Genomic DNA, 110,852 nt, shown 5'->3' with positions numbered 1-110,852 from the left:
GACTCACCTGTCTTCTCTGTCTTCCTTCTCCCAACCGAGGATCGTGCTCTCTGGGCACTGAGGGGAGCGTGTGGGGGGGGGGGGGGCCGCGTCTGTGTGCCCGAAATTCCCGCAACCAGATGCTTGCATCGATGCACCACTTTATGGACCATGTTGTTGTGGCCGAGCACCACCATATGGACCACGGTACTGTGGCCGAGCACCACTGATGGACCCCATGTGTTGGGGCCCAGCCCCTCTGCTGGGACCGGCCACGATGGCCCAAGGGAGATCTTGCTTGCGGACCTCGGTGAGGTGGCACCAAGCCACACAGGTGAACCACCCATAGTCGGCCCCTGTTGGCCATAAATAAAAAAAGATGGACGCGTTGTGTGCCTTTTTATGTCCAAATAGGCCGCAAGCAAGAAGATAAAGAAGAACAGCAAGAGTTGAGAACATCAAGAACAATAACGGCCAGCAGAGGGAGCAGAGAAGAACAAGATCATCAGTGTGTTGTTTTTATTGTGATGAAATATGTGCAATGAGCACTGGATGGTGCTTTGGTGTTTTTCTGGTGCTGATTGGTGCTTTTTGATGCTCTTTATTGGTGTTTATTGGTGCTGGTGCGTCGATGCAGTGCATGCTGTCTCCTCCCCTCCCACAGGATTTTCTCTTTTTGTTTCCCTTAAGAGGAAAGTCACAGGTCCTGGGTTGCAGTTTTGTAAATAGTCGAAATAGCGTCACTTGTAAATAATGCTCCCCACCGTTCATGTTTAGTTTGAGAATTAATTCCGCAATTCGGTTATCCTGTGGGTGTGAATCTGTTAGGCAGGGTGCAATGCAGCAGCGGGACATATTTATTTGTGTTTTAAAACTGTCACACTCAGGGTCAGGTTAATTGTAGAGGGAATTACACCTACGTGCCACATTAAGTTAAGTTTTATAGGCCCGGGACGTGCCTGGAGGATGAGGGTGCAGTGCAACGGATTTGGGAAACCGTGCACTGTGTGTGTAATTCATTGTAAATATACCCCCATTGTAAATAATGTAATGATTCCTGTAAATACCTCCATTTGTGTAAAGGTCAAAGGTCGTCCCTTTAGCTAGTCCATCGCATACATGTAGAAAATCATAGGCCCTTCTAAATAGTTATATCATTATTATGTGTTCCAGTTTAAGGCTCTGTTTTCCATTAGTTGACTCTGCATTGCACCAAATGAAATAAGGTAGAATCCCCTTTCAATTGCCCCAGAACCTCCATTGCCAACTGCATTCGCCCTCCATTATGCACGCGGTCAACTCGGGGAAGAAGGGCGTGGCCCGCCCATCCTCATCAGGAGGTGGAGCCAGGAAGCCCTTGCGCCCAACCAGGACTCGGTGGGCACGGCTTGGTAAGGTGTGGCTATGGCTTGGTAGGGCGTGGCTATATAACCCGTCGAGGGAAGCCCCCACCCAGCAGATGATCGAGGGAGCCAGAGGCGTGTCGAAGCAAAAACCAGCCCTGCCGCGTGCAACGAGATACGTGTGCCTGCCGCGTGGAACGAGATACGTGTGCCTGCCGCCGCCTTGCTCACTTCCAGCCCGGAGCGGACCTGCTGGCTGTGCCGCCCTGCCAAACCTTCCAGCCCTGTGGTCCCACCTACCTCTCCCTCCAGCCAATCCAATTTGCAATTCCCTATTCATGTGAGTGAGTTCGTTCTGTCTGTATTGTCCTGGGTATAAGTAAGCTTGTTTAAGTTAACCACTGCACTGTGTATCTGCTTTTCCATTGTCTCTGTAAATTACATTTATTTTCTTCTCTTGCTGTGGTTGTGTGTAAATAATTAATAAATACCTGTGTTCTTTCTTTACCCCTTTTGCTTCTTCACATTCGGTCGCTTTAGAGATTTCCACATCGAGTCCCTGTGGTGCGATTTTGGCCAACGCATATGAATCGGGTTTAGTCTTTGTTAATGGCTCAAACTTCGGACTGCTAACCCGCTCGGCAAATAACATCTAGAACCATGGTTCGAGCAGAAGTTATTCCCTCGTTCCCGGCTGGCGGTAGTAATTAAGTACGTAGCGAACCCCTAGGCCTAACAAACCCTACCTACCGTCGGTCCGGGAAGGACGTTGTAGCTTCAGGATCGGAGACGGCCAGTGCAAATAGAAGGGGGATTAACCCCCCCCCCCCCCCCGCTAAGGGGAGCGCCGTACTCCGTTTCCGTAACAATATTAACAGCCAAAGTTGTCCAAGTATTTTTGGAACACCCTGTATCTTTCACCAGCCTCTGTGGTGTAATGTTAAGAGTGTCCACACTGAGTCTGCAAGGTTGGCGTTTCGAATCCTGATTGAGACAGATGTATTACCCCTTGCACCTGTGATCCTGGCTGAGTCAGACATATAACCATGGTTTTCTCAAAAGACACGATTTATAATTGATTTGGTGGACAACTGCAAACCTTGGGTTTCTCAAATAAAACCATTATGTCACTGTTGCCCATGATGTAATCTTAACTGTGTGTATCTTTGCATGATGAGTCACACGTACCAGGCACAGGTAGGCAAGAGGCAGCCGGCCAACTCCTTCAGCTCTTTTAATACGATTGTACGCTAGGCTCAAATAGGACAGACGATCACATTGCTCAAGACCCCACAGGCTCACTATCTCGTTTTCTGAACCGCACGATGTCACAGAGAACGTTTATGCAGAGTCGTATTACAAATAAACATTTACATATTCACATTGTGACTGCAAATACAGATTATTGAACAGCCGAACGAAAATGTAAATCTGTTAAATGCTATCATTGTTAGGGACCCTATATTTACCATGTATACAAATTATAAATTGTTTTTACATCTCCCTCAAACCCCTCACTGCTGATGCAGTGCTCCTGAACGTTTGAGCAGGGGTGCTCTGACAATCGATCCTCTCCTCTTCACGAAAGACACCCTGGTTCGATCACGTCCACCAACTAATGCTAGCAAACGAGACACCTGACATGATGTCCATCTAATGGGCAGTGTACGCATTGATGAATCACTCTGCCTGCAATACACCAGGGTGATAGCTTATAGCTGGATCAAGGTTCGAACCCAGGCTACAACTCACCCACCCCAAAAGTGTGGCACGAAACAAAAGATCTATGAATTAAATGCTATTTGATGCCAATCCAATGTTGAGGAGGTGTGATAAAGGACAGAATCTCATAAGGACAAACATTGGGAATGTATAGTGGTCAGATATTCCATGCTCAAAGGATACGATCGATGACAAGCTTGCAGAGGCGTGGGAAGCCTGACAGGTTTGCCATGTCAGTGATTTGATTGAAAGAAAAATCTGCTTCCTGTTCATAAAAAAAATAAACACATCTAAGCTACAGTACTACAACAACCTTAATACTGTATTTGGCATTTCATAAGTTAAAAATATGGACCCTTATGGAAGCATTTGTTTTACTTCAAATTTAATTGTGGGTGCTTACTGCTGAAACTGACAAGTCAAAACTAATTCAATAAATAAATGCTGTGGAGCTCAAAGCTCTGAGCATCAAGCTGGCATATCCCATCAGGAGGCTAAGGCAAAATATCTACTGCACTCTCATTATAAACAAGTGGGTGGCCCCTGCAGTTTTCCATCAACTCACTTCTGGTCTTGCTCCCCCTGCTACTTCAGCCTTACAGCATGCATGCATTTGAGTAATTACTTCCTGGTTCCCTTTTCAAAATCCGGACTTCCTGCTCGCTCCACTCCTTTGTTCCTCTTTACTTAAGGCTGCGGATTCACTTCTCCTGAAGCACATCAATTCCACTCTTCCTTCCAAGGCTCCCAAAATCCAGGACAACTGCTCACCTCCACTCATTCCTTCCTCTTTTTTTCTCACCTGTGAAACCAACTTCCACATTCTCTTCAATCTTATTCTTCCCTCCAGGTCTTGAAGACATCTGTTCCCCACCATCTCAAATCATCCCCCATCCAAAATCATGATCTTTTATACCCCCATTAATGCTCCGCCTCATCCCAAAGCCCACCTCTTTCCAAGTTTACAGTTTCTTTACTTCCCAAGTGTTTGCTTCTGTATCCATCTTGTCCACCCCATGTGTCCTCTCCTAGCCCCCATTCTTCCCCACAACCATTATTCCTCTACGTCTCCCTCTAGTTTGTCCCTCAACCCTGCTGTTGGTGTTTCCCTCTTTCTAGAATTCCTTTTGTTATGTTGCATCCTGATTCGTTCTTTTTCTAACTCCTCCACCAGCCTTTGTAAATGAGGGGTGATCAATTTGTTTGTAGCCTAACATACTTGCAGACATGGTAGGATGATGAAAGATACAGAGTATAAAGATCTATCCATGCTATCATGATATGCCTTGATAATTCCATATTTCTGTTTGAAGATTTTCCAGAGCGTATACTCCAAGTAGGGAACCCTCCTAAATTTGGTCAACATGGAGACACCGGAGCTCCGAGCTGTGATCAAGTACCTACACAAGAAAGGCCTCCCAAGGAAATACATATGGATATAGTGGTGACATTAGAGGATGATGCTTCTTCATATTCCATGGTAAAGAACTGGATAACTGAGTTCAAGCGTGGTAGAACAAGCATCGAAAATGAGCACAAATCAGGAACCGAATCACGGTTCCCCAAATGCCGACAGTGAACCAGAAAAGAGCTCATCTGGACATTTCCTGTGAGCTGTTTTCATGCTGATCCAGACCACTTCCTCCAGCTGATTGTCACACAGGGCAAGACATGGGTTCACCACTTTGATCCTGTGACCAATCATCAGAGCAAGCAGCGGAAACACAACCCCCACCTCCACCTCCCCCCCTCCTCCAATGTTCAGGTCAGGTCATGACCATTGTGTTTTGGGATTGTGAGAGTGTGATAATGGTAGACTTCTTAGAAAAATAAATAGTATTAACAAGGAGTCTTATTCTGATGAACCGCACGGGTTGTGTGATGAAATTAAGCAAAAGAGTTGAGGGAAACCCGAGGTGTGCTGCTTCTCCAGGACAATGCCTCTCCACACACAACCCAACTTGCGGGGGCTACTGCTGCTAACTGTGGGTACAAACTTCTGCCACACCTACCCTTACCATATCTAGCCCTGTCCGACATCTATTTGTTCCCTCACCTGAAAGAAGCTCTGTGAGGGAACAAATATGAGAACAACAATGCTGTGATGGCAGCAGTAGAGGACTTCATGGAGGGGCACGACAAGCAGCTCTTCAGAATGAGCTTACCCAATCTGGAGGACCAGTGGATGAAATGCGTTGCCAGGAAAGGAGATTATATTGAGAAATAAAGTTTTAAAAAGTACTTGTATCACATTTTCCTTGTTGGGCCACAGACAAACTAATCACCCCTTGTATAAAAGTAAAAAGGCTTCAAGTTGGAAGTGCACTGCTATCTCATGTCAAGTTTACATCGTTACCTCTCACTGCTTCTACTTTTAATATATGAAGACTTTTCCTCCCTCGTTCATGCAATTGCTCGCTCTGTTTTTCTATCGCTTCAATTTCATGTCGGACTTATCAACACTTCAATTCCCGGTGCTCCTAATCTGGTGCAGCACCTTGGAACAAGATGTGCTACCACAGGTCGAGGCAAAAACTACCCTAATTTCCTGCTTTATCCCTAATAATGTTGGTACTGCTCTTTTGGTCGATTGCTTGCATCCATTGCATTCCAAACATAAATGGTCATTTTGTTAGGCCTCGTCTCCCGCAAGCTAGCCGAAGATTAATTTGCTTTGCATTCTCCACTGCCTTATTCCAGCTTAGAAACAAAACAGTCTTGAATGATGTATGCATGGCACAACACACTTGTTAGTGAGAGATGCACGAAAGGTTATTGCCCAATTACATAAAGGAGAGGGATTATAACCAGGTCTCTTCCTCACCACCATGGTATGTTCTTTTATCCACTGTCATCTAGCTCTTCCACGAACTGAGACCTTGTATATAAAATATGTTCATTCTTCGGGGTGGTGGTCGATAATACCAACTATGCAAACAGGTAATTTAGAATTAGCCATTTTACTTGTGCAACATAACAGTTTATGTTTTGTATCCCACTGATAGGCCGGATCTGGATTCGGACCTGAACCAAAATCAAATTGCCTTGTTGTCACCGAACCAACTCATCGCCCAAGTTTAGTCATAACTCGTCCATAATTTTTTTTAATATCATGTTATATATCGCTTTTCACTCGATCTCTCAGTGGTGAAGAATCACTTTAAATAATTAAATAATTCTAGTATCCGAATCCATATTCAGATCTTCACCAAAATCTAAACATTTCGTCCTTGTCACATACACTACCTCTCTGCCAAATTTCGTCCAAATCCGTCCACAACTTTTTGAGATATCTTGTTAACAGACAAACAAACTAGAAATCGGTCAGAGACCGAGGGCTTGCCGGAATGTACTTTTTTTATTGACCTTGAGTTTGACCTTTCAAGGTCACAAGGTCAAAGGTCATGGTGCCAAATGAAATGTCGTATGTGACTTCCTATATGTCAGTAACAGTAAGTGTATGCATATCTCTTGTACTTTTAGAGTTATAGTGGTTTGAAATATATTTTAAATGAAAACTTGACCCCCCTGATTTCACGTTTTGGGTGACCTTGAGCTTGACCTTGGGCCTAGAGAGTTAAAAATTGGGCACAGTCTATTCCAGGGCAAGGCAAATATGTGTGTAAAGTATGGCGATGCTATGTGCAACGATGTAGATGTAGTACTGCGCACAAACAGACAGACAGACGGATAGACAAACCAACCAACGAACATACTTGCCAGAATTTTTTCCGGCAAGTAACAAACAGACGTGTGAAAACATAACCTCCATCCACCTTCGGTCCTTCGGTGGTGGAGGTAATAACAACCAGCCTAGTACATCTACGTCAAAAGTGTAATTTGCTGAACGGGAAGAAAGTGGGAGAGGGGAAGACAGAGAGATCGGATGGGGGGAGAGGGACGAGGGGACAGAATTATGAGAGGGGGTTGAAACTCTGGAGTGGGCAGTTGAGGACTCGGGTCTGGGCGGGGAGGGGTTTGAGGACTTACGGCTTGGAGAGGAGAGTTGAGGACTTGAAGTCACGTTTTACATTATGTGGAATTTCCATGGATCCTATTATCATATTATTGTTAGTCGTAACAATAATATGATAGCAAATTAACATTTTATATTTATGTGTTAAACAACTATCTCTAAAGTTTAATCCACAATGCCATAGTCAGACAATGAAACAGGTTCACAGTATCACGGTTGCATATTGTATTTGTTGTATCTCACCCGGAGGAAGCTCAATGGGCTGAAGGCGCACAGCTCTGTCAATTTGTTATCCGAAACGTTCAATAAGACAAGACTTTGCAGACTCCCCAGGCAGCTTATGTCTACTCAAAAAGGTCAAAAAGGGGATAAAACATTATGATAGGATAACAAGTTCAGAACCAGTTTTGATTAAAGCACAAAGCCTGCATACAGGATTATTCATGTTCGGGGCCACTATTCATAACATATACAAATATGCCAGAATATTGACACAATCCACGTTCCTCACTCTGCCATATACTTCACACATGCCACTTCCCTTCCCTTATCAAAATCTCTTCCCCCAAATTTTTCTTCCTCTCTGCATTTCTTCCCCACCCCCAGATCTATCTATCTCTCTCTCCCTCTCTCTTCTACCTTTCTAACGGATGCCCACAAGAAAATGGTACCCATAGCTAGAAAATTTTAATTTCAATTTTAAATGACACCTTCTTTGGTACACATTTGATTCACTTGATGCATGATCACTATGGAACGTTTCAGATGGATATCTTTAATGTCATTTATTTGATTGAGGTTAGAACACACGAGACCTCTACGCTGCAGGCACACTTGGATTCCCTGCTGACTATATAGGAAGTCCGCTTTGCACACCTGCCAAAAGTAAGAGGATATCATTAGTATGGAAGAAGTTATTAGAGGTAAAGTTGAAGTTGGTACCGTTTTTTTGTGGTCAGCCTGTACTTCATTTATATTTTCCCAATTAAATGCTCTCCTCTCCCCCCGATGTTATATAATAAATCGATTGCCCCTTATGGCATGAACGAGATGTTTGAAGGGACTCTGAAGTGATGTTGAGTGATGTCACCTGTCAAAGACCCGCTTGGTAATAGCACTCTCTCCTCATTCCATTCACCTTCTTTATCTTACCATGGATGTTGTTATGAGACAGATCCAGCTTCTGTATGTGAGAGTACTTTGTCAGGATGGACACGTCCGTAAGGGCATAACCCTGCCATGGTACACATTCAACAAATCACTCTTGCTGACAAGATGATAGAAGAAAAAGTGTTATCCACGTTCTTATTGCTCCTGTACAACATTGATAATGGACAGATTTCAAAATGAAATATGGTATTTTAACCTGGGGTCAGGGTAGCAATCAACATTTTAAAATGATCACATGAGGAAACTGAAGGGTTCATGGAACACTTTAACCCACGTAGTCTTGAGAAGAAAAGGGCATGGGCGGGGTCTGCAAGCAGCAAATTTTGATTGGTCGAGATGTGATGTAAAATGCCGTAATATTTTGTCCAAACACACTACTTTGTAGAATAGTTATTTTGAGAAGTTTAACGCCGTTGATGCAACGCCTTCTACACCACCTTGTTTAACATTGTACATTAGTTATTCGTTCTTGTTGTTTGTGTTCTTTAAGATGTCGCTAAAAACAACAAGTTTTCTGGTTGGAATGATTTTCAATTTAGTTTGACTGTCAGGCATGCAGATGGAGTAAAAAACATCGCACCCATGTCCAAAGGAAGCGGTTCAGTTTGGCATTTTAATATGAAATAGGCATAGTCTAGAAACGAATGAAACCCATTAGAATTACCCTTTAGAACCCCATATAACCCATTAGAATTATCCTTTAGACCCCTTAGAATCTATTAGAATTATCCTTTAGAACACTTCAGAATTCCCCCTTAGAATTACCCTTTATAACCCATTAGAAATACCTTTTAGAATCCTTTAGAATAAAAAAATGGTGGGTTAGAAAGGTTCTTCTTCTTCATTTTTTGAGGGACGGATGGACGGAATAGTCAAATATTGAAGCGGCTTCACCTCTTAAACATGATCTCTCTCCTCTCATGCACATGTGCGATCGGGACAAATTCAGAGCCAAAGTACTGCTAAACTCCAGGTTTGTTTTCCGATTCATGTTCTGATTTGTGTTCAAAATATACAATTCAATTGAAATAAAGTAGTTCCTCGACCATAAACTGTGGACAAACAGACAGACAAACAGATGAAAAATCACTTATAGAGTGACACTTGGCAAAAGAGAACAAAGTAGAATGGCACTCAGTAGAGCATCCTTTTGACCCCAAAAATAATTGGTGGTTGTATTCAGTGACCTGATATTCAAATAGTCTTCAAATTTTAAGTTAATTGGATGAAAATTGACAATTTTAGAATTTTGAAGAAAGTGATTGACCGTTGGCCTATGCTGACCTTTTGACCTCAAAAATGCATAGGATTTTGTCAGACCACAAACTCTACCATTTGGCGAAGTTTCGTGAAGATTGGTTTAAAATTGTGACCTATAGGCAAGTATAAGTGAGCGGACAGACACACGCACGCACGCACGCACGCACGCACACACACGAGTGATCAACATACTTGGCAAAAAATGTTTTTTTTGCCAAGTAACAAACTGAACCAACTGCTCAACGACTCTTTTTGCTTCGAGTGCGTGGGGTTATTAATTAATTAATGATTATGCACAAACACTGGAAGGGATAGCTCACTGGCAGTGAGAGATGCAGGTAAGCAAAGTCTAAGCCTTTAGCTGAAAGGCCAAGTGTAGAAAGCCCTTGTGCAGCCAACGTGACATCAAGTACACTGGACTTCCTCTGTTCCTGTAATGAGAAGCAATTATCTATGTTTTTTTAAATTATTCAAGCACACAGTGTTCACCGACTTTGAACAGTCTTGCATTTCCAGTTACGTGAACTCACATGGGTGTTAACACTGTCACGGTGCTTCTAATCTGGCAAAGCAACTTGGCACAAGATGTGCTGCCAGGAGTCGAGGCAAAAACGAATTTTCACACTGCTTCTAATGCTCAGTTTCCCACACTGCTTCTTCCCCAATCTTCTTTTCTTCTCTTCCCAATTCTTCCTATCCTCAAGTTCCTTCCCTTACTCCAATCTCCCCCGAACTTCTTCCTCTTCTCTTCCCCATTCTTCCCTACCTTCAAGTTTCTTCCCTTACTCCAATCTCCCCCAAACTTCTTCCTCTTCTCTTCCCCATTCTTCCCTCCCTTCAAATTCCTTCCCTTTCTTCAATCTCCCCCAAACTTCTTCCTCTTCTCTTCCCCATTCTTCCCCACACTCAACTTCCTTCCCTTACTCCAATCTCCCCCGAACTTCTTTTCTTCTCTTCTCCATTCTTCCCTACCTTCAAGTTTCTTCCCTTACTCCAATCTCCCCCAATCTTCTTTTCTTCTCTTCCCAATTCTTCCTATCCTCAAGTTCCTTCCCTTACTCCAATCTCCCCCGAACTTCTTCCTCTTCTCTTCCCCAAATCTTCCCTACCTTCAAGTTTCTTCCCTTACTCCAATCTCCCCCAAACTTCTTCCTCTTCTCTTCTCCATTCTTCCCTACCTTCAAGTTTCTTCCCTTACTCCAATCTCCCCCAATCTTCTTTTCTTCTCTTCTCCATTCTTCCCTACCTTCAAGTTCCTTCCCTTACTCCAATCTCCCCAAATCTTCTTTTCTTCTCTTCCCCATTCTTCCCTACCTTCAAGTTCCTTCCCTTACTCCAATCTCCCCCAATCTTCTTTTCTTCTCTTCCCCATTCTTCCCTACCTTCAAGTTCCTTCCCTTACTCCAATCTCCCCAAATCTTCTTTTCTTCTCTTCCCCATTCTTCCCTACCTTCAAGTTCCTTCCCTTACTTCAATCTCCCCCAATCTTCTTTTCTTCTCTTCCCCATTCTTCCCTACCTTCAAGTTCCTTCCCTTACTCCAATCTCCCCCAAACTTCTTCCTCTTCTCTTCCCCATTCTTCCCTACACTCAAGTTCCTTCCCTTACTCCAATCTCCCCCAATCTTCTTTTCTTCTCTTCCCCATTCTTCACTACCTTCAATACAAGTTCCTTCCCTTACATGCAGCTTACTCCAGTCTCCCCCAACCTCTTCTCTTCCCTGCCTTCCTTTCTCTCTGAGCCGATCCCCAGGCAGATGAAACACAGATGGTTTCTTGCTGCAAATCGCGCACGAGTTTGGGCAAGGTCGTTCCTTTCGCATGCAACACATGCCTGTTGGTTGCATCATTTGCGGGTAGCATGGCTGAAATCGGGCACGGCAAAATAATGACAGATTCCATCGAATTTTGAAGGAAAAAGGGGGAAGGGTCAAGAGTGAAAACCGTTACGAGGTTGTCCTGTCCCCACAGGTAGTGAGTGACCTAAATGTGAAGGAATTTGTATATCCTGTTCAGTGCCAGTGATAACTTGCCTACTCTTCGCTAAAGACAACTTTTGGTCTTCGGATGGCCTAAAGGTAAACACGACTTGCCTCGAAGCTGTCGAGCTTGGGTTCGAATCCCGATCCATCTATAAACCGTCATCCTGGTGTTTCACAGGGTCATTCATCAATGTAATTGCCGTTAAACTTGGGGGTGAAAACATAAACCCCCATCCACCCCGAGTGGCGGACGCCCTGCTCACGAAGCACCAAATCGGTAGTTTGCAATTCAGTCTGGAATCGAACACAAAGCGCACAAGCGCCAAGAGTGTTATCTCTTCACCATCCTGTCAGACTACGTGTAATAAATACAGAATAAATATTAAAATTCCTGCCGTTTATACATTACTCTCATTCAAACAGCGTTGTTCACTCAAAACGATTCATTATTTTTTTAAATCTCACCGATATTTCCGTCTGTGTCTCCGATTCCTCGCATTTTCCCTCCATCAGCGGGAGCCGCTCGCTTCGCGCCTCAGGGGGAATTTTACCTCAGACGGAGGAGGGTTCGCCATAAACTCCGCGCTGGTCAGTGAGACAATTAACGCGACATCCTCTTCATGTTTACACCTTTACAGAATACTCATTTATAATTATTACAATCATAAAGTGTTTGCGAAATCACATCTATGATCTAAATTCTATAATATTAATACATACATCTTGATCTCCCTGTGCAAATGCACGATCTATCTGTTTCTTGACCGCTTCTTCTTCCTCTCTTTTCTTCACATTTATTTATTACCTCCGCCAACAAAGGTGGATGGAGGTTATGTTTTCACGCCGGTCTGTTTGTTATTACTTGGCAAATTTTTTAAATTGTTAACAAGTATGTTGATCACTCCGGTTTGTGTTTGTTACTTGACAATTTTTTTTTTTTACGAGTATGTTGATCATTCCGGTTTGTGTGTTTGTGTGTTTGTCTGTCCGCTCACTTATACACTTCCTACAGGTTACAGTTTTTAACCAATCTTCACGAAACTTCACCAAATGGTAGAGTTCGCGGTCCGACAAATTCCTATATATTTTTGAGGTCAAAAGGTCAACATAGGCCAAACGTCAACCACTTTTTTAAAAATTTCTAAAATCCTCAATTTTCATCCGATTGACTTGAAATTTTAATAGGATTTACATATCGGCTAACTGAATTCAACCACCAACTATTTTTTAGATCAGCGAAGGCCAAAAGGTCAACATAGACCAACGGTCAACCACTTTTTTTGAATTTCTGAAATCCTCAATTTTCGTCCGATTGACTTGAAATTTGAAGAGGATTTACATATCAGGTCACTGAATTCAACCACTAATTATTTTGAGATCAGCGAAGGCCAAAAGCTCAACAAAGCCCATATTTATAAAATCCTCAATTTTCATCCGATTAACTTAAACTTTGAAGACGATTTGCCTATCAGGTCACTGAATTCAACCACTAATTATTTTTGAGGTCAAAAGGATGCTGTACTGAGTGCCATTCTACTTTGTTCTGTTTTGCCAAGTGTCACTGTCTGAGTGATTTTTCATTTGTTTGTGTGTTTGTCTGTCCGCTCACTAATACTTGGCCGGAGGTCACAATTTGAAACCGACCTTCATGAAACTTTACCAAATGGTAGAGTTCGTGGTCCGACAAAATCCTATATATTTTTGAGGTCAAAAGGTCCAAAGGTCAACATAGGCCAAAGGTCAAACACATTTTTTTCAAATTTCTAAAATTCTCAATTTTCATCCGATTGACTTTAAATTTGAATAGGATTTTCATATCAGCTAACTGAATTCAACCACCAACTATTTTTGAGATCGGCGTAGGCCAAAAGGTCAACAACAATTTCAAATTTCTAAAATCCTCAATTTTAATCCGATTGACTTGAAATTTTTAATCGATTCCCCATACCCAAATACCAGGGGGAGAGGAGGGGGCAGACGGGGGTTGTTATGAAGATTAAGGAGTCCGTTTACGGTTGGCTCTAATTTTTCATTTTTCCACATAGAGACACGGTTGACTCCTTAAAATGCAGCCTATGCCCTTGTGCAGTTTGTAAGATAGGATTGAGTGTAGGTTGGTCTCTATGATATACTTCTAAAATGGCCCTGAACTTGAAAAAACGACCCAAGTGAAAGTAAACAAGCCGGAAGTGTAACAGCAGCGTAGCTGCCCTGCTAAAAATGTTCTATAGAGATTCCATTAAAATGTTTCCATAGAAGTCTTATAGACATCCCACAGAACAGTCCAATAGAGTTTCTATAGAACTCTAGGACCGTTTCTATAGAACAACTTTCCTATAGAACATGTTTTCTATAGAAACCTGAAGAGCACTTTCTATACAATTTTATAGAGGGGTTTCTATAGAATCCTATAGGATCGTTCTTTAGAATCCTATAGACCTGTTTCAATAGAACCCAATAGAATGGCTTCTATAGAAAGGCACAAAATCCTATAGAATTAATTTCTATAGAACCCTTTAGAACTGTTTTCTATAGAATACTGTTCTAAATAACTTTTCTATAGGACAAAAGTGCATAGACTACTAGAGATTAAATACTTTGAATTTTGATCGATTGGTTGACTTTTAACACAACATGACGTACATCAATATTTCAGCTATGTGGCAGCGACAATGTGTCATGTGTAGAGAAAGACGGCCAAAATTAATCCCCAATCTGGTACTATTCACAGTGCGATTCCCAGCCACTCCTTGCTCCGTTAGAAGTTTGGACCAGATATGAACAAGAGATATATGCCTGCATCATCTTTGAATTATTTCACCCTGAAAATCTTGCAACACCTTCAGGAAATCTGTAAAATTTGGCAACCCGTGCACTTTTAAAATTAAAGCACTTTACCAGTCCTCGAGGCCCACTTCATTTTCCAGACCCGTGGGAACCCTTCAAAATGGGAGATTTTCAGCAGAAGTATATCCAGTACGAACTGGGAGTGAAATCATAGGTATTCTTTTGGGTGTATTTAGTCAAAAGATGAAATTCATGTAACAAAGCTTTTATCAATGAAAACAAAACAAAACACCCTAACCCTAAAAAACAAAAAACAAACAACAAAAAAAACATTTATTCACACAAACGAAAACATGCCAACTCAACTGAACTTGGTTTCTATTTGCCGGAAACGGCCACGTATGTCAATGTTAGATGTCCATAATCCTTTTACACAATTGAGTGCTGATTTGAGTTATGTACTGTCATTTTACTCTGTCCCGGCGCCTGCTGACTTCCGTTTCACTAACTTCTGGGTAATATTCAGCTTGGCACCAATTGCCTTCTTAGCATCACCTTCACTTGCCTTGTGAAGTCTTTGGACAAAATCTAAAAAGATATAGTAAACAACATGTTAGTAAAGTCAGCTAACTTTTCCTTTGAGGACTCCTTTTCAAGAGCATTATTTAGTGCAATTATTGTTAGAAGCATCACATTTAACTAAGTGTCTTTTTAAGAGAAGAGTGAAATTAAAATATCACAGCTAAAAGAAAGCACTTGGCAAGCCGAAAACATATCTTAGTGGAAAGACAAAATTATAAAGTTTTGAAAATGACATTACTTCTGTTCTTTTACACCCTGAATAAGGTGATCCCATCCAAAACACTGAAAACTATCTTGCAACAAGATTCAGGATGGCATTATATTATTAATACGTGTGACCATCTTAGAGTTTTAACCATGCAGTCCAAGATATTAAAATAATTCACCCTTTCTGCAGGTAGTTTCATTCATTTTAGAAGATACTTTACTCTAAGTTGCTGCAACATAAGGCAACTGTATGCCAAAGCTACATTCAGATAGTTATTAGTAGGCAGATCGACAGGCAATCAAATATCACGGAAAGCCCTAGGTTACACATGTATAAAGATATATACTGCACACTTCCATTTACAGTGCGTAGTCTCTTTATGCAGGTAGGTTGCAGAAAATGGCAACAATCAGAACATCTAACTGCGCCACTCCAAATGAAATTTGTTTCTGAGGATCAGAAATCGCTTATTTAAGATAAACGACGGTGAAGTTGCTTTACTGGGATCACATCACATTGCATCGAGTCGTGTTGGTCGGGTTCTCTCTTCGAAATAAGTACCCTCTTGGAGGTTTCATCGGAGCTCCATCCAACTTCATCATGGCTCCAACCAATTTCAAGGAAGTACCGTCTCATCAGAGCTCCAAACAACTCCAACCAACATCAGAGCTCCAAATCCAATTCATCAGAGTTCCAACCTCAGTGGGACCGACTCAGCTATCCGGAGCATCCTTTGTTCGGTTTGGCCTTTTTTTGCAAGGCTTATGAGTTTATGTCAGGCCATTCATAAGGCTGGTGACTCAACGCAGTAAGCAGCAATGGTTGTCCATGGCAAGGCTGACGTCATAAATGGAAACGGATATGCACACAAAGTGATGCTAAACAAAACAGTTTCTTAGCATTGCTGCGATATACACAGAACCTTCAACATCTACTTCTGCTTTGTTGTCGATTATAATTGCCTTCCTGGTGAAATAGTTGTGGTTGCCCCTACTGCTCACTACACCACCAAGCCATCCATGCACTGCTTCATTATACATCAGTGACAATTATTGCCTCCACTGCTTTCTGCACTGTAATTTATAGCCGGCGAAGCTGGTGTTGTCAATAAACGCGTACGTATTATGTCGAAAACCAGATTATGCCTTGGCTTGAGAATTCCGAAGCGCAATGGAGGCCGCCATCTTGCGGATGCGGAAGTATGCATAACAAGTTGAAAACGTTCGATAGGAGTTTCTTTCACCTGTCTTTGTTTGATTCACAATCTTATGCACCTCTAATTTATTATTAAAATACTTTAAGACCAACCTCGGCCCGCATGGGCCTGGTTATCTTCAACGAAAAGCGTCACCAAACACCGGAACCAATGAGATTCAAGTATTTGAAAAAATATTTCTAAAACCAAATCACGCAATGGAGGCCGCCATCGACCGGATGCGGAAGTTTGCATAAAACAATTGCGAAAAAGTTCAATAGGAGTTTGTTTCACCCGTCGTTCTTTGATTCACAATCTAATGAACCTCTAATTTGTAATTAAAATACGTTAAGACCAACCTCGTTATCTTCAACGAAAATCGTCACCAAACACCGGAACCAATGAGATTCGAGCATTTGAAAAATATTTTTAAAAAGCTTATTACGCGTTTCGGAGGGTGAAAACGGCGTCAAATATTCTAAAATTGACGAAGAATTATTCTTTAGAAATATCGCGGCCGTCGGGGATAGTTTTTCACGGCCGGAAATATCCGAAATTGAGACGGAATTCACCGAATTAATCAAGAAGAAAATTTAATCAATTTTAATCTCATCCAGAATGCAAATGGTGTCATTTTGAACTCGGTACGGTACCTACTACACCAACCTACTACCAACTACCTAACCTACTGATGACAGAGTGATGCGTAAAATAGTGGCAAGAGGCTTTGGCTTCGCCGGCTCATTGCGGCTTTGCAGTCGGGTACTAGTAGCCGGCGAAGCCGGTGTTGTCAATAAACGCGTACGTATTATGTCGAAAACCAGATTATGCCTTGGCTTGAGAATTCCGAAGCGCAATTGAGGCCGCCATCTTGCGGATGCGGAAGTATGCATAACAAATTGAAAACGTTCAATAGGAGTTTCTTTCACCCGTCTTTGTTTGATTCACAATCTTATGCACCTCTAATTTATTATTAAAATACTTTAAGACCAACCTCGGCCTGCACGGGCCTGGTTATCTTCAACGAAAAGCGTCACCAAACACCGTAACCAATGAGATTCGAGCATTTGAAAAAATATTTCTAAAACCAAATCACGCAATGGAGGCCACCATCGACCGGATGCGGAAGTTTGCATAAAACAATTGCGAAAAAGTTCAATAGGAGTTTGTTTCACCCGTCTTTCTTTGATTCACAATCTAATGCACCTCTAATTTGTAATTAAAATACGTTAAGACCAACCTCGTTATATTCAACGAAAATCGTCACCAAACACCGGAACCAATGAGATTCGAGCATTTGAAAAAATATTTCTAAAACCAAATCACGCAATGGAGGCCGCCATCGACCGGATGCGGAAGTTTGCATAAAACAATTGCGAAAAAGTTCAATCGGAGTTTGTTTCACCCGTCGTTCTTTGATTCACAATCTAATGCACCTCTAATTTGTAATTAAAATACGTTAAGACCAACCTCGTTATATTCAACGAAAATCGTCACAAAACACCAATGAGATTCGAGCATTTGAAAAAATATTTTTTTAAAGCTTATTACGCGTTTCGGAGGGTGAAAACGGCGTCAAATATTCTAAAATTGACGAATAATTATTTTTTAGAAATCTCGTGGCCGTCGGGGATAATTTTTCACAGCCAGAAATATGGTATAAGCGGTTTACATAAAGAAAGAAAGATCGGTTTGATTAACGACGTCGACAGTCACACATTGCCGTTGAAACGGCGCTATCGTCTGATCTGTCGGCACTGATCTTACTGCAAGCTAACTTGTTCTGGTGGAGGAAGCCGCAGTGCCTGGAGAGAACCAGTCCTGACAGCAACTGAAGTTAGAAGACTACACACATACTGTGAAAACGTATGTTAAGCCAAGTTAAAATTTCTTAAAATAGGCCTTAAGCTAGCACATCGTATAGTTACTTCCTTAAGCTTCTTGTGACATTTATTGTATGCAGGTATTGGGGAGGACTGTCTGCTCTTCTCTTTTACCAAGTCTTACCAGGTACGGTACCTACACCGACCTTAGGGTGGTCCAAAAAACATCGATCTCTCCAATTTTGATGCTCCACTGGATTATTGTTAGAAATGGTCTAAAACATTCACCCACCAAATATTTTCGCTCAATTCCATCTAGAAACTCATACACACTTCTATTGAAATTGGGCGTTTTTCACCAAATTTGGCTAAATGAGAACAATCCAATAGCAACCTAGGTGGGAAAAGTACATGCACTATTGTACTCAGCCATTTTGTGGTTCATGACTTTTTGCATGCGCTTGCGCCTGTGAGTGTGAAATCATCATGGTTGAAACATGTTTGACAATGCTTGAAACATGTTCATACATGTCTGACTCATGTTTCGACCATGAGGACTTCACAGGGGTATGTACCATCAATGACATTATTTAGGAAAAAAATGTTTCTAAAGTCTTTGTAAGTCATTAAAATTGACCAAAATGACAAATTTATATGTTGAGTGTGTATGAGTTTATAGATGACTCAGATGCAAAATATTTTTTGGGTGAATGATTTAGACCATTTCTAACAATAATCCAATAGAGCATCAAAATCCAGATAAAAAAGTGATTTTTTTGCATTTTTGGACCACCCTAACCGACCTACTATCAACTACCTAACCTACTGATGCCATAGTGATGGGTAAAATAGTGGCAAGAGGCTTTGGCTTCGGCCAGCTCATTGCGGCTTTGCAGTCGGTACTAGTAGCCGGCGAAGCCGGTGTTGTCAATAAACACGTACGTATTATGTCGAAAACCAGATGATGCCTTGGCTTGAGAATTCCGAAGTGCAATGGAGGCCGCCATCTTGCGGATGCGGAAGTATGCATAACAAATTGAAAAACGTTCAATAGGAGTTTCTTTCACCCATCTTTGTTTGATTCACAATCTTATGCACCTCCAATTTATTATTAAAATACTTTAAGACCAACCTCGGCCCGCACGGGTCTGGTTATCTTCAACGAAAAGCGTCACCAAACACCGGAACCAATGAGATTCGAGCATTTGAAAAATATTTTTAAAAAGCTTATTACGCGTTTCGGACGCTGAAAACGGCGTCAAATATTCTAAAATTGACGAAGAATTATTTTTTATAGCCGGCGAAGCCGGTGTTGTCAATAAACGCGTACATATTATGTCGAAAACCAGATTATGCCTTGGCTTGAGAATTCCGAAGTGCAATGGAGGCCGCCATCTTGCGGATGCGGAAGTATGCATAACAAATTGAAAAACGTTCAATAGGAGTTTCTTTCACCCATCTTTGTTTGATTCACCATCTTATGCACCTCCAATTTATTATTAAAATACTTTAAGACCAACCACGGCCCGCACGGGCCTGGTTATCTTCAACGAAAAGCGTCACCAAACACTGGAACCAATGAGATTCGAGCATTTGAAAAATATTTTTAAAAAGCTTATTACGCGTTTCGGACGCTGAAAACGGCATCAAATATTCTAAAATTGACGAAGAATTATTTTTTAGAAATCTCGCGGCCGTATGGGATAGTTTTTCACGGCCAGAAATACGGTATAAGCGGTTTACATAAAGAAAGAAAGCTCGGTTTGATTAACGACAGTCACACATTGCCGTTGCAACGGCGCTATCATTTGATCTGTCGGCACTGATCTTACTGCAAGCTAACTTCTTCTGGTGGAGGAAGCCGCAGTGCCCGGAGAGAACCAGCCCTGACAGCGCCTGAAGTTAGAAGACTACACACATACTGTGAAAACGTATGTTAAGCCCAGTTAATATTTCTTAAAATAGGCCTTAAGCTAGCACATCTATAGTTACTTCCTTAAGCTTCTTGTGACATTTATTGTATGTAGGTATTGGGGAGGACTGTCTGCTCTTCTCTTTTACCAAGTCTTACCAGGTACGGTACCTACACCGACCTACTATCAACTACCTACCCAAGTGATGCCATCGTGATGGGTAAAATAGTAGCAAGAGGCTTTGGCTTCGCCGGCTCATTGCGGCTTTGCAGTCGGGTACTAGTAGAACACCATTGCTGTCCGATAGAACAGGAGTCCTCTTATATAGAACACCATTTTCTACAACACCATTGCTGTCCTATAGAACAGGAGTCCTCTTCTATAGAACACCATTTTATAGACCACCATTGTTGTCCTATAGAACAGAGGTGCTCTTCTATAGAACAACATTTCTGTTCTATAGAACACCGTTTCTGTCCTAGAGAACGCCATTTTTGTCCTGTAGAACTACGGTGCTGTTCTATAGAAATAAATTGTTCTATAGAGATTTCTTTAGAAGTCTATAGAAGTCTATTGGTTTCTTTAGATATTCTATAGAACATTTTTAGCAGGGTGGGCTTGTAAAATATTATAAACCACAAACACATATGATTAGCTTTTTAAACAATCACTAATGCTGTTTATAACATTGAACAAAGAAATTTGGAGGAATCCCGACATCCATGAGGTAAGTTTTACTTCCAAAACTGAGCGAAGATCTACTGTAATCTATATACCCCACAAGGGTTTGGTAAATAACATGACCCTGCCATATACCCCAAAGAGGAATGACCTTTCCTGCCGCTCTCGAAGTGAGCGGGTATTTATGCCATGATGACATCATTTACGTAATAAGAATAGCATGACGGCCGGACACAAAACTGCCGCTACTTTAATATATATAAGATATATATTTAACCTCCAGTAACATTGCAGTCACTACAAAGGGATTAGTGTTACGACTTTTTGAGATATCCTGCTGTATATCGTTTTTGGCCCTATCTCCGAATGGTGAAAAATCACTTTTAAAATTCTACTAGCCGGATCCGGATCCGGATATTCACCAAAATTGAATCAATTATTCCCTGTCACACACACAACCTGTCCACCAAGTATCGTCCAAAAGGTCAACATCCATTACTTTTTGAGATATCCTGCTATGTATTGTTTTTGGCCCTATCTCCCAATGGTGAAGAATCACTTAAATAATTTAATAATTAACATATCCGAATCCATATTCAGATCTTCCCCAAGATCGAATCGAATCATCCTTGTCAGACACCCAACCGGTCCACCAAGTTTCGTCCAAATCCGTCCACAACTTTTTGAAATATCCTGCTATGTATCGATTTTGGGCCCATCTCCCAATGGTGAAGAATCACTTTTAAAATTCTAGTAGCCGGATCCGAATCCGGAGCTTCACCAAAATCTAATCATTTCGTCCTTGTTACATACGCTACATCTCTGCCAAATTTCGTCCGAATCCGTTCACAAATTTTTGAAATATTTTGTTCACAAACAAACGGACAAACAAACAGACCGACAGACAGACAGGGGTGAAAACATAACGTGCATCCACCTTTGGTGGCGGAGGTAACAATGACCAAAAAATGGCAATAATGTGACCCAACATGGATTATAATTTAATATGCAATATTTAAAGTGTGCTATCATTACTATGATTACTTAGTACCGTAATTAACAAATTGCTAATTACTACGACTATTTCGTAATTAGCAATATTTAAAGCATATCAATACTTAAGCACATGCACATCATATATCAGAGGCATAGACATAGGAAAAACTTGTACTTCTTTCCTTTCTAATGTATATAGTTGGGTCTCCTTCGACTGTTTTTAAAAAGCCCATTGTGTTTGCATTTTGCAAACAGCGAAATAACTCAAGTGAATCACCAATTAGTGATTAGAATGAGCTCTTTATTTAAAACTTTACAGCTGTAGCAATTATTTATGTAAACACGGCAAAAGTTATAAAATAAGTCAGAAACAGCGCTTGTTACCGTTGCCTAGCAACCAGTTCCATTGTCAGCTCCATTGTCTACCAGCAGTGAGCGGACAGAACCTATTTTCGTTTCTGCACAATTTCCGACGGTTTTGTGACTTTTTTTCCTGGGATTTTGGCTTCGGCTTGCAGCAGTTTGTAAAATTTCAGATTTATACACCACCTGGAGGTTACTATAAAAATTTATATGAGTAAGTCAGTCTCAGTGAGTGAATGAGTGTGTGCTTAGAGTTTTATAAATTGCACGAGTAAATGTTTTGTAACTGCTAATCACAGTCTGTCCACATTAAGGCCAAAGCTCAAGGTCATATGATAAACACGCACTATGCAGGCATTGCCCAAATGAGTGCCCACGGCCTCCAAGTCTCCGACCACAAGATTCATTCCCCTTGCCTCGGAAAATATTTGTACAAAGATAAATACAGCTGATCCCCACAGTGAGTTAGTTGCATTATGTGCTAGCTGTAACTTATGTTTGTTTTACTACAATTTATCAACCTAGTTCACATTTCTCCACTCTTCATTTAACCTACATTGCAAATACTAAATGATTATATGACAAAACAAATTTCCAGTTTTTCCTTTCGGAGAGTTTGTTTATGCATCCATGTTATCCACCCCCTGCATTCTCCCCTACCCATTATCTTTACCCACATCCATTATCGTTACCCGTCGTCCCTCGATGTTTATTTTCTCCATCTGACCTGCTGTGTTGGCATTTCCGTCTTCTCTTTCTGCTGTTCCTGTTGTTATGTTTTGACTCTGTATACAAAAAAACTCAGATATCTCCAATTTTCCCTTTTTTAAACCTTGGCATGTCTTTTTTATTTATTTCATCGCTGCTCAATAAGCACTGGCTTGATTAAACTACATACATAAGATACATCTATCTATAATTCCAGTAATCTCTGTGTGTGTGTCTGTGTGTGTGTGTGTGTGTGTGTGTGTGTGTGTGTTTGTCTGTGACCGCTGTTTCTCGACAACCCCGGGTCCGATATACTTGAAACTTGCCAGGTATATTGCTGGGGACCTGAGGATGTGCCTTTTCAAGGTTTCATATTAATCGGAGAAGTAGTTACCGAGCTATGGCGATTTCTTTACCAAACTCCGCAAGCCGTTCGCTTTGGACCAAACCATTTCATGTAAATAGAGGGGGGGGATTGTCACCGTACTCGCAAGCCGTTCGCTTTGGCTTTGCGAATGGACCAAACCATTTCATGTAAATAGAGGGGGGGGGATTGTCACCGTACTCGCAAGCCGTTCGCTTTGGCTTTGCGAATGGACCAAACCATTTCATTTAAATAGAGGGGGGGGATATAATTTTAGATATATATATAGTACGGGCATGCCCTAGTTAAATAAATGATAAGAAACATTATACATTCATGGTATGGCATATTTTGGGTGCGTTCAAAAAGTTATTGGAACGGGATACAATAATAATAATAATAATTCATTTATTTTGTATAGCGCTTTTCATGAAGCCCAAAGGCGCTAGAGTTAAAAGAACGCCAATTGTAATATACGGGTACAGTATAACATCAGCACACACACACACACACACACACATTGAGACGTGGCAAGTCTCCGTTCTAGCTCCTGAAACCCACCCACGTGTGGAGATACCAGCCAACGACACACGTTATTACCCTCGCCTGAGGAGAGGGTATTGCATTCGAGTCCGTTTGTTTGTTTGTCTGGGTCATTTGTTACCCTGCGCTCGCGAAGCGAAAAGCAGGGTTATGCATTCGGTTGTGTGCGTACGTACATACGTGTGGCGTGTCTGCATTTCCAAAATTCATTTTCTCGGCAACCGTTGGTCCGATTGACACGAAATTTTACCAAAGGAGCGCCTCCGCCTGCAGAATTTTTATATTCACAATTATGACGTCATAGGTCACGTGGTACAGACGCCATCTTGGAAAAACATTACACCTCTATATCTGAGAAACCGCTCAATGGAAAAAAATTGAAACAAGGTTCATTGTTAAGTACCCCAATGGGGTATAAGATATGTTAATAATGATTTAATCGGTGCCTTCGTTATGACCTCATAATTCAACAAGTATAACGCTTCATCCGAACAGTATTAATTTTTTTTTTCTCTGCAACTGTTGGTCTGATGGACACAAAATTTTCACCATTGGAGCACCACCTCCTGTAAAATATTTTAATGACAATTATAACGTCATAGGTCAGGTGGTAGAGGTGCCATCTTTGAAAAAACAAAAAAATATTGCACCCTCTTTATTTCCGAAACCGCTCCATGGAAAAAATAGAAACGTGGCTCATTGTAAAGAACTCCGCATGGGGAATGAGTGTTGCTAATGATGACGTCATTGATGCCTTAATTATGACGTCATAATTAGACAGGGACAACGTTTAGTCTGATCAGTTTGAAATTTATTGAGTGTGATCTACACAACAATTACATTAGAGGATATAAATTTATGATGTCATCGCTCACGTGGTCTGGCAGCCATATTGGATCAAATTTTAAAAAACCTTTCAGAAAGAGAAGAGTTGGCTCGCACCAAGTTAACTGCACAGGGTAAGTATTCTATCAATACCATCTAGTTTTATTTCGTATGGAGCCTGCGGTTGCTGTTTGCCTCATTGTTGGGAGCACGGCTGTGCTGCTGATGCAGTGCCCTTTGCTTATACTAAGCTGGTACTCATTTTGCCAACCACGGAAGGATGACAGGTTGAATCAACACACCTGATGTTATTTAATAGTATCTACTGGGGCTCAAATTCAAGACCGTAAGAACTTAGGCCATTGCAGGAGCAGCCCGAAAGGTCATGGACCCGAACATCACTAAAACCTCCACATTTACGAACAGGGGCACGCAGTCCATGCTGGGAGGGTAGAGAGGGTGCACCTCGCCGACACCGAGACTATCAGAGGGTCAGTCACTGCAGAACCACGTAGGCCTCAGAGGCAGAACTTCAGCACTGAACCGCATGATACAGGCAGCTCAAGGGGTCTGGACAGTCATTATGGATCCATATTGAAGCACTGGAACAACCTCGTTTAAAGAATGAATTAGAATAAAATCAAAAAAGAACTGCAAAACTTAAGGACTCTTTCACCACGACACACGCACGACGCCGTATGAAGTTGCACCGGCTAATCCTGGGTGATACCAATCAGCTGCCAACGTCATCACGGTGCTTCCTGGGCGTCTCCCCAAATGACTTTCTAACGACTGATTCACACTCACTGACGACCATAAATGTTTAGTACCTTCTCTCTGGTGTAGAAAGCGGAAATTTTGTATGCTGCTGCAACTTGAGGCAAATATCCCAGAAAAAAAAATCATAAAACCATCAGAAATTGTCCGTAACCGTAAATATCCGCGAATAAGAGTCGGCTGGTCCCTGCAAAATGATTATGATTATTGTAGCAGAGGTTGAGTTGATTAATGAAATGTGGATAGGAAGGATCGGTTCACGCATTAATGAGGTGGCCACAGGTCCATTCATGGACTCGATTCATATTAAGGAACCAGGCCGTTCATTATTTCTTCAATTCAATTTCAATTTCAATTCAATTTCTTCGGCCAAAACTGCCCATCAAGAATGACTCACAAGTGTTACAGTTATTATATTAAGAAAATTACACAACCACATATTTAAGTTTTTATTTCATTTTTTAGGAACAATTTAAAATTGAATATAAATCCTACCTCGTCAGATGAAATAACTCGTATATAATGAATATGCAAATTATTTTAAACACAAGAGATGAAAATTTTTAGTTTGAAAGACTAATAACACAGTGTGAAAGAAAATGCTCATTTATATAAAAATCAATAAGAATATATATGTATATATATGTATATATATATATATATATATATATATATATATATATATATATATATATATATATAGATATATATATATATATATATATATATATACGTATATATATATGTATATATATATATATATACAGTATATATATATATATATATATAGTTAAAGTGGGATAATACAATATACGATGGAAGTGTGCACAGTTACTTTTATAGAGTAGAACTCATACATTGATACACAAGTTGGCAATCAGTTGCAAGTTTAAAATAAAAGTGCAAAAAAAACACAAACAAAAAAACAACAACACACAAATCCAAAGTGACAAGATGTCCAAATACTGTCCTGTAATTTTACTTCATATTGGATCCAAAGATGTTAATTAAAACTCTAAAGCTTATCCTTTCAGTACTTTGCAGGTAACGGAACAATGTTTTGATATTAGTCCCAATTTACGATGGCCAAGTATCTCTCACTAGGCAATGGCACCCAAGCTTTAGCTAATAATGATTTTCCGTAGCTACGCAATCTGCAATCGGTGGCATGCAACGGTTTTGACAAAAAAAACATGCGTTTGTTTCTGTTCCAAGAATTTCGAATGTTATTGTTGTGAATTAAATTTTAATATATGACGAATAATTGTTGTAATGCCAGTTAAGATTACAAATACGAATTACTGATAAATTGTGACACATGCTCCAAATCATCAAGCTTTATATATTAGAACCAATCAATGAAGGGTCTATTTTTAAAGATTCTTCCAATAACCAATAACACAGATGGTTAGGAGAGGTCATTGAACAGATCTAAAAACAACACAAGGAAATAACCAATTTCGGTCACGTTTTTCAAGTTTGTTTTTCCAAAATTTTCAAGTTCAACCTCCAAGACTAAAATATAATGTTATTAAACAATCAAGCACAAACCCAATTCATACATAAAACAAGGCTCATTGATTATAACAACATAATATACATGAGGCATTAAAAAATATTGTATGAAAGAGATACTCATAACACTCCAAGAAATACGATTCGATTATTTTTCAACATATAAGTTTTAAACATTGGTATGAACATTTTTTTTTCTTACCAATTACATGGACACACACACACACACACACACACACACACACACACACACACACACACACACACACACACACACACACATATATATATATATATATATATATATATATATATATATATATATATATATATATATATATATACACAAAGAATTAAGTTAAGCACCCCCCCCGTTTTTTTACAACCTCGCACATTACAAGTTTGTTGTCGTCAAAACAGTGTAATATACCCATGATATTGCTATATTTTCTGGAGAAGTGATATTATGGTCACATAAAAACATAACAATCATGCCGTTTTCAATATTTTATTCTGAATAATTTAAGGTGAAATTTTTTGGGAATTTTAGGCATATTTTCACCTCAATTTAAGTATGGAGCTATAGGTCCATCACGGACAGTGTGGATGACGTTTATGTTTTCTAACGTACAGTCATTGTTCTGAGAAGACCTCTAGCGATCTTTGCGTCAATAACGTGTGTAGGACCCACGTGATCGGATCACTGACTCAACCAATCACTTTTTGTCACTTTGATCACTCAATCTCATCAATGGATAATTGCTAATGTCATACCAATCATTATTTGATCTCACATACCTTAGAATATATGCCAATGTATACATATACACAAAGAATATATATTAGGGGGTGCTTACCTTAATTCGTTGTGTAGGGGTGCTTAACTTAATTCTTTGTGTATATATATATATATAAAACAGAAAGGTTCATTTCTCAGAATATTGTATCTCGTTTGTAGAACATTTTGAATACTCCTCATATAAGGATAATGTGTATGTACTCACAAAAAGGCTACAGGAAAACAGATGGATATGGTATGAACAAATCAACAAGACTCCAGTGAAAAGGATCTTTAAAATTTCAGAACATATCGTTTCATTCTTATAAAGGAAGCCAAACAATAAGTGCTGTTGGGAGGAAGACAATAAGTGGTTAATGCAATGAACTTTAAATATCAGAATGTAGCATGGAGGTATTTTAAACATTGCTACAAAACATGCTCCCTAACTAAAAAAAAACCGAAAGTGCAAACAATTGGTGCAATCAATCCTTTCCTTATACTGTGCTGCATGAAAACATGTTGATTCAAAACATCTTTAATGAGGAACAAGTGGTTTTTGAATTGTTAGATCATGAAGTTTTCTCATGAGAATGAAGGAAAAATTTTGCTTTGTGACAACTATGTCATTGTTAGGGGGCCTCCACAGGTTTATGAATGCTCCATAAACCTCCACAGGTTTATGAATGGCTCAGAGGTGTAATTACAGCAGATTCTGTGGATGAAACATCAAAAAAAGAGAAAACAACATAATTTTTTTGTGAGTGGTAATCAAATTGCAAAAATTATCATGGACGCAGCAATGATAAAAAGTAACATGGGTTAGTGGTCATCAAAATAAGGAAAATTATGGACAAAGCAACAAAGAAGAGAAATTAAAATGATTTTTGTTGGTGGTTGCCAAATTAAGAAATCGCTTTGCATGAAGCACAGGTTCCTGCAAATATATATTTATGTTAACATGTTGCATTTATAGATGGTTCCTCCAAGCTCCCATGCAAACAAACAAACTAACTAAACAAATAAACTAAACATAAACAAAAAAGACAATCCACATCTCTAATTAATGATTGTTATTTTTTTATGAATTAAATCAGACAAAATATCATATTAGGTAATAAATAAGTTCTGAAGGTGATGTAAAGGGTCTCTCCACAATCTGTCTGGAATCAAAGGAAATATATTTATTTTTATTTTTGAGACTATGCTTTTCGGGATGTCGTTGACCGATAGAATGGCCAACCACGTCGTCCAGATTTAATGCCACTTGACTTTTTTTTATTTGGGGACACCTGAAATCAGTGGTTTATACCAGGAGAATGTGCTAAAATCGATGTGTCAATGTTAAGAAATACATACAAGAATCGATAAGTGTATGAATGTCAGTGGCTCGTAATTTGAGCAATTATTTTAATAGAATTGGAAAATAAATATCCCTATGATTCCGGACTTTTTAAACATCCTGTATTTTTATGAGTGATGTAGTGGCGTTTACCACAGCATATGCACAGTGGTTGGTAAAAGCTGTAAGAAAACAGCAAACACAACAACAAGAACAAACAGAAAAAAGTTCTATAACCCAGAGAGAAAAACCATTTTTCTGTCGAAATGAACAACATTGAGTTAATAAGGAAATGAAAGAAACACAAGCTACAATATCTACAGGCAGTATTAAGACTTAGGTGGTGACAGCATGTCGGAAACAGCAGAGTCACGTAATGCTTCAGGACTCGTGCGATGCACACCAAAAGCGGTGATGAAGATGTTGACCACAACGATGACAAACACCAGGCCAGTTGCAATGTTGTTCAAAGTGTCCACTTGGTATTGTTTATCCGGGTTTGTGACATCAGATTTGACTGCCGGGGAAGCAGAAGGTGAAAAAGAGACACGTGTATAAAAGCATGGAAATAAACACTCATTTGATTGCAAGAAATGTGTTCAACATCATATGCGAACAGAAATAGCTGGTCGGTGAACCACTATTGAGAATAAGGGACATTTTAAACATTGAACTTGAACTTTATTATTATCCACATCAAAAGCACTTTGTCGAAAATGTCATATAAATAAGTAAACAAGAAGACGTCATTCAGAGCACGATACTTGCAAAATCCGCCCCTTCCCGCTCCCCCCCCCCCCCCCCAAACAGTTTCCATTGATACAGCAAATTGTCCATTTCATCAAGATTAAAATTGACGATCTTGATTAAAGCTCGAATGATGACAAATGATGAAAGACAAATGATGAATTGAATGATGAACAAAAAAAGACAAATGATGATTTGCGAAAGATGACGGGAATATTGCCTGTGATTGATGCTGTGAAGAGGAACAGGTTGAGATGGTTTGGTCATGTATTGAGGAAGGATGAAAGTGACTGGTTGAGAAGAGTGATGGAAGTTAATGTAGAAGGAAGTAGAGGACGGGGAAGACCGAGAAAGACTTGGCTAAAGATGGTGGAAGAAGAAATGCGGGCAAGGGGGTTAACAAGGAGAGATGCAGAAAATAGGGTAAAATGGGGAAGATTGTCATGGGGACCGCAAGGCTAACCCCCACTCTAGCAGGGAACATGGCCTTAAAATGCATGTTGTTGTTGTTGTAATTAAAGCTCGGATTAATAGGATGAAAAGTGACGATTTTTCAAATGAAAATTGATGATTTTAGAAGTTTCACCTTGAGTTGACCTTTGACCTTTTGACCTCAAAAATAGTTGATTTCCCTATTTAGTGACTCAATGTGCAAATGCTGTTCTATTTTCAAGTCAATCGGATGAAAATTGATGGGTTTTTAGATGAAAATTCATGATTTTGGAAGTCTGACCTTAAGTTGACCTTTGACCTTTTGACCTAAAATAGTTGGTTTTCCTACTCAGTGACTCAATGAGCAAATGCTATTCAATTTCCAAGTCAATCATATGGAAATTGACAGTTTTTCAGATGAAAATTGATTCTCTTTGAAGTTTGACCTTGAATTGATCTTTGACCTTTTGACCTAAAATAGTTGGTTTTCCAATTTATTGACTCAATATACAAATGCTGTTCAATTTTCAAGACAATCGGATTAAAAGTGACGATTTTAGAAATTTGACCTTCAGATGACCTTTGACCTCAAAATCAATAGGCTTCTCAATTGGGACGACCTCTACAACTTGGTGAAGTTTCGTGACGATCAGTTTGGAATTGTGACCTGTAGGCCGGTGATAAACAAACAAACAAACAGACAAAGAAACAGAATAACAAACGCAACCGACAAATATACTTGAAAAATCTTCGATTTTGCAAGTAAAAATGATTGGATAATAGGAACCAGAAAATAGCATAAGATGCTAATCGGGTCTGGTACGTTTACATTTAAACATTTTAATTGGTTTGATTTGTTAACATACAGTCTCATTATTACAGAAGCAGTCATGAAGTTTTCTTTCTCATATCTAATGGTAATTCATTCCAAAAATTAGTACCTCTGTATGATATAGAAAATTTTCCAACAGATGTGCGACATTTTGGTACATACACTTTTTCACTATCCTTTTGTCTGGTACGAAATTTACATGTATGTTGTATTGTTACGGATTCGGCCCTAATGATTGTTGTTATGATTATTGTTGTTGGTTCGAAGTATTCTGGTGATTGTGGTTGAAGGGAAAGGGTTATTATAGTTAAAAGATTTAAAAGCGCTCCTGGTAAAATGTAGCCGGAAATCCGGATCGTGACCGGAAGAGGTGGAGCGAGGAAGAAGAGGTGGTAGGAGATCGTGAAGAGACGTGGTTGTTTTAGCTCCGGACCGAGCGGTCGACGTACAGTGCGAGTGAACTTTGCGTCCTTGAAGGGAAGTTCGGGCGATAAGAGATATCGCCGGAGTGCGTGGAGCCTGTGTCGTCGGGTATCCTCATTGAGGTTCCGGAGGATCCTGGCTTCAAAGCCCGGGTTCGAGTGAAAGCCGTCCGCCATCTTCGCCACGCGAGCAACCTGCAGTGAACCAGGTTTGGTCGTGTCGGCTGGGTATTATTCCCCGGGGGTTTGCCGGGGACGGCTGTGCCAGAAAGGGCACTTGAGAATTATACGGAGGCTCGCGGATTGAACCGCAAACATGTACGTCGGAGCGCATCTTTGTGAGGTTCCTTTCCACCGCTGTATTGCTGGGTGCTGAACAATGTGACCTCGGGGTCGTTTCGATCGCCTACGCCTCAATTGACTTTGATCGGGCCTTGACTCCCCGATCGCGGGAGCGCACAGAGACATTGGGACTTCGCCTTGGAGGGGTGCAGAGACATTGGGGAGGTGCCGTGAGTTTGGGGTTAAGGGGCTTGATAAGGTTACCACCGTAATATTTGATAGTAGGGGTGATTGCCCCAATGTTGTATGGCTCTTTTTGTGTGATTTCTAATATATTATTGTTTGTTCATAACCTGGTGTGGTTGCATTATTGATTTGACTGTTTCATTTGCTGGTTCCATTGAGGGTTTCATTATTTGCTTGATTTCAACCAAGGATAACACATCTTTCTGCCGGGGACCCTCTCGGGGTTCGGAGGTCTACCGAGACCAGAGGTAAGGGGAGGACCCCGTAACAGAAATTGGGGGCTCGTCCAATTGATATTCGTGGGCTCGCAATTGGGTCTGCGTCCGGGATATAAAAATTCCTAAATTGAGTCCGGGAAATAATTCCCTAACATTCCCAGAATTCCCAAATCTGGAACTTTTTCCAACATTCCCAATTTTTTTCCAAAAACAAACCAAAAAAAAAAAATTTTGTTTGTTAACAATTTCTTGTGTGAAGGTTAACAGGTGTTACCAGTAGTCACTATGGAGTTTGACGCAGAGAAGTTTACAGTGACCCCCTAGTGAAGCACAGTCCAGAGCGTTAGTAAAATCGGACCTCTGGAAATTGGCCAAACATTTTAGCTTGGAGGTCCGAACTAATATGAAGAAGGCAGAGTTGCAGACAGTGGTGATACAATCTATGGTGGGATTAGAAGCATGGGAAGAGGTAGCCTGGGATTGGTTACCAGAAGAGCAAGAAAATGTGGAGCTCCGGAAACTGGAGATGCAATTACAGAGCCAGGAAAGGGAACAAGCACAGGAACGAGGACTCCAGGAAAGGTTAAAAGTACAGGAAAGAGAACTCCAGGAAAGGATAGAAGAGAAAAAAACAGAGGAAAGGAGAGTGGAAAGAGAACTCCAGGAAAGGTTAAAAGTACAGGAAAGAGAACTCCAGGAAAGGTTAGAAGAGAAAAAAACAGAGGAAAGGAGAGTGGAAAGAGAACTCCAGGAAAGGTTAAACGTACAGGAAAGAGAACTCCAGGAAAGGTTAGAAGACAAAAAAGCAGAGGAAAGGAGAGCTGCAAGAGAACTCGAAGCAGAGGAGAGAAGAGCCGAAAGGGAGTTAAAGGACCGTGAATTGGCGCGTCAGCAGGAAATTAAAGTCAAGGAGCTGGAGTTAATGAGGGAACGGGGAGAGGTACCATTCCTGCTGACTGGTTCGACACCTAGTCAGAACACCTGGGATGTTGGCAGACATGTGAGGCTGGTTCCACCCTTCAATGAAAAGGAGGTAGCCAAGTTTTTTCCACACTTTGAGAAAGTGGCTCAACAGTTAAACTGGCCTGAGGAGTACTGGTCCATACTAGTGCAAAGTATTCTGGTGGGTAAAGCTCAAGAGATTTATTCGGCTTTACCGATTGACCAATGTGCAGATTATGAGGTATTGAAGAAACACATTCTCAAAGCCTATGAATTGGTCTCGGAAGCTTACCGGCAAAAATTCCGGAATGCCAGGAGGAGGGAGAGTGAGACCCATGTGGAATTTGCCAGAGTGAAGGAAACCATGTTTGATAGGTGGTGTGATTCAAAAGGAGTTGGGAAAGACTTCGAACTATTGCGACAATTGATCCTGGTGGAGGAATTCCAACAGTGTGTCCACGAGGACATTAAAGTTCATCTGGAAGAAAGGAAAGTACCAAAGCTGTATGAGGCAGCCGCCACGGCAGATGACTATGCCTTAACACACAGGATGGGGTTCCACAAACCGAACTTCTCGCCCAGACCTAGCCAGGGGAGCTATGGTACATCAGGGGCGGAGAATGAAAATCCATGGGGGCGGCCTCGGGATGAAAATGAGGTCCACTTTGACACCACGACTTCTAGAAATCAAACGACTGCAGTTCCAAGACAGACCTATCGTCCGGGGGACTCGAGGCAGACCGCCGCCCCCATGCCGTGTAGACTAGGCTAAATTTCTGATTTTTTTTTGGCAGAGGCATTTCTGAGTAAAAGTTGGTATCCGGGCGTTTTAGGTGGATATGAGGGTGCTGATCACGAAAAAAACGGATACCAAGCTGAAATGTGCATATTTAGGGCCTAAATCAGCAAAAAACAAAATGGCCGCCAAAAAAGTTTATGCGATATTTGTTTTTTTTCTTCAGAAAAGTGGAATGTCGTAGTAATACTTGGTATCCATGCTTATTAGCTGTATATGAGGGTGCTGATCACGATAAAAAATAATACCAAGCTGAATATTACATATTTAGGGCTTAAATCAGCCAAAAAACAAAATGGCCGTCAAAAAAAGTATACGCGATATTGACATTTCTAATTTTCTTTTAAAAATAGGAATGTCATAGTAGCACTTGGTATCTATGCTTATTAGCTGTATGTGAGCGTGCTGACCATGAAAAGATAGGATACCAAGCTGAATTGCAGGCTTTCAATGGAAGATGTTTCATACACCATATTGGCTTTTATTGCCGTTTTACCTTGATTGGCATTACATTGCTTTCAGATCACTGTCAACTGTATTTTCTAGTTAAGGTTGTTATCATGTCTAGTTAAGGACGGTTTATTTACCGGGACGGTGACATGCAACCTCTCTTTCTTTTATTTTCAGACTAAATCAAGATGGATCCTGTTGCTACTCTGAAACGACCATCATCGATTGACTTCGCCTTATGCATTTTATGCCAAACAGATGGGGATTTGCGATCTGCCAGCAATCAAGGTCTAGCCACACTCGCTAAGGCTTACGAAACCAGAAAGAAATTACGCGACCCAAAAAACCGCAATATAATTGAGCGTCTGGATCTGGCGTTGGGTTCGAATACCACCTCAATCGTATGGCACAAAAACTGTTATGTCCAATTCACCGATAAAAATAAACTTCTTCGCCTAGAAAGACTGGAAGATCATCATCAGGACCGAGAAAATGTACCAACATGCAGCTCAGTTGTTGGGTCTACCCAAGGTCGTGTCATACGTCGGAGCTCTGTCAAGCCAGTTGACTGGACGCTGTGCATGTTTTGTCAGGATCGTACGTCAAAACAACGATTAAGTTCAGTTATGACATTCAATGTCAGCAAAGATATTTTAGAGGCATCTAAATTACATCACAAGCTATGCTTCAGTTTGGCAGGCGTTAGTGACCTCATCGCAGCGGAAGGTAAATATCACCTTCCTTGCTTAAGTTCGTTCAAAAGAAGTACATCCAAAGTCAAAGAAGATTTTCACACCAGTCAAGACTTACCTTTGATATGGCTTTCTTCAGAACTTATGTATGCAGCCCAAAAGGGTCATGTGCTGAGGCTAAGTGACGTCTGGGATCGGTATGTAAATCTTTCAGAGGAAGCTAACACAGTTATTCCGAAGTCCTTTGTAAGTCGTCGGACAACATTCAGGGAAAAACTGCAATCTCGAGTAGGTGATACCATCCTCTTTGTTCGACCTGATGGTGGGACATCTCAGAGAGAAACGTTGTTGGTACCATCTAAGTATACCGGCAATGCTGTATCTGGACTGACGGATGAAGCAGACGAACAACTAACAATGCCTAGGTTCGGGCCTGAAGAGGACATCTTCCTGTCGCTGGTGCATGTTGCCCTAAAACTTCGAGGAGATTTGCTTGATAAGCCTGGCCACGTGGGATTTGAAGTGAGCATCGGAAACGCACTAAGTTGCGTACCAGAGACTGTCTACATGTTCCTCAAGCTCTTATATGGTGGTCCGTGTCAGCTTGAAATAGAACCATGCGTTGCCAAAGAAGATGATACGAAACTAGAACAACAAGTCCTCAGCAGTGCTCAGGACATGGTATATGGAGTGAGCGGAGGCAGTAAACTGACGCCGAAACATATAGGGCTCGGCAGCACCCTGCACCAAACTACACGATCTAAGGAGTTGGTGGAAATGTTCCATAAGGCAGGACACACCCTCAGTTACCATCAAGTGTTGCAGTTGGACACAACCTTAGCCAAGTCCACAATTAAGTCTATGAATCCAAACACCGGTGCCGTCATACCACCTAATCTAGTTCCTGACCGCTTTCTGTTCTACACTGCTGACAATATCGACATACTGGATGAGACATTGGACGGAAAAGAAACCTTCCATGCCACTCAGCTGGCAGCGTGGCAGAGAGGACCATCCGCAGACGTGAAGTGGGACAGCATGGTTCTTTCTAAAGACCGAATGCTGCATGTCCCAGAGGTCATGGACACCTTAAATGCTGCAACTATGCCTGCCGTCAGGGCCGAACCATCTTTCAGTGGCCAAGTGGAAAAAACTTGGTATCATCAACCGTCCAAGGACACTGATTGTGCAGCAAGGGCCCAATCGGTGGATTTAGCGTTCAATTTCATGCGACTCAACTCAACAACGGAAACCAGTTGGACAGTATTCAATGAGTCCCTGACACAAAATGATCCTCCACAAACTACAGTTGGCTATATGCCCATAATCCTGGCACCAGCGCACGAGTTTGATACACTCAAAACAGTCGTGGAGCGATGTTTGGAAGTTTCATCTCGCTTCGGACAAGAATACACGGTACTGAGTGTGGATCAAGCACTTTATTGCAAGCTCATGGAGTTGAAGTGGTGCAATCCGGAGTACAAGAAGAGACTCATTCCACGTCTAGGAGGGCTACACATTTCAATGAACTTTTTAAAAGTTATTGGAGAACACATGCACGGATCTGGATTGGCAGAGGCCTGGGTTGAAGCTGGTCTAATGGGACAGAACACCATTGAAGCAGCATTGGCTGGCAAAAAGTTCAACAAAGCCATGCGAGCACACAAAATTACATGCCAGGCCCTATGGCGACTATTAGGACCCAATCTACTAGACTATGTGAAAGAAGCCGACGAGCAACTGCATATTCAAATATCCAAGGCTGCATCCGACCTGGCAGCTGTTGAGATCCTTGTCACCTTGCTGACAAACCCAACGTTTTCATCATTGATGTCAGATTTCCTGGAACGTAGAAAGGAGGACAATGTCAACTTCTCTTTCTGGTGGGGATACCTGGAAATGGTAGCAATTCTACTTATGTTCACAAGAGCCCAACGAGATGGACTTTGGGACCTTCACATCCATTCATTCACCTGCATGCTACCTTTCTTTCTCAGGTATGACCATGTAAACTATGGACGCTGGGGTCCTGTCTACTTGGCTGAAATGAGAAACCTACCAGAGTCAGTTCTCGAAGAATTCAAAAAAGGAAATTTTGTGGTCAAACGGTCGGCGCGTAAGTTCAATCAGGTTGATCCCGACCAGGCACAAGAGTGGTTGAATGGAACTGGTAAAAGGGCCGGAGGAATCGTTGGTATCACCAAAACCAATACAGCCTTGAACAGATGGGCATTGTCTTACAACCTGAGAGCACATATTGCAGCAGATACGCGTGAAATGTTGCAGATATATCCAAAAGACTTGCTCAGCCATAACGAATCGAAACCAGCAAGACAACAACGTGACAATGCAGACGAGAACATTCTGCTCAGCATATTGGAACGCTTCCATGTGTTTGCACCTGATACGCATCACGCTGCGCTGCAAAACATTGCAACAAAAGACGTTGCTAGCGAAGAAATCCAAACATCGCTACTGAACGCACGAGTCATGGGTCAGAAACTACTGGATGAATTTGTGGAGGATAGACTTGTTGGAGACGCAGAAACCTCAGTGCCTCAGCACTCATTGTATGACACCATCAAGAAGAACAATGCTCCAACATTCGACGATCTTTATAAGGTAGTACAACACAGTGCCGAAAAGAACAAACGCACTGTTCTGAAAGCTGATCAAAACTTCCTCCAACGTTTGGTAACGGCATATGCATCTGGCCGCACGATCAACTTGGACAACGTGTTGAACCACGAACTTCTTCGAGTACCAGTCTCGCTGGCAGAGCTCAATGGCAATTTAAGGACAGGAAACAAATCGTTGCTGGCTGATATGTTGACAGCAGATGTTCCATGTCCTGCTACGCTCGATCTGCACGGGAAATCAGCTTGTCTTGTTATAGATGGACAGGCTCGAGTCGTGGCCATTGGGAAACCGGTTGCTGCCAAGACATTTGGAGACTTGGCAGACGTTTTCACAAGATCAATCTTCCAGTCAGGAATGCAATATCTTCGCATAGACGTTGTATTTGACAGATACCGAGATGAGTCGATCAAAGCAGGAACAAGAACCAAACGAACAAAGACAAGTCGTCCAATACGTCGTATTGTAGAAGGACGGGAGGTGCCACTGCCTAACTCCTGGATAAACTTCATTGCCCTTCCAGAAAACAAGGCAGCCCTTGCTCGCTTCCTCTCGGAAGAACTTCTGGCACATGCTCCTGGTGATACAGAGATTGTGGTTGCAGGGGGGTTTGACGATGAGCGTGAAATCAGGTCATCACGTGGCAATACTGACCTCACTCCACTAAAAGCAACACACGAAGAAGCGGACACACGCATAATTCTACATGTCATAGATAGTCGGCTGGACACTGTAGTTGTATGTGCGAGAGACACTGATGTCATGCTGTTGTTGGTGGCACATTTTCCGCGTGTCAGTTGCAGAAATCTATGGATGATGGCTGGTACTGCCCAGAAGAGAAAGTACATACCCATAGGTCCATTATATCACAACTTGCCATCAAATTCAGTCCAATCACTTCTGCCATTTCACGCTCTTATGGGATCGGACACGACATCGCACATCTGTGGACACACGAAACGTTCAGCATGGAAAGTCTTCCTTGAGTATCACCACCTTCTTGTGGGTTTGGGAGTAGGGAATTTGACCCCTGAAGTGTCAAAATCGACAGAAATATTTGTCTGCAAAATCTACGGGATGAACAATCTGGAGACAACAGATAGCGTTCGTCGGGTCATGTTTGAGAAGGCCTGCAAACCAGAAGCGATGCCACCCACGAGCGATGCTCTCAAATTCCACATCCAGCGTGTGCATTACCAATCTCTGATATGGAAGGAGGCACACTGCCCACTTCCGAACCTGCCGAATGTCACGGAGTTGGGATGGAAAAGGGTCGCTACCAATTTGCAACCAGTGCTGATGACACTCCATCCAATTCCTGAGTCGTGTCTTGAACTTGTTTCTTGCAGTTGCAGGTCACGGTGTCGTACCATGCGCTGTAGCTGCCGTAAAGCAAAACTTGGCTGCACAGCTGCATGTGTATGTCGGCAAGAAACTGACCAGGACGGTTGCTTTAATGACAATGTGTAATGTGTTAACGACATTATTCAACTTACCGTCGAGCCTGCATATCGTAAAAGACGTCATGACTGTGCTACCTGTATATAGTTAAACGTTCATATGTGATTGTTCACTGCATGTAATCGTATTAATCAATGAAGATCAAAAGTAAAGTTGTATTGCCTTGTAATCGTGTTGTTTATTATATGAGCTGTGTGGCACAAGGGTCCATGTGTAAGTGTCTGTAGATATCATTTTAGCTGCAGTTAGCCGATATTTAGAGCTATTTTGTGAGCAACCACCTTGAATGTGTCCTGTTTCAGTATATAGCTTTGGTCCAACACTAATAATAGTGCGCTCATATGCTTCCTTGACCTCGATAACCTGGGGCTAGACATCAAAATAATGATTCTATGTTCACTAGAACTGGAGATATCATCAATATAAGATTTGATGGCGGCCATCTTGGAAAATGGCCGAAACATCGATTTCTGCTAAAATAGTATATACAAATTTGATTGCCCGGAAATATTCATCTTGTTTCACGTAAAGTGTACTTGTTGAAATGTCTTCCTGTGTGATTCTGAGTTCAGCGGCTAAAAGTTAAATATTTTGGCGGCCATTTAGTTTTTTCCAGATTTGAGCATCAAATACCAAAAATTCAGCTTGGTATCCTATTTTTTCATGATCAGCACCCCCAAAATAGGTTAAAAACACTTGTTACCAACTTTTACTCAGAAATGCCCCTATAACTTGTATTAGATGCATTTCTGGAAATTTAGCCTAGTCTAGTGGCAGACCACGAGGTTCTCCTCCGGGCCTACTTGCACTTTTTGCCATAAACCTGGACACTGGATGTCCAACTGTTATGCTCTGGGAAAGGAAAATCAGGAGCGGAGTTCGACTAGTACGACTCCAAATGCGATGGCCATTGTGAGAAATCGCCCTCAAAAGGGTTACCAACCATTTATTTCCGAGGGGTTTGTGTCACTGGATGGAGCCTCGACTAACCGGAGACCGGTTAGGATATTGAGGGACACAGGAGCACATCAATCTTTAATGCTTGAAGGCATCTTGCCATGGTCCGAGGAGACGGCAACTGGGGATAGTGTTCGTTTACAGGGGATTGGTGGCTGTGTTAGTGCTCCACTTCATGTCATCCATTTGGAGTCCAATTTGGTGTCAGGACCTGTCACCGTCGGTTTACAAGCCACGCTTCCTGTAGAGGGAGTATCGGTTGTTATCGGGAATGATTTGGCCGGTGGTCAAGTTTATGGTAACCCGATGGTTGTTAAAAAGCCCAGAAGGGAAAATAACACCACACCAGTTAGGGATGGCGACAAGTTTAGCAAGTTATTTGTAGGTGGACTGAACTTCAAAACAAAGGAAGGTGTTTTGGAGTCTGCCTTCAGCAACTATGGACCGCTTTTGGAAGTGCTGCTGATAAAAGACAGGGAGACATGAAAGTCAAGAGGGTTTGGCTTTGTCACATTTGAAAACTCAAAGGACGCCAGAGAGGCAGAAAAGGATCTGAATAGCAAGGAGTTGGAGGGTCGGACCATCACAGTAGGGAAGGCATTTCCTAGGGGCCGAGGGGGCTACAGAGGAGGACCACGGAGTAGTAGTGGTGGTGGCTGTAGTGAAATCGTATCCGTACTGAACCCGGGTGGGGATGCTCGCTGCTCGCTGTCATTGTTGTCCCCACTAGGGGCGTGACTATAAGACCCGTTGCTGTGTCAGTGCTCCGAGACTTCTCCCTTGTGACATGTTACATCGGTAGCCTCGTTAATGGTACGCCTTTATAGAATATCTAGCTTGCTTGCATTGACTGATATGAATGGCTTTATGAGATGTCGCATCGTATGCTTATTGTGTATTTCTACTTACAGGAATGATCTGATGATCTAAATGCAATTAAACCAAACCGTTGGACTAAAGTTGTGCGGACCTGAATGGTTTTCCACAACACTTAATTGCATTTAAGATCTGCTGACATGGCTGGCAACAAGACGTTGACGGTGTCCATTTTCAGCGCCGACCCACAAGCCACGGACGGAGGCTTGCAACTCAAGCACTGGCTCCGACAACTGGAGCATCTCTTTGATGAGCCTGAGACCGCTCCGACGCCTGCCGCGAAGCTGGCAATATTACACTCAAAAATCGACTACCGGGTCTACCACGCGGTCGCTCAATGCACGACGTATGATCTTACCATCGCGGAGCTCAAGCGGCTTTATATAAAAGAAAAAAGCCCTGTGTATGCGCGTTATTTGCTGCAGACGCGGCGGCAGCAGCCCAACGAGCCTATGGATCATTACGCCCAGGAGCTCCGGCAGCTCATGCTGGACAGCGCCAAGGAGCCACGGACTCCCGAGCAGGCTAAAGATGATCGACTTTTAGATGCCTTCATAGCAGGGGTCTCCTCCCAGGAACTACGTCTCAAACTCTTGGAGAAGACCGACCTGACCTTCGCTACGGCGGTTGAGCAAGCGACGGTGTATACCGAAGCGCGGATGCAATCGAACGCCTATGATCGCACGCGCCTTTTGGCGGGCACCTCACTACACGCCCGGCCGGAGAGTACCACTGACGAGGACGTGGATCCGCCTGCTGAACCCCGGGAGGCTCCGGAGGATGACCCTACCCTGACAGCTGCCGTTACGACCAGCAGACCCAAGGCCTTGCGCGGGGCCGCATGTTTTTTTTGTGGAGGGCCTCGTCATGCCCGAGTCGTGTGTCCGGCACGTGACGCTATTTGCCATTTGAGCTCGCTAAAGGGACATTACGCGAAAGTGTGCAAGAAATCGGCACGCGGCTCGCGGCCCTTCGACTCGCGCAGCCGCGGTCGCGCAGGCGCGGCAACCTTGAACGGGCTTGTAGCAGAACCCACGAGCCCAGCGCCTTACCCGACTTCGAAGGGGAGGGCCCCTCTCCGCGGCCCGCTGGGCGCGCAGACAACCTTGACTGGCGCCACCGGACAGCCACCAACGTCTCATTCTCCATCGGGGACAAAGGCCGCGTCCTTGGCCAAACCTCGAGCCACGCAAGGGAAGAAACAGCTTTCGAATACTACGGAAGCCTTTTGTCAAAGCGACCAAACGAAAAAGGCGATTTCGAATACTACTACGGAAGCCTTTTGTCAAAGCGACCAAACGAAAAAGGCGATTTCGAATACTACGGAAGCCTTTTGTCAAAGCGACCAAACGGAAATGGCGATTTCGGCTACAACGGAAGCCTTTATCTGCCAGGAGTGTCAAAAGGCGATGCCAAATACTACGGAGGCCTTTTCTCGTCGGATTTTGAATCGCGAAACACCGGAATGCTGGGGAAAGCCCTCTGATGACGATAATGGATTCCCCATGGTCAACGCAGACACCGGCCACGATCGCAAAACTGCTGCTGGTGTAGGATCCACCCGCGAGGCTGGTCCGACCCATTCGGGGGGCTCGGTCCCGCTCCCAGCTGCCTCGTCTGGCCTGGCTCAAGCCCTTATTCCCCTTATGGTTGAGGGCCATTGTGTTCAGGCCTTGGTGGACACCGGATCTACGGATAGTTTTATCGACCAGCGACTTGTGCTCAGGCATGGATGGCGGATCGGGCGGTCTACGAGACGGATCTTCATGGCTTCCCAGGGACTCCGGCTTAGCACAAAAGGGGAATGCCGATTGAAACTAGTGCTAAAGGGACGGGTTTTCCCTGATGTACACCTTATGGTTTTACCCGCTTTATGTGCTGATATTCTGCTAGGACACGATTTTCTTAAGCTGCATGGACGTCTGGTAATGGAGTTCGGTGGGCCTGACACTCTTGTTGTGGGGGCGGACGACGCGCTAACGGTGTGCGCCCTAGCGCAAATGGACGTCCGTCCGCTTTCACTGTTCCCCAATCTAACCTCCGACTGTACCCCTGTCGCGGTAAAATCGAGACGCTACTCTCGCGCGGACATGCAATTCATTGCGGACGAAACGACTCAGCTCTTGAAAGACGGCATCATAGAACCTAGTAGGTCGCCGTGGCGTGCCCAGGTCTTAGTGGTGCGCAGTGAGGCCCATCGCAAACGCATGGTGATCGACTATTCCCAAACGATTAACCGCTTTACACAGCTGGATGCCTACCCCCTTCCGGGGATGGACGCGCTAGTGCAACAGGTGTCCCAGTATTCGGTCTATAGTACTCTCGATCTCCGTAGTGCGTACCACCAGATCCCTATCTCTAGGGCGGATCGTATCTATACCGCTTTCGAGTCGGGGCAGCGGTTGTACCAATTCACACGATTGCCCTTTGGGGTGACGAACGGGGTCGCTTGTTTCCAGAGGGCCATGGATGACCTCGTTGCGCGGGAGCACTTAACCGATGTTTTCGTCTACCTCGATAACCTTACGGTTTGTGGATATGACCAAGGGCACCATGACGCTAATCTGAAGCGCTTCCTTGAGGTCGCGCAACGGTATCACTTAACTATGAACGAGGATAAGTGCCGATACTCCCTACGCACCATAGATCTTCTGGGGTACACCGTGACCCATGGCTCTGTCTCTCCGGATAAGGAACGTCTGCGACCTTTGCTCGACATGGCCCCTCCCTGCGATCGGGCGTCCCTGAAACGCGCCCTTGGGCTGTTCGCCCATTACTCCAAATGGGTGCAAAATTTCTCCGCGAAACTTCGCCCCCTTGTGGCCTGCGACACTTTTCCCCTGAGTACGGCCGCATTGACGGCCTTTGAAGGTCTTAAGACCGACATCGCCCGAGCCGCCGTAGCAACCATCGACGAGAGCGGCTCGTTCGTCCTCGAAAGTGACGCCTCGGATCAGGCCATCGCGGCGACCCTCTCCCAAGGGGGACGTCCCGTGGCTTTCTTTTCACGGACTCTTACCTCCGCTGAGCGGCGGCACTCGTCCGTTGAAAAGGAAGCGTATGCGATCGTCGAGTCTATTCGGCGATGGCGCCCGTACCTACTCGGGCGGAGCTTCCAAATCATCACGGACCAGCAAAGCGTTGCGTTCATGTACGACACCTTACACGCCCAGCGCATTAAGAACGAGAAAATCACTCGCTGGCGTATCGAACTCGCCGACTTCTGTTACACCATCAAATATCGCCCAGGGAAGGATAACCAGGCCGCCGATGCCTTATCGCGCCCCACTACATGTGCTGGTATCACCTCGTTGGAGGGCCTACGGGTGCTGCATGCTACTGCGGGCCATCCCGGCGTAACGCGTTTCGCTCATTTCGTGCGGAGTGGGAATCTCCCTTACTCGATTGACGATATCCGCCGTATCTGTCGCGACTGCGCTATCTGCGCGGAAATCAAACCGCGTTTCTATAACCCCCCCCTATGGGGACTCTGGTGAAGGCTACACGCCCGTGGGAACGCTTGGCGATGGATTTCAAGGGCCCTTTGCCGGTGTCGAGCGGCTCTCGCTATCTGCTCACTATCGTTGATGAGTACTCACGATTCCCCTTTGCTTATATGTGCGCGGACATGACTGCTGCCACGGTGATGCGTTGCTTACAGAACTTGTTCTCAATGTTCGGTTACCCGGCCTATGTCCATACCGACCGGGGTGCAGTCTTCTTGTCTCAGGAGGTGCGCGGCTATCTGCTCCAAAACAACGTTGCGTCTAGTTACACCACGCCGTATAGACCCCAGGCTAATGGGCAGATCGAACGCTTCAACGGGATTATCTGGAGGGCCGTCATGCTCCATCTCCGGACCCACGGCCGGGGCCTCGATAAATGGGCTTGGTCGCTACCTGCGGCGTTGAACTCAATCCGGGCACTCCTGAGTACGGCAACTAACCAAACTCCCCACGAGCGTCTTTTCCACCACCCCAGGAGCTCGGGGTGTATACGGTCTTTGCCCAGTTGGCTCGCTGGGCCCGGGCCGGCCTACCTTAAACGGGCAGTTCGCGCGAGCAAGTACGACCCCCTTGTGGACAAAGTGCAGATTCTCCAGGCTAATCCTGAGCATGCTCGTGTGATGACGTCTGATGGTCGTGAGACTACTGTCTCCGTTCGTCATCTTGCCCCTTGCGGGGTCGACGACCTTAGTAGGGAATCGGACGAACCGGTCGAACCCATCTATGAGACTATGACCTCTCCCGACGCTCCCATCGCCGATAGTCCACCGACCCTCCCCCCGTCGAGACTGCCCGGGTCCGACGACTTGGCGTTACCCCCTTCATCACCCGACCCTGTTGACGCCTCTGACACCGGGGATACAGGGTTACGAGACGCCGTACCCGGGGAATTTCGAACGCGTGCTGGCAGAGAAATTCGCCGCCCGGCCCGCTACGGTTGGGCCGACTGATACTCCGCGCCCATGCTGACGCTCACTCGCTTTTAGCCACGCGGCCGTATAATTCTGACGGGGGGTGAATGTAGTGAAATCGTATCCGTACTGAACCCGGGTGGGGATGCTCGCTGCTCGCTGTCATTGTTGTCCCCACTAGGGGCGTGACTATAAGACCCGTTGCTGTGTCAGTGCTCCGAGACTTCTCCCTTGTGACATGTTACATCGGTAGCCTCGTTAATGGTACGCCTTTATAGAATATCTAGCTTGCTTGCATTGACTGATATGAATGGCTTTATGAGATGTCGCATCGTATGCTTATTGTGTATTTCTACTTACAGGAATGATCTGATGATCTAAATGCAATTAAACCAAACCGTTGGACTAAAGTTGTGCGGACCTGAATGGTTTTCCACAACAGTGGCCGCAAGCGATATTATTATGGAGGCTTCCACAGTTATGACTGCTCCCGAAGGAAGGATTTATCAGAGCAGTGGCCGAGAAGGAGACCGCCAGTCAGGTGACTACTGTGACGAGTGGTCCCACCGTAATTATTAGGAGTCTGGAAAAGTTGAAGCACTGAATGCTGCGGAGCCGCCGAGCCAAGATTCCTACACAGACTAACCGTGAACGCCACGTTCCTAAAGGCGTCCAGGTAGTGAACTTCCCTGCACGGACTAAGGGTGAACTCCATGTTCCTAAAGGCTTCCATGTAGTGAATACTTCCAGGCCTCACCACCCAACCACCATGGAACCTGGCTTTCAGCTCGGCCTCCCGGGGAAAGTGCTATAGATTTGCTGGCTTTTGGGTTTTTGATCACAACCCCTTAACCTTCATTCAAGAGAAACTAGAAGTAAAAATCAGAGGGGCAGGGACAATGTCATTGTTGACGCTTGATCCAAGGTAATTAACTTTGGAAAGCTCTGGGGGTTGTGTAAAATTTTGTTGCTTTATTTTTGGGGAAGGTTGAATATTGTTGCCCACGGGGATTGCTGATTTGGGTTGTGAATTTACTTTTGCTTGTTTAAAGAGGGCATGCAAAGAAAGTTTTCGCTGTGTTCAAACTTTCTTTCTTGAGGGGGGGAAGTGTTATGGATTCGGCCCGAATGATTGTTGTTATGATTATTGTTGTTGGTTCGAAGTATTCTGGTGATTGTGGTTGAAGGGAAAGGGTTATTATAGTTAAAAGATTTAAAAGCGCTCCTGGTAAAATGTGGCCGGAAATCCGGATCGTGAGCGGAAGAGGTGGAGCGAGGAAGAAGAGGCAGTAGGAGATCGTGAAGAGACGTGGTTGTTTTAGCTCCGGACCGAGCGGTCGACGTACAGTGCGAGTGAACTTTGCGTCCTTGAAGGGAAGTTCGGGCGATAAGAGATATCGCCGGAGTGCGTGGAGCCTGTGTCGTCGGGTATCCTCATTGAGGTTCCGGAGGATCCTGGCCTCAAAGCCCGGGTTCGAGTGAAAGCCGTCCGCCATCTTCGCCACGCGAGCAACCTGCAGTGAACTGGGTTTGGTCATGTCGGCTGGGCATTATTCCCCGGTGGTTTGCCGGGGACGGCTGTGCCAGAAAGGGCACTTGAGAATTATACGGAGGCTCGCGGATTGAACCGCAAACGTGTACGTCGGAGCGCGTCTTTGTGAGGTTCCTTTCCACCGCTGTATTGCTGGGTGCTGAACAATGTGACCTCGGGGTCGTCTCGATCGCCTACGCCTCAATTGACTTTGATCGGGCCTTGACTCCCCGATCGTGGGAGCGCACAGAGACATTGGGACTTCGCCTTGGAGGGGTGCAGAGACATTGGGGAGGTGCCAGGAGTTTGGGGTTAAGGGGCTTGATAAGGTTACTACCGTAAGATTTGATAGTAGGGGTGATTGCCCCATTGTTGTATGGCTCTTTTTGTGTGATTTCTAATATATTATTGTTTGTTCATAACCTGGTGTGGTTGCATTATTGATTTGACTGTTTCATTTGCTGGTTCCATTGAGGGTTTCATTATTTGCTTGATTTCAACCAAGGATAACACATCTTTCTGCTGGGGACCCTCTCGGGGTTCAGAGGTCTACCGAGACCAGAGGTAAGGGGAGGACCCCGTAACATGTATGAAAGAACAATATTGAACAAATGAGTGTGGAAGTTTGTTATTTATCAAATCATACATAAAGCTACAGACAGTCTATGCAATTGAAAAACATTCAACAAATTCAATTCCTTAAGCAAAGGTGACATAATTGTGACATAATTGTACCAAATGTAATAGTACGCAAAGCCATCTTCTGAGTTAACATCATACACTTCAAATTAGTTTCATGGGTGCTACCCACACTTCTATTCAATATGCAAGATGTGGCTGTATAAATGCCTTGTAAATTAAAATCAAAATGTGTCTTGGGACAAAGTTTCGCAATCCATATGAATTATCAACCTTTTGCCGGATACATTTATTAACCTTCTCAATGTGATTTTTCCAAGTGAGGTGCTTATCTGTCATATAATCATCCAAACAAATGATGTATGATCAACCTCACTTATTGTGGTTTCTGCAATCGTGAGGCTTCCATGCACTGCAATAGTTTTCCATCATCCTCTAATAAGCATATAATTTGTCTTAGATACATTAATTGTAAGTTTATTTACGTTACACCAACTTGTAACCATTTCCATATGGGTACTTACTTCTCTCACATCTACTATAGCTTGGGCCTTTGGAAAAGTATGAAATAAATTAGAATCATCTTTATATGTGTGTATATATATATATATATATATATATATATATATATATATATATACGTATATATATATATATATATATATATATATATATATATATACAGAATCGAGGCTCGTGTAAGAACTAACACATTGAACATGAAAAGATGCACAGACACATAAAACATGCAATGAAGGGAGTGGGAGACAAGAGGGGGAGAGAGGGAAGAACATAAGCACAACAACAGAAGAGAACGGGGACTTCGGTAGATCTGTGGAAGGAGGAGGGCTGGGGGGGAGGGACGGGTACACGGTATAAAGCAAATGAACACTTCTAAGAATTTCAGGAAAGAAGTTGGGGATTTAAAGAGGCGGAATTGGGGTGTTTTAACGGGGGTAGAAAAGATCAAGGATTTGGATGGGGGAAGATAAGAGATGGTGGTGAACAGCTGTTTTAAAGACCTGGAGGGAGGAGAGGGATTGAAGAGAGTGTGGAAGTTTGTTCCAAAGGTGGGAGAAAAGAGGAATGAAGGAGTGAAGGTGAGCAGAGAGTCTTTATTTTGGCAGTTTAACCATAAGAGGGTTGCTGGCAGAATTGTGCGTCCTGCAGGAATATTTAGGGGACAGAGAACAGACAGAGCAAGGGGGGGGCAAGGCTGGGGAGGAGTCGGTAGAAGACAGAAAGACCACCAACTGCCTGCGGTGAGTGAGTGAAAGGCCCTCGGAGTTAGCTTCATCGCGGGAGATTCCAATGATTCTGAATGCTTTGGTTTCAACTGCCTGAAGGCGAGTTTGGTGTGAGGCAGGAGCACCAGCCCAGAGAGGAGAGCAGTATTCCATTGAGCTGCGGATGAAAGCTTTGTATGTGGTGAGGAGCTCAGAAGTGCCCAGAAAGGACTTCGAACGACGGAGGATGCCCATTCGGCGACTGGCTTTGGAGGCCAGCTTGGAAATGTGGTTTTCCCAGGAAAGATCATGGCAGATAGTGAGACCCAAAAGCTTGAGTGACAGTACTTCTTCAAGAGGATTGTTCAGAATGTAGATGGGAGGGTTGTCCAGATGGTCTTTTCGGAGAGACAAAGTGAGAGTGTGAGATTTGTCAGGATTGAAAGACATGTTCCATTTGTTTTGTGATATTGTCCAGGTCTGCAGAGAGTGAACAGGCTGCTGCATGCCGATCTGAAGGTTGGGATATGGAGCGGCAGAGAGTGGAGTCATTAGTAAAGAGATAGGGAGGATTTTCCAGAGAGTCAGAGAGATCATTGATGAAGACCAGAAAAAGCACAGGGCCCAGGACACTGCCTTGAGGAACTCCAGCCTGAACAGGAAGGGGAGAAGAGAGAATTCCATTCAGCGCCACACGTTGACTGCGACCAAAAAGGAAGTTTGCAAGCCTGCTTGGAGGTTTCAATGGATACCATACGAGGAGAGTTTGGTGAGTAGAGCTGGGTGCCAGACCGCATCGAAGGCACGAGATATGTCAAGGGAGACAGCTCTGATTTCCTGTTTGGCATTGAGGACCTCCATCCATTGTTGAGGCAGCAGAAGCAGCATGTCCAGAGTAGAGTGACCTGGTCTGAATCCAAATTGATGATTCGAGATCAAGCCATTGGAGTAGAGAAAGGATTTGATGTCAGAAGCGATGATGGATTCCATGACCTTGCTGATTATTGGGAGCAGGCTGATTGGTCTGTAGTTGCAATGATCTGTTTTTGCACCTTTTTTGTGTAAAGCGGTAATGTTGGCTGATTTCCAAGCAGATGGCAGATGATCTTGAGCAAAAGAGAGGGTGAAGAGAATTGAGAGAGGGTGTGAAAGAGCGACAGAGCAGGATTTTATGATCTGTGGGCTGATGCCGTCTGGTCCAGTTGCAGAATCAGAGTCGAGGTTTGACAGAAACTTCTCCACCTTATCAGGAGAGAAGGACACAGAGTCCAGGAGCAGCTGGGTTCGACTGGGTAAGGTGGGTACAGAGAGAGAGAGAGAGAGAGATGGGTTTGGGACACAAGATTTTGAGGCAAACACAGAGTTGGCCATTCGGCTTTGTCACATGCGGTGTCAGCTGTGTAGTAGTTTGAGGTAAGGGAGGGGATGGAGGGGGAACAAACACCAGAAACAGATTTGACCAGACGCCGTCAGGATTTGGAGGAGGGAGACAGGTTTGAGAGTTCAGTCTTGATAGTAGAGAGATAGTGTTTCCTGGCTCTCCTGAGGGTAGACACACACTAGTTCTGAGCTTTGTGAAAGGAACTGAGATTTCCTTCATTTGGATTAGCCTTCCAAGAGGCAAAGACAAGTTCTTTCAGGGCAACTCCCTCACCACAAGATTCACCTCACCTCACCACTAGATCTGCAGATAATCTACAATTAAAAGTCAGTGGCATTTGACAAATCATTAATATAAACAAGAAACAAGGTTGGTCACAAGACCGAGCCTTGTGGAACACTGCAAGATATTGGCATTTTAAAGGAATTCTCTCCACCATAATTTACAAATCGAGTTTGATTTAATAAATAATTTCTAAACAACTGCAAAGGTAATCCTCGTATAGCATAATGTGCCAATTTACCACGTAAAAGCACGTAAAATCAAAAACGATATATAGCATCTATTTGTTTGTGAACAGGATATCTCAAAACGTTGTGGACCGATTCGGACGAAACTTGGTGGACAGGTTGAGTGTGTGACAAGGACGAATTATTCGATTTTGGTGAAGATCCAGATACGATAGTTTTTTAAGTGATTCTTCACCAATGAAAGATGGGGCCAAAAACGATATATAGCGTGATATCTCAAAAGGTTATGGATGAGTTCTGACCAAACTTGGTGGATGAGTTGGTTAGGTGACAAGAACAAGCCCATACAAGCCCATTAGATTTCGGTTCAGGTCCAGATTCAGATCCGGCCTATCAGTGGGATACAAAACGTAAACTGTTCATCCTGGCGGAGGTATGTGCTCTACCGAGTGCCGTTGTAGTTATCACTGTAGTACCACAGATACATTTCTGAATCTGCTATGGACAGTCTGTACTTGCAGGCATCTCATGATTAATTACAACACAGCATATAAATAAAATGTAAAAATGTTTCCCTTCAGCTTGGTTCTATAGTTCAATTCAATTTTTCGTTCTGGCATGAAAACAGTTCTGAACTTGCTAGTGAAGACAATACTTTTAAATTGCACTAACCGTTCATAAACAATATTGTCAGATATCTGCACTTATCGTATGTTAAACTATAAAACAACTTCATGAATTTATATACGTTTTACAATTGCCTGCTATGCTTAGCAACATTAAGACGTCAAGACTATCACTTCACCATCGCCGACAGGGTGACCTGTGGAACCACCTTCCACCCTCTTCTTCAATCTCATTCCTCCCTCCTGGTCTTCAAGGCAGCTGTTCTCCACCATCTCAGGTCATCCCCCATCCAAAGCTATGATCTTTTCTACACCTGTTAAACCACCCCTAACCCTTCCAAAATTTGGCTTATGCATCTTGTTCACCCCTTGTGTTCTCCCCTAACCCTCAATGTTACCTGCATCCCTTGTTTGTCCATATCCGTCTACCTTCTCTCTACACCATGCTATTGATGTTTCCCCTTTCTCATGCTGTTTCCTTTGTTATGTTGGGTCGTGATCTGTTCTGTGTCCTAGCTCTTCCACGAGCCTAGACCATGTACATTAAAAAGACACCTCAGCCTATTGTCCAAAATGCATGGAAATCTTCAGTCAGAGACTTACATAAATATGTCATGTGCGAAGCAATGAGTGAAGATCCCTGTGGATATTCCACTCACTCAATATTTGTTCAAGATAAAGACTATGTCATCATCTGAAGAGGACTATGAAGTCCCTTTGTAAGAGATGAACTTGTGTAGAGTGCCAAGATATCAATTTGAGCTGCTCGGACCACATCAAACAAGCAAATGATCACGACACAACAGTTTTATGTACAGTTTCTAAAGCTCATGGACGAACTGTCACACAGGCAAGTCACATGCACACCTGCAGACAGAGACATCAGACAAATATAGCTCTTGACCCAGAATTGGGTACTCAAGTCGCAAAATTTTGCAATTTACGACTTGACTTGAGACTCAGACTTGGTGTTTGGGGATTTGCGACTTTTTTTTTTTTTTTTTTTTTTTTTTTGTATACAAGATCGAGGCTCGTGAAAGAGCGAACATTAATCACACATAAAGACAAACCGACACATAAAACATATAACATCGGGAGCGGTAGACAAGATGGGGAGAGAGGGGGAAGGACACAAACACAACATTTGAGAGCAGGGACCGAGAGACATGGAGACATCGAGAGATCTGAGAGAGGGCGAGGGCTTTGGGGGGGGGGGGGCATGGGAAGGGGGCGGTGGGAGAGGTATAAAACATATGGACACTGCCAGGACTTCCAGGAAAGAAGTTGGAATTTCAAACAAGGTGGATCTGGGGTGAATTAGCGGGGGTAGAAAAGATCAAGGTTTTGGATGGGGGAAGATAAGAGATGGTGGTGAACAGCTGTTTTAAAGACCTGGAGGGAGGAGTGGGATTGAAGGGAGTGAGGGAGTTTGTTCCAGAGGCGGGAGAAAAGAGGAATGAAAGAGTGAAGGTGAGCAGAGAGCCGAGATTTCGGCAGTTTAACCATCAGAGGGTTGCTGGCAGATCTTGTGCGACCTGTAGGAATATTTGGGGGACAGAGCACAGAGAGAGCTGGGGGTGCAAGGCCGGAGAGGAGTCGGTAGAAGACAGAAAGACCACCTACCTGCCTGCGGTGAGTGAGTGAAAGGCCCTCAGAGATAGCTTCATCGCGGGAGATTCCAATAATTCTGAAAGCTTTGGTTTCAACAGCGTGAAGCCGAGCCAGGTGTGAGGCAGGAGCACCGGCCCATAGGGGAGAACAGTATTCCATTGAGCTGCGGATGAAAGCCTTGTATGTGGTGAGGAGCTCAGGTGTGCCGAGGAAGGACTTCGCACGACGGAGGATGCCTAGTCGGCGACTGGCTTTGGAGGCCAGCTTGGAAATGTGGTTTTCCCAAGAAAGATCATGGCAGATAGTGAGACCCAAAAGCTTGAGCGACAGAACTTCTTGGAGAGGATTGTTGAGAAAGTAGATGGGAGGGTTGTCCAGTCGATCTTTTCGGAGAGACATAGTAAGAGTGTGAGATTTGTCAGGATTGAAAGACATGTTCCACTTGTTTGACCAGTCTGTGATTTTGTCCAAGTCTTCAGAGAGTGAGAAGGCTGCAGACTGCCGATCTGAGGGAAGAGGAATGGAGCGGCAGAGAGTGGAGTCTTCAGCAAAGAGATAGAGAGGATTTTCAAGAGAGTCAGAGAGATCATTGATGAAGACCAGAAAAAGCACGGGGCCCAGAACACTGCCTTGGGGAACTCCAGCCTGAACAGGAAGAGGAGATGAGAGAAACCCATTCAGGGCCACACGTTGACGACGACAAGAGAGGAAGTCCGCCAGCCATGCGTGGAGATTTCCATGGATACCAAAGGAGGAGAGTTTGGTGAGCAGAGCGGGGTGCCAGACCGTGTCGAAGGCACGTGATATGTCGAGGGAGACAGCTCTAATTTCCTGTTTGGCATTGAGGACCTCCATCCATTGTTGAGACAGCAGAAGCAGCATGTCCAGAGTAGAGTGACCTGGTCTGAAACCAAATTGATGATCAGAGATCAAGCCATTGGAGAAGAGGAAAGATTTCATATCCGAAGCAATGATGGATTCCATGACTTTGCTGATAATTGGGAGAAGGCTGATTGGTCTGTAGTTGCTAGGATCTGTTTTTGCACCTTTTTTGTGCAAAGCGGTGATGTTGGCTGATTTCCAAGCAGATGGCAGTTGACCTTGAGCAAAAGAGAGGGTGAAGAGAACAGAGAGAGGGTGAGATAGAGCGGCAGAGCAGGATTTTAGGACCCGTGGGCTGATGCCGGCGGGTCCAGTTGCAGAATCAGAGTCGAGGGTTGACAGAAACTTTTCCACCTTGTCAGGAGGAAAGGACACGGAGTCCAGGAGCAGCAGGGTACGACTGGGTATGGTGGGTACAGAGAGGGATGGGTTTGGGACACAAGATTTAGAGGCAAACACAGAGTTGAGGCATTCAGCTTTTTCACGTGCGGAGTCAGCTGTGTAGCCGTTTGAGGTAAGGGAGGGGATGGAGGGGGAACAAACACCAGAAACGGATTTGACCAGACGCCACCAGGATTTGGAAGAGGGAGACAGATAAGAGAGTTCGGTCTTGAGAACGGAGAGATATTGTTTCCTGGCTCTCCTGAGGGTGGACACACACTTGTTTCGGGTTTTGTGAAAGGAAATGAGATTTCCTTCCGTTGGATTTGCTTTCCAGGAGACGAAGGCAAGTTGTTTCTGGGCAACAGCCTCACCACAAGATTCCGTGTACCATGGACGTGAGGAAGGGTATGACAACTGAAGATGAGATGGGATAAATCTGTGCATGAGAGAGAGCAATTTACTTTGGAAGAATTCCCAGGATGAGTTGATGTCAGAGGTGGTAGAGATGGGAGACCAGTCCAGATGATTGATGGCTGCTTGAAGACCGTGCCAGTTGGCCTGAGTGAAATGCCAGACTCGTCGACGCTGAGCAGGCTCCCTGAGGATGGTCAGAGAGATGTCCACTTTAACAAGGACATGATCAGATGATCCGATTGGAGCAGAAGAAGAGCAGCAGACATTTTCAGGGAAGTTAGTCATAACCAAGTCCAGAAGAGAAGATGTTCCGTTGACTGAGATCCGGGTCGGGAAATTGACAGATTGTGTCAGTCCAAGTGAGTCGCAGAAGTCCTTTGCTGAGGAGCCATGGCTGGTGAGAGAGGTACCCACACCCAGCCAACTGGCATGATGACAGTTGAAATCACCACATATGAGGAAGAGAGAGTTGGGATGAGTAGATAGAAGTTGGTCCATATTATCAGACAGCGAGATGTAGATGGAGTCATCACTGTTTGGTGGACGGTACAACACACATATGAACAAGAGGTGGGAGCGAAGGGGAAGCCGTAGCCAGAGGTATTCCTGGGGGTGAGGTGGAGAGAGTGCAGTGCAGGGCGAGTGAGGAAGAGAGTTTTTGATAAAGATAGCAACCCCGCCTCCAGGACGAGGCTCAGGTCTATCATACCGGAGGAGGGAGTAGCCCGGGAGAGATACTAAGGAATCAGAGACATCATAAAGGAGGAAAGTTTCTGTTAAGCAGATCACGTCTGGTTTGACAGAAGCAACCTGTATGGAGAGATCAGTTAAGTTTGAATGAAGGCCCCGGATGTTTGAGGTCCATACCGTTAATGAAGAGGAAGGGGGAGCATCAGATACAGAACAGGGGGGAGGAGGGGTAGGGTAAGATGTGGAAGAGGTGGAAGAGGTAGGGAGAGCTGTTGAAGGTGTGTCAGAGATTTCAGAATAGCTCGGAGAAAGGGAAGGATGGGGCGGACAAAAGGTTTGATGGTGATTGGGTGAGGCACAATGAGGTGTTATTTGAGGAGGGGGAAGAGCGAGGCAGAAGGTTGGGGGAGATGGAGGTGAGAGTTGGAAGGGGGAAGAAGCGGGGAGGACGCTTTGAGGAGGGGGAGTGAGAGGGGGGAAATTGAGAAGCAATGAGGGTGGGGAGATTTGAAGGGGAGGGTTGAGGGGGGAGTTTGGGAGGGAAGGGACAAGGGGTTGGGATTTGAAAGGGATGGGATATGGGGGAGATTTGGAGGAGAGGGGTGAGGGAGGAGTCTAGGAGGCGAGGAGCGAGGGGGCGTCTTGGCGGGGAGGGGTGAGGGGGTAGTTTAGGAGGGAGGGGGCAAGGGGGGAGATTTGAAAGGGATGGGTGATGGGGAAGATTTGGAGGGGGAGGGGTGATGGGGAAGATTTGGAGGGGAGGGGTTATGGGGACGATTTGGAGGGGAGGGGTGAGATTGGATTTTAGAAAGTGTACGATTTATGGGAAACGAACATTTATTGCAAAATGAGTTTCTTGACTTGTTTGCAACTTATATTAATCCACTGGCTGAGGGGGCCCCATGTGCATGAGATGTGCCCTAAGTTACTCTTCATAATATTGAAGTAGACCATGAGACATATCAAAAAAGTTTGGGTAGACTTTTGGTAACCCGGCAGTAACCGAGGAAATGACGTCATCAGCCACGCCCTTTGCCGCTCTATTGATACCAAAATTTAGGGGTAGGGGAAACATAAATCGCAATAACTTTGGAAGTATAAATCACAGAACTACAAAATACCCATTAAAATGTTTGTATTTAAGTACTCTATTCATTACAATAATCATTATGCAAATTAATATGTTAATGAGGTCACCAGAGGTCAAAAGGTCACAAAACCCGGGTACAAGTGAAAATTTCACACTGCTCCAAAAAAATACCCACCAAGTTATGGATTTACTCACTTTTACATTTCTGATGCATGAAACTTTTAGAATAGATGCTACCTATTATTTTGATATGCATTTGGGGCCTTTTAATGCCTAAGTTTATTACATAATATTGTTGCGGATATGAGATTGGCCTCCATCCATATCCGCATGTAAATATTCCCCTATTTCCCCAATACTTCCCAACTATCCCCAATCCCCCATTCCCTAGTCCCATTTTCTGTAAACAACACTCTGTAGACCCGGCCTCCCCCTATTTCCCCCATTAAATGTCGCATCCAGGTCCACCGCATCTCACGTAGACAACTATAGGACATCTTGCTAGTTATTCTTAGTTTATGTCAGTTAAGGACTCGTTTCCATTAACTCTGACTCTTCGTTGCACCAGAATGTGATTGTATGGCACCGTTAGGAAGTTTAGGACCTCCCAATACCTCCCCGCAGCTCTTCCTCATGGTACAACAACAACAACAACAACAACAGCGGCGGCGGCGCGGGGAGTGTGCGTCCTCACTCCGGCTTGGTTGGAAGGGGGTGTTGAAAGGGCACCAAGCCTTTCCAACGAGCCGCCATCGAGCATGTGCTCGACGGGGTTACCACGTAGGGGCTCGCTGTCAGCTCCTCGTCAAGGGCGGAGCCCGGTAACCCCCCGCACCCAATAGAAGCGGCGGACCGATTCCATCTGGGGCAGAGCCAACGAGCCGAGGGCGTGTCACTCCCCGCTGAGCATGCGCAGGAAGAGGGAGGTGACGTCAGATGCGCCCTCAGCTTGGAGAAGAAGGACGCCACCTCCGAGCGCTGCAATACCTCCCCGCATCTCTGGACCGGACCGTGTTTGATTCTGCCCCTGAGCCAAGGTGCACCTTGCGCTATCGACTGCCTGTCCTTCCCTGCCATCAATCCCTGTGTAAGTCAGTCTTGTTCCGTTTGTCTGTGGTCTGTCGGGGATAAGATAAGATTGTGTCTAAGTGCCTATCTCTTCTGTGCTTTACCTCTTACCTTGTAATCTACCCTTTTTCTCCACCACCAATTATATCCTCCTCCGGAGGTCTTGAGAACTGTACCCCTTGTGTCGTTTCATTTATCCCAGCCGTTGTGTCCTTTCCTTCATTGATTTAGCATAGCGCGATTTGGTCAACGTCGGGTGGAATCGGGTAAGTTGGGGTAATCGGGTAAACTGTGCGAACACGGCGGCCATTCCGCTCGGCCCATCATAACATCTTAAGCCGTGTCCGTAACAATTGGTGTCGGGAAGTGGGATTGGACCTGAAGCGCGCTTAACGCGCTCGAAATTATTAACGGTGAAATTTGTTTTGTTTTAAAATAAAAACCCGAATTTTGAAAGTCGCGCTATGGCGGATCAAGACGGCTGGGTTCCGGTAGAGGAGAGTGAGGCAGGGTCGATCCAGGACCAAATTGAGGGACATGAGGAGAGCGAAGCAGTGAGGGCGGCAGGTTCGCAAAATGGCGTCCTCGCGCACGAGGTTGCGGGCGCGCAAAATGGCGCCTCGCACATTGCTACGGCGGCCGCACACGCTGCACAAGTGGGAGGGATGGCGCAAATGCAGGCCCTCGTGGAGCAATTTATGGTACAAATGCAGGCGTCCCTCAACCTGCAGAAGGACGATATGAGGGCTAATTGTGAGCAAATGAGGGCTGATAGTGAGCGATTGGGTAAGCGATTGGAGGGCCAAATGGGGGTAATGAGGGACGAAGCAAGGGCTCAGAGTGAGCAATTGGGGGTAATGAGGGACGAAGCGAGGGGTACCGGTGAGGGATTAGACAAGAAATTAGAGGGGTTAGACAATGGGATAGAAGGGGTGAAACATGGGTTAATGGGGGTAGAAAACAGAATGGCCGCTCAAGAGAATCAAATAGAAGGGGTGAAACATGGGTTAATGGGAGTGGAAAATAGAATGGCTGCCCAGGAGAATCAGATAGAGGGAGTGAAAAATGGGTTAGAGGGGTTAGAAAACAGTATGGAAGGCAAATTGAGGGACATGAGGGACCAAGCGGAAAGGGAAGTTAAAAAAATGGGGCAGCAGATAGAGGGGGTCAGAATGGGGGTAGAAACTAAATTGGATGCTCACAGGGAGGAAATGGAGCAGATGAGGGTGGCATCTGGGCAGGAGATGCAAGTGATGGGAGAAGAGATCAGAAGAGGTGTGAGTGAGGAGGTCGGAGGAGTGCGCGAGGAGGTGAGGCACTGTAAGGAGCGCATGGAGAAGGAGGTGAGAAAGGGGACTGTAAAATTGCAAGGTGGTATAGAGGAGTTGACGCTGGGAGTAGAACAACTGACAGTGGGACAAAAGGAGTTGGGGGACCAGGTAAAGAAGAACACAGCGGTAATAGAGGGTTTAAAATCGACACAGAAGGAGATGAAAAAGGACGTAGGGGTAATTAAAAAAGAGTGTCAGACGGTACATGAGGACCTGACGAGGAAAATGAACAAGGTGGTAGAGGTGATGGAGGTTAAAGAGCAGGAGGTGCGGGAGCACATAGAAAAAAATAAGGTGGAGTTAGAGGAAGAACTTAAGGGGGCGCACGAGGAGATGAAGGAGGTGAAGCAGAAATTAGAAGAAGTGGAAGAAGGGGTGAGCGAAATTAAGAAGCGACGGAGAGAGGATAAGAAAGAGATAAAGGAGGAAGTAAAAGAATTGGTCCAAAGTCTGTGTTCGGATCGTGATGATGTGCTCATTAACCGGATGAGGGATTCGCAGGTGATGGAGGAGAAGCGAAGAGAAAGAGGACCCGGTGTAAGTGGTGACCAATATGGTCGTGCGTATGATGCGCCAGGTGATTTAATAAGCTTGGGGGTCGAGATAGACCCGGATGTTCGTGAGAGGCCGAGAGTGAGGTGTATGGCTGATCCGGAGGGTATGGAACGAGGGTGCGAGCGAGAGGGTCCGGTGATGGGAGAGGTGCGAGGTGTGAGTGAGCAAGGTTGTGGTGGTGTGGAATGGGTAGCGGGTTGCGGAAGTGTGACCCATGCATCGACACCAACAGGGGTAGTTTTTAGAGGGACAGGGGAGGCACGGGAGCCCCTTGGGGGTAATGTACTGTGGGGGCCCGGCCGGTTCGGCCCCGTGCTGACCCCGCAAGGGGCAACGCACGGGGTCCGGCAGGCGGGCAACGACTCGCATACGAGGTGGTCCCACAAGGTCCCACTCGCGCCGTATGACGGCAAGAGTGATCTACGCGCGTACCTGGCGCAGTTTGACTGTGTGTGTAAGGGCAACGGTTGGGGTGAGGACGAAGGTGGAGTACACCTGGTGGCCGCATTGCGCGGCGCGGCGGCGGAGGTGCTGACGGCATTACCACCGGGTGCTCTCACCCTGCCAGCCCTCCGCGACGCCCTAATTAATCGATTCGGCATTGAACAGCAGAGCGAGCTTGTTAAAGCTCAGCTCGCGCTGCGAAAACGCAAGCCCCAGGAAGCCATCGGGGAACTTGCCCACGACATTCGCCGCGCAGTGGGGATCGCACATGCTAGCATGGCAGCGGATTCCCGGGAAATCCTGGCGCTGGACCATTTTATCCAGGCCCTCCCGGATATTGAGCTCCGGCAACAGCTCGCCATGTGGCGCCCGCAGACTCTGAGCCAGGCGGCTGACGCTGCGGCCCGTTGGGAAGCAGCGAGGCCCCTGGCCCGGGGGAGCGAGCGTCACGCAATGGCGGTCTGCCAGGTGGGACCCCCGATGGAGGGCGGACCCCTTAGGGGGCCCGCCCCCGACGTGAGTCCTGACCTGGCGGGCATGGTCCGGAGGCTGGTGGACCAGCGCCTGGCGGGACCTGGACCATGGCAGGCGGCCCCGGAGGTGGCCCGCGGTGGACCACGAGCGGGTAATCCAATTCGGACCTTCAGGGGGGAAAATTTGGAATTCCGGAGACAAGCACCTTATCAGGTGAGGTGCTATACCTGCAACCGTCTGGGTCACCTGGCGCGGCACTGTCGAGCCACGCGCCGGGATGATCCCCGGCGGTTGAGGTCCTTAACTCCGCCCAGGGGGGAGCGGGTTAGCCGACCCCAGACACCCCCCCGCCAGACTCCGGGAAACTAGAAGGCCTTACACCGGCGAGCAGGCGCCCCCGTGGATTGCCTCGGCTTTAGATGCCGAGGCGGGACCCAGTACCTCTGAATAAGGGGGGCTTATTAGTGCCAGAGGACTGGGGGATTGATGAGCGATGGGCCCGGTGGGTAAGGGTGGCATCCCTGCCACCCTTCCCATGAGGGGGCAAATGCGCTATAGTTTATGGGGTTGATGGCAGTGAAAACTAGCCCGGGTGGGTTAGGATATATCGTGTGTAGGGATCTAGCAAAGATGACATTAGGTAACGTTAAGGTTAGTTAGTGACAAGGACACCTGTAGTGGGGACGTAGTAGCTTAGTGTTTGATAATGACGTGGGAGCGCAATAGTTAAAGGGACGACTGGGAAGCGCAAGTTTCAGAGGGGAGTAGTTAGATGAGATGATGCTGTGTGAGAGCTGGACAGGTGTGTGGAGCAGTGAGGGAGTAGTGAGTGTTGTGGATCAGCGCGAATGCGCTTGGGGAGAGAAGGGTGCAGGTGGCACCAGGTGTGAGAGCACAGGTGTGCAAGTACAGGTGTGTGGAATATATGGAGCAGAGAATGAGTGGTGTGGAGAGAGTTGGAGTAAGTGGTACGGAGTGGTGTGCATGGTGCGAAGGTGTGGATGGGGGAAGAGTGGACCCCTTTCACGAGTACCCGGGGCGGGTAGTGTAAGTGTTAGGTAGAGGGTATAGGTAAATTGTGGTTGGATATTGGCATTTGTGGTGCGGTTGCAGAATGGTATTGTGGATGGGTGCATTAGTGTTGTGGAAATGGCTGGGCGTGTAGCCTGTTAGTGTGTGTAGTTGGTTTGGGCACTCCACCACTGTGAGGATGTCGGCCAGGTGAGGCCGCAGGTGGGCTCTGGGAGCCGTTAGTGTCAGTGGGTGCCTGAGGATCCCGGGTGTGGATCGGGCAGCCCGTGCCAGAGAGGGCACTGAGGGGGTGAGAGTGCGAGAGGGCCTTCCCCAGTTAGTTAGGTTAGGGTGAGGAGCAGGTAAGCTCGGGTGGCAACTACAGTGGTGGAGGTGTGCAGGTGGGTAGACCTGCTGGGAGAGCTACACGTCACAGCCCAGAAATTGTGCGAGGGCACCGGGAGATGAATCGGGGGAGTGAGACCCCAAATTGAGAAGCACCACAGTTTGGACAATGGGAATTGGTTTTTAGAACCCATAGAGTAAGTTGGCCAATGGATTGGCAGGGAAAGACCCCAGGTAGTGTAAAGTGTGTTAATGTCATTTAGGAAATAGTTAGGATTGATGAACCTGTCGCACCATACGCAGCCACTTACCTGTGGTGATGATGACTCCACACCTGTGTTCCTTTGTTCTGTGTTGCAGGAAAGGAGAATTGCTGTGTGGATTTGTGAGACGCATCACGACGTGGATGAGACATTGGGGTGATTCCATCTCTCCCTCCTTAGGAGGGACTGATGATGAATTGGTAATGGCAAATTTTGATGTCGAGTTGGAAATGGCAAATTTGATTGGTTAGGAGGGAGAGAAGACGAATTTGGTTTATGGGAGGAACGGGGAAGACAGTAGGGACGTTTGTTGATGTGTAAAGTAGATGTTTATGGGTAGTGTTGTGTTTTGTGGATACAGTAAGGGGTAAGGGAGGGGCAATGTAGGTTACCTGGTGGGGGGGGGGGGGCGTACGGTAGGAACGTACCTGTCTCACCTGGTTCCCATGTGCCCCCATGTGTGCATTACCTTGTATTGCGTGCACTTTTGCACCCTTACCACCTTACTCACTTGTTTTCTTTTGTCTCCCACCTCCGAGGATCTGGCTTTCGGGCAGAGAGAGAGGAGAGAGAGGTGCTGGCTCCGCAGTTGTGGGCCTGTACTTTCGCTGCTTGCTGCCTGGATCGATACACCATATGGACCGCAATTTTTGTGGCCGCCCACAATGGACCGCAGTTCTTTTGCGGGCAAGCACCACCCGTTGATGGACCTCTGGGTCAACGTGGCACCTATGCCATACAGGTGAACCACTTATAGTTGGCCCCCCTGACGGCCACAATTGAGAAATGGACGCGGTTGGCGCCTTTCTTTATTTTTAAAGAAGCCAGAAGGCCAAGTGCAGTCCATGAAGGCAAGACCAGCGGCAGAACATCGGCCGGCTGCGACACCACCGGGGACCATGGACACTTGATTGTGCGTTTTTATGAACACTTTATTGGTGCACCGGATGGTGCTGACTGTGTGTATGGGGTGGTGCTTTTGGTGCTTGGACGGGGTGCTCTGCACATTATTAAAGGCCGTAGGGCCACAGGGCACTCGTGGGTTGGTGTATCGATGCTGGCATGCGTGCTCTCTCTATGCATAACATCTGCATGTGTTCCTCAAAGAACAGGTCCTGGATCGTAGTGTAAATATCAGTCTTGTGTAAATAATGCTCCCTACCGGCTGTATGTTTAGTTTGAGGATTCTTTCCGCGATTCGGTTATCCTGTGGGTGTGTTTCTGTGAGGAGAAGGGTGCAACGTCGCAGGGGGACATATTTACTCATTTGTGAACATCTGTAAAACTGTCGCACTCAGGGTTGAGTTAATAGTAGAGGGAACTACATCTGAGTGCCACACTAAAGTAAGTAAAAATTTATCGGGTCGGGACGCCCCGAGGTAGAGAAGGGTGCAATGTTGCGGATATGAGATTGGCCTCCATCCATATCCGCTTGTAAATATTCCCCTATTTCCCCAATACTTCCCAACTATCCCCAATCCCCCATTCCCTAGTCCCATTTTCTGTAAACAACACTCTGTAGACCCGGCCTCCCCCTATTTCCCCCATTAAATGTCGCATCCAGGTCCACCGCATCTCACGTAGACAACTATAGGACATCTTGCTAGTTATTCTTAGTTTATGTCAGTTAAGGACTCATTTCCATTAACTCTGACTCTTCGTTGCACCAGAATGTGATTGTATGGCACCGTTAGGAAGTTTAGGACCTCCCAATACCTCCCCGCAGCTCTTCCTCATGGTACAACAACAACAACAACAACAGCGGCGGCGGCGCGGGGAGTGTGCGTCCTCACTCCGGCTTGGTTGGAAGGGGGTGTTGAAAGGGCACCAAGCCTTTCCAACGAGCCGCCATCGAGCATGTGCTCGACGGGGTTACCACGTAGGGGCTCGCTGTCAGCTCCTCGTCAAGGGCGGAGCCCGGTAACCCCCCGCACCCAATAGAAGCGGCGGACCGATTCCATCTGGGGCGGAGCCAACGAGCCGAGGGCGTGTCACTCCCCGCTGAGCATGCGCAGGAAGAGGGAGGTGACGTCAGATGCGCCCTCAGCTTGGAGAAGAAGGACGCCACCTCCGAGCGCTGCAATACCTCCCCGCATCTCTGGACCGGACCGTGTTTGATTCTGCCCCTGAGCCAAGGTGCACCTTGCGCTATCGACTGCCTGTCCTTCCCTGCCATCAATCCCTGTGTAAGTCAGTCTTGTTCCGTTTGTCTGTGGTCTGTCGGGGATAAGATAAGATTGTGTCTAAGTGCCTATCTCTTCTGTGCTTTACCTCTTACCTTGTAATCTACCCCTTTTCTCCACCACCAATTATATCCTCCTCCGGAGGTCTTGAGAACTGTACCCCTTGTGTCGTTTCATTTATCCCAGCCGTTGTGTCCTTTCCTTCATTGATTTAGCATAGCGCGATTTGGTCAACGTCGGGTGGAATCGGGTAAGTTGGGGTAATCGGGTAAACTGTGCGAACACGGCGGCCATTCCGCTCGGCCCATCATAACATCTTAAGCCGTGTCCGTAACAATATCAATTGAAAAATGTCATAAATTAAAAAGGTGGAATTTTTTCAGGTCATTGGGCATACAAAGTATGCTGTCATGCTGGGACCATTTGTTAGCAATATGAAGGTGCATATGAACAGTTTTTGTTATCGAGAATTCTCCTATGCTCTTTAGCTTTAACCCTTATTGCTCTGTAAGTTATTGCAGTATGATGTCTCCCCTACATCATATTTGTTTGATAAGGAAGGACAGATGACCAAACCACTAAAAAGTGCACTTGTCCAGGAACTAGAGACCAAACTCACCAAAGATGATGAGAGAACTCCAGTCAAGGACAGTGCATTACAGTCCACATGTTTAGTTGACGTGATGGCCAACATCAGAAAGATAAAAATAAAAGATCTGCAGACATTTGGAGATTTCTGTGATAATTTTCTGAACTATGTCGCTGCAGTTGGTCAGGGGGATGACAGGTTGGATTTGGTCTTCGATTCCTCTGTCGAAGGGTCCATAAAAGATTCCGAGAGAAGGCGCCGTTCAGTTAAAGCGGCAATTGAAATGAACATTATCAATTATGACACACCATTACCTGTAGAAATGGACAGATTTTGGGCATCAAGCAATAATAAATTTAAACTCCAGATGCTTCTTCACTCACAAGCCATAAAGTGTGGAAAAGAAAGACCTTCCACAGTCAACGTTGTGGCAAGTTCTTTTTCAGGTGTATCTGGTGCAGTTACATGCCAGTCTGTCAAAGATGGCTGTTCAACAGAAATGCCAGACCTCAGTCCCGATGTAGAAGAGGCAGATGCTCGTATCATTCCACATGCGATGCATGCAGTCAAAAGTGGAACTGAACGTATTATCGTATTGTCTGGTGATACACATGTGTTTGTACTGCTTATGCACTACTGGAATATTCTTCATTACAATGGCCTAAGCGAACTTTGGCTAAGGGCTGGTGTTGGAGATTCAGCGAGATACATTCCAGTTCACACATTAGCACCAAAGGGTGGAGAAGAACTTTGCTATGTGCTACCACTTGTTCATACCCTGACTGGCTGTGACTACACAAGCAAGGTGGGAACAAAACATGCAGCCTTGAATAATGCTAGTCCATCTGAGTATCTTTAAGACTTTGATTCTGGAACAAGTTGTACCGACAGTTTCATGGCGTCCTGTGAGGCATACCTGGTACAAGTTATAAAAAAGAACACCAAGTGCACAACAATGGATCAATTAAGAGACCACATGTACCATCACAGTAAAGGTGTATCCTTGGAGCAACTTCCGCCAACTAGCCATGCAATACAGCAACACATCCATAGAGCGTTTTATGCAACCTATCAGATGGTGACTTTGTTACACCATCATAAGCCCACATCACTGGATCCAACTGCCTTTGGCTTCAGGGAAGCAGATGAACTTTTGATGCCAACTAAAGGCATGAGACCAATTCCTGAAGAATACACAGTTTTGTGCAATTGCAAAAAATGCAGCAATGACAGATGTGCCTGTCGCAAAAATGGACTTCCCTGCATTAGTTTCTGCAAGTGTCAAAGTCTCCAGGGTGATGAACAAATTGTGCAATGCAAAAACCCCTCTGGTTCAACTCAGTATTAGCATAAAGGAAATTCCTTTATGGTATTTGGTATGTAGCAGTAATTTACTCTGTATAAGCATCGCTGGGTCATCTGGATCCCTTTGACAAACATGCGAGTAAGCAACGGTAAATTACTAAACTTGTGGACAATAGAAACTGTTGTGTTAAAACATGTACTTGTCTATCATTGCTTGAGATATGTCTCTTTCATTTGACTAGCAGATCAGGCATAGATAACATTTTATGGAACCATGGTCATCATTCCCATGGGTATTTTTAACGGCTTCTTGGCTTCAAATAAGATTTCAATTAAATCTAACCTTATGATGTGTCCGCCTACTCGACAAAACACTGAGGGTTAATACAATGGACTGAAGAGCATAAGGGAACTCTTCACAAAACATCTCAGAATACATTCTCAAATTGCTAAAGAAGGTACTAGTATGCAGAACATTCTATTATACTTATGGACTGCAAAAAATTCCACCTTTTAAATTTACGGCAATTTTCAGTTGATGTTATGTAATACAATTAGGCATTAAAAGGCCCCAAATGCATATCAAAATAATAGGTAGCATCTATTCTAAACGTTCCATGCATCATAAATGTAAAAGTGAGTAAATCCATAACTTGGTGGGTATTTTTTTGGAGCAGTGTGAAATTTTCACTTGTACTCGGGTTTTGTGACCTTTTGACCTCTGGTGACCTCATTAACATATTAATTTGCATAATGATTATTGTAATGAATAGAGTACTTAAATACAAACATTTTAATGGGTATTTTGTAGTTCTGTTATTTATACTTCCAAAGTTATTGCGATTTATGTTTCCCCTACCCCTAAATTTTGGTATCAATAGAGCGGCAAAGGGCGTGGCTAATGACGTCATTTCCTCTGTTACTGCCGGGTTACCAAAAGTCTACCCAAACTTTTTTGATATGTCTCATGGTCTACTTCAATATTATGAAGAGTAACTTAGGGCACATCTCATGCACACGGGGCCCCCTCAGCCAATGGACTATATGCGATTTGAGTTCATTATGACTTGTTCACAACGTTCGGAAAATAATCGTTGAATAAACAGTGAATTCAAATGGGGTTTAAAATAAATGGCAAATGATTTTCAGTCGTCGACGTGCATGGTTTGGTCAATGACGACATATACCGTGTACATGTATACTGTACATGCGCAACGCGGCAGCCGCCAGATCGCATACCCACTGATATTAAAGGGAGTGTCCACTCTCCCGACACTCTCTCCACCAGACACACCATGTCCAAGTGGCAGACATCAGTCTTACCAACCTAGGAAGCACTTTATTCAAACCAGGTGAATATGTCATTGACATTTGTGTCGAATCGGGGAATTGGGGAATTGACACTTGACCTTTTGCACGTCCCGACCCGATAAAATGCATTTTGTGATGATCTAAATGTCATTTGAATTGGATTATTTAAACTTTGTCAACAATTGTAAGTTATATAATGATTTTGTCAATAATTGTAAATTATATCACGATAACAATTGAAGTTTACAAGTTGTAAGTTTCATTTTCTCCAGTGTCCCACCCTCTTTCTGCTTCCACAGCATCCCACCTCCTTCTTAACTCCCAAGTGTCCCGCCCGCATCCTGATTCGCCACCTTCCTTCCTGATTATACGTTTCATTTTAATGTACATAATAAATTAATATAAACCATTAAAATCTCTTTTCCTGTTCTACATTGAATGCTTTGATTCTACGTGTAAGCAATTTAAACATAAACTGAGGTTACTCACTAGTCTCATGTAAAGGTACACTAGATATGAGGAGTACATTTAATAGAAATCAATTTTTGTTGAGAACAAAGCAAAAAATGTCCACTGTATGAAGTTGACAAATAAAAACTTGAGTTAAACAGCTTTTCAGAACATACATTGCAATACATTAAGTCCTGTGTCACAATTCCTTGATATCTTGTACTCCTTGATTTATTTAGAAGTAAATGTGGGACTTGCCACAGGCTGAAGTAATACTATGGTGACTTGCCACTTGCCCTCTAATACTTGAGACTTGACTTGAGATTTGCCCTCAAAGACTTGAGACTTGCCCTCAAAGACTTAACACTTGACTTGAGACTTGCCCTCAGACTTGAGACTTGACTTGAGACACCCTCAAAGACTTGAAAGTCGTTTTATACTTGGCTAAAATGGCTTGTTGACATATCTGCATTGACCTTGTGAGAAACCACTTCCCAATGCACACTGGGTGCTGGCGGCGTCATCTAGTGACGGTGGTTTTCTCTCCACAATTAGTGAGCCACTTTTAGCGAGAAATCTCCCTCCCCAAGGGATACCAAACAACAGAGTTTTTTGCATGCTATATCCACTAAATTCTGAGCATCAGCAAGGAAACAGCATGTAACATTTTAAAAGTCTTTGGTATAACTTGACCAGGGTCAGAATCAAATGCTGACCTCCCAGACTCAGAGCAGATGCTCTAACCACAATGCTACTGAGTCAGGTGAATTAATTCCATAGTTTGTTCATTTAATTGATTGATCAATTATTATTTTGCTGGTTTGTTTGTTTAATTAGACGCAGATAGCAGGATTTATTACATGGACGTTACGAAGAGAGGAGTGGGGCGGAAGCAATGAGAACACGTATATATGTGAATGGGGCAAAAAAGTGGATGTCCCCCACCCAAAAAGTGAATAGGGCAAAAAAACAAAAAAACAAGCTGATGTTCAGCAAGGACAACTATGTTTGAGGCTTACCGGTACTGTGCCCATGTGGTGTCACAATATATTAGCAAGTAGTAAAAAGAGCAATCAGAGATTGCAGACCCTCGCCAGGACGTGTTTTAGTGGTTGTTAAGGCTTTTGTGCTAAAACAAATATGGCGGCCGAACCATGTGACCGACGATGTCATCAATTTTTTTTTCTCCACCAATTTATCCATAGATGACATGACACTCAAGAAATTTCATCTTGATCGGATGAAGTTTTGTACTTGTCGAATTATGAAGTCATAATGGAGGAACCTATGACATTATCATTAATTAATTTTATTCCCCATGGAGAGTTCTTCACAATGAGCCATGTCTCAATTTTTTCTATGCAGCACTTTCGGAGATATAGAGGTGCAAAGCTTTTCGTTTTTTCCAAGATGGCGCCCGTGCCACGTGACCTATGACGTCATTATTATAATTTTAAAAATTCTACAGGAGGAGGCGCACCTGTGGTGAAAATTTCCTTTCAATCAAACCAATGGTTGTAGAGAAAATCATATTTATTCTGTGCGGACAAACAGACAAACAAACAAATGAAAAATCGGTCAAAGACCGAGGACTTGCCAGAATATACTTTTTTATCGGCCATTTTGGACAAATATGGCGGCTGAACCACGTGACCGATGACGTCATCATTATTTGTTTACTATCATCTATTTTGTCATCATTATCTAAACTAATTTATTCCTCGATTATGCTCAAGAAATTTCATCTTGATCGGATGAAGTTTTGTACTTGTCGAATTATGACGTCATAATGGACGCACCTATGACATCATCATTAACATGTTTTATTCCCCATGGAGAGTTCTTTACAATGAGCCATGTCTCAATGTTTTCTATTCAGCACTTTCGGAGATATAGAGGTGCAAAGTTTTTCGGTTTTTCCAAGATGGCGGCAGAACCACGTGACCGATGACGTCATCAATTGGGCACAGTCTATTCCAGGGCAAGACAAATATGTGTGTAAAGTTTGGCGATTCTACGTGCAACGGTGTAGACGTAGTGCTGCGCACAGACAGACAGACAAACAGACAAACAGACACACAAACCACCCGATCAACATACTTGCCGGAATCTTTTCTGGCAAGTAACAAACGGACTCAAATGCAATGCCCTCTCCTTTGATGAGGGTAATAAGTCAGCAATGCAAACAAGCACAAAAAGAGGAACAGGAATGAGCACATGAGATGTTGAACAAAGTAGGAATCTTAACAGAAAAATTGTAGCAAAAAATTGGAAGAATTTCCTTATCTTTGGGTGAAATATGTTCGATAATTATTTATAGTTGCCCTTTGAATGCTAGAGCCGAGTGCACCGGAACATGTTGAGAGGCGAATAACGGGTTAAATGTGTGTTGGTTAAAAGATTTCTTATGTATTTGTGTTTGTTGCTTAATTTTAAGGGTTCATATTATATGTATTGATCAAATAATTTCATACAAACTGGCAGAGGGGTTCATGTGTGTTTTGCACGTCTAACAAGTTTCTATTGAATTTCAAGATGGGGGCTGTTTTGTGACCAGCACAAGTGCTTCCACTGCTATGAGTTTCTTCGTTGACAGTTGTATGGGAGAGTGAAGAACTGCCCTCATGTCACGTTGCCTGGTGGATACATCTATTCATCGTCTATATTCATCACCATCTTACAGATACCTTGAAATAGCTATATGCACAATATAGAGTATACTCGTATGCAATACTTTTATATGTATGAAAGAAGTGAATGATAATGTACAATATTGTGCTATATACACAATCATCATGTATATAGCCACTTTAGGTCAATCTGCATAATGGCTATACATAGACACTCCTGGCTTATCTGGGATTACAGCTACTGCCTACTGCACTTGGTTTTTTAGCTTGCTTTGCATTGCAATGTGATTCTCAAGCATAAATAATTATATTTACCGGTACTAAAAAATATGAGACACTAGCAGGGGCTACCCAGTGCTGCCCAGAGGGTAGAGTGGGAGACCCAGCGCTGCTCGACTGGATGAGCTTTTCTTGGCAGTGGTTTTGGGACGTGTTGGCCATTGAAAAGATATGGACTCTGGAGTTATTGGCTTCATGGTGGTTATCTTTTGCCTGCAGGCCGGCAGCAGTGCTGCTGCCGGCCTGCACAAAACAAACACGCACACTGCACAAAACAATCACGCACAAAACAAACACCCACACACAAAAAACACACAAACAAACACAATATTTTGTTTGTGCGTTTTTTGAAACAAACACGATATACTTGAAAATATTTATGTAGATTAATGCCTAACCCCATATCCCAATATGTACTTTATAGCGGCCTTGGATGGCCTCAAAACGGAAGTCAAGGCCAATGTGTGAAAGCTTAAAACCTTGCCCGGATTCTGAAGTACCTACAAACAAAATTAGGGGCCTCTAGGTGCTACAGTTCAGCCGTGAAATAATAAGATACAAACACCCACGCACAAAAAACACACAAACAAACACAATATTTTGTTTGTGCGTTTTTTGAAACAAACACGATATACTTGAAAATATTTATGTAGATTAATTGGTAGTTTCATAGTTTGAGACTTGAAGAGATGGGTGAGTATAAAAATGGTTCATCCCCGTGGGGAATATATGTTCCGACGATCCAATCATGAGAGGAGATTGCTGAAAGTGAAGTTAAAGCCACACCCACCAATAAACTTGCCATATCCAATGATTCATTTGAATAAAACATGGTATTTGCAGTTTTTCAATGAATATCATTTTTTGAGACATTATCCTTTTGCTATATGCCCTTAGGAATTTTTTTATGACCTTTAAAGAAAGTTTATGGCAGCCCATCACACTTCTGGAGTGTCAGCACCATGCAGCCCAGTCCTCGTGATTCTCTGGAAGCGAGCTGATGTCCTCAATACATCGCTAGTACAATGAATAATCTACAGCAAAAATATGACTATATCCGGTCTCCTCTTTCATCGCTTTCCACATTTTCACAAATGTCCGTAGGCATAATTACCAATGTCCTACAATTCTACTTATGGCATCTAAATGTACTGCCAACTTTCATTCCACTCAGCCCTATCAATAGTAGACTTTTGTCAAAACGTTCACTATGCCGGATGAAGTCACACCATTCTGGTGGGCAGAACTTAACGCTCAGTCACTGGGTTGTTGTTGTCTCTATTTATTATTACCTCTTGTTATTATCATGATAACTGTATAAAGCACGGACCTTGCCAAAGCCATTTCACCGTATCAATTGTATGGCATCTTAACATCAGCAAAGTTTCATGGAAAAGAAAGTCAAACGTGAATTACACTCCAAATTAGAATAATATTATTATATAAAGCTGAAAAAATTAATCTTACCTTCTGTTAAGGATCTTTGCCCCTTTACTGCAATCACGAACGATGGGGAAAAGGGACAAAAAAGAGGAAAAAGACAGAAGAGGGAGGAATAAAAAGAAAAGATGGATTGATAGATAGAGGATGGACACAAGTTGCATACAGAAAGACCGTTATATCAAAACACAAATGAAAAAAGGGGAAAACATCATGAGAAAAACAAAAGGGGTGCAGGAGAGACAGGAAAAGAGAAAACAAAATAGGAGGGGGGGAAAACAAGCCAATTTCGTGGAAAGGGGGTCAATAAAAAGAATGTGTTTATTGGTATAAGCATAACTGCAAATAAGAGTATGCACAGTGCAAGGCAATGCATACTAAACAGAAAACTTACCAATGAAGACGAGTAGAACTCCAACTACCACCTGGAAGAATATGGAGATCGATATGAAGGTGATTAGAGCAGTGTAGTAGGGGTTATTCGGCTGCTCGATGACGGCCTTCAGCTGAGATGCATTTGCCATGAGCAGTGCCACATCCAACATGCTCTCAGCCACGCTTTTCTTGGTCGCGTAATGGTTCAGGTTCACTCGGTGCCGCCTTGGCTCGCTCACATGCACCTGTGAAGTAATCGTGAAATGTTAGGGTGAATAAAACAATTACTTTAGCATGCAGACTGCATTTCGGTGGAGCATTGATATCATTAAAGCTCTCTTTTTACCTCTGCCATCTAAGGTGGACAGAGGTTATGTTTTCACCCATCTTCTGTCTGTTTGTCTGTGTTTGTTTGTCTGTCTGTGAACAGGATATCTCAAAAAGTTGTGGACGGATTCGGACAAAACTTAATGTACAGTTTGGGTGTGTGACAAGGTCGAATTGATTCCATTTTGGTTAATATCTGAATCAGGATCTGGATACGAGAGGTTTTTTTTAATTTTAAGGAGAATCCAAGGAATGGACAATATGGATCCAGAAAAAACGTTTTGGGGAGGTGTGGGGATGGTTTCATGTTTGTATAAATGTATTTCTGTTTTTATCCTAACACGTATCAAAATTTGTGTGAATAAATATGGAGTATTTACTTCGGATTGCTTTTGTAATCACAGCATAAGATGTGAGGACTTTACTAAATCGGCACTCCAAAATAAACTGGTGCGTCACGGTCACGTCAACGGTTACGGCTGCTTTTTAAAACCGCTTTTGTGATGTCCTTTGGGTTCGTTGATGTGCCAAAGTGATTGTGACACTCAAAAAGTGCACAATTATGTTGCTTCGACTATGTTGCTCATCTAAATGAGGACCAAAACGAATCAAGTAGATTATATGAACAAGTTTGAAATTTGCCATGCATCTCTCAGATTCAAATCCTCACACATCAACCCGTAGCAACTCAACTTTCATCCAAAATAGGCAGTTGCTTGTCATGGAGTGACAACAAATCAGCGACTACTGATCTTACAGATTGGTTGGTTTTCTTATTGAAATACAAAGCCACATGGAGATCACAATATTAGAATTTGTTTTATTACCTCCGCCACCAAAGGTGGATGGAGGCTATGTTTTCACCCCTGTTTGTTACTTGTTGGAATAGATTCCGGCAAGTATGTTGTTTGGTTGGTTGTCTATCTGTTTGTGTGCAGTACTATGTCTACATCGTTGCACATAGCATCGCCATACTTTACACACATATTTGCCATGCCCTGGAATAGACTGTGCCCAATTTTTAACTCTCTAGGCCCAAGGTCAAGCTCAAGGTCACCCAAAACGTTTGAATTGAACATCAAATTGAAGCCCCGCCCTTAGGGCGGGTACCATTGCTAGTAATATAAAATGGCGATACAACAATTTTTACCGCTTTGCTTTGAAGAACGGGAATGAAGGGGGAGGAGTGTGTTAATATGTCTGGTTGAAGGCTTTTGGCGGTGAGGGGGCTTGAAGCCAGATTTAAATCTTACACCCGCCATGTTGGTGCTCGCTGTTACTGCGATGCTAAGCGAAAGACGCCTCAGAACTGTCACATTCACGATCGCTATGTCGTATGTACTCCCGATACGTGTTTCCTTCATTGTAAAAACTACCAAGTCAACAGTTAAAAGGATTTTGAGCCGATAGGTGTTACGGCCTTGGCAACATCGATGGAGACAGCGATCTGTTAGCTGATACACCGCCCAAAGAGCTATGTGGAATTCTCTCATGTAGAGATTAAAACCACGTCGTTTGAACTTTGGCCGAGGTCATTATTTACTTTTAATGATGTTTATATACGAATAAAAAAGAAGATAATTTTGTTTTGAGTCGTCCTTTCCACATATCTTGTGGGATTGTGCATTGGAGAGACGACCGTGATGGCGGTGGAGTGGTTGGCAAATCAAAAAAAAGAAAAAAAAGAAGTACATTCCGGCAAGTCCTCGGTCTCTGACCGATTTTTCATCTGTCTGTTTGTCAGTTTGTCTGTCCATTTGTGAACAAAATATCTCAAAAAATTGTAGACGGATTCAGACGAAATTTGGCAGAGATGTAGCGTATGTGACAAGAACGAAATGATTAGATTTTGGTGAAGATCCAGATTCGGATCTGGCTACTAGGATTTTAAAAGTGATTCTTCACAATTGGGATGTAGGGCCAAAAACGATACATAGCAGGATATCTCAAAAAGTTGTGGACGGATTTGGACGAAACTTGTTGGACCGGTTGTGTGTGTGACAAGTTAAAATTCGATTCAATTTTGGTGAAGATCCAGATCGGGATCCAACTAGTAGAATTTTTAAGTGATTCTTCACCATTGAGTGATATGGCCAACCAGGCAGAGGTATGCTCTCTACTGAGTGCCGTTCTAGTTGAATTAGCATAAAAAGGATAAAATGTCTTTGTCAAACAGAAAATGGGAACTTCCTCATGAGGAGCAGAAACGAAATTCCTGAAACCTGTCCTGTGCTTCCTGTTATTCATGCTCCAGTTGCTGGGCATTGATATGAGAAGCAGCATCGACACTGTAAGTACACAACGCAAGTTAAAACGAACTCAAACGTACTGCCAGTGTAATTTCTCAGGCATTGTCCTGGGTTTCTTGCTGTTGCCGTCCCAATGGTAGTCAGGGCAGGAATTGGGAATTTGGGAATTTGGCAAGGATGCTGGCAACAATCACACACTCATTGCGAAAGACACCGAGATATTTAATGCCCACAATCGCCTCACACTCTTTAATGTAGCTACAAATGCTGCAAGTTAGGTCCCCAAACTAACATCATGTTTAATTAGTGATGCAATAAATCAATCGATGAAAGATTCACTTTAGGTGAAGATCTGAATCCCGATTTGGAGCAGAGAATTTTTAAGTGATTCTTCACCATTGAGTGATCGGGCTAAAAACTATATAATTACACGACATCTCAAAAGGTAATAGACTAATTTGGACAAAATTTGGTGGACGGGTTGGGTGTGTGACAAGGACGAATTGATTTGATTTTGGTGAAGATCCGGATCTGGTCGCTATAATTTTAAAGTAATTCCTCACCATTGAGAGATAGCGCCAAAACGATATATAGAAGGATATCTCAAAAGGTTATGGGCGGATTTGGACGAAACTTGGTGGACCGGTTGTGTGTGTGACAAGGAAGAATCAATTCAATTTTGGTGAAGATCCAGATCCGGATCCAGCTCGTATAATGTTTTAGGTAATTCTTCACCATTGAGTGATGTGGCAACCAGGCGGAGGTATGCTCACTACTGAGTGCCGTTCTAGTTTCACATGTACTTTGTACTATTTTAGTGTTCACATTTCATGTGTTTTATACCACTCCCACCCCCACGCCCCTTCCCACGACTCCTCCCCCCAAGCCCTCTCCCTCCCACAGATCTCCCGATGTCCCTGCTCTCAAATGTTGTACTTGTGTGATTCCCCCTCTCTCCCCATCTTGTCTCCCGCTCCCTTTATTATATGTTTTATGTGTCCGTTTTTTTTTTTTGTGTGATTAATGTTAGCTCTTACTCGAGCCTCGATCTTGTATACAAAAAAAACCAAAAAAAAACCTGCCCCTTGTACATTATGTTGAAATTTTGGTTTTGCTTGAAAAGGAAAAAAATGTAAACAAGCGACATTGGAAAATGTCCTTGTCCTGCGAATTGTATGTGTCCAAGCTTCTCAACCTTATATACCATAAAAATATAGCACCACCATACTTGCATTAAAGTGGTACCACGGTTATGCATACAAAAGAGCAGTGAAACCATCAATTATAAACCTTTGTTTGAATCATTTTGTTCAAGACACCTTCGTCTTTTCCTTTTTTAAACTTTATCTGCAAAGTCACCAACCCTTAGTCCCTCCCAAGTGCTGCCATCTTCTCCAATCTCACCCCCGGCCTGCATTACTGTACGAGTCAGCCGCCTCCTCCATTAAAAGTCAAATGCAAAATGAATACAGTGTTTGAGTCGCACGATTAATAATGCAGGCTTTGTTGTCATTCTGAAGGCATCCGTGCCAAGTGTTTCACTCCCGCAACGAACAGAGTGCAGTTTGGGGGCAGCAGTAGCGTTTCAATAAAAACAAAATAACAGGTATCGTAGTTTATATAATATACAACCAATTATCTTGGATACCTAATGTGGATATTGTGGAGGGATTTGTGCTGAGTGTTTCAACCACAAAACCAAAGGATTTCTGTCAATATACAGCAAATGGACAGAACCGTATGTTCCTGCATCTTTTGTCATCGCCTGGCATCGTCCAAGGACAAACATTTCACCCTGATTTAGGCTCAACAGCTCACCAGGCAAAGGTTTGTCGGTAACACAGGTGAAGCATGCACCCAAGTTCAAATGCAGTAAGCTATTTCTTCAGAACTGATGACCAAGTACAGTTGCTTTTAGTTTGAAAGTGTGTGCCTTTATCAATGCAGAAAAGCAAAAGTCAAAACACATTACACTGTCATGGCTACCATAAAGGGTCCATCGTCTTATGCCGTCTATAATAAATACTGGCATTTTGACCAATCCCTCAAACATCACTCCTTCCGATCTGTATGTTTCGTATACATTTCTATCTATCAATTCTCTCCTTTTGATCCTAACCCCCACCTTTCCCCACACCCACCCTCCATTATTTCCTTTTCCTCATTTACTCAAGCCACCACCTTCATAGCTGGCTTTCTGATTTCCTCTTCTCATGCAATAAACAAGTTGCTTTCTTTGGATCCCTTTCCTCTCCTCTCCTAGTGGATGGCGGAATGCCCCGAGTCTTGTGCCTCATGTTGTTCCACCTCTCCAATGCCCTGGAAAACCCTTTCTTACTTTTGGCAGATAACCGCATTGTGTCACCATGAGCAGACAACAACTGCACCTCTCCTTGCTGCTCTGGAATTTATTAGATGCTGCTCTGATGAAAGGATCATGTCTTTCATTCCTGACAAATTACTCCCATTAACTATACCTAACCTAACCATCTTACTCGCAGGTTACTGTGTTTCCTCCTGCCCTCTCCTTTTCCTGCTCATTATTTATATTGCTTGTTTGTGTCCACCCATTACCTGACTGCCCCACTCTCAGTCCTCTGTTGCTTTACTCTTCCATGAGCCTATAGTTTATATCCTCCCAAATGAATAAAACCTGTATACTGTATGTCATATCTACATTCAATGGCTCCTAATATTATCTATCAGTGTTTTGAGACTTGCACCTTCTTAATGTCTCCCGATGAAACTCCCGATTTCCACCTCGATGACTAAATCGTACAAGGGAAGAGCTTTTGCCCTGTAGGTATTTGAGGCTCTGGCCGAGTAGTCATGAGTTTCTCACTATCCCCTTACCAGAATTTATTCCATTTTATTAAAATACTGGAATTATAGATAGATAAGTACACTGAACCACCTTCAGAGGCCATTTTTTCCCCACAGAGCAGGGGATGGCCTTTTTCAGGCACCATGGTCCCCTTTTTTAAAGCAATGTTTTATGGCCGTATACTCTTCCTGCTACCTACCAACCCTGTCAGTCGCCTTTTGCGACACACAGGGAATTACCAGTGAACTGGTACTCAATTATGCCGACCTCGGAAGGATGACAGGCTGAGTCACCACCCCTGGTGTTAATTCGGCGATCGACCGGGATTTGAACCCAGGATCCTAGGATCCCAAGCCGGCACCCTAACCGCTCAGCCAACACCAGGCACGTTAAAATAAGTACACTGGGTTGCGGAAATGGCTTAGGGGTTAATTTATTCAATAGTTATTTCCTAATGCATGTCAGCATTAAGTGTTTGCAAACACCTATTATATTAGCATCTACCAGAATAAATGTCTAGTTAGCTCACTTTCACCCCCACACTCATGTCTGTCTCATTCTTCCATCTCCCATCCATGTTTTATCCTAAATCACCCACTTTGTACTTTCATACCGTCAATCAGACTCTGCAAATACCTGTTCCACATTATAATCATTCTCCTCCGACAAGAGGACCATGAGGTCTGGTGGCCGAGGGGGACGTGTAGCATTGGGGATTCTCATTGCCTAGTAGCCACCACTCTCATGTCTAGCCCGCAGCTCTGCAGTCCCAACATGCAACCTCTGGTGATGTGGTTCCCAGGCATCTCTTTGCTTCCGCACCTGCCTTTATAGCCTCCAGTCCCCAACTCACCCGTGATGTACTGTGCCCCTCCCTCTCTCACTCACCGTTGGCCCAAGGGTCTCGTTTTTATGGGTGTATAACCTCCCCCCTCCTGCTTGTCACCTCGGGATGACCCTCCTCCTATCTTCGGCTGTCTGGGGCACAGTTTTCCCTCGTAGACTAGTGCCTCAAGGCCACCGAGCTGTTATAAAAGGACATTAAAGACAGATTTCAATAATCTAAAAGGCTAATATTAAATAAATAATTAATAATTATAATACTACTAATAAAAATTAATCTATCTATAATTCCAGTAATCTCTGTATGTCTGTGTGTATGTCTGTGTGTATGTCTGTGTGTTTGTCGTTTGTCTGTGACCGCTGTTTCTCGACAACCACGGGTCCGATATACTTTAAACTTGCCAGGTATATTGCTGGGGACCTGAGGATGTGCCTTTTCAAGGTTTCATATTAATCGGACAAGTAGTTACCGAGCTATGGCGATTTCTTTACCAAACTCCGCAAGCCGTTCGCTTTGGACCAAACCATTTCATGTAAATAGAGGGGGGGGGATTGTCACCGTACTCGCAAGCCGTTCGGTTTGGCTTTGCGAATGGACCAAACCATTTCATGTAAATAGAGGGGGGGGGGATTGTCACCGTACTCGCAAGCCGTTCACTTTGGCTTTGCGAATGGACCAAACCATTTGCGAATGGACCAAACCATTTCATGTAAATAGAGGGGGGGGGATATAATTTTAGATATATATATAGTACGGGCACGCCCGAGTAATCTAAAAGGCTAATATTAAATAAATAATTAATAATTATAATACTACTAATAAAAATTAATAATCTAAAAGGCTAATATTAAAGAAATAATTAATAATTATAATCTATATATATAAAACACAGTTTGTGTGTGTGTGTGTGTGTGTGTGTGTGTGTGTGTGTGTAATGTTACCGATAGACTCCTAAACGGAGAGGCTCAGGTACTTGATATTTGGCACAGACATGGCCATTGAGCCTGGGAAGAACATGGCCGACCTAAAAATTTATTTCATAATATTTTTTTACCATATTTTTACCTCAGCGCATTTCAGCGAGGAATAATATCTGACCGGTGGCAGAGCAGCTCGCTGATTCGCTCAGAGCGATCACGTGATGTTCCTTATATATAAATAAATAACCACCTTTAGAGGCCATTTTTCCCCGCAAAGCGGGGGTTGGCCTTTTTCGGGCACCGTGGTTGTTGTTGTTTTTTGGTCCCCTTTTTGAAGCAATGTTTTACAGCCGGATGCCCTTCCTGCCGCCAACCCTGTTTGTCGCCTTTTTTTTTTTTTTTTTTTTTTTTTTTTTTGTATACAATATCGAGGCTCGTGAAAGAGCGAACATTAATCACACAGAAAGACAAACCGACACATAAAACATATAACATAGGGAGCGGTAGACAAGATGGGGAGAGAGGGGGAAGGACACAAACACAACATTTGAGAGCAGGGACCGAGAGACATGGAGACATCGAGAGATCTGAGAGAGGGCGAGGGCTTTGGGGGGGGGGGGCGTGGGAAGGGGGCAGTGGGAGAGGTATAAAACATATGGACACTGCCAGGACTTCCAGGAAAGAAGTTGGAATTTCAAACAAGGTGGATCTGGGGTGAATTAGCGGGGGTAGAAAAGATCAAGGTTTTGGATGGGGGAAGATAAGAGATGGTGGTGAACAGCTGTTTTAAAGACCTGGAGGGAGGAGTGGGATTGAAGGGAGTGAGGGAGTTTGTTCCAGAGGCGGGAGAAAAGAGGAATGAAAGAGTGAAGGTGAGCGGAGAGCCGAGATTTCGGCAGTTTAACCATCAGAGGGTTGCTGGCAGATCTTGTGCGACCTGTAGGAATATTTGGGGGACAGAGCACAGAGAGAGCTGGGGGTGCAAGGCCGGAGAGGAGTCGATAGAAGACAGAAAGACCACCTACCTGCCTGCGGTGAGTGAGTGAAAGGCCCTCAGAGATAGCTTCATCGCGGGAGATTCCAATAATTCTGAAAGCTTTGGTTTCAACAGCGTGAAGCCGAGCTAGGTGTGAGGCAGGAGCACCGGCCCATAGGGGAGAACAGTATTCCATTGAGCTGCGGATGAAAGCCTTGTATGTGGTGAGGAGCTCAGGTGTGCCGAGGAAGGACTTCGCACGACGGAGGATGCCCAGTCGGCGACTGGCTTTGGAGGCCAGCTTGGAAATGTGGTTTTCCCAAGAAAGATCATGGCAGATAGTGAGACCCAAAATCTTGAGCGACAGAACTTCTTGGAGAGGATTGTTGAGAAAGTAGATGGGAGGGTTGTCCAGTCGATCTTTTCGGAGAGACATAGTAAGAGTGTGAGATTTGTCAGTATTGAAAGACATGTTCCACTTGTTTGACCAGTCTGTGATTTTGTCCAGGTCTTCAGAGAGTGAGGAGGCAGCAGACTGCCGATCTGAGGGAAGAGGAATGGAGCGGCAGAGAGTGGAGTCATCAGCAAAGAGATAGAGAGGATTTTCGAGAGAGTCAGAGAGATCATTGATGAAGACCAGAAAAAGCACGGGGCCCAGAACACTGCCTTGGGGAACTCCAGCCTGAACAGGAAGAGGAGATGAGAGAAACCCATTCAGGGCCACACGTTGACGACGACTAGAGAGGAAGTCCGCCAGCCATGCGTGGAGATTTCCATGGATACCAAAGGAGGAGAGTTTGGTGAGCAGAGCGGGGTGCCAGACCGTGTCGAAGGCACGTGATATGTCGAGGGAGACAGCTCTAATTTCCTGTTTGGCATTGAGGACCTCCATCCATTGTTGAGACAGCAGAAGCAGCATGTCCAGAGTAGAGTGACCTGGTCTGAAACCAAATTGATGATCAGAGATCAAGCCATTGGAGAAGAGGAAAGATTTCATATCAGAAGCAATGATGGATTCCATGACTTTGCTGATAATTGGGAGAAGGCTGATTGGTCTGTAGTTGCTAGGATCTGTTTTTGCACCTTTTTTGTGCAAGGCGGTGATGTTGGCTGATTTCCAAGCAGATGGCAGTTGACCTTGAGCAAAAGAGAGGGTGAAGAGAACAGAGAGAGGGTGAGATAGAGCAGCAGAGCAGGATTTTAGGACCCGTGGGCTGATGCCGTCGGGTCCAGTTGCAGAATCAGAGTCGAGGGTTGACAGAAACTTTTCCACCTTGTCAGGAGGAAAGGACACGGAGTCCAGGAGCAGCAGGGTACGACTGGGTATGGTGGGTACAGAGAGGGATGGGTTTGGGACACAAGATTTAGAGGCAAACACAGAGTTGAGGCATTCAGCTTTTTCACGTGCGGAGTCAGCTGTGTAGCCGTTTGAGGTAAGGGAGGGGATGGAGGGGGAACAAACACCAGAAACGGATTTGACCAGACGCCACCAGGATTTGGAAGAGGGAGACAGATAAGAGAGTTCGGTCTTGAGAACGGAGAGATATTGTTTCCTGGCTCTCCTGAGGGTGGACACACACTTGTTTCGGGCTTTGTGAAAGGAAAAGAGATTTCCTTCCGTTGGATTTGCTTTCCAGGAGACGAAGGCAAGTTGTTTCTGGGCAACAGCCTCACCACAAGATTCCGTGTACCATGGACGGGAGGAAGGGTATGACAACTGAAGACGAGATGGGATAAATCTGTGCATGAGAGAGAGCAATTTACTTTGGAAGAATTCCCAGGATGAGTTGATGTCAGAGGTGGTAGAGATGGGAGACCAGTCCAGATGATTGATGGCTGCTTGAAGACCGTGCCAGTTGGCCTGAGTGAAATGCCAGACTCGTCGACGCTGAGCAGGCTCCCTGAGGATGGTCAGAGAGATGTCCACTTTAACAAGGACATGATCAGATGATCCGATCGGAGCAGAAGAAGGTTTGTTTTACGACAAACAGGGAATTACCAGTGAACTGGTACTCAATTAGCCGACCTCGGAAGGATGACAGGCTGAGTCAACCCCCCTGGCGTTAATTCAGCGATCGACCAGGATTCGAACCCAGGATCCTAGGATCCTAAGCCGGTACCCTCGCCGCTAGCCCAACACCAGGGATCCTTGCCGCCATTAATTCAGTTACGCGTTCGCACGTATTTCAGAGCAAAAAGCGATTGCGTTTTTTCACATTTGAGCGAGGAACATTGCCATTCACACCACATAGGTTTTTTTTTCTTTCACCTTTAGATCCATATTTTTTGCCATAACGTAGCGCATTATGGCTCTCTCGAGCTCGAGTTAACCAATCACCTGGGAGCATGAGGCCACGTTGGCCACGCCCACGACACGACGCAGAGTTGCAATCGTGCGTTTGCGTCGTTTCTTACCACGTGTAAACGTGGTATTTTGTCTACGAGTATTTTGAATTTGTCTACGAGTGAGTGACTGGAAGACTGACTGTGATAAAGGCAATGGCACCGAAGAAAAGAAATTTGTCACGTACAACCTCCCGAGCAAGGAAAATCGCTGATCGGAGACTCCATGAAGCCGATGAAGATACTTTTCACCATCGACAAGCCAATCAAGAACGTGTCTCTAGATTCAGACAGCGAGAGACAGAAGATGAGACAGAGGCACGTCTAAACGCCAATCAACAATGTCTGGCGAGGGCCAGACAGCGAGAGACAGAAGATGAGACAGAGGCACGTCTAAACGCCAATCAACAACGTCTGGCGAGGGCCAGACAGCGATAGACAGAAGATGAGACAGAGGCACGTCTAAACGCCAATCAACAACGTCTGGCGAGGGCCAGACAGCGAGAGACAGAAGATGAGACAGAGGCACGTCTAAACGCCAATCAACAACGTCTGGCGAGGGCCAGACAGCGAGAGACAGAAGATGAGACAGAGGCACGTCTAAACGCCAATCAACGCGAGGGCCAGACAGCAGGAGACAGAAGAACAGCGCCAAAAACGACTCAACAACTGGCAACCATCAGGCAGACGGCAGCCGGCCATTGCATGGGAGAAGGCTGCATTCAGTTACAATCCGAACACTGACTACTCCTCAAACGTTGATATTGGCTCCATGTCGTTCACCTGTCAGTTTTGCCATGCCTTGAAATGGAAGGGAGAAACACCAGGAATGTGTTGCAGGGGAGGCAATGTCCTTTTGCCTTCTCTTCAATCTCCACCGGAACCTTTGAAAGAACTACTTCAATCAACTACGACTCAATCCAGACACTTCCTGAAGGAAATCCGTAATTACAACTCTTCGTTCCAAATGACTTCGTTTGGAGCAGATCGCGTCGTCACTGAGCAAGGATTCATGTCTACATTCAAGGTGCAAGGCCAGGTATACCACCTCATTGGCTCTATCCACCCTCAACCAGGTGAGCAACCGAAATTTTTACAAATCTATTTTATGGGTGACCACCGAGAAGAAGCTGCCCGACCCCCCGACCCCCCTCCCCCCTCCCACTCCCCCCTCCCACTCCCCCCTCCCCCCTCCCCCCCCACCCCCCTCCCCCCTCCCCCTCCCCCCTCTCCCCCTCTTCTCCCCTCCCCCCCCCCTCATCCCCTCCCCCCCGTTCCCCTCCCCTCCCCTTCCCCCTCCCCTCCCCCACCCGGCAATGCCGGGTACTTCTGCTAGTACTACTAATAAAAATTAATAATCTAACAGGCTAATATTAAATAAATAATTAATAATTATAATACTACTAATAAAAATTAATAATCTAAAAGGCTAATATTAAATAAATAATTAATAATTATAATACTACTAATAAAAATTAATAATCTAAAAGGCTAATATTAAATAAATAATTAATAATTATAATACTACAAATAAAAATTAATAATCTAAAAGGCTAATATTAAATAAATAATTAATAATTATAATACTACTAATAAAAATTAATAATCTAAAAGGCTAATACTAAATAAATAATTAATAATTATAATACTACTAATAAAAATTAATAATCTAAAAGGCTAATATAAAATAAATAATTAATAATTATAATACTACTAATAAAAATTAATAATCTAAAAGACAGATAAAGGCTAAAACCCAAAGTAATCCGACGTATCAACTCTCCCAATCTGACCTCAAAACTTGACCCACTCGAATTAAGCTGCAAAGTTGGTTCTCTTTCTCTTTTCTACAGATATTACTTCGGTTTCTGTTCCCAAGAACTTGCTGCTTGTGTACCTCCGCCATTAGCGAGACCACGGAATACTCGACAAGCCACTACATCTCATGATTATTGTGTGGCCATTGGCAACTCAAGGGTGGGTCGTTATGACGTTTGTTTTTTTTCCCCACCGCTGCCAAACTCTGGAACTCTTTACCTTCCCATGTATTTCCAAACACAACCTTACTTTTTTGAGACATCGTGCTATGTAATCCGTTTTAGCCCTATCAGCCAATGGTGAAGAATCACTTTAAAATTCTCTAATTCTGATCCGGATCTTCACCAAAATCTAATCTTAACATCTGCGTCACATACCTAACCCCACGACCAAATTTCGTCCAAATCCGTCCACAACTTTTTGAGATATTTTGTTCACAGACAGACAGAGAGGGGTGAAAACATAACGTCCATCCACTTTAGGTTACTGAGGTAATTACCTCAGGCTTACTCTATTACATTTACTATGAGAATAACTAAACGATACTGTGCAATGTTAACCCCTAGAAGTCACTTCCACAACAATATATTAAACAGAAGGAGCAACTATGCCCCTAAATACATCATAACGCTGACATCATGCACAATGCACATAGATTATACCAACACATCACCTGCAAACTAACATTGAGGACGTGTGGCACTCGGGTTTTTGAAGACCGAGATGTATGGTCACCAATAACTTACAGCAGAGACACAGATCCAGGTTTTGTCCTTTGTATGAGCTCGTCACAATGACATATACTGCCAAATCCTTTATTTGTGACCATGCTAAACTGGTTAAAAACAAGACCGGAATGTAACAGCGACATAGCCGGGCTTGTAAAATATTATAAACCACAAACACACATGATTAGCTTTTTAAACAGTCGCTAATGCTGTCTATAACATTAAACAAAGATATATGGAGGAATCCCGACATCCGTGAGGTAAGCTTTACTTACAGAACCGAGGGAAGATCTACTGTAATCTATATACCCCACAAGGGTTGGGTTACCAACATGCTATAAAAAAACCGAGGCGAATTCCTTACTTCCACGGTTGTAAGTACCATACAGCGCTCATCATTGATTCACGAAGCATACACCGCTTCAATCCATCAACCTTGTATTCACGACATTGGGATTAAAGTGTTATGGTCATATTTACTGTATTATTGTTATTCCTATTACGAAAACGATACTACTGAAACGATACACTACTGTATTAAGAAACCCGGGCTTAATTTGTCCGAAACGGCCCGAAGGTGAGGCATGAAGCCTAAGGCCTATACGTGCCGTATTGTTGAAAGAGACGTAACACCGATGCTTTGGATATTTGATGGTCATATTTAACAATTGGTTTGTTTGTGTTTCACACTGAATGAAAAACGTAAAGGTAGAGCCTGGCGATTGTGAAATATGACAGGTTCGACGATATGTTCGGCCTGAACGAAATTGGAATCAAAATGGCGGTGTGCGGAGTCAGCTGCTGTATCGCCGTAATGACATCAGACGTAATCACATCACCCTGTCATGTGACCAGATCCTCAGCTCTGATTGATATACGTTTGAGGGGACATACATACAGACGGACAAACACTGTTGTAGATGGCTTTGCCCTATGGGCTACACCGTAATAAAAAATCGAACCCCCTCACTTCCTCAAAAGCACAGGTCCAATCCCATGACGGCAAATGCTGCAATACCTGTTACCACCAAGCATTTTCTGCTACTCAAACGACATACAGTATATGTTGGTTTTGGATTTTCTTTGGGAAATACAACGCAGTACAAACCTCGGGGTTTGGAAAGATACAATTCACTATTGTCTTCCAGCCTACCAGTGACATCTGGCAGCACGTGCAAGCTCTAATTCCTTACAGTTCATCACTTTAATGTTCAAACTATCGGATGATCTCGGATTACAGCCAACGGGAGTCAAACACAGTGGAAGCTGTTTGCACTTGCACAATTAGTCAGACATCTCGTGCTGCCCAACACACACACAACCATCACAAGGAAGTCGGACGTGGCATGAACCATGACCATGTCACGTATTGCTACATCGGGATGACCGAGGATATCAGGTCTGTACATGCGAATGAAAGCTCCACCATATAGAGGAGGTCTACAGGGGAAAGTAGGACACTCGGCAGAGCGCATACCTCCACCAGGCTGAACAGGTTACGTTTTGTATCCCACTGATAGGCCAGATCTGGATTTGCACCTGAACCGAAATCTAATCATCTTGTTCTTGTTACTGACTCAACTCATGCAGCTAGTTTTGTCATAATCCGTCCACAATCTTTTGGGATATCGTGATATATTTCGTTTTTGGCCCTATCTCTTAATTGTGAAGAATCACTTAGAAATTCTAGTATCTGGATCCGTATCTTCAATAAGGTCTAATCAATTCATCCTTGTCGCACACATAACCTGTCAAAGGCCTGGTGTTGGCTTAACGGTTGAGGTGGTTGGCTTGAGATCTTAGGGTCTTGAGTTTGAGCCCCAATAACACCAGATGGGTTGACTTAGCTTAGTCATCCTTCGTTGACTTAGTCATCATCATGACTTAGCCATCCTTCCGAGGTCAGCAAAATGAGTACCAGCTTACTGGTAACAGGGGGCACTGCATCACCAGCACAGCTGCACTTCCAGAAAAATGACGCAACCGGCAGACACAGGCTGCACACGAAACAACCCAACCTGTCCACCAAGTTTCGTCCGATCCGTCCATAACGTTTTCAGACATCCTGCTCACAGACAAACAGGTGATACATAAGTTGTCCAACTTCGGTGATGAATTCCCATGAACTTATCACAATGTCTCATGCAGTTTCCACAGCATTTACATCTCTTTCTCAGTTTCTCCCAATGAGCCAGATTATTCCCAAGCAGGTACAAATGTTTCTGTTAAATCATCATTTCCTGTTTTGCGGTTCATACGAGGAACACGCCGACCGGTCGCATCACGCCTTCGTGAAAAGGACCGTCTATTTATTACGTACGCGATTTGTGGAACATCCCCGGCTAAGGCGGGTTGGGTGGGCAAAATGACGCCACATTTGCGTACGTAATAAATATATGGTTCGCAATAGAATAAAATTTTCTTCTTCACACAAACTTAGCACCGGTTAGTGATGTGAAGGTCGATTTAACCGATGTATTTAACATGAAGGTGAATTTAAGCAGAGTAGCTGGACGCATGCGATATCTATGGACAGGTGGGCCGAAGAGATAGGTAAGTGGCACCACGTGACGCCGATGCGGAACGAATCGGCGGGAAGCGTTTTGTAGTTGTGAAAGGTAACGATAAGGTGCCATTCCAAGTCCCTCCTCTTACCTCCATATGCTCGGGCGGACGTTCAGTCGATCCGTTCGTGCTCGGGGCAGACAAAGGCATTGTGTCAACGGATCCACTCATGGCGACGACGGCTGGCTTCGGTTCCCCGGTGATCTCCAGCTGGGTACGGTTTGGCGTGCTCTGTGGAACCTCTCAAAACCGGAGCTTCTCCCGTCGACCGCCAACGTTTTAATTTTCTCGCGGAAGTCCGACCGACGACAGTGCAACCCGTGTTACTGTTAGAGCGGAGAGCGCCATCAAAGCGTAGAAAACGTTTTGGGGAATCGGCACCTCACGAGTAACAACTTCCCTGAAGCGAAGTATCGTGATCCTGATACTTCTTGCAAAATCTTGGACTTTTTGTATTCAAGAGAGAGACAGAGAGAGAGAGACGTTCTGAGGTGAATTCAATACACTGACGTCATCGCTTGTCGCCAACGGTTGTGCATGAGAGAGATTTCCCGCGCAGGCTGCGGCTAGCCATAGTTACCGTGCAGTTTTCATAGCAACCACTTCATTTCCCTCACTTCGCACGTCCTCATTCCATTTCGCTTAGCTTTAAACCGCAGCATTTCGAACCAACCAAAGCTGCATCCCTCGTTGGTCATTAAAGGAAAGTATCATAATAAAAAAACACTGAAGAAAATATAGCTACTTATTTAGTTATTTGTGGTAAAACTTCTTTATTTTATGCTTTTGTCGCACAGAAACAGGTTTCATATTGTTTCTACCGTCTTTCAACGTTGTATACTAATATCGGAAGGACTATGAGTACCTTTTCCGTTTAAATTTTTTACAATGATTTAAAGTTTGGCCTTTTTCGCGTAATTGGAGAAAAATATGCCAAATAATCGATCGACAGATGTTTTTTTACGTACCGGTAATTTACAATCGATAAACTTTATAACTTGTACTTTTGATTGTGTTTTTAAAACTAACGATGAGGGGGAGAAAAGAGGGAGGCGGGGATGTAGCTGTTAGATGACTTATATGTGTTTGATGAGAGGAAGGTGTTGGACGAAGTAGGTGTTGGATGAGGAAGGTGTTGGACGAAGTAGGTGTTGGATGAGGAAGGTGTTGGATGACGAAGACATTGGATGAGGAAGATGCTGGATGGGGAAAGTGTTGGTTGAGGAGGGCGTTGGACGAGGTAGGAGTTGGACGAGGAAGGAGTTGGACGAGGTCGGAGTTGGACGAGATAGGATTTGGACGAGGTAGGAGTTCGACGAGGAAGGAGTTGGACGAGGTAGGAGTTGGACGAGGAAGGCGTTGAACGAGGAAGGCGTTGAACGAGGTCGGAGTTGGACGAGGTCGGAGTTGGACGCGGTAGGAGTTGGACGCGGTAGGAGTTGGACGCGGTAGGAGTTGGACGCGGTAGGAGTTGGACGAGGTAGGAGTTGGACGAGGTAGGAGTTGGACGAGGTAGGAGTTGGACGAGGTAGGAGTTGGACGAGGTAGGAGTTGGACGAGGTAGGAGTTGGACGAGATAGGAGTTGGACGAGGTAGGAGTTGGACGAGATAGGAGTTGGTCGAGATCGGAGTTGGACGAGGTAGGAGTTGGACGAGGTAGGAGTTGGACGAGGTAGGAGTTGGACGAGGTAGGAGTTGGACGAGGTAGGAGTTGGACGAGGAATTCGTTGGACGAGGTAGGAGTTGGACGAGGAAGGTGTTGGACGAGATAGGAGTTGGACGAGGTTGGAGTTGGACGAGGTCGGAGTTGGACGAGGTAGGAGTTGGACGAGGTAGGAGTTGGACGAGGTAGGCGTTGGACGAGGTAGGAGTTGGACGAGGTAGGAGTTTGACGAGGTAGGAGTTGGACGAGGTAGGAGTTGGACGAGGTCGGAGTTGGACGAGGAAGGCGTTGGACGAGGTAGGAGTTGGAAGAGGTAAGAGTTGGACGAGGTAGGAGTTGGACGAGGAAGGAGTTGGACGAGGTAGGAGTTGGACGAGGTAGGAGTTGGACGAGGAAGGAGTTGGACGAGGTAGGAGTTGGACGAGGTAGGAGTTGGACGAGGAAGGATTTGGACGAGGTCGGAGTTGGACGAGGTAGGATTTGGACGAGATAGGAGTTGGACGAGGTAGGAGTTGGACGAGATAGGAGTTTGACGAGGTAGGAGTTGGACGAGGTAGGAGTTGGACGAGGTAGGAGTTGGACGAGGTCGGAGTTGGACGAGGTAGGAGTTGGACGAGGTAGGAGTTGGACGAGGTAGGAGTTGGACGAGGTAGGAGTTTGACGAGGTAGGAGTTGGACGAGGTAGGAGTTGGACGAGGAAGGCGTTGGACGAGGAAGGCGTTGGACGAGGTAGGAGTTGGAAGAGGTAAGAGTTGGACGAGGTAGGAGTTGGACGAGGTAGGAGTTGGACGAGGAAGGAGTTGGACGAGGTAGGATTTGGACGAGGTAGGAGTTCGACGAGGAAGGAGTTGGACGAGGTAGGAGTTGGACGAGGTAGGAGATGGACGAGGAAGGCGTTGAACGAGGAAGGAGTTGGACGAGGTCGGAGTTGGACGAGGTCGGAGTTGGACGAGGTCGGAGTTGGACGAGGTCGGAGTTGGACGAGGTCGGAGTTGGACGAGATAGGAGTTGGACGAGGTCGGAGTTGGACGAGGTCGGAGTTGGACGAGGTAGGAGTTGGACGAGGAATTCGTTGGACGAGATAGGAGTTTGACGAGGTTGGAGTTGGACGAGGTAGGAGTTGGACGAGGTAGGAGTTGGACGAGGTAGGAGTTGGACGAGGTAGGAGTTGGACGAGGAATGCGTTGGACGAGGTAGCTGTTGGACGAGGAAGGAGTTAGACGAGGTAGGAGTTGGATGAGGTAGGAGTTGGACGAGGTAGGAGTTGGACGAGGTAGGAGTTGGACGAGGAAGGCGTTGGACGAGGTAGGAGTTGGACGAGGTCGGAGTTGGACGAGGTCGGAGTTGGACGAGGTCGGAGTTGGACGAGGAAGGAGTTGGACGAGGAAGGCGTTGGACGAGGTAGGAGTTGGACGAGGTAGGAGTTGGACGAGGTAGGAGTTGGACGAGGTAGGAGTTGGACGAGGTCGGAGTTGGACGAGGTCGGAGTTGGACGAGGTCGGAGTTGGACGAGGTAGGAGTTGGACGCGGTAGGAGTTGGACGCGGTAGGAGTTGGACGAGGTAGGAGTTGGACGAGACAGGAGTTGGACGAGACAGGAGTTGGACGAGACAGGAGTTGGACGAGACAGGAGTTGGACGAGACAGGAGTTGGACGAGACAGGAGTTGGACGAGGTAGGAGTTGGACGAGGAAGGCGTTGGACGAGGAAGGAGTTGGACGAGGTAAGAGTTGGACGAGGTAGGAGTTGGACGAGGTAGGAGTTGGACGAGACAGGAGTTGGACGAGACAGGAGTTGGACGAGACAGGAGTTGGACGAGACAGGAGTTGGACGAGACAGGAGTTGGACGAGACAGGAGTTGGACGAGGTAGGAGTTGGACGAGGAAGGCGTTGGACGAGGAAGGAGTTGGACGAGGTAAGAGTTGGACGAGGTAGGAGTTGGACGAGGTAGGAGTTGGACGAGGTAGGATTTGGACGAGATAGGAGTTGGACGAGGAAGGCGTTGGACGAGGTAGGAGTTGGACGGGATAGGAGTTGGACGAGGTTGGAGTTGGACGAGGTAGGTGTTGGACGAGGTCGAAGGTGGACGCGGTAGGAGTTGGACGAGGTAGGTGTTGGACGAGGTACGAGTTGGACGAGACAGGAGTTGGACGAGACAGGAGTTGGACGAGGTAGGAGTTGGACGAGGAATTCGTTGGACGAGGTAGGAGTTGGACGAGGAAGGCGTTGGACGAGGTAGGAGTTGGACGAGGTAGGAGTTGGACGAGGTAGGAGTTGGACGAGGTAGGAGTTGGACGAGGAAGGCGTTGGACGGGGTAAGCGTTGGACGTGGTAGGTGTTGGACGTGGTAGATGTTGGACATGGTCGGTGTTGGATGAGAAAGGCGTTGGATGACGTAGGTGTTGGATGAGGAAGGCGTTGGGTGGCGTCGGCATTGGATGATGTTGGTGTTGGATGAGGCAGGTGCTGGAAGAGGTAGGTGTTGGATAATGTTGTATCCTTGACAGGTGAACACAGAATATTCCAGTCTACATATATCCAACACGACTCAGAAGTAAGGAAGCCATAACCACCTGTCTTTATTCATCCATGCGCACTCCCCCACCTCCGTTGATGACGTCACCTTCCTTCACATTCCACTATAAATCATTCCTCCCTCCTTAGTGGGGCAACTTAGCATAACAATTGTGCATTTTGTGAGGAAAGCACCAAATTTGGCACACTAGTAGACTATCATATTATGAAAAGATCTGGATATTGGGCCATCTCAGATTCAGAGATTTGATTTTTGCAAGATTTCGATTCGATTGGGATCGAAGAGAACACCTTCTTCGTCTTCTGTACAGTGAAGTTGCCAGCCCTGAATTATCTGGCTACATCTGGGTGCTTCATTGGGAGTGCAACCGTGTCCCTCAGGTGAACAGGGACCCACCTGGCATAGTGTGTGTGGTCTAAGGCATGGAACTGTCGGGGAAATGGTGGGGGAGACTCAAGACTCCAAATGGTCGGAAACAGGTTTTACAAAAGGTCTGGTTTATTAACTGGTTATTTACTTCATTCCATTACCAAATAATACCGTTTAACTCAATGGACCAGGTTAACTCTATTCGCATGGTCCTTCTTGTTCGGCCGATGTTCCTCCGCCATTCCCGTCGGGCAGAGGTTCTGAGTATGAGTGCTCTCTCTCAGCGCTGTTCACAGGGTTCCGTTCCGTTCCGTAGGTCAGAGCTTCTGGTGACAAGTCTCTTGACTCATCGTTTGCTCTGGTTTTTATTGGCCTTGTCGCGCTAATCCTTTCTCCGCTAATGCCCCGAGGTCATGCATGCACCGAGTCCTGGCATCAGCTCGCTCCCCTCCTGCTGCGAGTTCCGTTTACCAAACGATAGGGGGGTGCTCCAGCCTGGGGCTGTGACCAGGTGGACAAGAGATTACCATGTTCGTGCACATTCTTGGCATCCATTTACGAAATCGTTACCAGTCTTTAATCAATGAGTTACCAGTGCCAATCAATAAGTTACACTGAGTTACACTTCCACAATTCCCTCATCTTTTTGTTTTTGTTTATATTAACCATTAATCTAAACATCAATATAAGTAAACAGTCAATCACTACAAGTAAACATCATTACAAGTATAAGTAAATAATCATAACTTTGGTAATCAAATTCCCTTAGGCATACACCGTCATCCTGCAAGAATCACAAAACATTTCGTTGGTCATTGACTCCTTCCATATTGTTCAATCTATTGCATTTGCATCACAAATATATTTTCAAAACAACACTTCACCATCACCAAGATACAACAATTTCACTTCATTTTCGAGTTTTGTAAAGCATCTGCACCATCTGGCAAAAACGTTTGCCTCCACACAAATGTTGACTTTGTTTGAAAGGAAGGGCTGATCACTTGTGTTTGAATCCAGGTATGAAACATTTTCTCCTAATGTCTTCATAGCTCCTGCACTACTTCGTGTAGGATTTCGCTGTTGTGGTAACATTGCGGAGTCATAGACTGACCCTGCTCTCCTTGTAGCATTCTTGCCACTTTTTGCTGTAAACCATTGTAATTCCTGAACAAGGCCTTCACCCAGTTGTAGTCGACTTGCCTCCTCCCTCATTGTGAGTGGGCAGCAAGTATTGGTGTGACGTTGATTGGCCAGCAAGATGTGGAACAGGGATGCCGGATGCATCCACAATGATGTTGGGACCATGGTGTTCAGGTCATCCATGGTCCATACCAGGAGTGGCCCGCAGAATCGCGCACAGCTGTTGTGAAAAGGCACAGCCATTGGTTTGCAGCTCCATGCTGGCTCCCCGGAAGTTGGTGAAGTAATAACATATGTCCCCGCATTTCACAGAGGTTGCGGGTAAAATGTCGTTGTCCTGCAACTTCTGATGTGATGAATGTTCGAAGCCTTCGAACAAGAGTAAGTGATCGCCTTTCTTTCATATGTTGCAGTGTGATCCAGGCAAATGGTCACATAAATTTCCTTGGTGAAGGTAAGCATTCATCTCCAAGTTACACGGGAGAATGTCTTCATCATTCTTTGAGAAAGAGGGTGTATGCCATGATTAACTTCATTTTTAGCCACAAATTTTCTTTCTCGAACTTCCCAATTCCGTTAGCACTCCCTTCAAAATGTGATCTCGTCTTATCCTTATGCTCAGTCACATCTGAATCTGCTTTCCGCACACACTGAATCAGATAGGGTACATCTTACCATGAAATCAGCATAATCATGTATATCTTCCGACAGTTTCACATTCAACAATTTGTTGTTTTTCCTTAACACATTCAAAAAGTTATATTCATTTATATGCGTCACACAAATAATATTCAATCAGGTATGTATACACAAAGAATTAAGTTAAGCACCCCCCCCGTTTTTTTACAACCTCGCACATTACAAGTTTGTTGTCGTCAAAACAGTGTAATATACCCATGATATTGCTATATTTTCTGGAGAAGTGATATTATGGTCACATAAAAACATAACAATCATGCCGTTTTCAATATTTTATTCTGAATAATTTAAGGTGAAATTTTTTGGGAATTTTAGGCATATTTTCACCTCAATTTAAGTATGGAGCTATAGGTCCATCACGGACAGTGTGGATGACGTTTATGTTTTCTAACGTACAGTCATTGTTCTGAGAAGACCTCTAGCGATCTTTGCGTCAATAACGTGTGTAGGACCCACGTGATCGGATCACTGACTCAACCAATCACTTTTTTTCACTTTGATCACTCAATTTCATCAATGGATAATTGCTAATGTCATACCAATCATTATTTGATCTCACATACCTTAGAATATATGCCAATGTATACATATACACAAAGAATATATATTAGGGGGTGCTTACCTTAATTCGTTGTGTAGGGGTGCTTAACTTAATTCTTTGTGTATATTTCACTACTAAACTAAGAATAGCATCCACAATTGCTTTCAGGTTAATATAGTTCAAAAATTAACTCATGCAGGTATTTTAGCACTACTCTAAGAAAATAAATTGTATATGATTACAATCACAAACGGGAATATCTAATTCCCAACAACAATTTTCCCAAACCAACAAATTAAGCATAATGTATTATTACCATAATTCCTCTCCACTTTTTTTTTTTTTTTTTTTTTTTTCCTAACAGTGTGTCACTCGTGGTGATATGAGTTCACTGATATTGTAATTGACACAACTCATAACATTGTCGTTATGCCATTATCTTAATTCTACTGTATTCATTTGCAACATCACTTGATTTAATCTTTTAATCTCAGTATTTATGTCGCCATAAAAGTCTTCCTTTTCTGGTTCCACATTTCTTTCCTCATTTGTCACTTCATGCGTTATCATCGTGTTGTTGGTTACCTTATTCAAACACACCGTCACTAAGGCTTTCAAGCAAGCCACCACTAAAACAATTGCCAATATAACTACTAAACCAACAAACAATTATTGGAGTATCTTAGCTACCACCCCTCCAAATGTGTTTCCCAACCATGCAAAGGCACCCCCTTTTATATAATCGTGGTATCTTGCTCCCTCTTGTCTGATTGTATCGGCTATGTTATAAATTTCTTCTGAATCATCAGGTATGTACGTACAACAATCTGTACCAATGACTGCACATGTACCTCCTTTTTCTGCTAACAGCATATCTAACGCTATACGATTTTGTAATGCCATCGTTCTTGTTGCTGCCAGTTCTCTCGTAAGTTTTTCCAATCCACTAGCTGTTTTATTTGCCAACTCCTCCATAGCCAATGCCATGTGCCTAAGTTCTCGCCCTGCCTTCCAGGTTCCATAAAATGGAAATATTACCATTCCAACCCATTCCCCCATGCTAATAGTTCTTTTCTGCCTAGAGTGCAGGATATGCGTTGGTGACTTTGTTACCAAGCGCATGTGTGGAAGCACAAACCCAAGAAAACATGATCCTGACCATGTCAGTGGGAGATACGCATACGCCTTGTGTCCACATATAAAATATGTATTATTAATAGGTCCATGTCGTATCTGACATCCAAGTTCCTTCCCAATACAAAGATATCATCTTTAAGCTAGTGTCCTTTACTGGGACAAGCAATCTCATATAGCCCAACTCGTAACTATAATGGTGGCAGGTGGAGTTTCCCATCAACTTATTATTCTCTGTGGTTCGATGTCGGATGAAACATAGGAGCCCTTTTATTTGTTGTTGAATAGTTACGTAAGGGGGCATAACTTCATTGTCATATTTAGGCCTATAACTGTCTTCAAATTCCTCACATTGATATCCCCCTTTTTCCCAATAGCATCATCGACATTGGTAAATCAGGTCGTATTGTTGCTACCAACCTCTGTGGGAAGCGACTACATAATTCATCCCAACCAAAAGGAACTGCCTCCAATGGTACTCCGTTCTCACTAGAATGCGGCATTTGTGTGCATATCCAACAATTACTTTCATTTGCTATATCAGCCCTTGTGTGGGCTAAATGTAAAAAAGTATTAATCCCGTGTAATCCATCGGGTTCTAAAGGTGTGTCCCTTTCTTCCATTAAACTTCTTTTTTGCTTATGTCGTCCCGCATAATCATATATCTGTATGTCGGCCACCAATGTTGCGTTTTGTTCTCTTATTACCCCGAAACAATGTATGCAACACAGAGTCCCCACTACAAGAGAACTCATTCCTAGGATGAATATCACCATTTTCAAGGAGTATCCGAAGTAGAAGTCTCTGTTTTCCCCTGATTTGTCGGCTTGTCTTGATAAGGTCTTTCCCTTTGTCCCACCTGTAGCCATCTGTAAAACATGTGAGCTACCCCTTGTATATGTTCACACCTATAACATAATTATATGTCCATGACATTCAACATTATATACCAAACTTCCTAATCTTTGTAAGCTTCCTAACAGGTAAATAAAGAAAAATCCCTTAATATGTAACATAAATCAGATTATTTGTCTTACCCTGATCCCCCTATCTCCCGGGGTTGAACTCAATCCCCTGATCATGAGTGTAGTTGTGATACATTTTTTACTCATGTTGTATTAATATCAGCAGGTAATTGTATGTCATGTAGGCAAATAAATGTCACTATCCCAAGTAGGAATATCACATGTTGAAAATGTAATGTTTATCAATGCAAGGGGTGTTAAAATGTAATTCAAATGACTGTAAATCACGACTATCATTTATCTGCCACTGAATGTTCTGCTGGGCTGCTAGGTGCAGCCTCATTTTCTGTGGGATCGTCCACCTTAGCCCCATGTGCTTGCTTGCAATGAGGGGCATGAATCCAACTTTCTATTTTGGGTCCATATTTTTCCTATTCTTATCAATATCCTATGGTTTGTCATTTCGTTCCAAGATACCGCAACCAAAGGTTTTAACCAAAGCTCTACCAAACGATTTCCAATTTGAACAAAAATGCCAGTGAAACAATGATTCGAAGAATTAACTTCAAGGGGTCAATAAATTTATTCTATAGCCAGATCTAATTTTTCCATCCAATAGTTTGCCTTGCCACATGTCATATTATAACACTTTAATAAACCTTCGAAAAATGTTTCCCATCTCAACAAATTTCCTTTTTTTTCAAATAGCCATGTGTAACTTACGTATTTAACTACAATTTCCTCTCAATTTGTTTGGCCTAACTGGCCGCAAAAGTGGCTGCCAGCATGCAGTACCGTTTTTTATCTACCAAGGAAGTGTTCGTCCACACAAGACCTCTACCAAAATGTTGTTTGTCAAAACAAATCTGGGATTTCTGATTACATGGATGCACACTCTCAGGACATTTTCAGGCTGCTGTTAACAATCCACTACGATAAATTAATTCCTTTACCCACAATCAAATAATTAGTACAAATTGAGGATATTATCCCTATCACATTCTTTTATAGATTCATTATGTTGGATCTAATTTTTTCAAATAATTTTCCACTGCTGTAAGGAAGAACAATAGCTCTCATAAGTCTTAGTAATATCGTACTTAATTTGCCCAGCATCGAATAATTTATTTACTATCCTTTCTCATCTGTTAACCAGTGACTTTGTTTGAACTCCAGAACTGAAAACTCACAATAGTTCAAACCAGCAAAATTTTCTTTACTATTTTCCCATATCAGTCGACCACTGACCTATCATTCGTGTGGAACAATAGTCCGAAATTCCCACCTGGTCATGATGTGACTCTTGTCACTTGGTTTGCCAAAAAAAATTGCAAAGCAATTGTTCCAAACTTTGTAAATTTAAAATTTTGTGCCCAACATAAAAGATCCAATTTCGGCATTTGATCAATTAATTATCAATTTGCTTACAAGCAAAAGAAAAATGAATAATTCTTGCTCCGACAACTTTTCAGACCCAAGAATCATCGACGGTTATTCATGTTTGTCCAGTAATCGAATCTGTTGAGGCCAATCATCATTTGGGATTTGCAGCAATGAAGGCCTAATCATTGTCTGAGGTACCGGTAAGCACTGGTACCCTTGATCTTGGTTTGCCCCATGAACTTGTCTTCCTGTTGACATACGGACATCTTCTTCTCCAATGTCCCATCTTTCCACACTCAAAACACCGGTTTCTGTCGTTGCCTGGTCTGTGCACCTGTGCACTTGTATTGCTGGGCTGCATCTCTACATCCCTGAGTTGCCACTGCAATCTCTCGTTATCTCCTGAAACATGAAAAAATTCTCTGTACCATCCTTTTTGGGGAGACAACTGGAAATCAGATGGGACAACTGTCACTTTCATTCCTAATTTCGAGGGCAGTTGTGCATTTGTCTCCTCCACTGTATCCTGTATCCTTTTTATTTTAAGTTCTAGATCCGTTATCCGTTCTTGCTGTTCCCGTTGTCTGGATTCACCATCCCAAAGATGGAATGCAAGCCAGTCTACCGTTAGATTCTGTCTCTTCCTGGCTTTCAATCTTTGTTCCAATCTTTCCAATCGACTTCGCTCAAATGTACCATCTCTTGGAAACTCCTCATCATGTCCCTTTGTCCACAAATACCAATTCTCGACCTGCCTTATAGCTTCGGCACCATAACGGTTGTACATATGATGTGTACAAGTACCTTTTTGTGGAATCTCTGGTTGTCCTTGTGTGTTCTTGCAGGCTCCATTTCCCATTCTGCCTTTTATCAAAGTAGCGTTGGATGTGTTGTAGTTTGTTCCTCTAAAGCTTCACTCGTACCTCCAGGAAGGATCTCTCCACCTGTTCAAACGGTGATTTCCAGAGAATCTCCCTCAGCTGTGGCTTTTGCACAATCCAATCTCACAGATCAGTATTTGCAGATGAGCCGGAGGGTCAGTATGAAATGGGTGAATCCTCAGGTGTCCGCTCTGTTGACGGGGAAATCACACAATGGTAACCGCACATATATATCTGTATATAAACTCACCACCTTGCTCAATTTTCCAAGGTTGTCTTCACATTGATAATATCTCACAAAGATATCAAAGCTTCTTTCTTGAGACCGTATTTTCATCAATCAAACAATCAATATATTCAATTCAATTTATTCAGTTAAATTTATTCAGTTAAATTTATTCAATTAAATTCAATCGATTAGATTCAATCAATCAACAATTCAATCAATTATTCAATTTCAATTAATTCATCAATATTCATCAATAAATCAAATTAATCATTTTGGATGACTCCTTGCATAAGCCCTTTCCCCAATGATGTCAGGACAGGTCCATCCATTGACTGAGATCGAATCTCATCGGTCGTCACCTCTGGTTCGTACCTCATGTCAATTGATGAATCACCGTCCTGTCCTAGGGTCATATCTGACATATTTCCCCATTTTGCCTGGTCTCCACAAATTTTCTTTGCAACCACTAAAGGCAACTCATCCTTCATTCGTGAGACAGCCAAAATGGATGGCAGATATTAAAGTTCATTGGGAAAAATATCTCATCATTTTTTTTTTTAATAGTACCCAAATCTCTTGGCAATATAAATTTCGTAAAACTCCTGAAATAAGACTGTAAAATTCCTTCAATCATGCTAAATTTTGAAACTCCATCGCTTGTAACACCCAATTTATCCCATAGGGCTTGAAAGTTCTTTCCCAAGTTCATGCAATCATTCTGCATTTGAACCCTATGATATCATTCATAATAATCATCATGATTTTATAGTCATGGTCCTATCATAATCATCTATTTAAAACGAACATTTCCTTTATCACCACAGCTATGTGGTATAATCAACAATAGAATAAAACTGTACATAGCAACAGGCTACCTCATGGCCACTTAGTATACCTATTGACAATAAGTCATAACAATATCGAATAATCATTGAACAATTCAAAAATCGCTTCCACTGCTCCAGCCGCAGCATTCGTCATTTTGTCTGCTCATCCGCATGACCAAAACGAAATAAAGGGAGCTCAACCATTACACAGCGCTTTTAATGGCGCATGCCATAGGACCTCAACGCAATTTCGACTCGGCCAGAAAACGAGCAAATTTTGCAGGATGTTAACTGGAATTAGTCGTGAAAATATATCCAAAATACACTAAAATACACACCCACAAAAAATAAACAACATTTATTCCGTTCAACAGAACAAACATTTCCTATATCATGACATGCATGTCCTCAAAATTATATGACCAAGAGAAAAAGTAAAACTAATTAAAAACTGCGGGCAGTGATGATCCGGGGACCATACCGCTCCATCCTGATTGGACGAGTGCGTGCTAGAGTCGTTAACAACGACAGTCCAGATCCGATTGTTCAAAATTTCAACTCAATCGATCGAAAAATGAACGCAGGGATGCATTTTAAAGGTGCAGTGGCACTAACTGAGTTGCCACGAATATGGCCACGAAATTGCCAATATGGCCATCACAAAATATTTTCCTTAATCAATTGGCTCATAGCATAACCAATCTGCAAGTATCTCATCCGAAGATGTATCTCTGAGGAATTTTAATTAAATAAGTCATTTATAAATCAACGAGTTAATTTATTAAATGATTAATCAATAAATCAAAATTTTTCTTGACAGCCACATCACTTGGTCAGTGTCATGTCCAAATATCAGCTTCCTTACTCAAAAGGTGCCTGAGTTAATGTAATGTAATACTGTAATAAGATTACTGCAATTACTGTAATGATTACTGTAATTACTGTAATTACCGGAACTGTAATTACTGTAATTACCTCAGGTAATTACTGTAATGTAATTACTGTAATGTAATACGAAATGTAATTAATTAAATAAGTACTTCCTTAATCGCTAATAATTAAATAACTCGTGAATTCTTATCCGATTTACTTAACATTTGAGTGTCCCTAAAACGTTGGAGCAAAACGTTGCAACAACGAAAGTGAAACGTTGTAGCGACGTTGTGGAAACGTTAGCAAAACCCAACATTTGAATGTTCCCAAAACGTTGGAGCAAAACGTTGCAACAACGAAAGTGAAACGTTGTAGCGACGTTGTGGAAACGTTAGCAAAACCCAACATTTGAATGTTCCCAAAACGTTGGAGCAAAACGTTGCAACAACGAAAGTGAAACGTTGTAGCGACGTTGTGGAAACGTTAGCAAAACCCAACATTTGAATGTTCCCAAAACGTTGGAGCAAAACGTTGCAACAACGAAAGTGAAACGTTGTAGCGACGTTGTGGAAACGTTAGCAAAACCCAACATTTGAATGTTCCCAAAACGTTGGAGCAAAACGTTGCAACAACGAAAGTGAAACGTTGTGGCGACGTTGTGGAAACGTTAGCAAAACCCAACATTTGAATGTTCCCAAAACGTTGGAGCAAAACGTTGCAACAACGAAAGTGAAACGTTGTGGCGACGTTGTGGAAACGTTAGCAAAACCCAACATTTGAATGTTCCCAAAACGTTGCAACAACAAATGATCACAAGTAATTATCACATTGCAATGACCTCTTAACATTCCTAAACCAATAAGCTAGTCTGGCGATGCCAAATACCCCACACCCCTGTCATCCCAGAAGTCACTGTTTGCCACAACCATTATTTGGAAGTCTTTTGCTGTCAAAACTCAATTTCTCTGCTGTCAAAGGCCCAAAACCCGGCCTCTGTGACTTCTCCGCCAATTGGCACTTTCTCTTGACAAAAACAAACATCTTCGATATTTATCCCATTAAAATCCCATTAAAATCCCATTAAAATCCCATATCTTGTCACCCTTTGCATTGTTGAAAGCAATTAATTCCATAACTCAATATTACCTCAATATATATATATATAAATATAACTCCATTTCCCGGCTCCCTGTCGCACGCCGAGCAAGTCGCGTGCTTTGAGCAAGTGCAAAAAAAATATCTGTATATAAAATTCCATTGCCCGCTGCCTTAATCGCACACCTTGAGCGGGCAGCTCAGGGGTATGTTTACAAGTGCTAAGCAAATGTGCGTGTGCAAACAGGTGTACGCACCCTAGTGTACGAATGTACGTGCCCTACAGAGCTCGGAAAACAGATCGCCCCCATGGTGCACTTCATGGGTCGGTCCGTTCGCCGTGCTCCGTAGGGTTTTTTAATTATCATGTCAGAACTGGCACATTTTACTTAGACAGCGCAAAAATACATATTTTACAAAAATTGTTACACTCCTCGGATAATCGTTACGTACGCCTCCTTGCCAACACACGGTCCCAACTGCAGGCAAGCCTACAGACGCGCGTTTCTCAGTGACGCGTGTCAGACGAACTGGCGCATTTATTTACACAGCGAAAAAACCCGTATTTACAGATCGCTAGAGAAAAAAAAACACGAATAATAGATAAAACCGTTTGTCAATGTTCCATCCGTGACTTTGTCCGCTCATTCACTTTTCCTGATTCGCATCAAGGATCTCCATCATCAGACAGCATACTTAATTCCGCATTTTAATGAGAATTCAACAGGATTTTACGACTCAAAGGAAAAAGAACGAGCAGACCTTTTGCAGGACGATCGTTACAAAAATCGTTACATATATTAAAGTATTTATAATGTCGACAAAAATCATATCTTAATTCTTACAAAATTTGGTTCTTTGAATAAATCACAGCACCGGGAGTCCCGCTCCAATGGATCTTTGGTGTTTATTCAGCACCCTAGTAATTGGTTCTTTGTGTACTAATTAATTACACAGCACCCAGGCCCCACTCATATGGATCTTTTGTGCAGCGCTGCACAGCACCTGAGCAAAAGGGGTCTCATCTACATTTTCCTTATCAGGGCTTCCGTGCACCAATAGTGCGTGGAGAAGCCCAAACACCACATCCTCCATGTATATACAGAATAACTATTCCCACGTTCGTACATCATATTTGACAAGAACAAGACACACTTACCTTTAAAGATCTTGTCGTTGTCCAATTGATTCCCATTAATTCCATAACTCAATTTTACCTTACATCCTTACATTACATTACACCCTTACATCCTCTTTTTTTTTTTTTAATCCCATTAAACTTTGTTCAAAGAACGTTCATTTCGCAAAATCGAACCAACCACAACCTTCGCCATTAATATCTATTGTAAGCGTGCCGAATCAATAAGTATCACTTTTCCTATGAGCCTCGACCAGAGGGTGGTTGTTACTCACAAACACTCGTCGCTAGCTGTTCCATTGTCTGTTGATTTTCATTCTGCTGCCTATTTCCATTGAGCCATCAGAGTGGAATTTGGAATTTTTTATTTCTCTGAGCTCATGAAAGTGGTGACAATGGGTGGTCTGCCATTGCTTTTCCACAAAAGCACTACGAGTTTTGGACACGGCGGGAAAACTGAAAAAAATTTTTTTTATTTAAAACGGGTGTACACGATTGTACACGTGTACAGACCTTACCGAACCGGCAAACAAATCGCCTCATGGTGCACTTCATGAGCCGATTTGCCCGCAGACCAGAGTAAGGCTTTTGTACATATCCTCGCAAGCTCACGAATAATAGAATCATCTAAAACGTTCCATCCTTGGATTACCTATGGACAATCACAAGTCCCACACACCAAATCCTACCATCTTCAGAATTCATATTTCATAATGGACAGATCCCCAAGACGCCATGCTTACCTTGGCGACGTCCACTCAAAATTCCAGCGGTGCCTCCAGATTGTCGGGGAAATGGTGGGGGAGACTCAAGACTCCAAATGGTCGGAAACAGGTTTTACAAAAGGTCTGGTTTATTAACTGGTTATTTACTTCATTCCATTACCAAATAATACCGTTTAACTCAATGGACCAGGTTAACTCTATTCGCATGGTCCTTCTTGTTCGGCCGATGTTCCTCCGCCATTCCCGTCGGGCAGAGGTTCTGAGTATGAGTGCTCTCTCTCAGCGCTGTTCACAGGGTTCCGTTCCGTTCCGTAGGTCAGAGCTTCTGGTGACAAGTCTCTTGACTCATCGTTTGCTCTGGTTTTTATTGGCCTTGTCGCGCTAATCCTTTCTCCGCTAATGCCCCGAGGTCATGCATGCACCGAGTCCTGGCATCAGCTCGCTCCCCTCCTGCTGCGAGTTCCGTTTACCAAACGATAGGGGGGTGCTCCAGCCTGGGGCTGTGACCAGGTGGACAAGAGATTACCATGTTCGTGCACATTCTTGGCATCCATTTACGAAATCGTTACCAGTCTTTAATCAATGAGTTACCAGTGCCAATCAATAAGTTACACTGAGTTACACTTCCACAGAACCATGGGACCAGTTCCGTCAGGGCATCAAGGTACATCGTGAATGAAGCCTGCTGCAGAGAACGCACGTAGACCAGTACCAACATCTCTAGTTCCAGCACAGTTGCCCAGTACTGAAAGTTGGGAATGTCTTCTCCTCTCTGGTGACACCAGTCTTCGAACTCAGGCAGGTCTTCTGCATCATCAGCATATGTCATACAGTGGCGTTCATACTCACGGTTTTGCAGGATGTGCAGTGCCGCTGCAGTGATTTGATGAGCTCTTCTTGTGCGGGTGACGTGGGCAGCTCGCAGGAAGGAGTCGGCCGTCCCTGGCATTGCAATCTCAGCTTGCAAATCTGCAAAATCTGCAAATCTTGCAAAAATCAAATGTCTGAATCTGAGATGGCCCAATATCCAGATCTTTTCATAATATGATAGTCTACTAGTGTGCCAAATTTGGCTGTTTCCTCACAAAATGCACAATTGGTATGCTATATTTAGCTTAGCTGCCAGACTACCTATGTTGGAAAGCAGTCACATTTGTTGGCATGACAATATACAGTTCGACCCCGAAATTTGCGGTCTCAATATTCACAGACCCCACGTATTCGCGGTTGATAAGATGCAAGCTGCTTCTACATTTGTAGCTCATTGCTACTCTAATTTAGGATCTTCATTAAAGAAAGTTCCTTAAAAAGTTATAAAAGAGAGAAAGGGTGGGGTGAGCTGAGGTTGGGGGCCCCGAGGTTGGCTCTCGACGCCCCTGCATACATACAGTCACGTGAAAAAGTAAGTACACCCCATGCAAACTTTGACTTTTTCAACATATTTCAACATACAGCTATTTGATCTTCATTTCAACAATATTGATAGATACAACAACAACAACAATAACAACAACAACATGCATTTTAAGGCCATGTTCCCTGCTAGAGCGGGGGTTAGCCTTGCGGTCCCCATGACAATCTTCTCCATTTTGCCCTATTTTCTGCATCTCTCCTTGTTAACCCCCTTGCCCGCATTTCTTCTTCCACCATCTTTAGCCAAGTCTTTCTCGGTCTTCCCCGTCCTCTACTTCCTTCTACATTAACTTCCATCACTCTTCTCAACCAGTCACTTTCATCCTTCCTCAATACATGACCAAACCATCTCAACCTGTTCCTCTTCACAGCATCAATCACAGGCAATATTCCCATCATCTTTCGCAATTCATCATTTGTCTTCCTCTCTCTCAACGATACTCCGCACATCCATCGAACCATTCGCATTTCCACCCTTTCCAGCCTTCGTTGCTGCTCTACGTTCATTACCCATGTCTCGCTCCCATAAATCATAACACTTCTCACACATGCAGCATACACCTTTCCCTTCAGCTTCAGCGACACTCTCCTCCTCATCAGCACGCCACTCAGTTCCCGAAACTTCTTCCATGCACATCTCACTCGAGCAACCGTTGCCGAGTCTGATCCACCTTCTCCATTCAGCATGTCTCCGAGGTAGCAAAATGTTTTCACACCTTCCAGCTTCACGCCGTCTCCAAGATCCAACTCAACATTTCCTCCATCTGCAGCTCCCTCTGTGCACACCTTACATTTGAATGTAGCTGCCACACTGGTTAATGACCCTCTCAGACCACTACATTTTTGATGAACCCACTCAGCACACATTGTACATTGAATGGAGTTCACTCCGACACCCTTCCTGCACACAGCACACGGCCACTTCCCAGTTCTTTCCACCTCACCACATGCTTTACCACTTGCCATCACCTTTGTCTTTCCGATATTCACCTTCAGACCTTTTGTCTCCATACATTCCTTCCACTTGTTCATCTTTTCCTTCAGTCCATCCATACTTTCCGCAATCAACACCAGATCATCTGCATACAACAACTCCCACGGTAAACCCTCCTTTACGGTCTGAGCCAGCACCTCCATCACAGCAACAAATAGTAGTGGACTTAGTACCGACCCCTGATGCACTCCCACCTTCACCTCAAACTCACCACTGTTCCCGTCCTTCGTCCTTACAGCTGTGCGTGCTCTTTTGTACATTGCCATCACTACTCTGATCAACCATTCCTCCACTCCTAACTTCCTCAATGCCCATGTCAATACTTTGCGTGGAACCCTATCGAATGCTTTCTCCAGATCAACAAACCCAAAAAACAACTTCTTCCTCTTATCCATGTACTTCTCCTGCAACTGCCTCACAATGAAAAGCGCATCTGTCGTTCCTCTTCCTGGCATAAATCCAAACTGCATTTCGTCGATCTTCACTTTCTTCCTTATCCTCCTCTCCAACACCCTTTCCAATACCTTCATTCCATGCTCCAATAACTTTATCGCTCGGTACGAGCCACACTCCAGAGGGTCACCTTTCCCCTTGTATAGAGGGACGAGGGTACTCAGTTCCCAATTCACTGGAATGCGGCCTTCTTTCACCACCAGATTACAGATCTCTGTCATTCTCTTCACACCCCAACTTCCTGCTGCCTTCAACATATCTCCCACAACTCCCGTCGGCCCTCCCGCTTTTCCACTCTTCATTGCTTTTATCGCTTCCTCAACTTCCTTCTCAGTTATCTTCTCTGCCGGTCCTAAAACTGGGTTACTCTCTATGTTGCCATCCCATTCATTCTCTGTATTCAACAGCATTTCCATATATCTTTTCCATCTTCCTTTAATTCCATCTGGGTCGACAACGATTTGTCCCACTTCATCCTTCAAGCAACTCACCCCCATCACATCACAACTCTCTTTCGCTATGTGCTTTGCAATCCTGAATACTGCTTTCTGACCCTCTTCCGAATCCAAGCGTTCTCCGAACATTTTCCTACATGCCTCCTGCGCCTTTGCTACCTCTCTTTGCAGCCTTCCTGGCTGCCTTATAACTTTCATGCTCTGCTGTTTCTGCTCCCGTACCCTTCGCCTTCTGCCACTCTTTGAACTTCTTCCTCTTCTCGTCAATCCTCTTTCCAACCTCAACATCCCACCACCATGTTTCCGAGTGCCTCGGTGGTCCTTTTGTCCATCCACATACCTCACCAACGGCTCCCAACAGACTAGCTTTCATTGACATCCAACCACTTTCAAGCTCAACCACATCATCCTCTACCCTACTCAGCCTCTCTTTTAATGCCTCCCTTACTGTCACCTCTTTCAACCTCCACACCTTCATTCTCGGTTGGTACTTCACCCGCCGAGCTCTCCTCGCACCTTTCACCCTTATGTCGCAGACAACCAAGTGGTGCTGTGAAACAGCCTCCTCCCCCGGGATCACCTTTGTGTCCCGGAGGTGCCCCCTATCTTGCCGACGCACCATCAGGTAGTCAACGGTTGTCGTCGACCCACCTGACGTGTATGTAACAAGCTTATTGGCCTCTTTCTGGAACTGAGTATTACAAATCAACAAATCAGCTCCATCAGCAAACTCCAAAATCCTTTCACCTTCTCCATTTCTCACACCATATCCATAACCCCCATGAACTCCCTCAAAACCATCCATACTCCTTCCCACATGTCCATTCAGGTCTCCTCCCACCACAACAACTTCCTCATCTTTCACGTTTTCCATCAGCTTCTCTATCGCACACCAGAACTTGTCCTTCTCTGCATCGCTTCGACCAACCTGCGGAGCATACAGCTATTTGATCTTCATTTCAACAATATTGATAGATAAAGGTGATATAATATAATAAATATGAAACATTTACATCTTGTAGTCCATTGTATAATTTAAATAAACATAAATGGCAATTTCGGATGTGGAAAAAGTAAGTACAACCCTACATTTATCACTACTTCAAATACCTAAAATTAGAATCAGGTGCACCAGCTCAGGTTCAAATGATTAGAACATTGTTCGATAGGATCTTGGAGGAATCTGTCTTATTTAAAGCTCAGACATTTAGTTTGGTTTGCTCTTTGTTGTTGAAGTGTGTGGCGTCACCATGCCCAGATCAAAAGAGCTCTCTGAGGCCTTCAGAAAGAAGGTTATAGATGCCTACGAGTCTGAGAAGGGATTTAAAAAGATCTCCAAACAATTTGAAATCAATCCTTCGACTGTCCAGAAGATCATCTACAAGTCGAGAAGATTCCAAACAACTGCCAACTTGTTCAGGCCAGGCCGCCCCAGCAAGTTCAGCCCGAGAGCAGACCGCAAGATGCTGAAAGAAGTCTCTAAGAACCCCAGAATGTCATCACGGGACCTACAGGTAGATATTGCCACTGTTGATGTCAAAGTGCATGAGCCTACCATGAGAAAGAGGCTGCACAAATTTGATCGACATGGGAGGTGTGCCAGGAGGAAACCTTTGCTGTCCAGAAAGAACATCAGGGCAAGACTAAAGTTTGACAATGAACACCTGGGCAAAGACCAGCACTTCTGGAACAATGTGCTCTGGACAGATGAGTCAAAGGTAGAGCTATTTGGCCACAGTACCAGAAGACATGTTTGGCGAAAACCAAAGGCAGCATTTGACCACAAGAACCTGATAACAACTGTAAATCATGGCGGTGGAAATATTATGGTTTGGGGCAGCTTTGCTGCATCAGGGCCTGGGAAGCTCACCATCATAGAATCCACTCTGAATTCTTCAGAATCCACCAGAGGGTGCTTGAGGATAATGTCAGGCCATTTGTCGGAAAGTTGAAGCTCAACCGAAGGTGGACCTTGCAACATGACAATGACCCTAAACATACCAGTAAATACACCAAGGAATGGCTGAAAAGAAAGAAATGGAGGGTTCTGGAATGGCCAAGTCAAAGCCCGGATCTAAATCCCATCGAGATGTTGTGGGGGGATTTGAAACGAGCTGTGCATGCAAGAAACCCCTCAAACATCGCACAGCTGAAAGAATTCTGCATGGAGGAGTGGGCAAAATTTTCTCCCAGTCGATGTCAGAGACTGGTAGACAGTTATGAGAAACGCCTACTTGAGGTTGTTTCTGCCAAAGGGGGCAATACCACCTGTTAGAGCAAGCGTGTACTTACTTTTTCTACATGCAAAATTTGCATTTATGTTTATTTAGATTATACAATGGACTACCAAATGTAATTGTTTCATGATATTTGTTATATTATATCACCTTTATCTATCAATATTGTTGAAATGAAGATCAAATAGCTGTATGTTGAAATATGTTGAAAAAGTCAAAACTTTACATGGGGTGTACTTACTTTTTCACGTGACTGTAAATACTGTTGCGGTTTTGGGAAACCACTAAAAAGTAATGGCAACCACTATACAGGTCCCTTAGCATAGTTATTTCATAGGAGACGTTATCTTAGCCCCTTCCCCTTATTTCAGGTTATTATGTCTTTATGTGTTGGGGAGGGTAACATAGGTTCTTCACTCGTAAGGGGTAATTTGCCAGGCAATGCACACAGGTTCAAAGGCACACCATCCAAGCACCAGGTAAAAGTTCCTTTGAGAGAGTTTGTGGGGGCAGGGGAAACGACACTCCACCAATCAGGGCCTGAGCAACTTCAGGGGAGCTTGTGGGGCGGAGTCACGGGCTCCACCAATCAGGAGCCACGACACCCTCGAACATTCCCCCCCAACCTCAGCAAAGGTCTAAGAAAAAGCATTGCACACGTTTTTCTCTCTCTCTGCCCCCTCTGCACATGTGCATGATACACTCTCTTAGTTTGTGGACATTGTTGACCTAGCACGTGCTTGCATGACTGTCTCTCTCTCTGTCTCTGTCTCTGTCTCTCTCTCTCTCTCTCTCTCTCTCTCTGCTGGGTTCACCTAGCACGTGCCTGCATTATTATTGTTCCTTGCTTTTGGACTCTGTTGGCAGTACACGTGTGCTCCGCTCTAGGCCGGACCCTTTCACAGTCCTCTACATGTGTTGCTCTCTCTCTCTCTCTCTCTCTCTCTCTCTGTCGCCACCTATCGGCCGTCGGTGCGTTGGGTGTAGCGTCATGGCAGCTGTGAGCAACTGCTCTGTGTTTTGGTGAGTTCGTCGTGAGTTTTCCCCCCTCTCCTGCCCTCCCCTGCCCCCCCCCCCTCCCTCTCCTTTTCCATCCTGTGTGCTTTGACATTTGTTTTCATCTGTTCTACACCTTTGCCTTCGAGAGAGAGAGGATTGAGAGCGGGCCCATTTTGGGTGCGGCCTACTGGCATTGACGGCGCGTTGTAAGCCATTTCTGTGCTTATAATGCACGTTTATTATTTACTTTAGTTCGTTTATTTAGGTTTGATAC

At 44.1% G+C, this 110,852-nt stretch overlaps 1 protein-coding gene across 2 annotated transcripts; it reads right to left on the bottom strand.

Moving 5' to 3' along the window:
* Nucleotides 1-27,126: 27,126 nt before the first annotated feature.
* LOC137425142 (ninjurin-2) lies at nt 27,127-88,363 on the bottom strand. Of its 2 annotated transcripts, XM_068113276.2 has the most exons (4): nt 87,919-88,363; nt 72,254-72,479; nt 71,887-71,913; nt 27,127-29,347 (listed from the first exon to the last, which is right to left on the bottom strand). In XM_068113276.2, exons 1-4 carry the CDS (start codon nt 87,997-87,999, stop codon nt 29,160-29,162), a joined length of 522 nt encoding a protein of 173 aa, XP_067969377.1. In that variant the 5' UTR covers nt 88,000-88,363; the 3' UTR covers nt 27,127-29,159. The 2 variants fall into 2 exon arrangements, with proteins under 2 accessions (XP_067969377.1, XP_067969378.1); XM_068113277.2 differs by lacking the exon at nt 71,887-71,913.
* Between the last annotated feature and the right edge of the window lie 22,489 nt (nt 88,364-110,852).

The sequence above is a fragment of the Myxine glutinosa genome, chromosome 4 (genome assembly GCF_964187855.1).
Source record: "Myxine glutinosa chromosome 4, kmMyxGlut1.1, whole genome shotgun sequence".
In the NCBI taxonomy this organism is placed as follows: Eukaryota; Metazoa; Chordata; class Myxini; order Myxiniformes; family Myxinidae; genus Myxine; species Myxine glutinosa.
This window is presented reverse-complemented; position numbering and strand designations above follow the sequence as displayed.

Bases quoted from the DNA above. Each gene is read 5' to 3' on its own strand.
- LOC137425142 (XM_068113276.2), bottom strand. From the start codon at position 87,999: ATGAGTGGATCCGTTGACACAATGCCTTTGTCTGCCCCGAGCACGAAC. The intron at 72,480-87,918 runs GTAAGAGGAGGG...ATTACTTCACAG, and splicing joins GTCCGCCCGAGCATATGGAG to GTGCATGTGAGCGAGCCAAG. The intron at 71,914-72,253 runs GTAAGTTTTCTG...TCGTGATTGCAG, and splicing joins AGTTCTACTCGTCTTCATTG to TAAAGGGGCAAAGATCCTTA.